The sequence below is a fragment of the Hyperoodon ampullatus genome, assembly GCF_949752795.1.
Source record: "Hyperoodon ampullatus genome assembly, chromosome: 1".
NCBI lineage: Eukaryota > Metazoa > Chordata > Mammalia > Artiodactyla > Ziphiidae > Hyperoodon > Hyperoodon ampullatus.
In genome coordinates, this window is record NC_136914.1 from 115,844,970 (window position 1) to 115,989,148 (window position 144,179).

Below are 144,179 nucleotides of genomic sequence, written 5' to 3' on the forward strand. Positions count from 1 at the left end.
TAGGAATATAGAGATAGAAATGAAGTATTTTGCAGCTCTCCTGAGCTCCCACAGTGCCTTGGTAATCTACTACTCCACCAGTACTCTCCAATAGAGAGAGTTATTTCTTTCTGAGATAAAGAAAACATTCTGTACCTGCACTGCCCAGTATGGAAGCCACTAGTCACATGTGGCTCTTGAGCACTTAAAATGTACCTAGCTGGGTTGAGGAATGGGATTTTTATTTCATTCATTGTAATTAATATGAATTTTAATTTGAATAGCCACACATGACTGGTGGCCATCATAGTACTAGACTGTGCACTAAGATCTGAACCACATTAGCTAATCCCAAAGTCTGCAATCAATGGGAGCATGTGGAGCTCTCAGCAGAGCTGAGAAAACCCAGGAATCAGTCATCAACTTCCTCCTATATTCAGTGAGACATATGGTACCTATCAATTAACAAAACTAGGACATTCCTGGACACATTTAGCTTAATCCAAGAAACTTCATTTATAGAAATTATGTTTTACATTTAGATAATTCCTGGAGCTAAGGGGTTTAGAATCTGAGCATCAACTCCACATGAATCATTTCTATTCCAGACTGCACATGTGTTGACAAGAACACTACTTTTTCTTCACCTTATTCTGAACATAATCTCCTCGCCATCAAACTCTTAGTGTTTTCCTACAAAGTATGTTCAACCTTGCTGAGGCTCATCTGTTTCCTCGAAGCTATCAATCTCATCCTGTCTTCAATTTTATTGACTAGAGTCAATGATTCATCTCTTGAACTTACCAATACACTTATTACCACCCCGAGGATTTTTGGTCTTCTCTTGTATAATTTGAAAAAAAGAAAAGAAAAAACATGGCTCAGTCTGCTTTGGTGCTCCCACACCTAACAAATTGAGTACAGCTGAAGAAAATTGCTTTCATTCATTTGTTCATCCACTCATAGAGATTTTTTTTTAATACTGATTATCTACTGGATCTAGGCACTGCACTGGTGTTAAGGAAATGGTACTGAACAAAACAAAGACCCTTCTTTAATGGAGCCTATATTCTAGTAGAAAATGGATGGCAATTCACAAAGAAACGCCTAAATAAATAAATTTGTCAGTCCAAAATAACTGATAAAAAGAAAAAGAAAATAGAATAAAAGGCAAAGAATGTCAGTGGTGTGTGTACCATTTGATATATTGTGATAAAGGAAAGCCAAGTAGTATTTGAGTGGACAGTTGAATGCAGTGATGGAATGAGCCATAAGGATACCTGAAGTAGGGCATTCCTGGCAAGTGCACAGGTTCTGTGTCAGGAGTATACTTGGTGTGTTTGAAGAAGAGAAAAGAGCAGAGTGAATGAGGTGAATTTAGAATAGTAAAAGCTAAAGTCAGAGGGGAGACATTTGTAGGCCAGGGTAGGGATGTTTTATTTTATGCTGAGAGAGATGGGAGTTATTGGAGGCCTTGAGTGGACGAGTGATGTGATATGACTTCTCTCTGTGGGAAGAATATGGAAGGAGAGCAAGAGTGAAAGTCTGTTACAGTAACATACAGGGGACTCATTATAAACTTGAACTCATCTGGTGGCTGTGGAAATTTTAAAACTTAGACAAACTGTAAACATATTTTACATTGACAAACAATAAAATTTGCTGATGGATTCTGAAATGTGACAAGAGTCCAGGATAACTCCAAGGTTTTGAATGTAACAATTATAAAATCTTGAAGATCATTTTGTATATTAGAATGTATTCACAGTCTCCACTCTTAACCAGGCAGAAATTCTTCATAGCTCAAGTCCATTATCTTTCCTATTTTCTAACCATGACTATTTCAAAATCCTCTGGCTCTGCCAAAACTTCCTTATATTGAGAAGACAAGCTGTGCTACTTCAGAGTATTTCTAAGCTACAGTATCCTCATCTGAGAAATGAATTTAATAACAACAGCAGTAATAGTGACCACACTGAATGTTATGCTCAGAATGTAATCTACATGGTCAGAAGTCTGTCTGTTTCTATTTGTTTAGAAATGTAACTTAATTGCTTAGAAGAGTATGTGACACATATTAGGTACTCTATGATTTTTTTAACATCTTTATTGGAGTATAATTGCTTTACAATGGTGTGTTAGTTTCTGCTTTATAACAAAGTGAATCAGTTATACATATGTTCCCATATCTCTTCCCTCTTGCGTCTCCCTCCCTCCCACCCTCCCTATCCTACCCCTCTAGGTGGTCACAAACCACCTAGCAGATCTCCCTGTGCTATGCGGCTACTTCCCACTAGTTGTCTATTTTACGTTTGGTAGTGTATATATGTCCATGCCACTCTCTCGCTTTGTCACAGCTTACCCTTCCCCCTCCCAATATCGTCAAGTCCATGCACTGGTAGGTCTGTGTCTTTCTTCCCATCTTACCCCTAGGTTCTTCATGATCTTTTTTTTTTTTCTTAGATTCCATATATATGTGTTAGCATACGGTATTTGTTTTTCTCTTTCTGACTTACTTCACTCTGCATGACAGACTCTAGGTCCATCCACCTCACTACAAATAACTCAATTCCGTTTCTTTTTATGGCTGAGTAATATTCCATTGTATATATGTGCCACATCTTCTTTATCCATTCATCTGTTGATGGACACTTAGGTTGCTTCCATGTCCTGTCTATTGTAAATAGAGCTGCAATGAACATTGTGGTACATGACTCTTTTTGAATTATGGCTTTCTCAGGGTATATGCACAGTAGTGGGATTGCTGGGTCATATGGTATTTCTATTTTTAGTTTTTTAAGGAACTTCCATACTGTTCACCATAGTGGCTGTACCAATTCACATTCCCACCAGCAGTGCAAGAGGGTTTCCTTTTCTCCACACCCTCTCCAACATTTATTGTTTCTAGATTTTTTGATAATGGCCATTGTGACTGGTGTGAGATGATATCTTATTGTAGTTTTGATTTGCATTTCTCTAATGATTAATGATGTTGAGCATTCTTTCATGTGTTTGTTGGCAATCTGTATATCTTCTTTGGAGAAATGTCTATTTAGGTCTTCTGCCTATTTTTGGATTGGGTTGTTTGTTTTTTTGTTATTGAGCTGCATGAGCTGCTTGTAAATTTTGGAGATTAATCCTTTGTCAGTTGCTTCATGTGCAAATACTTTCTCCCATTCTGAGGGTTGTCTTTTGGTCTTGTTTATGGTTTCCTTTGCTGTGCAAAAGCTTTTACATTTCATTAGGTCCCATTTCTTTATTTTTGTTTTTATTTCCATTTCTCTAGGAGGTGTGTCAAAAAGGATCTTGCTGTGATTTATGTCATAGAGTGTTCTGCCTATGTTTTCCTCTAAGAGTTTGATGCTGTCTGGCCTTACATTTAGGTCTTTAATCCATTTTGAGTTTATTTTTGTGTATGGTGTTAGGGAGTGTTCTAATTTCATACTTTTACATGTAGCTGTCCAGTTTTCCCAGCACCACTTATTGAAGGGCTGTCTTTTCTCCACTGTATATTTTTGCCTCCTTTATCAAAGATAAGGTGACCATATGTGCGTGGGTTTCTCTCTGGGCTTTCTATCCTGTTCCATTGATCTATCTTTCTGTTTTTGTGCCAGTACCATACTCTCTTGATTACTGTAGCTTTGTAGTATAGTCTGAAGTCAGGGAACCTGATTCCTCCAGCTCCATTTTTCGTTCTCAAGATTGCTTTGTCTGTTCCGGGTCTTTTGTGCGCTAACCTCAATAGTATTAATTTGCCTTGAAAAAAGTCATATTTTTATGAATTACTATCACTTGCTCCTTTTTAATTATTGTAGTTTACACTGTGAATTTTGTCCAATGGGAGGGCAACCAAGGATCTTGCCAATTATTGGAGATCATGGAAAGTTAAATTCATTTTTATTTCTACTTTTACATGCTCTCCTAAACTATGAATTAATAAGTTTTCATGTGTCAAAATAATCTTATAGAATGACATGATTGCACCAAGATTAGGAAATGCTAACACTCAAGTCCAGCTCTTTTCATAATTTCCTAGACTTGTAGCCAACCGTTGATCCTTTTAAACATCACAAGATCTCAAATTTAGACTGAGAAAGATGCTTATTTTTTACCAATGGAATTTTATGAAAATAATTTAGTGTTTGAATAAGAATCTTTGCTCCTAGTGTGAAAGGCACCATCTCAATTCAGTTTACCAGTAAGGGTTAGAGTAAGATTGAATTTCTTCCAAGTTCAGAGAGCAAATTCACATATACACTTTAAGCCATTTTAAGGGATTTTATGAAAGAAGATTAAAATTAAAGGAGGAAACTCCTAATTACATCCAATACTTGATATAATTCTTATATCACACAGACTTAAATTGTGACAAAAATAGGTGAAGATGATGTTTCAGATATGCTAGTCTATATCTCTAAAGACAGGTTCTTAATTGCACAGAGTGGAAGGCTGTCGCCCCTGTGAACATGCACACACACACACACACATATATACACACACATCCTACATGGAATATTTGAAGACATCCTGGCATTCCATTCACTGTTCCACATGAGTCTCACAGTTCCTTTTTGTTCTTAGCTGATTTACTCTCCATTTAAATGATCACTAGATGTTTGAAATGAAAATAATTTACCAATTCCTCAACTGAACATCACAGAGAAAGTTCTGACAGTTTCTAGAATTAAGAGAAGCTGAGGAAGATGTAAAACAGCTGACTTGAAATCAAAGGAACGTGCAGCTACCAAGTGATTTATATTGATTGAGTCTTCTGCTGATTCTTATTCCAAGCATAGTTAAACATTTTCAATTACTTTTTAGGAGTATATATCACATTTTGCTTTTCAAAATGCTTGATTGTATTACCTTCTCCAGAAGTTTTAAATAGATTTTAAAATTAATTGGATCTTTGTAAAATCTACTAAATCCTAGAGATATCTGAGTTATATATAATTAAAAAAAAACAGGCACTTGTTTTAAATTAAAATGTTATCTTTCCTATATGTTGTACTTTTAATTATAACTAAAAAGTATTAAAACGTTTGATTTGTCAGACTTTGAAAGAACATGGAAAGTTTTTTAAATATCCTATTGACAATTTTTAGTAAATATTTAAACAAACTTATCAATGATATTTCCACATAGTACATTTTATGTGACAACCAATGAAATTAAAGTCAATTAAAAAGGTCCAGTGTTGTTGTAAATGGTGGAATTACCCTTAAACTCATATTAAATTCCAGTGTAGTGAAACATAGTTGAAATTCACTTGAATCTTATTGATTTATAAGTTTTCTCTGTAAAGACGTTTCCCATCTTTCAGACACTTAGCTTTCTAGTTACCTATTGATTTATTAATTCTTACTTCTCCTTCCCTATCTCCTCTGCTTCCAAAGAGACTTTGCTGAGGCTATTATGAAAAATTTGTCAGGTAAGTATGGAATGTAATGAACATTGTTGATTGTTTCCTTTGCTGTGCAGAGGCTTTTTAGTTTGATAGTCTCAATTGTTTATTTTTGCTTTTGTTGCTTGTAATTTTGGTGTCAAATCCAAAAAAATTCTTTGCAAAGCCAATGTCATGGACCTTTTCGCCTATGTTTTTTTCCTAGGGTTTTATGGTTTCATATCTCATGTTAAATTATTTAATCCATTTTGAGTTGATTTTTCTGTATATATAAGATAAAGGTCCAATTTCATTCCTTTGCATGTGGATATCCAGTTTTCCCAGTACCATTTATTGAAGGGACTATGTTTTCTTCTCAAAAGAGTCTTTTCTTATACCACAAGACATCTCTTTACTTTGTTTTATTATGCCTAAATTCTAATATCTAGGAGATCATAAAAACATATAATATTTTTAAGTTAATTATTGAAATAATAAAAGGTTCCAGTCATGTGTATAGTACTGAATTAATTACAGCATATTCTTTTTTCTCCTGATTGAGATAAACTGCACTGAACAGCTGATATTGGAACTTAAAGCATATTGGAATATTGAACAATTCAAATCTGGATTCTTAGTAGGACATGAGGATAATTAGGATTTTGGTAATTGAGAAGAAAAATTATGGAAATTATACATCCACAAATATATACACATATACACATCCCCTTGTGTGTGTGTGTGTGTGTATATATAATTTTTTTTTCTCAATACAAAATTTTACCTGGAGTTAACTGTTCAAAAATGTGCCTAGAGGGGGCTTCCCTGGTGGCGCAGTGGTTGAGGGTCCGCCTGCCGATGCAGGGGACACGGGTTCGTGCCCTGGTCCGGAGGATCCCACGTGCCGCGGAGCGGCTGGGCCGGTGAGCTATGGCCTCTGGGCCTGCGCGTCCGGAGCCTGTGCTCCGCAAGGGGAGGGGCCGCAGCAGTGAGAGGCCCACGTACCGCAAGAAAAAAAAAGAAAAAGTGCCTAGAGTTAACTGTGCCCAGAAGAAAGCACAATTTCTTTCTTCTTTATTCTTGCCTTTCTTTAAATTTTCAGGGCCTCAATTCCTAGGTGGATATTATTATGCAAATTATATTTATACTTGGGGGTCATGTAATATGCAAAATGCTAATGGAAGAAATTAAGTTCCTCCCAAAAGAATTTTACAAAATCACACTCTAATCAATAAGAATTTTTTTCTATAAATAGTTGCCATATGGGATTTTAGATACGTATTTTTTAATCTTTACCAAGTTGATAGAAATTATCTGTGTTTATGTTCAATTTGCTGCTGGAGAGGTTCATCCTTTTCTTATTGATTTGAAAGGGCATTTATATAATGTTTATTAATAATCAATTTTTGTTATACTTATTTTAGGATGTGCTTAACAAACTGAAATTTTCAATGTTTATAAAATCTGTCTTTAATCTTGTTATCTTTATATTTGAGCCATACTTCGAAAATCATCATCTACTGAAACCTTATCAGCATGATCATCTATATCTTCTTGTATTAATTATTATTGATCCAGTTCTGGATACACACACAGTTTGTGAAGTACTTTCCGGAGATAATTTTTGTAATAATTCAAAAGGATTTTAAAAAAAAGACATTTGAAATAAATTTTAGTGCATTTAAATTTATATTGTCTCTAAAATTTTTAAATGCTGAGATTTGAAAACAATCTCTAATGCAAAATAATTCCAAAATGTACTCTATATCTAAACAAAGAGCAAAGGAACAATATATTTTTGTTTCATGCTCTTTGAAATGTAGATATATCTTATATATAAATTTCATGAAATAACAAGTAACGGTACTTTAAGTCTGCTATATGTCAAAATATACAATACAAAAGGAAAAAAGATACAAACAACCATGCAAACCAAAAATACCTAAATATCTAGTTTATACTATGTCAAACATTTACATATATTTTTGTCAATATACCCATATTTTCTGCATGGTACATTTTCATAAAAGCAAACAATAAAGCCTCTGGTATAATCTATTTCCCCTCTGCTTTATTTCATTTCATTCATTAATCACACATTTATTAATATATCAATCATTAGATTATTTGCAAACCGCTGGGGTAACTTTGAGCCTATAAAGACCATGCAAGCCTAGATATCAAGCAGTTCACAACTTATCATTATGCTTTGAGTTAAACTCTTTGTCAGGCATTTAATCTCTGTGATTCCTTTTTCCATTCCAAGAAAGTACCAAGTTGCTTTATGCTCCCTCCTTCCACTCAGAGGAAGTTTGCTATGCAAAGCTAAAATCAGACTCTGATTGCAGACAACAAATCTTCATATCTTGATTTTTCAAATTAATCTTGAGCTATTTGACTAGATTATAGTGTAGGGAGGGAAGGGAGGCTTATTTCTTTGAAGTCAGCAATGAAGAAATTTTCCATTGTCTAGAAGGGGAATAGAGGATGCACAGAGGGAGTTTGGATTCTGAGTCTGACTGCTTCCAGCCCTGGCAAAGAATTCTGTGCCTCACGTAGAATAGAGGCAACAGAATCACCAACTGTAAAGTGACTTCCAGCTTTGGACAAAGGGTATTTCAGGAAACCAGTATACTCAGATGATCAGATACCATGTTGCTATACAAGATCTCTAAGAGCATTGTATGACTTTTCCAGGTGGGGGGTACAGAGTCTAAATAATGACTGTGATTGAATTTCCTGCTGACTCACTAGGATAGGGTCATGGAATCAGATTCAACTTGATTTAGAAGAAATGATAGCATGTGCTATTTTTATGGAACCAAGTTAGTGAAGGAATAATCACAATCACCACAGGTAGATTCTGAATATCAATGACAGATGAGTTTGACTGCAGTCCAGGGCATGGTTCTAAATAGACTTTGTGAGTGGCAAGGGCATTCACAAAAAAAGAAGATCATGCCAGACTATCCTCATGTCCTAATGAAATCTGGAATATGCATATTACTTTATAAATTCTCTCATGAGAGCCTTGAAAATCAGATAGAGAAACATGCTAAAGGGACTTCCCTCGTGGTGCAGTGGTTAAGAATCCACCTGCCAATGCAGGGGACACAGGTTCAAGCCCTCGTCTGGGAAGGTCCCTCATTCCACGGAACAACTAAGCCTGTGTGCCACAACTAATGAGCCTGTGCTCTAGAGCCCGCATGCCACAACTACTGAAACCTACGTGCCTAGAGCCCATGCTCCGTAACAAGAGAAGCCACTGCAATGAGAAGCCCGCACACTGCAATGAACAGTAGCCCCCACTAGCTGCAACTGGAGAAAGCCCGCGTGCAGCAACAAGGACCCAACACAATCAAAAAATAAATAAATAAAATAAAAATTAAAAAAAGAAAATCATGCTAGAATCTAGCAGCTGGATGATAAACCAATAGCTGGTTGAATCACCAGACCAAAAGATGATTGTAAGGGTTCATCTGTCATAGCATCTGTAGTGACATTCTTCATGGTTTTAATAGCATTGCTGAACATGCTGATGGTACTTTATTCATTCACTCAGTCATTCATTCAATAATATTCTTTAGTTCTTTCAACATGTCAAACACTCTTTGTAGGTCAGATCAAATCCTGGTTCTTATTATCATCAAGCCTTCAAAATACTTGAGGAAATAGATAACTAGATCAATAACACTGAACAGTGAGATCCGTAATATATGCTAAAGTGAGGTATATCAGCTGGAATCATAGCAGGAAACAAATAGCATACTCAAAATATTTAATTAAAATGATTTAGTAAAGGTGCCATGTAAAGTGGTGTGAGCAGATTTAAGGGAACCATTAAGGGATGGTGACATTCCCAGGAATTAGCAGCGGACAATTGTTAGGGACACTCAGTCTGAAATATCAAGGAGAGCCCACTGTGAGCTTGAGCTATCAAAGAAGAACCACTCAACAAAAACTACAGCCAGAAAGGGATGCAGGCATAACCCAGAAAATGGTGTAAGCCTAACTGTAATCTAAAGAGCAGTATAGTTAATCAAGGTAAATCAAATCCACCTCATAGAGCAAACATCAGGGCAACAAATGGCAAAAATGGTTCGGGAGACAAAGAAAGAACAACCAACACAGCTTGCCAGTTGTGTCAACGCTTGCCCTATTTGATTTCATCTATTCTTGCTCTTAATTGATTTCAGCTAAAAGAAGTTGTGTACCGAATATAGAAGAAATAAAGTTTCTTCATATACCTGGAAAGTGATGTCAATTTAGTCTTGCTCACACTTGAAATCTGAATTTAATATTAACCACCATCAAACTTGTTCTTATGAAACAAAGCCAGTCAGAGAGAGATGAAGAATGGATCTGAAGGGTGAAAGAAGAATAGCCAGCACAAATGGCATGGTCAGAATACCATGGAGGATGCTATCAAATTAGATGGCCAGGGGGCTGGAGGGGTAATAGGGAGCGAGTCAAGAAAGAGTTCACAGAACAGGAAATCCTTAATCAAAACCAGGAAAATGAGTTGTAGCCCACAAAGCAAATGAAGGAAGTTCACGCAGAATCAAAAAGGTCTGAAATGGCATGGTGTTTAGGACTGTCATAGCATAGGAGGGATTGGGAATATGTTATAAAAGAGTAAAAGTTAGCTCAGACTGAGGAAGTAAAGATCTGCTCAGTCATTCACTAGACGGGAATACCTAACAAAGATAAAACCAGTAGCAAAGTTGATAGGAAACATATTGCTCCCAAATACATGCCACATTTATAAAGTGCCATGATAATCCCTTTTTTGATTAATCATTGCTTTCTTACTGTATAACTTTGTTCTCTAAAGTCATGGGCCACTAGAAACTTTGGCATGACTAGAAGATCTAAGTCTGTTTGACACAGACAAGTGGTTCTATCTCCAGCCCAGATGCATAGCTTCAGATAATGGGGTTTCTGCACACACAATTCCATACCAATCTTAATTTTGTAGTTTCCAAGGAAACAGGAACCTGACTTCACTTTGCAGTCCAGATCTGGTGTTGATATCTTTACAATGCCTAACTTTATTCTGAGTCTTTCAAAATCAATGTTTTATTAAAAAAAAAAGAAAGAAAACTGATTTAGTTAAATGTTACCACTTCCCCAAATCCTACAAAACTTCTCTCTGTTCCTTTGCTTGGTTCCTCTGGTGTTCTTACAGTGGATCAATTAACCATATTTTGCTGGGCTGCAGGTTTCCGCCTAGTGGTCATGGGCTGATAGGACCAGGGAAGTTGATTAAGAAGATCAAAAACAAACCAAATTTTATGCTTCAATTAAATACATTTCTAACTACTATGTGTAGAGCCTGTTTGAGCTTGAAGTCTCTTCAAAATTCCTCTCCTTTATCCTCAAACTGTGAATTGCTCTTTCCACTGTTTCCTCAATGGAATCTGCTTGAAAATCTACTAGAGTATTTATCACATGGTTTCTCCTTTCCTCATATTTGTACACCACATGAAATTGTATTCCCTCATTTTAATATACATCCTTGTCAGTCTGGAAGTTTTTCTTATATAGCTTACCTATCTCAGCGATAAGAATAAAGTGCTATTCATCAATATGCACAGAATGAGTGCATTCTGGCAAGAAAAATGTGGTCAAATCAATAAGATACATTTAATCATTTCAGTAGATCCATAACACCAGCAATACAAATATACAATAGACACCAGTGCTTAACAGCAAAATGATTCAGTTTTCTTTGCCTGAAAAACCAAAAATGAGTAAATTAATGTGATATAGCTACCAGGAAAATAAAAGAACTATTAGAACAATTTCAAAAAAAGTAAATAAATTTTTAAATACCTGTCTTAGACTGCCTTAACTGAAGTATAAATTCCAGATTAAATGATGCAATAAACACAGCTTTCTTCTTCTGATCAAGTATTTTCAGTAAGTCATGCTTTAAGAGGAATATGAAAAACTGAAGTTCATACCAAGTGACTAAGTACATGCAGAATCTTAAGGTTATAATACGAAGAGATGAAAAAGATACCACTGTGTGCTTGGAGAAGCAAAAATCAACAGGGACACATTTATAAGGGAACATTTAAAAAGCCATTACACCGGGGCTTCCCTGGTGGCACAGTGGTTAAGAATCCACCTGTCAATGCAGGGGACATGGGTTCGAGTCCTGGTCCAGGAAGATCCCACACAGCCCTGGTCTGGGAAGATCCCACATGCCGTGGAGCAACTAAGCCCATGCACCACAACTACTGAACCTGCACTCTAGAGCCCGTGAGCCACAACTACTGAGCCCGCGTGCCACAACTACTGAAGCCTGCACACCTAGATCCAGCCAGTGCTCTGCAATGAGAAGCCACTGCAGCAAGAAGCCCATGCACTGCAATGAAGAGTAGCCCCCACTCGCTGCATTTAGAGAAAGCCTGCATGCAGCAACGAAGACCCAACACAGCCAAAAATAATAAATAAATAAAATAAATAAATTTTTTAAAAAGACATTATATCAAATAAAGACTACATTTGTGTTGTTTTGGGGTTTAAAACGATCTGGTGTGTAGAAGCTAAAGGGAGGAAGACTGGAACTCAACACAGGGAATAACTTGGTAATGATTAGAGTCACTTGCAAATGGAAGAGATGACCTTAATGGTTGTGAAGATTTCATGAGTAGGCATATTAAAAACACTCAGAGAAGAAGGTCAAACACTGGAATGAAAAATGAGCCCGATGACCACCTCGATTCTTTGTAGCATTTGAGGGTATTGGGGGAGGTTGTTGGTTTTATAATTGTTATCGTTAATTCTCCAGGTGTCTTTATTTGGATCAGGGGACAACCCCAGGGGATGTGAAATATTCCACATCTTTGCTTTTTACAAAAATGTTGACATATGGGTACTCATACAATTACTGGAGTAAGTTTTAGAATATTTCTGCAGTAAAGATTGATCTATACAATCAACTCACTTCTCAAAGAAGCATGCCCAATCCTCCAATGTCCTACAATCAGATTAGTATTGCTCTGAGAGCCAAAGAATAAGTGGGACCCTGAATTAAATTAGATGAATGCCACTGATTAGTAAAACATACCAGATAGGAATTTGATTAAACTGAACCTATTTTCATAAATCTTTCAAGTTCATAAAACTTTTAACACCTAGATTCTATCTGTAAGTACAGTCACCCAAATTCACTATTCAGAAAACCATGTTGGATGTTTGTTAAAATTCACCTCTGAGTTTCAGCCCCAGGAGTTCTAATATTGTAGGATGGGATAACTGAGATAGGGTCCAGGAATCTGTACAATCAACAAGCATCTCAGGTTAATCTGGTCCATGCTGTTCTTTAAGAAACAATGATCCAGAAATGCAGCAACAAGGAGAAGGAAACAAAGCCAGAAAACCCAAGGTAGGTATAAACTACAAGTTGAAATATGTGCTAATGGCAAATTTCTGAGTTTTTCCAACGTATTAATGAAAGAACATTATACTGCTACTAACATAAGACAACACTCATTGTTTATTCCATATATAGAGTTGAAAGCATATAGTGACAAAAAGAGCTATTTATAAGTAGAATATCATTACTTAAAAACTGCACATTCTTATTCATGTGTCTTTCTTTTAAAAGTATTAGTTGTTAAAACCAGCTCCCTACAGAATCTATTTCAGATATCTTTTAGTGTTAAGTAAAAAATAGTTTAATTCCCAGCTTATATTCCAAAAAGAGTTGTTATTTCAATTCAAATCTGAAAAAATATATAACTTCCGGAAAATATCATCTCTCTGATATCTTACTTTATTTCACTTGAAAATGTTTGTGTTCATTTAGATAATTCCTGGTGTTGCTTAAAAGAAAATTGGATTTGTGCATTAAAAGAAAACTGTGATGGGGTGTATTACAAAAGGGATTAACTGAAGGAAATAACAGCAGTGTATTGGGAGCTGGCATTATCAACTGGAATTGAAAACCAATCTTTTGAACATTGCTAAAAAAGCCACTTCATCTTGATAATACTTCAAACCTACTTGTTAAAAGTGAGAAAGAAACAAAGTAATGAGGACATACTGAAAGAAGGTCACAGGCATTTCAGCACCTATTCATTTGCTTTACAAATTCAGAATGAAATAGGCCATTTTTAATTAAAGGATTACTTGATTCTGGAATCAGCACTTCTCTCATTGTTCAAGAGGATGTCTTGGACATCTGCGTTCGTGTGCATGCACACAAGTATAACACATCTATTGCCTTTCTCTCCATGAAACAATTAATTTAAATTTATTAATTGAATCAGTTAAATTATATATTTACATTTATATTTATTAGCTGTCAGCTTCAACCAAGTGAAAAGGTGAAATTAAATCAAGGAAGATTTTTTGAGATCCTCCTTCCATTAATATCAGATTGTCTTCTGAAAAATTATATTTCCGGATCACTCTGTTTTTTCCTTGATGCATGTGCCTGATGCACTTATATATAATTCTCCTTCTTCCAAATAAAAGGAGGACTTCTTGCTTGAGGGTGGAAGACCGGTATACATACCCAAATATCCATCATGTAGGGCATCTACTATATTGTCTTCAGACCCCTTTTGTCCTTTTCTGTAGACCGTGTCATCACTTTCTGGGATCCTGTCTCCTACCCACTTCCCAGTGTTTCAGTAGAAGTAGTCATACCATGTATGATGAACCTACTAACTGGGCACAAGTGATGGATCCAGGGATGGGCACCTAAATCAAATACTCCCCAAAGTTGAGATTAAACTATGATACGCCAGTCTTGGTCTGTCTGCTCTCTTCAACAAAGTTGTCAACATCAGAGTTGTGTGATAAAGCCACCTTCTACCATATGGACTAAGAAACATAGAAATCAAGTTTGCTCCTCATAGCCTTAAACTTATTATTTAAACACTTTTTATTTTGTTATTTTTTTAGTTGTCTTCTAGACAAGTAATGTCCATTCAGAAATGTACAATGTATAAATACCAGTATAAACGTCAGTTGGAATTAATCTTCTTCAGTGAGCAGTTCTGCATTGCCCTACTGGATTTTGTAGAATAAACGAAAGAGGTTATATTCTAATATTGACCACTTGGCATGGCTCTGGGTCCCAAAGGACACTGACTGTAAAATCTGGTGCCCTCACACCTATACATGCTAGCTCAACATCAGCCCCCATGAGCTGCATATTTTACCGCCTTTACTGAAAAGGGAACAAAAGAGTGAGCAGCATTAATCGGGCTCAGAGGCTCTGCTTAGAGGATTTGCAAATTATTCAGTGTGAGGTGGTGGGTTTTGTTTCTTTATTTTTAGTTTCATTCCTTTTAAAAGGTTGGTTCAATGTGGCATTTAGTGTGTAAAGCAGTGATTAAGATACTGAAGGAATTTTTAAAAATGAGAGAGATATGCTCTTATCCTCAAGGAGTTTACACCTTAATGAGGGAAATAAATAACTAATTCAATCATAAATCAGAACAGAATAAATGCTAAGGCTATACAAGTGAACCTCACACATTTGATAATGGCGATTTGGTTATATTAAATAATTTAAATTAATTATGCCATTTTCTATCGCACTGATGAAATTAACCAACCATGCTTGATTTGTTGAACTATGCAAGAGGTAAAATGTAGAACACATATATGATAAGGCAAACTGTAGCTTTCTGATTTCTGCCTTTGGGAATCATGCATGCTTTATGAAGATAAACCTTCTAGACCATCAGAGAACACTGTTGAAAGATTTCAATAAGATAAGAGTATATTAGACTACTCAAAATTTAGTCTGTTTTGTTAGGAAACTCTAAACAGACATTTACTGCAAAGAATCAGCCACCTAGGAAGCCTGCTGCAATGAAATTTATGTCTGTGCACAGGAAGCCTAATTAGAGTTAATGAGGCTTGATTTCCATTCTTCGAGAATCTACAATTTTGAACTTCCTAGTTCTGCAAGCTTGGCACATTTTGTCCCTGCTTTGTTTTGTTTTTTAACACATAATACATTTTAGAATTTGAGAGTAATAGACAAGGTCATTTTTTATAGTTAATGTCATTATGTCAAAGTTATGCAGAAAACTGAATTTGTCTACAAATTAATGTTTGTTCTTATAACCAATGTATTGTTTTTAATCAGTGGAAGATGTGCCATTCAGTTTTTTTCCACAAATTAATAGCAGTTGCTATTCACTTATAAGGATATAAGACTGAATTTATCCTATTTCCTATTAGGGAATCTGGAGAATGAGAAATTCTAGGAAAATGTTCAAGAATAATGAAACCTCTACAATACCCTGAAATGTAAGTTTCTGAACAAACAGAGGTAGTGCTTTTCATTCCTCTTTCGAAGGCCAATCCTAGTTTTATTTTTCTGGCCCTGTATGTTAGTTAGAAAGTTTTGGCTAGAAATGACTGAAATTTTCAAATAGTATGTCTTCTGTGAGATACAAACATAATTATCACTCTTATAAAAGTCTGGTTGGACAAAACAAGGCTGGTTTGGATGTTGGTGATTTCAAAGGCACAGGGTCTTTTTATTTTTGTCTTTAGTTTTCATAAGTCTAATTATGATGTATCTTGGTAAGATTTCTTTGAGTTAATCTTAATTGGGTGGAGATCACTTAGTTTTTTGTATGTGTAGGTATGTTTCTTTCATAAAGTTGAAAAACTTTCAGCCATTATTTCTTCAAATACTTTTTCAGCTCCATTTTCTTTCTTCCCTCCTTCTGGAATGCTAATTTTAACAATATTGGATATTTTGTTAGTGTCCAAAAGGTGCCTGAAGCTCTATTTAATTTTTTGTCTCTTTTTGAAGTTTTGATACTTTTTTTTTTTTTTTACTTGTATGGAATAATCTGAGGGATTTGAAGAGCCTGACATTTTAATTCCTATTAGTCTCTGAAAAATACTGTCAGTAAATTAGGCTTTGAATTTTTCTTCCCATTGATTGTTAATGGTTATATGAAACAACATTATAACTAAATGGCCACATATGTTAAAATTCTAAATCACATTCAAGAGGTAATTCCTTAACTAAAGAAGTAACTCCAATGTTATTATGTTTGGTTTTTTCTAATGTTATTATGTTTGGTCAGAGCATGAAATACAGTTTCTAATATATAAAACACCAAGTATCTTGCTTAACTTATGTTTTTGAAAAATAAATCAGATTTCACACATTTTAGTTTGCAAGAAATGCTCATTCTCATGACAATAGTGCCACTTCCTCTGAGGTTTATTTCATGACTGGGATGTCTTCCATAAAATCATTTGTAATCAGTCTTGTTTATTGAGGATGATTAAATCAACTACCAAGAGATTGGAAACTTTATGCCTTACAGTAAGAAAAATATAAGTTATATCTCACTAATTCAACAACTACTAACAACTATTAATTTTTCCTGAATCACTTAATATATATGTATGTATTTTTGTTCCACTTAACTTTTTAACAAGCTTATTTTATTTTGAAATAATTTTAGCTTTATAGAAAAGTGCCAAAGATAGTTCAGATAGTTCTCACCCAGTTCTGATCATCCATCTAGTTTCCCTTAATTGTTTATACTTCACATATCCTTGTTATGCTTGTCAAACTAAGAACTTAATATTGGTATATTAGCTAAACTACAGACTTTATTTGGATTTTGTCAGCTTTTCTACTAACGCCTTTTTTTCTATTCTAGGCCCAGTAAGGATACCATATTCCATTTAATTGCTATGCTTTCTGTGGTCTATGACAGTTTCTTAGTCTTTTCTTATTTTTCATGACTTTGAAAGTACTGGTCAGGTGTTTTGCAGAAATTCATTTAATATGAATTTTTCTAATACTGTCTCATGATTAGACTGAGAGTTTTGAAAAACATTAACAGAGAGGCTGTTATGTTATCATCATAATCATATCCAAGGTATGTAATGTCAACAGGACATCACTTTTGATGTTGACTTTGATACTTCGTTAAAGCAGTGCTTGTCAAGTTTCTCCACTTTAAAGTTACTATTTTTTTCCCTTTCTATATTTTATTGTTTAGAAGTAAGCAGCTGAATTCAGCATGTACTTGAAGGGTGTGAGGGAGTAGATTAAGGTCTACCTCTCAGAAGGAGGTATCTGCATATATTATCTGGAATTCTACTTTAAGGAAAATTTGTTCCTTCTCTCTCATGTATTTATTTATTTAGTCATATATATCAGTATGGACTCATGTGTATTTTACATTTTGAGTTATAGCATTTTGTTACTCAAATTGTTCTAGCTTTGATTATTGGAACCTCTTTTAGTTTGGCTTCTGTGGCCTTTCCAAGATTTCTTTTATTGGACAATGGTATTTAGAAACCAAGACCTGGATGCTAGTTGTGCTTATTATTGAGGTATAACTGCTTCTAGACACTCTCAGTGGAAGATTTCTGACACTATTTCTTTAAATATTTCTTCTGCCCTAGTCTCTTTTTTTCTTATTCGGTGATTCCAATTATGTCCCTGTTAGAATGTTTAATATCACCCACAGGTCTTACAGACTCTGGTCTGTTTCCTTACCCCCCACCCCACCTTTTATCTCTTTGTAATTTCTATTGACCTATCTTCAAGTTCATTCATTCTTTTTTTTTAACAGATCTTTATTGGAGTATAATTGCTTCACAATACTGTGTTAGTTTCTGTTGTATACCAAAGTTAATCAGCCATATGCATACATATGTCCCCATATCCCCTCTCTCTTGAACCTCCCTCCCACCCTCCCTATCCCACCCCTCTAGGTCATTGCAAAGCACTGAGCTGAACTCCCTATGCTACGCTGCTGCTTCCCACTAGCTAACTATTTAACATTCAGGAGTGTACATATGTCAGTGGTACTCTCACTTCGCCCCAGCTTCCCCCTCCGACCCTGTGTCCTCAAGTCCATTCTCTATGTCTGTATCTTTATTCCTGCCCTGCAACTAGGTTCATCGGTACCATTCTTTTTTTTTTTCTTAGATTCCATATGGTATTTGTTTTTCTCTTTCTGACTTGCTTCACTCTGTATGACACACTCTGGGTCCATCCACCTCACTACAATGAACTCAATTTTGTTTCTTTTTATGGCTGAGTAATATTCCATTGTATATATGTACCCCATCTTCTTTATCCATTCACCTGTCAATGGACATTTAGGTTGGTTCCATGTCCTGGCTATTGTAAATAGTGCTGCAATGAACATTGTTGTACATGTCTCTTTTTGAATTATGGTTTTCTCAGGGTATATGCCCAGTAGTGGGATTGCTTGGTCATATAGTAGTCCTATTTTTAGTTTTTTGAGGAACCTCCATACTGTTTTCCATAGTGGTTGTATCAATTTACATTCCCACCAACAGTGCAGGAGGGTTCCCTTTTCACCACACCTTTTCCAGCATTTATTGTTGCTAGATTTTTTTATAATGGCCGTTCAGACCAGTGTGAGGTAATATCTCACTGTAGTTTTGATTTGCATTTCTCTAATAATTAGTGATGTTGAGCATCTTTTCATGTGCCTCTTGGCCATCTGTATGTCTTCCTTGGTGAAATGTCTATTTAGGTCTTCCGCCCATTTTTTTTTTTTTTTTTTTTTGCGTTACGCGGGCCTCTCACTGTTGTGGCCTCTCCCGTTGCAGAGCACAGGCTCCGACGCTCAGGCTCAGAGGCCATGGCTCACGGGCCCAGCCGCTCTGCAGCATGTGGGATCTTCCCGGACTGGGGCACGAACCCATGTCTCCTGCATCAGCAGGCAGACTCTCAACCACTGAGCCACCGGGGAAGCCCCCTTCCGCCCATTTTTTAATTGTATTGTTTGTTTTTTTGATATTGAGCTCTATGAGCTGTTTGTATATTTTGGAGATTAATCCTTTGTCCATTGTTTCATTTGAAAATATTTTCTCCCATTCTGAGGGTTGTCTTTTTCTCTTGTTTATGGTTTATTTTGCTGTGCAAACACTTTTAAGTTTAATTAAGTCTCATTTGTTTATTTTTGGTTTTATTTCCATTACTCTAGGAGGTGGGTCAAAAAAGATCCTGCTGTGGTTTACATCAAAGTGTGTTTTTCCTATGTTTTCTTCTAAGAGTTTTATAGTGTCTGGCTTTACATTTAGGTCTTTAATCCATTTGGAGTTTATTTTTGTGTATGGTGTTAGGTAGTGTTTTAATTTCATTCTTTTACAAGTAGCTGTCCAGTTTTCCCAGCACCACTTATTGAAGAGGCTGTCTTTTCTCCATTGTATGTTCTTGCCTCCTTTGTTGTAAATTAGGTGACCATATGTGCATGGGTTTATCTCTGGGCATTCTATCCTGTACCATTTATCTATATTTCTGTTTTTGTGCCAGTACCATACTGTCTTGAATACTGTAGCTTTGTGGTATAGTTTGAAGTCGGGGAGCCTGATTCTGCCAGCTCTGTTTTTCTTTCTCAAGATTGCTTGGCTATTCGGGGTCTTTTGTGTTTCCATAAGAATTGCAAAATTTTTTGTTCTAATTCTATTAAGAATGCCATTGGTAGTTTGATAGGGATTGCAATGAACCTGGAAATTGCTTTGGGTAATATAGTCATTTTCACAGTATTGCTTCTTCCAATCCAAGAACATGGTGTATTTCTCTACCTGTTTATGTCATTTTTGATTTCTGTCATCAGTGTTTTATAGTTCTCTGAGTAAAAGCCTTTTGCCTCCTTAGGCAAATTTATGCCGAGGTATTTTATTCTTTTTGTTGTGATGGTAAATGGGATTGTTTCCTTAATTTCTCTTTCTGATTTTTCATTGTTGATGTATAGGAATGCCAGAGATTTCAGTGCATTATTTTGTATCCTGTAATCTTAACAAATTCATTGATTAGTTTTAGTGGTTTTCTGGTGGCATCTTTAGGATTTCCTATGTATAGTATCATGTCATCTGTAAACAGTGACAGTTTTACTTCTTCTTTTCCAAATTGTATTCATTTTATTTCTTTTTCTTCTCTGATTGCCATGGTTAGGACTTCCAAAACTATGTTGAATAAGAGTGGCAAGAGTGGACATCCTTATCTTGTTCCTGATCTTAGTGGAAATGCTTTCAATTTTTCAGCATTGAGAATGATGTTTGCTGTGGGTTTGTCATATATGGCCTTTATTATGTTGAGGTAGGTTCCCTCTATGCCCATTTTCTGGAGAGGTTTTTTATCATAAATGGGTATTGAATTTTGTCAAAAGCTTTTTCTGTATCTATTGAGATGATCATATGGTTTTTATTCCTTAATTTGTTAATGTTTTGTATCACATTGATTGATTTGCGTATATTGAAGAATCCTTGCATCCCTGGGATAAATCCCACTTGATCATGGTGTATGATCCTTTTAATGTGTTGTTGGATTCTGTTTGCTAGTATTTTGTTCAGGATTTTTGCATCTATGTTCATCATAATATTGGTCTATAATTTTCTTTTTTTGTGATATCTTTTTCTGGTTTTGGTATCAGGGTGATGGTGGCTTCATAGAATGAATTTGGGTGTGTTTCTCCCTCTGCAATTTTTTGGAAGAGTTTAAGAAGGATGGATGTTAGCTCTTCTCTAAATATTTGATAGAATTCACCTGTGAAGCCGTCTGTTCCTGGACTTTTGTTTGTTGGAAGATTTTAAATTATGGTTTCAATTTCATTACTTGTGATAGGTTTGTTTATATTTTCTAATTCTTTCTGGTCCAGTCTTGGAAAATTGTCCCATTCCAAGAATTTGTCCATTTCTTCATGGTTGTCCATTTTATTGGCATATAGTTGTTTGTAGTAGTCTTTTATAATCCTTTGCGTTTCTGCTGTGTCAGTTGTGATTTCTCCTTTTTCATTTCTAATTTTATTGATTTGCATCCTCTCCCTTTTTTTCTTGATGAGTCTGGCTAAGAGTTTATCAATTTTATTTATGAGATTCTGGATCATCTTTACTGTCATTACTCTGAATTCTTTTTCAGGTAGATTGTCTATTTCCTCTTCATTTATTTGGTCTTGTAGTTTTTACCTTGCTCCTTCATCTGTGACTATTTTTTTGCCATCTCATTTATTTATTTATTTATTTAATAAGTGGGATTGTGTTCCTGTCTTACTGTTTGTTTGACCTGAGGCTTCCAACACTGGTGTTTGTAGGCTGTTGGATAGAGCTGAGTCTTGGTGCTGAGATGAGGACCTCCATGAGATCTCACTCTGATGAATATTCCCTGGGGTCTGAGGTTCTCTGTTAGTCCAGTGGTTCAGACTCGGATCTCCCACCTCAGGAGCTTTGGCCTGATCCCCGGCTCATGAACCAAGATCCTGCAAGCCACATGGGGTGGCCAAAAAAAAAAAAAAGAGAACAATAACAAAGTAAAAAATAAAATTAGACTAGGAAACTAGCAGATATGTTAGAAAGAATATAAAAATAAAAATATAGAGGAAAGGACAACCAGAAGGTACAACGGTGCCACAATAGTCCATTCATTCTTTCCTTGGCAGTATCTACTGATGAGCTTGTCAAGGGCATTCTTCATTCTTTGTTACTGTGTTTTAATTTCAATATTTCTGTTTGACTCTTTCTTACAATTTCTAACTTTCTACTAAATTTACTTATCTAATTTTGCATGCAATCTACCTTTTCCTTTAAATTCTTTAGCATATTAATCATAATTATAAATTACTTATTTAAAAGTGTCAAGTCATTATCTGTGTTATATCTGAGTATAGTTCCAGTGATTGTTTCTTTCTTTTAGCTACACTGTATCTTGTTTTTTTGCCATGCTATGCTTAAATTTTTCTTGTCAAAATTTGTATATAATGTTTATGACAGTGGATACTGAGGTAAGTGTATTTTAGTTTTGGAGATGAGTACCCTTCCTTCTAGTAGGGCTTTAGTATGCAGTTTGTGTTAATCTAGCCAGGGTTTTGGATGAGTTTGACTTCTGTTGTTGCTATGGTTACCAGATTTAGAGTTCATTGCTAAGAGCACCAGAGACTTCAAACCCCTATAGTGATACTTCATGTTTGTCTCCTTACTTGATTTGGGTCTTTCCTTTGTGCCACTCCTCAGAGTCTTTCTTTGCCTCTGTTCAACTGTTTTCCTTTGTCATTTGGGGGGAGGCTTGTTAGCATGATGTTGAAGCTGAGGAGAGGATAAGCATTGCCTGATGTTCTGATTAGCTTCAGTCACAGACAAGTAATGTGGACTTGTATCTCAGCGGTGTTGCCTTCACAAGTGTTCCTGTCACTCCTTCAGGGCTGGAGCTTCTATATTTTCCCCTTGCTCCCCTCCCCTTGATGCAGTGGGTATCCACCAGTATCCTTAGACTACAGTTTTGATGCCATTCTTCCTGCATATTAAGCTGCTTTTTGTTTGTGTGTGTATTTGTTTTTACTTAGGAAAAGTGGAGATTATGGCCTCTGTTCCCCACCCCCACATGCAATGGAATTGTATCCTGAAGGTTAAGTCTACTTTCTGTAGTAGAGATGAGGGGAGGGGGAGGGAGGGGACAGTTTGATTATATTGTGACAGTGTCTGCTGTTTCCCTCCACCATGGGAGAAGCTTTCTCTAGATTCTCTCCAAACATCCACACAAAAGTCTAGTGGGTTTCCTGGAAGAAAGCACTGCACAAGGGTGAGAAACCATCTATGTCTGCATTTCCCAGGGGGTTCACACTCTCATGAAAACCCACAGTCTACCTTTCCAGTTTAATCTTTCAACTGACTTATATAGCATTCGACGCATCTTTCCTGTCTGTTTCTCCTTTCTGATGCCTGACTTTCTTGGGATGTCTGATTAATGGTCTGCCCTGTAACACCAGATCTTCTATGGGTTTACTAAAAGGCCTTCATTTGAAGTTTGTGCACATTTTCTTTCATTGTGTTATTGGACCAAAGCTCTTTCCAACTCTCTACATCTTAGTGCTGATACCAAGTGTCCTCAAAACTTCCCAGCCTAGTAAAACTAGTAAAAATATCCATATACATATATATCATTAAAATATAAATATTAGGGACTTCCCTGGTGGTCCAGTGGTTGGGACTTCACCTTCCAATTCCAGGGGTGCAGTTTCGACCCCTGGTCAGGGAGCTAGGATCCCACATGCTTTGTGGCCAAAAAAACAAAACATAAAACAGAAACAATATTGTAACAAAAAAAATTCAATAAAGACTTTAAAAATGGTCCACATCAAAAAAAATTCTAAAAAAATAAAATAAAATAAAAATATTAATAATAGAGTTTCACATAAATGTTCTGAAAGTTCTGAGAGAATCAAGATTATTTCTGATTGGACCAAATTAGGACATAGCTTCATATGAAATTTAAGTACTCGATAAAAGCTGAAGATAAATGTTTTGCATAAACAAATATTTATCATAATTTTACTTAATTATTTTCTCTCAGCATGTTGTAGCTGTTTATGATCTTCTTTCTAGTTACACTTACCTCATTGTCTATTTTTCTATTGTCCTATAATCATTATTTAATAAACAAATATAAACAATGATGGGAGGAATAAAATAGAGGGTGTGTTTTGTAGTTGTAATGCAATCAATAAAATGCTCACTTTTTTATTGAAGTAGTTGATTACAATGTTGTGTCAATTTCTGCTGTACAGCAAAGGGATTCAGTTATACATATATGCACAATCTTTTTCATATTCTTTTTCATTATGGTTTATCACAGGATACTGAATATAGTTTCCTGTGCTAAATAGTAGGACCTTGTTGTTTATCCATCCTATATATATAATACTTTGCATCTACTAAGCCCAAACTCCCAATCCATCCCTCCCACCCCAACCCCACCACTTGGCAACCACAAGTCTGTTCTCTATGTCTGTGAGCTTGTTTCTGTTTCGTAAATAAGTTCATTTGTGTAATATTTTGCATTCCACATATAAATGATATCATATGGTATTTTTCTTTCTCTGTCTGACTTACTTCACTTAGTATGATAATCTCTAGTTGCATCCCTGTTGCTGAAAATGGCATTATTTCATTCTTTTTTATGTCTGAGTAATATTCCATCGTATATATGTACCACATCTTCTTTACCCATTCATCTGTCAATGGACATTTAGGATGTTTCTGTGTCTTGGCTATTGTGAACAGTGCCGCTATGAACATAGGGGTGCACGTATCTTTTTGAATTATAGTTTTGTCTGTGTATATGCTCTGGGGTGGTATTGCTGGATCACATGGTAACTCTATATTTAGTTTTCTGATGAACCTCCATACTGTTTTCCATAGTGGTGACACCAACTTACATTCCCGCCAACAGTGTAGGAGGATTCTCTTTTCTCCACACCCTTTCCAGCATTTGTTATTTGTTGACTTTTTAATAATGGCCATTCTGACCAGTGTGAAGTGGTACCTTATTGTAGTTTTGATTTGCATTTCTCTAATAATTCGTGATGCAGAGCATCTTTTCATGTGCCTATTGGCCATATGTATGAAAATACTCACTCTTAAATTTTATTTAATTTACATCTGAATCAAGAGTTGATGGACATTTCAATGAAAGATAATGGTCAAATCGAATTTTCAGTTTAATCAAAGTTCACTCCAACATATACACACACACACACACACACACACACACACTCACAGTCATGCTATGACTTGCAAAATGAAAATAAATGCCTAAAAGTTGTCCTTTTATTTGAAAAAAAGTTTTATTTTTTAAGTTTACAATTTATTGCAGTAATAGCCTTGGAATGGCCAACCCGACACACATTCTATTGGACTAACTATTCCTTTTCATTGCTGAACATGCCCAATTTGGTTTCTTCTTTTTTTTTTTTAATCTTTATTGGAGTATAATTGCTTTACACTGGTGTGTTAGTTTCTGCTCTATAACAAAATGAATCAGTTATACATATACTTATGTTCCCATATCTCTTCCATCTTGTGTCTCCCTCCCTCCCAATTTGGTTTCAAGATAAATTTTTTCCAGAGAAAATAATGTCTGCACAATTTTATTAAATATTTTTATTATAAAATACATACTTTTGAAAATTCTTCAGGAAATGAGGAAATGTCAAGCAGATAATAAAAATTACCTACAATCCTACAACTCAGTGGCATACATGTGGAGAACTATCTGATTTCCTGCTCTTCTAAATTTACACTGACACCCTTGCTTCCTGTTTTTAAGGACTAGCCCTCTCCTTCCAAATTTCTTCTTTGAATCAGTAATTCTGAAAAAACAGAACATAACTGACTGAAATGGGTAAAATCACAAAGAAAAAGTTCTTTGCGATACTTCTCTGACCTGCCAACCAAATTTACTGTTGATAATATGTACTTTTATTTCTTTCTCCTATAAATCCCCTTTAATGCCTCATATTTGATTGTCCGCCCTATTACACCTACCTGAATAAAATATCTATTCTCTTGCAGTTTTAATCTTGGAAAATTTTTGAAAGTTCAGCACAACAATAATACATAATAATATGTTGTTTTCTAGTCTTCATTATATGTGCATATATACTGATAGGTATATAGATATACTCTATATATTTATTTGTGTATATATTTATATATGTAAATGTTATATAAATATAATATACTTTAAACAATAGTGCAATATAAATAGAGTTTTGTAATCTATTCTTTTGTATTAACCCTACAGACTGGACATCTGTGTGTGTGCGTGTGCATGTGTGTGTATTCATATATGTCCATATCACAAATTTTAAAGAAAACTATTTGCATATCATTTGTGTGTACCATAACTTTTAAAGTTAAAATTTATTTTTATATTCATCAACATTTGGATTGTTTTCTTCATGACAGAAGATGGAAAGGTGGAAGAAGCTAATTATAAACCACTTACTAATGAGCATGCTGAAATTTGCTTGATTATTTTCTTAGAATGTATTTTAAGAAATCACATTATTAAGGTAATACATATACTCTCTTTTGGAGTATTTGTTATGTATTGCCAATATGTCCTCAAAATTTATTATACTTATTAAGAATCAAATTAAAAGATGAGGGGGAAAAGAGGAGCTAGTAGAACATTTCCTAATATTAGCTAATTTCTAGTAATTTACTAAATGGGTGATTGGAAGCATAGATACTAGGAGTGAATATGGGAGAAAAGAAGGAAGGCAAGTTTCTGTGAGCCATTTTTTAAGTAGAATACAAAATGAAAGAAAGATTATAACAGTGTTTGCTGAACCATTTTGTCTGCTGTTATTCCACCACAATTTTGGATTCTTTCTTGAAAAGCATTTTTTACTTTGGCGGTTTTATTTTTGTGAGCAGCAATTTACTAAACTGCGAATCAGGGAACACTCACTGTGAAGCCAAGAAGCATAAGTGGCAAAGGGAAGCAGTGAGCGAAAAGACAGAATTATAAGATATTTCAATCCACAGGAGGAAAATGTTTCCAGTAAAAATCAACAAGAAACTATTGCATTGCAGCAAAAAGCAATATTGATTCCAGAAAAATGCTAAAGGCACAAATGTTATGATTACTAAAACAGAATTTGAAAGGTGGGGAATAATGTTACAAACACAGGTGAGTTGTTATACAAAAATATAGGAAACATTTGTGAGGATATGAATATATTATTTTGAGACAGAATTATTTATAGATATAACATATTTCTCTATAAATCCCAAAGCCCATGCTGGGTATCTTTTGAAAAAGCAAATGCTAGGCTTCCTGTACCCATAGGACTAGTCAATTCACTTCCTTGGATCACTATTATTAACCATTTTGTTTTCTTTATCTAAATAGTTAGGATGAAGTTTTCATGAATGTGGACATAACATGATTAAATAATAAATTTCTGTTAAGTGCTGTTCAGTAATGTTCACAGGAATAGCATAGAATTCAGTAGGAGAGCTGAATTTGAGTTACAAACCAAGAACTGCTTCCTCCTTCCCAAGGTTAGAGTGAAGAATAATTTTATTTCACTTGGAGCACAGAGTGTGCTAGAAAAACAGAATTCTGCATGGCTGTCCTGCACAAATACAAAGATGCTCATCCTGTAGGCACAAATAACTGCAAATAACATCAAGGAAAAGCAACCTTTTTCTAAGCAGATTCGATGGTGTTACAATAAAAGTGTGATAGTTGGAAAATTGTAGAAGGAACATTGTGATGCATTAGCACTTACTCACTAAATGATTCTGAACAGGACTCTGTGGTACAGGCAAGGTCCTTAATAGCAGGATGATAAAACAAGAGAAAAGATGTGGTATAATCCTGAACATAAATATTTTCCTTACACCATTTTGGAAAGCTAATGAGGAGTATTTATATGGTTTCATATTAATTTTACTAATTTACTAGATTATTATTTAATTATATAATAACCATATAGATCATATACAGTTACATTAATTAGTGTGTAAGTTTTTCTACTACTTCTGTTTTATTTTTAAATTCCTACCACAAATATCTCATAATATTGTAAGTAGAAGTAGCACTGTGTTCACACATAGGTTTGTCAGACTTGATAGCTGCAACTTCAGACTTTCAGTTGAAACTGCTTGGGTGGCATTTTGGGAGGCTCTGAGGAATTCTGGTTCTTTATGTCTCAGCACAGAAAGAATTCAGCAAGAGGCAACGTGATAGATAGGAAGTAATTTATTAGAATAGGACGCTTGTGAGGCTTATAAGCAGGTGGGCAAGAGGCTGCTGCCCTGAGAACTTAGTGGGCTACAGTTTTATAATCAAAGGAAAAGTGGGGAGGGGGAGAAGACCACCTTCTTCCTCATTCTTGAGTACATGTTACCCTTCCATCATTAGTTCCTCCTCCACGTCGGGTGGGGGAGTTTTCTTGTCCCTACATGGTCTGGCTGGAACTGTCATGGCACAATGGAAATGAGCAAAAAGCTGGTAACATATACTAAAAATGGTAAATCATCTAGTATAATGTCACCTTTTCTTTATATTTTTGTTTTTAGTGTGCACAGAGGAGCATGTGCTAGGAATCATTAATTTACTGAGCTCACTGGGCAGGATATGGGTCTCATGCCACCATTGTTTTGTTGTTTTGGGGCATGTCTCATGCTTCTGTTGCTTGTTTTTGTTTCTAAGCAAGGCTGCTTGGTTTTGTGGTTAAGCAAATCTGCTTTCTTGAGTGAGCATTAACTTACAGGGCTTTCCCATACTTTCTTCTTTACTTACAATCCCCTAGTGGGATTAATTATTTAATTACCTGCTTTGTCCCTTTACTCTGTCCTTATCACAGTTACTCTGGAGGATCAAAACTTTGTAGTCACCTTGACTCCTCTCCCTCACACACCACATCCAATCTCAGGAAAACTCTTCCTCCACAATATATACTGATTATTAGGAAGAGGAGGAAGGAAATTTTCCTCTACACATCTAGGTTCTTCTGGCTGGTCTAAGAATTAAATTGACATAAGACAGATTAACAGGAGAAAAATCAAACAAAAGTTTAATAACATGTGTACATGGGAGAGACCCAGGAGAAATGAGTAACTCACCAAAAAGGCTGAAACTCTCACCTTAAATATTATCTTCAGCAAAAGTCAAAGGACGAGGTTGGGAATAGTAGTTTCGGGCTTCACAGAGGTGGAAGGTAATTTACATGGGATGGAAGGGAAGTGTTTGGTAAACAAATGTTTGCTGTGTTATGCAGAGCCTGGAACACAGAGTGGATTGTCACCTCTAGGCCCTGCAGAGTTTCTCTCACCACACCTAGCCTAAATGCTATGCAGATATCTCTGGTGATAGCTCTATTCTGGGAACATGCCCTCTATCCAAATTCTTTTAGGTATTTAGAGGAAAGGTCAAAGTTTCTTCCTGAGTCTTTTGAGCCTTGATTGTTTTGAGCTCAAATAATCCGCATGCCAAAGAGACATTCTCCCCTACATGACCCTTGCTCATCAGTGCCCAGGCTTCCACCCTCTTGCAAACCACCAACAGATCTCCTTTGGATCATTACATCACCCCAGCTGGTCTCTTTGCTTCCTTTCTGGTCCTCTACAATCTTTCTCAAAATCACAACCAGAATGGGAAAAAAATTCCAGAAGGCAACATTCCTCTGCTTGAAATCTTCTAAGACTCCTCATTCTCTTCAGAGTAAAAAACAAAGTCCCCACGATGCCCTGTTCTTCCCCGTGTGATCTGGCTCCTCCATCACCTCTTAGATCTCATGGCCAACAACTCCTCCCATTGTTTACTCAGTTCTACCCCTACCAACCTCCTGTGCATCATATGTGCCAAATAGTCATCCCTGGGGTTTGCACTGTGTAGTTCCCCTCTCAGGGAAATATTCCCCAAAGATTGCTTCTGAACTACTCCCTCAAATCTTCAATGAAATGGTACCTCCTCAGTGACACCTATGCAAAATTGCAAACAGCATCACCTTCCCAATCTGAAGCTCCTTTTTCCCTTGTCTAGTTTTCCACATTGCACCATCTGATATGCTGTGATATTTATTGAGATGATTTTTAATTGTCTCTTCCTGCATTGGAGTTTAAGTTGGTGAGGGCACTGATATTTGTCTGCATTATTTCCTGATGTATACCTGTTGAGCTTAAAACATTGCCTGGAACATAGCAGAGACTCAATAAATATTTCTTGTATTAATGTAGTTTTAAAGATCACTTATAAATCAAAGAGAAAATTACAAATAACCTGAAAAATGGGCAAAATTAGTTAGCTCGTATGTTACAAAATGACAGTTTATCACATGAATCTATAGGCGATTTCATTAGGAATTAAGGAAGCACAATGTAAAAATCACAATGAAATAACACTTCATACCCACCAGATTGGCAGAACAAAAAAAGTGACAATATCAAGTATCAGTCTGTGAGTAAAGTAGTCATACATATTTTATAAACTGTCATTTGTATTGATTATATTTCACAAATTATTATTTTGGGTCTGAAAAAATGGGCTTCAATTGTTCATGAAATTTGATGAAATACTTTAATGTTTTTCTGGAATTTTGCTACTTACGGAGTTACCATCAAATTAACTTTAATTGTATCAAGACTCCATGTGAGAATTACTATGGACAAAGGGAAATGAGTAAAATTAATTTGGTTTAGTAAAATAAATGCTAACAAATTCTCGATGGTTAAAATACTAAATATGAACAGGTTAATTATACAAACTCACAACAGAAATAAATCTGTCAAAACTTTTAACCAATGAGGATAGCTAATTCATTCACTAATGGGCTTTTATAAAGTGAAAACATTATAAAAGAGATGGATCAGTTCATTGTTTTTTGCCTCTTTGATGGGTAAAGATGTAACGTAAGGGCTAACTTCCATTATTTGGTGTAATCTGCATAAATATGTTATTATTTTTATGAATAGTCATGTTTTGCATTTTTAATCCTGTATATATTTATTTCTGATTTCTGTTTTTGTTTTGGCACCAATTGGGGTCACTTGCATGCTTAATATAAAAACAATTAAGGTTAAATTTCTGAGGTTAATTAGCCTAGAAGAGCTGAGGAAGAAATCCTAAATCAAGTAAATGTCGCTTATTCACCACTCCTCCCCAAGTTAGTTTTGAAATATTATCTTCACATGTACATTTGAATAATATTTGAATTAGCTTCACATGTACATTTGAAAATAGTTTTCAGACTAGTTTGGCTAGGACCCCATTCCACATCCGCTGCCTCAGCCCCATGACTGAGCTTCTTCCCCAAGGCCTGGGATTTGATTCTAGTTTATCTCCTTCAATTACAGCTGTATTGCACACATTTGTGGTTCTGTTCTCCCTTCTACTTTTCTCTCCCAACTCTAAATTTACCCCGTCTGCACCACAAAGGAAACCATCAATGAAAGACAACCTACTGAATGGGAGAAGATACTTACAAATCATGTATTTCATAAGGGGTTAATATAAAAAACGACTAAAGAATTCATACAACTCAGCAACAGAAAAACATACAACCTGAGTAAAAAATGGGCAGAGGAGCCATTTTACCTGAGTAAAAAATGGGCAGAGGAGCTGAATAGACATACAGATGGCCAAAAGGCATGTGAAAAGATGCTCAACATTACTAATCATCAGAGAAATGCAAGTCAAAACCACAATGGCGTATCGTCTCATGCCTGTTAGAATGGCTGTTATCAAAAAGACAACAAATAACAAGTGTTGGTGAGGATGTGGAGAAAAGGGAAACCTCATGCACTGTCAGGGGGAATGTACATTGATGCAGTCACTATGGAAAAAAATATGGAGATGCCTCAAAAAATTAAGAATAAAACTACCATATGATTCAGCTATTCCACTTCTGGGTATTTATTTGAAGAGGGCTCTTCAATTTTAATAAACAATTAGGAAAATGTTTATTTCATTATTTTTATTTCCTACCCAATTTAATGACCCCAAAGCTATAAAACATCAGTGGAGATACACATCATTCCTAACTGAAATTTACATGAAATGAAAAATTCTGTTTCACCTCACATGCATTTTTTAGTGTGACAACTCAACTTCCCTGATGAGAAGTGGCTACCGAGAGGAAGACAGTCCCTTAGTGATTCTGCTAGATAGTACTTCCTTTCCCAGTCAGATACAAAAGCCCAACCTCAAAACAAATCAGTTTCTTAATAGAAAAATTGTTTAGTTGAAAATCCCTTTCAAATGATAATCCTTGAAGAATTTCAGAAAAAGTATGTTTTTTCTGACTTAATGTAGAATATAAATATATTTTTAAATCAATTAATACAATTTTTCTCTATGTTAAATGAGGTCAACTGATTCATAAAATATTTTTTTTTGCAAGTGTCAGCTGAGATCTTGAAGTAAGTATACCAAACAAATATTATACCAGGGTGGAAAAATATTGGGTAGTATTAAAAAGAACAGATTGCAAATACTTGTTTCTGCCAACAGACTTGCTTTGTTACTTGGAGAACTCATATACATTCCCCATCTTTTGGTTATCCCAAGAATAAGAAAAAGCATATCCAAATTTTGTACCTTATGCTAAAGCTAGGTTCTGTTTTTTTTTAAATAAGAGTAATTGGCACAACTATGGAGACAGCTAAAATATCAGTAGTTTCCAGGAGTTAGAAGAAATAGAAGGATGAGTAGGCAGAGCACAGAGGATTTTTAGGGCAATGGAAATACTATGAATGGTACTATATTGGTGAATACATGCCATTATATGTTTGTTTGAACCCAGAGAATATACAAAACCAAGGGGGCACCCTAATGTAAACTATGATTTTGGGTGATAACCATGTGTCAATATAGGTTCATCAGTTGTAACAAATGTACCACTCTGGAGGGGATGTTGCATGTGCAGAGGCAAAGGGTGTATGGAAAAGCTTCTTACCTTCCTCTCAAGTTTGCTGTGAATCCAAAGCTGTTCTAAAAAAAAAATTGTCTGAAAAAAGGTTTAAAAAAAGACTTTAAAAATTTAAGATTAATTGAATAATTATTTTTCTGTATATTTATATTATGCTGTTGCTATTTTTGAAATGATGCTTTCCCTATTTAAGACAAAAATATAATTTGGAAATTTCTTTTATAATATAATCCATTTCAAGAAAGTCTCTATATATAAAAATGAAATTTCTATAAGCACAAAATGTAATCACAGGATTCATTATTATCAGAATAAAAGTTAGTCATATATCTATTTAGGTAGCAGTCTTACATTTAATTAAGCAGTTTGAATTGTTCTTATTTTTGTCAGATTATTATATTAGATTAGTTATTAATATTATCTGTATACTCTCAGTTACTCTTATTATAATGTAATGGGTAGATAATTTACAGGGAGAAAATAATTTGAGATTATAGACTGTCAAATATGAACTCTATTAGTATGAAAAATATCATAAAACATATTAGTAAGTATGTCTTTATGGCAAATCCATAATAATGATGGCAAATAATGGCAAAAACATAAGTATTAATTCCCAACTGCTGTCTCATAAACATGACTAACTTGGTTTTGTCTAACATTATCAGTCATTATCAGAGTGGTTGAAAATCAATGGCAAAAGCACGAAATGGTGGGCACCTGACTCTTCTGCATCTTTTTAGAGGAAAATTGTCTGAAATTATTCTATTAAAGTACACAGCTGCTTTCTGTTTTAGTATGTAATAATGTGACCCATCTGCAAAAATTGGCATTTGTCCTGATCTGTTTTGAGGACAGTGAAGCTTCTTGAAACTCAAAAATATCAGTTCTTTACCCAGGGAAATCAGCATGCTCAAGACAGTTTTCATTCTGAACTACAGCAGTGAGATTCAATAATAGGTGGTCCTTGCTTCATTTTTTTCTTTTTTTTTTGCAAACTATCAAGTGTCATTGACTTACTATGAAAACTTGACTGAGATCTTGTGACAATACCAAACCATAAACAAACAAACAAACAAAATCAACCTTGTAAATGTCAGGGTTGGAAATGATTTTGTAAGATCTTGTAAAGTATCAATCATTCACTTAAGAATTTTGTAGGTATAGTCTCTCATACCTGGAAGACCACTTAGATATTAGACCAGTAAGGGAACAAGCCCCCAGGGGACAGTATTTGCCCAAGGCTGCTTACTTGGTGTCAGAGCAGGGTCGCCATCCAGTCTAGTGCTTGTTTCAAAAGACCTCATCATCCATCATTTCTTGGAAATCCAGCAATGCATGTGAATATCTCACTATCTGTTAAAACACTTAACCAATAGTCCAAGTTGACTGAAGAATTAAATTTTTATTTGGATCACAAGGAAATATTATGCTTCTTGGTTGTGTTTTGACAAGATTTAATGGATGTTTAATTTACTTGAGACCATTTGTCCAGTATACACTTATGAAGGGAATAGTAAAAATATAATCATACAAAACATGATTGTACCATGTGGATATTTTCTGTTTCTTTGTATGCTTTTTTACTTTTCAAATTAAATAACGTATATAATGCTTAGAGCTTAGAAAATGGTCTGGCACATGAAAAACACTCAGTATTTTAGCTGCTTCTGTTTCTTCTTTTTCTTCTTCTTTTCAAGCCATGCTTATCTGCTAAACCATTATTATAATGATTGTGCTTACCATTATTGATGGCTATTTATTAAAATTTTTTTTAAATTAAAGTCCAGTTGATTTACAATGTCATGTTAGTTTCAGGTGTACAGCACAGTGATTCAGTTTACATGTATATATATTCTTTTTCAGAATCTTTTCCCACACAACATCGAGTATAGTTCCCTGTGCTATACAGTAGGTCATTGTTGGCCTATGTTTTTTATATATATATATATATATATATACACACAAACACATATATATATATATATATATATATATATATATATATATATATATGACTGTGTATATACCAATCCCAACCTCCCAATTTATCCCTCCACGCCTTTTCCCCTTGGTAACCATAAGATTGTTTGTTATGTTTGTGAGTCTCTTTCTGTATTGTAAATAAGTTCATTTGTATCTCTTTTTTTTTTTTTTTTAGATTTCACATATAAGTGCTGTCATATGATATTTGTCTTTCTCTGTGTGGCTTACTTCACTTAGCATGATAATCTCTAGGTCCATCCATGCTGCTGCAAATGGTACTAGTTCATTCTTTTTTATGGCTAGTAATATTCCATTGTGTGTGTGTGTGTGTGTGTGTGTGTGTGAGAATAAATAAATAAATATATGTGTATATATGTGTATATATATATATATATATATATATATATATATATATATACGACATCTTCCTAATCCATTCCTCTGTCTATGAACATTTAAGTTGCTTCTGTATCTCGGCTATTGTGCTTAGTGCTGCTATAAACATTGGGGTGCATGTACGTTTTTGAATTAGTTTTTTCCAGTTATATGCTCAGGAGTGGGATTGCAGAATCATATGGTAACTCTATTTTTAGTTTTTTTGGGTTTTTTTGTTTGTTTGTTTGTTTTTTTGCTGTAGGCGGGCCTCTCACTGCTACGGCCTCTCCCGCTGCGGAGCACAGGCTCCGGACGCGCAGGCCCAGTGGCCATGGCTCACGGGCCCAGCCGCTCCGTGGCACGCGGGATCCTCCCAGACCGGGGCACGAACCCGTATCCCCTGCATCGGCAGGCGGACTCCCAACCACTGCGCCACCAGGGAAGCCCCTATTTTTAGTTTTTTAAGGAACCTCCATACTGTTCTCCATAGTGGCTGCACCAATTTACATTCCCGGCAACAGTGTAAGAGGGTTCCCTTTTCTCCACACCCGCTCCACCATTTGTAGACTTGCTCTCTTCCCAGGAGTCCACACATCCCACCACAGTTGCTCAACATCCTCACATGTTTCAGAAACATTTAAAAATAAAAATGTTGACTATTTCCCTACCAAAGACAAATTTGCATACTACAAATTCAAAATTATTGATCTAAAATATAACGACCTGGTCAAAAATCATTAGAATTTTTTCCACAATTTTAAGCACATGTTTTCTGTGACTCTGTACATTTGTATGTCTTATCTATTTATGAAAGCCTCACTTTTGCTTCTCAATGATAGTCTGTTATTTTGAAAGCAATACAAGACCAATTATATTAAATCATTCCCTAATTCAATAGTTTTTTATTATTTCAGGCTGGCTTAAAGTCACTTTGCTCAAGAGAGCAGCAAAAAATTAGTACATCATTATTAAAATTACACATTTACCTCATAATAAAAGGGTAAATTATAAAAGAATAAATTTGAGTAGTACCACATTACTTATGTATTTTGAATATGGAATGAATCTGTTATTGAGGTTCTAGAATGCAAGACAGTTTTTCAATAAGTTGTTCTCACTCAGATTTTATCTTAATTTGAATTTAGAATAGGTCCATTTAAAGAATATAATTACTATTATTAACATAAAAACTTGCCATTATCAGCTAATTGAAAATTTTAAATAAATTGGATCAGTCTTCAGGAGCTGTTGTTACAAAAATAGACATACCCATACAAACAATTAATATGCATGAAATAATACATTTTTAGAAAAGAGTAATGTGACACTGTGATTTATAATAAGAAATATACATTCAGTCTTCATCCTCTTCTGGCATAGAACTCTAAAAACCCTTGAAATTTCCTAAGTGATAAGAGCCATAAAGTTCTCTTTTGTTATTCACAACAAGCCCCTTTCAACTACACCTGAATTTATGTTAATGAGGTGACTTTTGGAAATTCCCTAAGGATGGGGGCTAGGTGCCAGGGGAACCAACTGTATTAGAGGGTTGGAACTTCCAGCCCCACCTCCTGACCTCTAGGGAGAAGAGAGGCACTAGAGATTGAGTCACTCACCAGTGACCAAAGATTAAATCCATCATGCCTATGTAATGAAGCCTCCATAAAACCCCACAAGGATGGTGTTCAGAGAACCTTTGAGTTTGTGGACACTTGGAGGTGCTGGGAGAGTGGAGAACTCAGAAAGTGTATAGAAGCTCTCTGCCCCTTCCCACATATCTTGCCCCATACATCTCTTCCATCAGCAGTTTTGTGAGCTACTCTAACAAAAGATCCATGATTGGAGGCGGGTGTGGGAGCCTCCAATTTATAGTTGGTGGATCAGAAATATAGGTAGCAAACTGGACTTGGCTACTGGCCACTGGCTAAAATAATGAACACGCAGTTCATTATTTTGTGGTTTTATTTTATTTTACTTTGTACTTGTGTTTGCTTAAACGAAGTGACTGTTTGGTTTCTAAACACATTGAATGTGCTTTATTGCCCATGGGATATGTGGTGTATATCCTTCAGAAAAATTTTTAAAAGGGGGTGGTAGGGGGAGAGGGATTGGATGAGTGTTGAGGGGGTAATAGTCTGTAGGACTAAGCCTTTTACCTATGGGATCTGATATTATCTCCAGGTAGATCGAGTCAGAACTGAATTGAATTGTAGGACACCCAGCTGGTATTGCAGAATTGCTTGGTACAGGAAAAATTCCCACAAATTTGGTGATCAGAAGTGAATTAGAGTATTGGGAGTAGAGGAAACACACAGAAGGAGAGTTTTTCCTTTACAGATGTTAAACAATTATATATTTTTTAACATCTTTATTGGAGTATGTTTACAATGTTGTGTTAGTTTCTGCTGTATAACAAAGTGAATCAGCTATACATATACATATATCCCCGTATCCCCTCCCTCTTGCATCTCCCTCCCACCCTCCCTACCCTACCCCTCTAGGTGGTCACAAAACAATTATATTTTTGAAGAGTCTATTTGAGCAAACATCAATTTGACTCGAGCAGAGCCAATTCAAAAGTGGGTGGGATGCTCCATGGGCAGGAGGTAAGGAAAGACTTTTTTTAATAAAGCAGACTGGAAAGCAAAGCAAGGAAATTATTTGATTGGCTCTAGCTTAAACAACTGCCTTATTTGGGAAAGTGTAGTTGGCTGTTTATGATTAGTTCTTAAGTTTTGATTTCTTAACCTTGAGGCATGTAGAAAAATTGACTCTGGCTTACGTTTCATTTAGCTTAAGTAGCCTCCTTGTTTAATTATTTTAACACAGATAAATAAATGTATATAATATTGCTGAAAATTTGTTCATGTTCCAGAAACATCTAAAAACAAAGTGATGTTTTGTCTTATTTTTTCAGCATCATATACCATTTTATAAAGACAATATATGAAGGTATACAAATAGAGGTATATGGATTCATGCCATGATTTGTGGATTAATGTTTAATGACATGTTTCTATGAAATTACAAAAAAATATTCCACATGCCTTTGGCATTCTAGCTTCTTCTGGAATCTGTCCAAATTTTGTATATGTTGAATACACACACAAATACATAAACTATATGCTTGGATTTGGATGTTAGGAATTAATTTTTATATAGTTAAATATGGCAGATTTGTCAAAGACAAAACAACCTGGGCCATTTGGATGGTTTTTCCCAAGCAATAGGTCTTAGGAAATTTAATTTGTCCCTTCTAATGTAAAAGCATATCATCTACTCTTGTTAACACACTGTAGATGATCTCTTTTTGGGAAGATGCCCAATCATGCTGCAGTAGAATTACCTTAAACTGTGACCTAGCAAGGTAAATAAAAGGGGGTTTCTGAGCACACTGCCAGACTGGCATCAGATATTCAAGAGTCAGTGCTTGCTGATGTCAGGGTACCCAACAGACCATGTACATGGCTGATTCTCTTGAGATCATCCATGAAGGTCCCTTAGAGCAAACGACCTCCTGACTTTCCCAGGGGACCCAACAGACCATGTACATGGATGATGTGTAGGAAGCTGTGGCCAGGTCATTGACAAATAAGACTTTGCCCACATTTGATCACTATGGATCTGATCTGAGCCCTGCCTGGTGAGAGATCTTACATTGTCCTGATCTGTAAATTTGAATCGGGAGAAAGGGATCACTGTCAAGTACCCTACAGTTATTGTGCAGGCAAGCTATACACAGGCAACAATAACAACTACAACAACAACACAACTACAACTTTTCCAATCAAAATTGTTCTTTTGTTCCTATAGAAATTTAAAAATCGCTTTTGCAGTGGGCACTTATCAGCCAAATCAAGAAAGATGTTTAGCTACTACCATACATATCAGTGTATGGTGTGAAGGTGGGCTAGCACTTATGTCCCCTATTTGCTTAATTATGGTGGCTCATATTTCTCCTTATACATTTCTCTGTATACTATTTCTGACACCACAAGCATCTAGCAGCAGAAGCTTCCTTTGCTGAGCAAAATTGGACCAGGGGAAGGTAGGAATAGAAGTGGAGTGTCACCTGAGAGTTGAGCGCATGGTCACACTACATTACACGGTACATTTACCTCACCCACTAGAGAAATACTTAACAAAATTTAAAATTCCATGCCCTAGTGAACAATTCATGTAAACTTATGTCTTTTAAGGGGATTCTCTGTTGACTCTCCAAAATGAAAGTACCCTCTCATTCATCTATCTTCTTTATTGTTCACATCCTATTCATCACCAAATTCTGTTATTCTGCCTTTTAAATATTTATTACTCAATCTCCTACTGGCCATTTGCGCTGCCACTGCCTTAGCTGAGACAGTTGTTTCTAATGTGGATTACTACAGTGTTCCAGGCATTGTACAAAACCCTGGAGATTCATACAAATGGTTAAAGCTATTGTTCTCTGCCCTCAAGAAGATCACCATAGAATTCATATTATAGGGTCTCCACCTTGCCTAAGAGCCTTTACTCTTAAAATTAGTCTCTCATGTGAAGAGGGGTAAGTGTATAGCCATATTTGTACTATGTGTAACCCTCCTGCTCTGGGCAAGGAAGAGGGCCCAGGGCTGAATCCTTACCTCACTGGGAACAAAATCCTCAGTCCCAGGAACCCAGATTTAGGACAGAGTGATTTCATTTAATGTCTTTTGGAACATGGACCAAGGCAACTATTTTATACCATGTATGAACATAGAATATCTGATACATCATTTTGCAGAAAATATCATAGTACAACATAGGCAAGGAAAGAGAAGCAAGCCTATGGGCCTAGAGGTAGATTTGTCTTGGTTCATGGACTCCCAGCCCTGGTCCCAGTGCCTCAAGAGGCCCAGAGGCACTCGCAGTTTCTATTTTCAATTTTGAAAAACAGAAGGCCATTCCACTAAATTTTCCTTTTGTTTATACAAGTTTGAGACTATTTTTCTTTTTTGTTACTTAGAACTTACTGGACCTTATAACCAAGGAAATAACAATCTTTTGGAGAAGGAAAGATCAAAGTTGAAGGGAAGACAAATATGTAAAATAATAAACTGTAGTTTATAGGGTACTTGCTATAGGATAAATATAAATAAGGTGTAAAAAAGACTATTTTACACATAATAATAAATATGAAAATATAATTCCAAAGCAAAAAATAACATCTCTTCAGTTAATAAATAACAATTATTATATGTTTAGGGATTTTAACTAAAGGGAGAATTTCATTTAAATGTAGTTCATTGTGAGGGCCTAGAAATCTTATCCAAGGGGTTATTTGTGCAGACAAGACTACACACATATGATATTTTGTGGTTGAATTGCCTGAATGGATTCTCATACTATGCACTGAGTTTTTAAGCCCAGTTGAAATGTAGAGAAGGTAGATTTACCTATTAACTTGTCACAGGATTTGAAAATATTTTCTTCCTTCCCCCCATCTTTTGACCAGTTGATTTCATCATATAGAAGGTGGTTAGAAGCTCTTTCTTCCCTTGGCACCCTGTGCAAGTCTGTATTTTGGACCTTATCACTCTCTTCTTTATCTATTATTTAATCTTTCCTGTGTATTTTATACCAAAATGTAATCAATTTAAAATTTGGAATGTTTCACATATTTTCATCTCCCTAGGATCTGTTTCCTACTTTGGCATATAATAGGTGCTCAATAGATGTTTGTTGAATGAATACATGCAAAATGGAATAAATATGTCAGGGGTCAGCAAAACATGGAGTGCAGGTCAAATTCAGCTTACCATCTGTTTGTGTAATAAAGTTTTATTGTTACACAGTTATGGTCATTGATGTGTGTATTGTCTATGGTTCCTTTAGTGCTATGACAGCAGAGTTGAGTAATCGAAACAGAGACCATGTGTCTTGCAAAGCCTGAAATTTTTACTATCTGGCCTTTTACAGAAAAATTGTGCCAACCTCTGCTGTAAGTTATCCTCTTCATATAAATATTCCAACTTTGTTTGGTAGTTGAAAGATTTCCTAGGTTCACATGCAGTCTATCAACTAAGATGATGGCCTTGTCACATGAATTGGTTCATGGATGACATTAGCTAAAAATCCTTTTGTATTAGAAGGAAACATTAAGTGACAATGGCAGAATTAGATTGGAAATGATAAAAATAATAAAGAATAAAATGCAGTTGGAATATTACTATTTCTTAATGACTGTTCTTTATTTAATGTTTAATGACTATGATAATAATTAACATATTTACACTACTGGTTGACTTCTTATCTCACATATACTTTGCCTAAAAATTATTTGACACTTTCTGAAGTAATTTATCAGTCTTTCAATGAATGCCAATTTTCAGCTTCAAAAATAATATTCAAATTTCAAAATAGTGGCTATATCAACTTAGTTTAGTGTAAATCAATATCCTTCATCTCTATATCTTTACTAGTTTTTACCAGGAACATTTAAAATGCCTAGGAAACTTTTTCCCATATTTGGCTACTCAAAAAGTATTCATCCATTATGGTAAGAATACAGGACTACTATTTTTAACTAGCACTCAGTATGTTTCCTTGAGCAGTTCTGTCTCTTGTGGTCTTAGTAGTAAAGGCAAGAACATCTGCAAAGAAGTTCAAAGGGAAAAAATTAAACTCTTATTCTCTATGGAAGTCTGGACATCATAGAAAATAAAAGCAATACAAGTGGGGCTTCCCTGGTGGCGCAGTGGTTGGGAGTCCGCCTGCCAATGCAGGGGACATGGGTTCGTGCCCCGGTCCGGGAGGATCCCACGTGCCGCGGAGCGGCTGGGCCCGTGGGCCATGGCCGCTGAGCCTGCGCGTCCGGAGCCTGTGCTCCGCAGCGGGAGAGGCCGCAGCGGTGAGAGGCCCGCGTAACACAAAAAAAAAAAAAAAAAAAAAAAAAGCAATACAAGTGTAAAGTATTTTGCATTATTAAGTAAAAGAATTCCGGAACTAAAATATTTCTGGTTCATTTTTGAATGTTTGTAAATATATTTTTCAATTATTATCACTTTAATCTTCTTGGATGATCTATGGCATAGGCTTTCAAAGAGTGACCTCTGGAACCCAAGGGTTCCTCAGGGTGTGATGTCATGTTACAAATGTGAAGGCCGTCTGGCACGGTTTCCACCAGTTTCTCCAGCTTAAACCAGAGTGCTCTGCATTCAGGTCCCAGATATTGAGAGTTTGTATGGGATTTTCTTTGGAAAAATGTTTTACATGCTAAAAAATATTGTCATTTAAAGTTATGGGATTTGTGAACTGTGTATACCTCAGGGCTGTATAAGATTTATGATATTGATAAACCAGTTAGCCAGACAGTTACAAACTCAGACAAATGTCAACCTGATCCCTTCTAGAACCACATATATTAAGTTATGTTTGATATAATATTTTCAATTTGTTGTCTCCATGTAAGTACCCCAATTATGCTTTTTAATTAAAAGTAGATTTTCTAGGTATAGTCTGTAAACTAAGTTTATGTTGTCCCTCACCCCATCCAAATAGTAATAAATTAAACATACGCATGCACACAACACACACAACACTCCTAAACAAGCTGGGGAATAAGAACATAAGCATGAGGAATGAGAAATTTTGAGATATGCCTGGAAAATTGAAATCAGAAGAGATTAAGGAATGGGGCCCTAACCTATTTTCCCATAGGAAAATATTGGTGGAAAACAGGGAATAGCAGCAAGAGTGCTTTATGTATGTGCTTCATGTACCCAGAAGTACCAGAGAGGAAGGCAAGAGGGAAGAATGGAAGCAAAGGGCAGATGATTAGCTGAGAGGCAAGAGATGATGCAAAAAGTCATCACACTATCTACAAAGCTCACACCATACTCCTGGATCCAACGTGTACTAGCAGGGCATTCTACCTCCAGGCAGGTACAGGGAGTGAGGATGTGAGCTTTAGTCAGAGAAACAGGGCAGTTCTCCTTATACTTGGTAACACCCAGGTGAAAGAGATAGAGGTCTAGCAACCAAGGTACCCAGCCAGCTGTTAAGCAAAAACTTTCAGATAAATGCTCATTCTCATTAAAACAGGATGGAATAGAAGCATCAGAGATGTGTATGGCACCTTCCCTAAATGGTTGTACAGTTCTCCAAATTACTTTGTAAGAAGAATAAGAACATAAGAAAAGACACCCCAGTAAACGAGTAGATGACACTACATCCTAGGAAAATATTAACAGGGTAAGCAGGACAGGACTTTAAAATAAGTTTTAGACTCATCAAACAGTATCAGTATGATTTCATGAAAATTAAAGTTATGGTCATTGGATTAAAAAGATCTCAGTACATGGACTGATTTTCCAAATGTACAAAAAGGAATACAAGTTAGCATTAGGAAGACTGGGTGGAGGAATTCTTCGTGAATAGAAAACAATAAAATATAAATAAGAATAGCAAAAATAAACTTTAAAATTTGGAGGTTAGACCCCAAAACGTAGCCAGATTTCTTTTAGGAATTCTAGAAGAGTGAATAGAGGAAGGACATACATTCATGAAAACTCAATAAATTAGATTGATTATCTACCAGGTAATTAGCAAATTTTTTAATAAAAATGATCTGTCTCTCTAGATGCATTATAATAATATTTAGAGACATTAAGGATAAAAAGTCATTCTGAGAGCTTCTAAGAACAAAAGAACAGATTCAATAAAACAGTGATTTTAAAAATGAGTACCTAGTTGAGAATTGTCAATATATCATAAATGACTATAAGGAGAAATCCAGTAGATGATACTGCTAAGAACTTTTTTCCTGAAGCAATCATGTAAAACAGTTACATTTTGATTACTGCTATGGGCTGAATTGTGACCCTCCAAATTCATAAGTTAAAGTCCTAACCCCAGTAAGTCACACTGTGACTTGTATTTGGAGATAGGGTTTTTAAAGAGATAATTAAGGTTAAATGAGGTCATTAGGGTGGGTCCTAACCCAGTATGACTGATGTCCTTATAAGACAGGAGCACACATAGAAGGAAGACCTTTGTGTGGGGAAATAGTGAGAAGGTGGCCAATGCAAGGAAGGAGAGAAGCCTCAGAAAACAACAAACCTGCCCACATCTTGATCTTAATTTTCTAGCCTTCAGAATATGAGCAAATATATTTTTGTTGTTTAAGCCACCAAGTCTGTGGTCTTTTGTTATGGCAGCCCTAGCAAACTAACATAGTACCTAATTTAAAAATTAAATTAAAATAATTTTCAAATAAAAATCCATATTTGCTAAAAAAGACAACTTTAATAATAATAATAAAATCTAAATGAATATGCAGTTAAATTAATTATATAAAAATTAAAAATTCTGTGTCATGAAAGAAAAATATGAATGAGTGCTGGAACAAACCACTGAACTTTATACTACATTTAAGCAAAAAAGTACCAGTATTCTATGCATGACTAAGAATTTTCATTTTTCCCCTCTAAAATGCCAAATCAGCATTTAGAACTTTTCCTCTTGGGCGGTGGGGCCTAGGTAGGGTGACGTTCAAGCATGGGGTGGAGCCTCTACTTAGGACCAGCACAGAAGGGGAGTGGCAGCACGTGTGGAAAGGAGGGCCTCTGGAGTGTGGAGTTCAGGAGTTTGGAGGATCATATGTTCCAGCAGAATATGCTTCCTTTAGAATTGCTGAACAGATTTTTACAAGAATAAGTACTGATGATGACATTGAAACAAATTCATCAACATTTATGAAGGAAATGAAAGAGCCATCATCTATTAGATGAGAAAATGAGTCACCATAATAATGATGAATGAAAATACTGCTCGTTATAAAGTCAAGGAAGCTACCCTGTGAAACTGGGCTATCATGCAGCAGTGTTGTTGAGTTTTCCCTTCTAAACTCAGCCTGAACCAAGATGGCGGAGTAGAAGGACGTTCTCTCACTCCCTCTTGTGAGAACACCAGAATCACAACTAACTGTTGAAGAATCATTGACAGGAAGACACTGGAACTCACCAAAAAAGATACCCCACATCCAAAGATGAAGGAGAAGCCACAAGTGAGATGGTAGGAGGGGCACAATCACAATAAAATCAAATCCCATAACTGCTGGGTGGGAGACTCACAAACTGGAGAACACTTATACCACAGAAGTCCACCCACTGGAGTGAAGGTTCTGAGTCCCACGTCAGGCTTCTGAACCTGGGGGTCTGGCAACGGGAGGAGGAATTCCTAGAGAATCAGACTTTGAAGGCTAGTGGGATTTGATTGCAGGACTGTGACAGGACTGGGGGAAACAGAGACTCCACTCTTGGAGGGCACACACAAAGTAGTGTGCACATCAGGACCCAGGGGAAGGAGCAGTGACCCCAGGGGAGACTGAACCAGACCTACCTGCTAGTGTTAGAGGGTCTCCTGCAGAGGCGGTGGGTTTCTGTGGCTCACCATGAGGACAAGGACACTGGCAGCAGAAGTTCTGGGAAGTACTCCTTGACATGAGCCCTCCCAGAGTCCACCATTAACCCTACCAAACAGCCTGCAGGCTCCAGTGTTGGGTCACCTCAGGCCAAACAAGCAACAGGGAGGGAACCCAGCCCCACCCATCAGCAGTCAAATGGATTACAGTTTTGCTGTACTCTGCCCACCAGAGCAACAGCTAACTCTACCCACCACCAGTCCCTCCCATCAGGAAACTTGCACAAGCTTCTTAGATAGCCTCACCCACCAGAGTGCAGACAGCAGAAGCAAGAAGAACGACAACCCTACAGCCTGTGGAAGAAAAACCACACTCACAGAAAGACAGACAAGATGAAAAGGCAGAGGGCTATTTACCAGATGAAGGAACAAGATAAAACCCCCCAAAAAACTAAATGAAGTGGAGATAGGCAACCTTCTATAAAAAGAATTCAGAATAATGAAAATGAAGATGATCCAGGACCTCGGAAAAAGAATGGAGGCAAAGATTGAGAAGATGCAAGAAATGTTTAACAAAGACCTAGAAGAATTAAAGAGCAAACAAACAGAGATGAACAATACAATAACTGAATTGAAAAATACACTAGAAGAAATCAATAGCAGAATAACTGAGGCAGAAGAACGGATAAGTGACCTGGAAGACAAAATGGTGGAATTCACTGCTGCTGAAGAGAATAAAGAAAAAAAGAATGAAAAGAAATGAAGACAGCCTAAGAGACCTCTGGGACAACATTAAACGCAACAACATTCGCATTATAGGGGTCCCAGAAGGAGAAGAGAGAGAGAAAGGACCCAAGAAAATATTTGAAGAGATTATAGTTGAAAACTTCCCTAACATGGGAAAGGAAATAGCCACCCAAATCCAGGAAGCACAGAGAGTTCCATACAGGATAAACCCAAGGAAAAACACACTGAGACACATAATAATCAAATTGGCAAAAATTAAAGACAAATTATTGAAAGCAAGGGAAAAATGACAAATAACATACAAGGGAACTCCCATGAGGTTAACAGCTGATTTCTCAGCAGAAGTCCTACAAGCCAGAAGGGAGTGGCATCATATACTTAAAGTGATGAGAGGGAAGAACCTACAACCAAGATTACTCTACTCAGCAAGGATCTCATTCAGATTTGATGGAGAAATCAAAAGCTTTACAGACAAGCAAAAGCTAAGAGAATTCAGCACCACCAAACCATCTCTACAACAAATGCTAAAGGAACTTCTCTAAGTGGGAAACACAAGAGAAGATAAGGACCTACGAAAACAAACCCAAAACAATTAAGAAAACGGTCATAGGAACATACATATCGATAATTACCTTAAACGTGAATGGAATAAATGCTCCAACCAAAAGACACAGGCTTGCTGAATGAATACAAAAACAAAACCCATATATATGCTATCTACAAGAGATGCACTTCAGACCTAGGGACACATACAGACTGAAAGTGAGGGGATGGAAAAAGATAACTCCATGCAAATGGAAATCAAAAGAAAGCTGGAGTAGCAATACTCATATCTGACCAAATAGACTTTAAAATAAAGAATGTTACAAGACACAAGGAAGGACACTATATAATGATCAAGGGATCAATCCAAGAGAAGATATAACTATTATAAATATATATACACCCAACATAGGAGCACCTCAATACATAAGGCAACTGTTAACAGCTATAAAAGAGGAAATCGACAGTAACACAATAATAGTGGGGGACTTTAACACCTCACTTACACCAATGGACAGATCATCCAAAATGAAAATAAATAAGGAAACAGAAGCTTTAAATGATACAATAGACCAGATAGATTTAATTGATATTTATAGTATATTCCATCCAAAAACAGCAGATTACACTTTATTCTCAAGTGCACACGGAACATTCTCTGGATAGATCACATCTTGGGTCACAAATCAAGCCTCAGTAAATTTAAGAAAATTGAAATCATATCAAGCATCTTTTCTGACCACAACGCTATGAGATTAGAAATGAATTACAGGGAAAAAAACGTAAAAAAACACAAAGACATGGAGGCTAAACAGTACGTTACTAAATAACCAAGAGGTCACTGAAGAAATCAAACAGGAAATCAAAAAATACCTAGAGACAAATGACAATGAAAGCATGATGATCCAAAACCTATGGGATGCAGCAAAAGCAGTTCTAAGAGGGAATTTTATAGCTATACAAGCCTACCTCAAGAAACAAGAAAAATCTCAAATAAACAATTTAACCTTACACCTAAAGGAACTAGAGAAAGAACAAACAAAACCCAAAGTTAGCAGAAGGAAAGAAATCATAAAAATCAGAGTAGAAATAAATGAAATAGAAACAAATAGCAAAGATCAATAAAACTAAAAGCTGGTTCTTTGAGAAGATAAAATTGATAAACCATTAGCCAGACTCATCAAGAGGGAGAGGACTCAAAACAATAAAATTAGAAATGAAAAAGGAGAAATTACAACAGACACCGCAGAAATACAAAGCATCTTAAGAGACAACTACAAGCAACTCTATGCCAATAAAATGGACAACCTGGAAGAAATTGACAAATTCTTAGAGGTTTAACCTTCCATGACTGAACCAGGAAGAAATAGAAAATATGAACAGACCAATCACAAGTAATGAAATTGAAACTGTGATTAAAAATCTTCCAACAAACAAAAGTCCAGGACCAGATGGCTTCACAGGTGAATTCTATCAAACATTTAGAGAAGAGCTAACACCCATCCTTCTCAAACTCTTCCAAAAAAATTGCAGAGGAAGGAACACTCCCAAACTCATTCTGTGAGGCCACCATCACCCTGATACCAAAACCAGACAGAGATGTCACAAAAAAGGAAAACTACAGACCAATATCACTGATGAACATAGATGCAAGTATCCCCAACCAAATACTAGCAAACAGAATCCAACAGCACATTAAAAGCATCATACACCATGATCAAGTGGGATTTATCCCAGGGATGCAAGGATTTTCAGTATACACGAATCAATCAATGTGATATGCCATATTAACAAATTGAAGAAGAAAAATCATATGGTCATCTCAATAGATGCAGAAAAAGCTTTTGACAAAATTTGACACCCATTTATGATAAAAACTCTCTAGAAAGTGGGCATAGAGGGAACCTACCTCAACATAATAAAAGCCATATATGACAAACCCACAACAAACATCATTCTCAATGGTGAAAAACTGAAAGCATTTCCTCTAAGATCAGGAACAAGACAAGGCTGTACACTCTCACCACTATTATTCAACACAGTTTTGGAAGTCCTAGCCGCGGCAATCAGAGAAGAAAAAGAAATAAAAGGAATCCAAATTGCAAAAAAAGAAGTAAAACTGTCACTGTTTGCAGATGACATGATACTATACATAGAGAATCCTAAAGATGCTACCAGAAAACTACTAGAGCTAATCAATGAATTTGGTAAAATTGCAGGATACAAAATTAATGCACAGAAATCTCTTGCATTTGTATATACTAATGGTGAAAAATCCAAAAGAGAAATTAAGGAAACACTCCCATTTACCATTGCAACAAAAAGAATAAAATACCTAGGAATAAACCTACCTAGGAAGACAAAAGACCTGTATGCAGAAAACTATAAGACACTAATGAATGAAATTAAAGATGATACTGACAGATGGAGAGATATACCATGTTCTTGGATTGGAAGAATCAATACTGTGAAAATGACTATACTACCCAAAGCAATCTACAGATTCAATGCAATCCCTATCAAATTACCAATGGTGTTTTTAACAGAACCAGAACAAAAAAATCTTAAAATTTGTATGGAGACACAAAAGACCCTAAATAACCAAAGCAGTCTTGAGGGGAAAAAAAGCGGAGCTGGAGGAATCAGACTCCCTGACTTCAGACTATACTGCAAAGCTACAGTAATCAACACAATACGTTACTGACACAAAAACAGAAATATAGATCAATGGAACAAGATAGAAAGCCCAGAGATAAACCCATGCACCTATGGTCAGCTAATCTGTGACAAAGGAGGCAGGGATATACAATAAAGAAATGACAGTCTCTTCAATAAGTGGTGCTGGGAAAACTGGACAGCTACATGTAAAAGAATGAAATTAGAACAGTCCCTAACACCATAAACAAAAATAAACTCAAAATGGATTTGAGACCTAAATGTAAGATCAGACACTATAAAACTCTTAGAGGAAAACATAGGAGGAACAGTCTTTGACATAAATCACAGCAAGATATTTTTTGATCCACCTACTAGAATAAGGGAAATAAAAACAAAAATAAACAAATGGCACCTAATGAAACTTAAAAGCTTTTGTACAGCAAAGGAAACCATAAACAAGACAAAAAGACAACCCTCAGAATAGGAGAAAATATTTGCAAATGAATCAGTGGACAAAGGATTAACCTCCAAAATATATAAACAGCTCATGCAGCTCAATATTAAAAAAGAAACAACCCGATCCAAAAATGTGCAGAAGACCTAAATAGACATTTCTCCAAAGAAGACTTACAGATGGCCAAGAAACATGAAAAGCTGCTCAACATCACTAATTATTAGAGAAATGCAAATCAAAACTACAGTGAGGTATCACCTCACACCAGTTAGAATGGGCATCATCAGAAAATCTACAAACAACAAATGCTGGAGAGGGTGTGGAGAAAAGGGAACCCTCTTGCACTGTTGGTGGGAATGTAAATTGATGCAGCCATTATGGAGTTAAAAAACTAAAAATAGAATTACCATATGACCCAGCAATCCCACTACTGGGCATATACCCAGAGAAAACCATAATTCAAAAAGACACATGCACCCCAGTGTTCACTGCAGCACTATTTACAATAGCCAGGTCATGGAAGCAACTTAAATGCCCATCGACAGAGGAATGGATAAAGAAGATGTTGTACATATATACAATGGAATATTACTCAGCCATAAAAGGGAACAAAATTGGGTGATTTGTTGAGACGTGGATGGATCTAGAGACTGTCATACAGAGTGAAGTAAGTCAGAAAGAGAAAAACAAGTATCGTATATTAACGCATATATGTGAAACCTAGAAAAATGGTACAGAAGAACGGGTTTGCAGGGCAGAAATCGAGACACAGATGTAGAGAACAAAGGTATGGACATTAAGGGGGGAAAGCGGCTGGGGAGTGGGGGTGGTGGTGTGATGAATTGGGAGATTGGGATTGACATGTATACACTGATGTGTATAAAACTGATGACTAATAAGAACATGCTGTATAAAAGAAATAAATAAAATAAAATTCAAAAAAAGAGAACTTTTCCTCTTTATCATGTATGCCAATGGTAATTAGTGAAACATAATAAATATAACATATTTATTGTATAACATAATAAATATAAATTTATAACAAATATATATTATATTATTATATAATATAAGTATAATAATGTCTATTTCAAATGATATTTTATAGTGAAAAACAGTTTAGTTGTATATAATAATTACTGAAAGTAATCTCACATGCAGGTTATTTTCTGTATAATATATCCCTATTATTTATATTTTATATTTATTTATTTATACTTTATTTACTTAAGGATGAATTTAACACCAACCAGAATCATTAAATTCAAAATTATTTTTATTTAGTTAATCAATTAATTTGTTTATTAATTTTTGGCTGCACTGAGTCTTCGTTGCTGGGCAGGGGCTGTCTCTAGTTGCGGCGAGTGGGGCTACTCTGAGTGGGGGCTACTCTTCATTGTGGTGTGCAGGCCTCTCACTGTGGTGGCTTCTCCTGTTACGGAGCACTGGCTCTAGGTGCGCGGGCTCTAGAGCGCAGGCTGAGTAGTTGTGGCACACAGGCCCCATTGCTCCATGGCATGTGGGATCTTCCCGGACCAGGGATCAAACCTTTGTCCCCTGCATTGGCGGGTGGATTCTTAACCACTGTGCCACCAGGGAAGTCCCCAATTCAAAATTCTTTACAGACATATTTTACTTTGGAATATTTTCAGATCTCAAGTTGGCATAAGCAGAAGCATATACTTAGAAATTCCAGATTCCAAATTCTCAACCATATGTAAGGTTCAAACAAAAGAAAACGCCAACCAAGGGAGCAAAACGAAAACACTTAAACCCAGAGATGGTCAAATTATTTATCTCAAATTATTTATATAAAGAGACTCCAACTCATCCCAAAAAAGAGTTTAGTTTTATAAATTTAGGTCTAAACAGATACATCTTAAACTTTCTTCCAAATATCTCATTGCTTCCACTATTATGATTGAGTTATCTTTTGTATTATATGTTTAAATTAAATACAGCATTTGATTCAGTATATTTAACAAGAAACAAATTGTTCTTAAGTATTGTTAACAAATGCTTCTTATGTATATAAAATTGATTTTTTCTTAATACTGTTTTCTTTAAATTTCTCTCTCCATGTCACGGAAAGACAACCCTTGTCATCATTTTCTAGGGCATATGATAAGGCTGTAATGTTGTGTTTGTGTTTATGCCTGTGTATAGGAAAAAAAATATCATTAGCTACATACCTTTGTATACACAGCAGTTTATAATAGTGAACATGTTAAATTATAAGATACTTATTATGTAAATTATTTTTCCCTCTTTCCTTTTTGTTTCATATACTAATATAGCAAGGATCCAGATAGCAACAGGAAAATGCCTTATATATAATATTATATGTATTAAATAGGTATTTATATATATATCATATTGCACATATTTTTATATATGAAATATGTGCAATATGATAAAAATATATGGTAAAAATGATGTGCAGATTGTATATCATATAATATCAGTGGGAATGAAAATATTTGATACTTGGAGACAGTATTATTATTAAGACTAAATGGACCTTTAGCTGGTCAACTAGACTGAGAAGGAGTTGGAGAATTTATGATCAAAAATTTTAAATGACTCCTATGCCTTCAGCTTTTGCAATTGTTTACTTATGCCATTACAAGATCATGAATAGAGTAGGAGATGTAGGTTTGAGAGAAGATGGCCATTCTGCTGCTATACTCAAAATTGGGTAATTGCTTGACTCCCTGGGAACAAGCCATAATTTAAAAAAAAATTCTCCCTGAGGTTCTTTAGAATCTGCTCCTTGCTACGCATGCATGCACGCATGCACACACGCTTACTCACTCACACCTCAGTTCAGAAAATAAAAAGAAACATTCCATAGTGGGGGGAAAAAGAAACCAAGAATTAAAAGCATAGTAACAACTGAGTGTGCCCTCAGGAAGATTAAATTTATTTCTTTACCCAAAAGGATAAGTATTTTCTATCTTGGGTGAGGTTGAGACTACCAGAAGGAAGATAATTGAAATAATTATTTGATAGGTTTCTTCCCTCCCCTTTATCTCCCAGCATCCAAAATCTTTAAATTCTGCATTAAGTCTATTTGTATTTATGGTTTTCCATAAAAATGTAATATTTTAAGTCAATTATATGACAATAAATAAATATATATGCAGTATAAATTTTATCTGCCAGATCCTAAGATTTAAAGTGACTTCTAAAATATATATGTCATGTCCTACAGTTGTTTACAAAAATGCCCGTTCTCCTCTCACAAGGAGAACAGACAAACCTTCCCAGTAAAAGCTTTAATAGAGTAAATGGGTTTACTTTCCCCAAAGTCATTTAAAGTTTGGAAAAAGAATGCTTCCTAATTAGCGTTTCAATGGTTCTGTTTGAGCAGTTCATAGCAACTTTCATATTGAAAGCTTTAGGAATTCCTAATTTATATACAGACAGCTGAGACAAGTTTGTCATACCAGAGCAATCTCGGTGGAGTCTGTGAGTCACAGGGCTGTCACTTCTGCTTTACTAAATTTCAAAGTGCTATACCAGGTTACAAGAAAACTGTCATATGCAAGAGATATGCTCTTTGAGCCAGGGGAAAGAATAAAATAATCCCTCTACTCTCAGTCCAAAACACTTCTTTTTCTCTAGCTCATCTTTAAATAACCAACACTTAGCACCTGAAACCGATAAGAGATCAATAAATGAAAATTGAATTGCACGTGATTGGACTGAGTTGACTTATCTGGAAGACATGAAAAACCTGTAGTTCCACTGGCACACAGAGACTGTAGAACTTTCTGCTGCACACAGTTTAAGTTGCTAAGGGGAAGTTACATTTAGCGACCTTTTATAAGGCAGTATGGCCCTGGAGTAAGAGTGACCTGGTTTTGAATCCCATCTCCACCACTCTTGAGACCTTTGGTAAATAATTTAAACTCTCTGAGCCTCACTTTTCTCACTGATGTGGGATGAGGAAAAGAAGTTGATTTTCCAGTGGTATCATTCGGGGATGAGATCTTATTCCTAGACTCTTTGCTTATTGAAGTCATTCTTCTTGCCAGATCTTTGGAGAAATGAGGGGACTTGATTGACACTTAGCCTCAAAATTGTTAAAACATAATAACTATGGTAGAGGCTGCAAAATCTGTCACTTTGAAAATGCAAAAGTTGCCTTTGAATTATCGCTTTAGGACAGAGTATCACTATCACTGTGTTTTTTTTTTTGAGCAATTATTCCCAAGTTCAGAAACCAAGACCTGGAAAACTACAGGAAGAATATGCAAATATTCATCTTGACCTAATAATGGGCAAAAATTTATAAAAATGAAATTTAAAAATGAATATATATTTCTAAATAAGCTTGAAAATTGGAAAATCTACCAATATTAGTTTATTGTTTCCTACAGGATTACCTTATAGGGTTACATTATGAGAGCTTGTAAGAGATGAAGTTTTACCCTAGAATAGAAAATGAGGATTGTGAAGGGATTCATGAGAGTGGGGGAGGCAGGATTATACTTATAGCAGAATGAGGGTCTTCCTGAATTACACACACACACACACACACACACACACACATACGTGGTTAAGCTGCTCCTACATGGAGGAAGGATTATTAAAAGACTTCAAAGAAGTAAATTATGGCTGAGCACTGTGGGCTTTAAGATCAAATATTTACCTAGTTCTAAATTTATCTGGGTTCTAATGCAGTTCACAGGCCATCAGATACTAAAGAGGAGAGAGCATCAAAATAATGTGTATTAGGTATTTCCTTGTCTCGCTAAAGCTTCTTGTACGAATTTCATACCACAAATAAGCATCAAGTTATGCTTGCCGACATTCATAGATTCTTTCCTGTAATTCCAAGGTAACTTTCTGCCGATACAGGGTGTCTGTTTCTTCAAATTCAGAATGAGGATGCCCAATCAGAGAAGGAGTATTTCTTAGCTTTCCATTCTGAAGTCTCTTAGAATTCTACTCAAGGGAAGTGCCCTCGTGACCTAGTGGTTAGGATTCCAGGCTTGCACTGCCATGGCCTGGGATTGATCCCTGGGCAGGGAACTGAGATCCTGCAAGCCATGTGGTGCAGCCAAAGAAAAAAACAGTTTGATTCATTAAAGTTGCAATTAAAAAAAAGACAATTTAAAAAAAGGATTCTACCGAAAGTAAAACAGACATCGTTTAACAAAACTATTAACTGCTCATCCTCCCCAAAATTAAAACTTTAAATATTTTGTAAAAAACTAATGAAAAAAAATTTTTAAATAGGTAAGGTTTTCCTCATGCCTGCACTATAACTCATGTAGTACTCACAAAAACTCTTCTGGAATGTAGTGTGTTAGTATCTCAAAATTTTAGAATTCTTTTATCCAGGTTCTCATACCTCATATATTGTGTAGGTAGATTTTGAACCAAAGTTTGTTGGAATCATTTCAATCTTGTATGTTATATGTATTCATTCATCAATTATTTTTGAGTATTTATGTTCTATTACATTTGGTAAAAATTGGGAAAGTGTATGGACACATTGAATGACTTCACTTTTAGCAGAACAACTACAGGATAGCTTAAGATAGTTGAGAGTAATTGATCCATATAATATTTGTCTTTCTCTGTCTGACTTACTTCACTTAGTATGTCAACCTCTAGATCCATCCATGTTGCTGCAGATAACATTATTTCATTCTTTTTTATGGCTGAGTATTCCATTATATATATATACACACACCACATCTTCTTTATCCATTCATCTATCAATGGACATTTAGGTTGCTTCTGTGTCTTGGCTGTTGTAAACAGTGCTGCAATGACAGTTGAGATGCATGTATCCTTTTGAACCATGTTTTTCTCTAGATATATGCCCAGGAGTGGGATTGCTGGATAATATGGTAGCTCTACTTTTAGTTTTTTAAGAACTTCCATACTGTTCTCCATAGTGGCTATACCAATTTACATACCCACCAACAGTGTAGGAGGGTTCTGATTCAAGATAGTTCTCAAACTTTGGGAGAGAATTAGTAGTCCTATTTTGTGTAAATACATCTTTGAAATCTGAAAATGAAATTTAATGTTGCATTTATGTGAAAGTTTTAAAATAATTCCATTAGAAATATATGAAGGAAATAATATGCACACACATTTTTGTTACTAATGAAAATAAAATATCTAATTAGAAAACTTGAAAAAAAAGAAACAAATTATGAATACCTCATAGTTTGAAGATGGGAATGTAAAATAATATCCCTTTGGAAAAAAATTAATTAATTTAAACGTATACATACACTTACTCTATGTCCTAGTAATTCTACTTATAGTTATTTACTCCATATGTATGCATCAAGATGTAAATCCAGTTGTTCACAGCAGTTTTATTCACAGTAACAAAAAATTAGAAACAATTCTGACTTCCATTGGGAGACAAATGGATAAAGTAAATTATGGTGTTGCAGTACGATTCAGCAATGAAAATGAATTAACTACTTATACCAACAACAACATGAATCTTTAAAAAATGATGCTGAGTGAAAGATTTCAGACATAAAATGCAACCTACCATAGATACTTTGTATGAAATTCTAGAGGAGGCAAAATTTATAATGGCAGAAAGCAAATTTTTGGTTGCCTACACCTGGGAAGTTAGGGGAATTGACTTCAAGGTGGCCAGAAAAAACTTTTTGAAGTGATGGAAATATTCTGTATCTTTTTTTTTATGGTGGTTACATGAATGTATATATTTGTGTATACACTGAAAATGGGTACATTTTATTGTATGTAAATTACTACCTAAAAATACATACAATTATCTGATTTTCAAAGAGATGCCTGGCATTTTTGTTTGAAATTTTTGTAGCATTTTTCAGTCATCATCTCTAATAAAGAAATAAAAGAATCAGAAAACCAAGCATATGAATTCAACTTGAAGGAGAACCCATTTGTAATTGGAAAAAAACAACATTCTTAGTTGTCACTAATTTAGGATAACTTTAAACGTGTATGAAAATATCATCTATAGGTTAACATGATTTGGTTTATAACATGTGTTTGAACTTGACATCAGAAATCAAGATGTCATTTTAACCTTAATTTTGTTTGTTTACTATCCTTCATTTTGGTACCATGAGTAAATATAGCCAGCGATACAAAATATAATGGCAATAACAATCAATCACTTCAAAACTTGAACTCTTCCCCTACAGAGAGAAGAAATTAAAACTTCTTATTACGAAATTCTTATATAGGTGAACCTGGATTTCTCTTTTTATTGTTCATTTTTTTCAAGTGATATATATAATTTAAAATATTTAAAATTCACATACCTCTTAATAATCCCTAAGACTAGCCATTGCTTTTGATCTTCCCGAAGCTGTGTGAGTAGAGCTACATACCAACAGGGAATCTGTGAGGTTATGTATGATTGATAACTAGTACAAAGGACCCTAATCTGTTCAATAAGGTCAAATCTAATATAATTTTTTAAAATACTGGAGGTATCTCAACTCAGTGAATGTTCCATAGGGTCATATTGTTATTGCCACCTTTTGAACTTTGAACAATATACACATAACATTTTGAAGCATGTAAACTGAGTTTTGAAAATTTTACTTCCAGCTTGGGTCATTGAAATAATTTAGAGACCAATCATTCACATAACTAGGAGTTATGTCATAACTAGATTTGGTTGCTTAAAGAAAAATTGGTCATAGCAATCACTCAATAACTATTTTGGAGTGAACAGATAAATTCAAAATGATGGCCTAACTTCACAGAATAAACTTGTAGCCCTCTCTTTATTATTATCATATAAGTAAACTAAATATTTACAGGAAAACACTTGAAATAATACATACATACATATATATCCACCATGTTTGTTCATTTGTTCATTCATTCTTCGAATATTTTTCATCTCCTAATGTGCCAAACACAGATCTGGCTGCTGGGACTAGAGTAGTGACCAAAATAGACGATGTTGTCTGAATCATGAAATCATGGCTCTGCTGGCATACCTGACACCATGTATGTAGTTGTACTTTTACTACCAGAAAAAATGATAAAAGATAAAACCCTGCCTAATATGACTAGATTGTAGAACAAAATAGTATTTTTTTTAAAAATCAGACACAAAGCAACTTACAGGCTAGACTCCTTACTACTGTTAGTTATAAAGCTTACCTGCTGCTTTATTTCTGAGTACTGATAAACAGTTGAAAGAATAAGTGATGGATTATATTTTATGTAATCTGCATATAAATTTTTCATTTGATGTAAAAAAGTGTTTTCCATCTTAATTAAACTCAAATGTAATTGTACTAAGGAATGGGGAATAAGGATGTAAGTATGTGTGTATGGATCAATTATTTAATTAATACTGTCTTGTTGGCAAGATAAAAAGAAAAAGTTTTAATCATGGTGAACTAACAGGGTATCGAGTTTTGATAACACTTGTACTACCAAAGGAAATTCATTTTGATTTATTTTTAATTAATATGCTATTGTTGGCAAGTGTTACCCCAAAAGAATAAAGTACATCATTTCTCTTTCAAAGTTAATTAAATAATTCTAGTGTTTTAAAAATCCCAGTTTTCTATTTGATTTTAAGAGCCAGATATAGTCCTAATTATTTCTTACCTATAGAGTTATAAGATGCTGTTTTCTTAAACTATTATTCTATTAAAATGTTAAACTATTAAAACCATCATGATGATGTTTTCTTTCAAAAGACAAATTATCTCCTTGTGGTTAGCAGGAAATGATTCTGATTTTGAGCATGTAAGAACTACTTGGTAGACATACTTCAAAGTTTTTGCTTTTTCAGAGAAGTTGTCTGATTTCATTAACAAAATCCAACATAAGCTGAAAACATCAATGATTTTTATCTTTCACTATTAATAATTCTATTTGCTTAGTAAAATATGATGTAAAATTAATAGCTCATAACTTTTCTTAAACGTTTTGTGTGTAATTTATCAGCACTTCATTTCCAGTCCCTGGTGACTTGGTTTTCATCAAGATGATAGGGTTTCATAAGTTTTAATGGACTGTAGCACTTATCTTTACCATCCTGAAACTAATTGCAACCCCAATTTTGCATAAAATCATGAAAAAACAGGAGTTTCTCAAATGTGTTCAGCATTTTAATTACTCCTACATAAAATAAACTGCTCATTTTATATAGGGCAAATGCACATTAAAAAGTACTGAGTTGAAGAGCCACTCATGTATGAATACAAAAGAAGTCCTCTTAAAAAAACAGTTTTCATGAGGTGAAAATGCTGTTCGGAAGACTGGATCAGAAAATTTTAACTCTTATGAACACTTTTTGTAATTTAACATACATTTTGTTTTTTAGCTTTCAGATAAGTATACATACAGTCAAGCAGCCATTCCCATATACATGCATAAAACCCAATTACATTACCTTATAATTGAGCATAGCTATAGAGTAGGGAAACATTTTGTGGCACTTGATAAGCTCTAGAATACTTTTGAACATAAAGGTCATTCCTTAAAAGAGGAAAAATTGAGGAAAAGTTCGTGTAAATATTTATGATTTTTATTCTTCATGCAGCAGGTTTGACACACTATAGTGATTTTGGTAATTCTTGCACTGTCACTTTGAATTTCAAGTCTTCTATATTTTGATGTCATTGAGGGTCCGGAGTAGTGGAAAATAAGGATCTAGATGGGAAAATCATAACATAGGTAAATTACCCAGATGTGAAACAGCATTATTTGCATACAATCTAAAATAGAGGGTTCTTTTTCAAATTATAAAGGATATGTTGCTCCTAAGTGTGTATCTTAGGTAAATTCTCCAAGAAGACGCTGAGATGAAGAACTGATTACAATGGTTTATTTGGTAAGTGATCCCAGGAAGGGAATGGCAGTACCAGCTACTCAGCTACTACTCTGAGCAACTGGAGCTCAATAGCACTGAGAATTCTGGGAAAGAGAAACCTCATGCCTTGGAGTGATCCTTATAAGTGATGAAGAAACTGGAGTTTTAATCTACCAGCTCACCATCTTTTTTCAGTTGAGACCCATTTCCAGAATTAAATCTCTGGCATTTACAGTTCACCCTGTGCTCAAGCGCAGTTTGTTCCTGAAAGCCAGAAAAAAACATCTTCAGTCAGAGTTGCATGAAGCTGTTTTCAGTCAAGCCTTCAGCTTTGAAGATGTGTGCTGAGGGGCCAGAGGCCAAGCACCTATAGCATTTGCTACAGCCCACACTTTGTACTGCTCACACTTTGTACGATATTGAAGGAAAAGAACAAAATTGGAGGACTGACACTCACTGACTTCAAGGCTTACTATAAAGCTACAGTAATCAAGATAGCGTGGTATTGGCAAAAGAATAGACAAATAGGTCAAAAGAATATAATAGAGAACCCAGAAATAGACCCCCATAAATATAGTCAATGATCTTTGACAAAGGAGCAAAGGCAGTACAATGGTGAAAAGATAGTCTTTTCAACAAATGGTGTAAAATAATCATGCAAAGTAATGAATCTGGACACTTTATCTTTCACAAAAACTAACTCAAAATGGATCACAGACCTAAATGTAAAAATGCAAAATTATAAAACTTCTAAGTTATAACACAGGAGAAAACCTAGATGACTTTGGGTGTGGTAATGAATTTTAGATATAACAACAAAGGCACAATTCATGAAGGAAAAAATTGATAAGCTGGACTTCATTAAATTTAAAATGTCTGCTTTGTGAAAGACAGCATCAAGAGAATGAGAAGATAAGCCACAGAATGGGAGAAAATATTTGTGGCAGATACATCTGGTAAAGAACCATTTGGACTGTCATTCAAAATATACAAAGAAGTCTGAAAACTCACAATAAGGAAACAACTCAATTAAAAAATAAGCCAAAGATCCTAACAGACACATCACCAAAGTAGATATATGATGGCAAATAAGGATATGAAAAGATGCTTCATATCAGGGAAATGCAAATTAAAAAAACAATAGGATACCACTAGATACCTATTAGAATGGCCAAAATCTGCCACACTGACAACAACAAATGCTGACAAGGATGCAGAGCAACAGGAACTCTCACGCATTGCTGGTGGGGATGCAAAATGGTACAGCCACATTGGAAGACAGTTTGGAAGTTTCTTACCATATGACATAGCAATCACACTCCTTGGTATTTACCCAAAGGAGTTGAAAACTTATGCCCTCATAAAGTCTACAAATGGATGTTTATAGCAGCTTTATTCATAATTTATAAAACTTGGAATCAATCAGATGTCCTTCAAAAAGGTGAATGGATAAATAAACTGTGGAACACTCAGACAATATCTTTCAGCACTAAAAAAGAGATGAGCTATCAGGCCATGAGAAGACATGGAGGAATCTCCAGTGCATATTAAAAAGTGAAAGAAACCAATTTGAAAAGGCTACATACTGTATGATTCCAACTATATGACATTCTGGAAATGGCAAAACTATGAAGATAATAATAAGATCAGTGCTTGCAGGGGGCAGAAGGAGATTAATAGACAGAACACAGAGGATTTTTAGGTCTGGCAATACTCTCTCTGTTATTATAATGATGGATATATGTCATTATACTTTTGTCCAAGTCCATAGAAGGTAAAGCCTCAAGAGGAACATTAAGGGAGACTATAGACTTTGAATGATTATGATGTGTCCGTGTAGGTTCACTCTTGTTAAAAGAATGGCCATAATTTGTTCAAGGAGAGAGTCTTTGTCAGTATGTTTCAATAAAGTTATACAAGTTCACTATATATTTTTTATATTTTTATTATAGTTAGTCTCTCTTCAGGATTAAATACCTTTTAAAGTATTTTTAATGGTTTCTAAGACTTCTCTCAAAATCTATAGATTGTCTTTGGTGTTCTGTTATTTCACCCAAGATGTTTCTACATGCAGATTTCTTTATACTTGTCTTGTTTTGGATTTTGTTTGTTTCTTTCCTTTTTTTGTTTTTCTCCCCCTTTTTAAATCAATTGGAAAATTCTTAGTCATTTTCTGTAAAATATTTCCTTTTCCCTATTATCTCTTTCTCATCTGATTATATATACATCCATTTAGTAAGCTTATAACTTCAATTATGTCATTAAAACAAACTGTATCTCAAAATTCCAATAAGTGAAGTGCTTTGGTATCTTCTGTTGTTTCTGCTGATTCTTGCTTAGAGTGTCTTTGGTGTTTTGAATCTCTGATTTTCATAAATTTCATAAGCTAGAAGGCTATTACATTTTTTTCAGAATGGTAAATTTTCCTTCAGAGATGTTGATGGATGCCTGTAATTAAAAGTGTAAAGATTTCTACAAATATAAAATCTATGAATACATGATATATACATGTGAATATGTGTATGTCTGTGTGTGCGTGTGTATAACAGAGCAGAGTGTAATCTGTGCATTACAGAGCTGCTTCCAAAAATAAAAGTACAACTTTGTCATTTAACTTCATTTGCATTATAAAAGTCAAGAACTCAAGAGAAAGCTCTCTTCCTTGGGAGTTGTATGACTTGCAAACTCCTCTACTCTGCTATTTCATTAGATTTTTAAAGTACTTATCACCATATTGTTGATGATAAAAGTAAGGCTTATGGAGGTATAGTGTTTATCCATGCATAGTAATATGAAGAGTCAGTCCTATAGCTTCTTAGTAAACCAGCTCGTCTATAAAAGAGAACTGTGTTGGTTGTATTAATGTAGCAATGATTGCCTAATTATTTCAGAGAGGCCTTCTCACCCTCTGTGATATTTGTAATTCTTTACAATTTTCAAAGATATAAGAAATTTTATTATTCCAAACCAGTCTTCTGTATGTTGCTTAAACTGTGGTTGCTAAGAAGCCGTGTGTGCTTGTAACGGGGATCAGTTCCACAAAGCTTCTCCCTCAACTGCACTGCTTTGCTCTAATCTTTTTTCAGTGCATCATCTCAAGTTGCTCTGTTTCCTTGGAATTGCACCTAAGTCATTTTCCCCACATAGTTTCTCACTGTAATTGTTTTCTAGCATTGGAATTGTCAGGAGTCATTGCAAGTGTCAGAGGAAGCACACGGAATGATAAATGTGTGAATTCTCCACTCTGTCACCCTGTCACCTGCAGCAAGATTATTACAAGTGAGATCTGCAGGCAGGTCAAATCCATTCACACAAGCAGAAACACACAGGTTAGTCAAACAGAGGCTAAAAAGCAAGTAATTCTGGTCATGAATAAGTGAGAGATGTTGTTTTTATAAAAATGTTAGTAATACCCTTGAGATGTAATTTTTATTGTGGGCAGGATTTTAATAAGTCAGAGACTCAATTTTTTAAACTCATATTTGTTCACAATAAAATATATCATACTGTCCTTGAATTTATAGCTTATTCACCATTTCTTAGAACATTTTCTAAAAAGGGCTTACAATTATGAATCCTTCCTTTGTCTCTTTGAGTTGTATCTCCTGCAACTCAAGAGTGTCTTACTCTAGGATGTGAAAGCCATTTTTTTGGAATCTAATAATTAGGAAGGATGGTACCTCTATTTCTCAGTCTCTGTGGGAGAGTAGAATCCTAACTTCGGGATTTTCCAGCTGGTAAACCCAGCTGGCCTAATAGGCATTTACACTGACCAACCTCCTTGAACAATTAATTATAAAATATCTTTAAAAAAAAAAAGATTTATTATTTATTTATTTATTTATTTATTTTATTTTTGGCTGCACTGGGTCTTAGTTGAGGCACACAGGATCTTTGTTGAGGCATGCGGGATATTTTGTTGCAGCGCACGGGCTTCTCTCTAGTTGTGGCATGCAGGTTTTCTCTTCTCTAGTTGTGGCGCATGGGCTCCAAGGACTGTGGGCTCTGTTGTTGTGGTGCCAAGGTTCCAGAGCACGTGGGCTCTGTGGTTTGCCGCACACAGGGTCTCTAGTTGAGGTGCGTGGGCTTAGTTGCCCAGCGGCATGTGGGATCTTAGTTCCCTGATCAGGGATCGATCCCGCGTCCCCTGCATTGTAAGGCGGATTCTTTACTGCTGACCCCCAGGGAAGTCCCTAGGATATCTTTAAGACCAAGGATGAATTATCTGTATTCTTCCAAACAGGATTTACATTTGTTTCTGACAGATATCTAAGGCCATGGAAGATCTAGGTGATATGAAGTCACATAAGTGCTCACTGGTTGGATTTTATTTCTGTGGCCTGTCTGATGCCAAAGTAACTTTCTCTTTAGTTGCCTGGAGGAGGTGAGTGGGGAAGATTTACTTAGGCTCTCTTTTTACACTAAAGGTGTAGCTCTCAGATTAATAGGTGGGGAGACAAGGGTCTCCTAACACACTCTCCATCATGGACAAGCACTGGGATTTGTCTCTAGCGGCACTTGCCTCCAGTGAGACAAGAAGCTCCCACTGTCAGATTGGCAAATTCAGTTCAATGACTTTAGCCTTCTGGGATCTAGCCTTTACCTACAGTGAGGAATGATGATTTCTTATCTGAACAAGTTTGTTTGTTGATGCTTTTAACAACATTTAGAAATACTTCTTTACCAGTTTTAGTCATTTTCAGTGAGAGAACTGGTGAATAACTTGATTTACCGTATTACTATTGGAAGTGAATTTCCTGGAAACCTATTAAATATTAAAGAAATCGTACAGCCAAAAAAACTCTGCAAGCCTATAATTTTTCTCCCCCTTAAGCCAGCCTCTGAGGCCCTTCAGCAAGATTAACTGGGGCTCTTAGGCCCTTAAAACTCCCAAAGAGGAGGTTTGTATTCAGAACCAAAAAATATTTTAAAGTTACAATCAATGTAATTGTGTAAAAATTTCAAAGGACAGGAAAGGTTTTGCCCCAGTGTTCACATATAACAAGAGATCTATTCTGAAGGCCCCAGGATTCATACTCTCTCTGCAAAACCCATGACTGAATTTTTAAAATTTACCTTAACTGTCATTTTATTTTATTTATTTTTGATGTCTTTTCATTTATTTGATCCTGAAATTAGGCCAGCTGACATTTGCAAAGCTCTGTAGATTTTTTTTTTAACATCTTTATTGGAGTATAATTGCTTTACAATGGTGTGTTAGTTTCTGCTTTATAACAAAGTGAATCAGTTATACATATACATATGTCCCCATATCTCTTCCCTCTTGTGTCTCCCTTCCTCCCACCCTCCCTATCCCACCCCACTAGGTGGTCACAAAGCACTGAGCTGATCTCCCTGTGCTATGCGGCTGCTTCCCACTAGCTAGCTATATTACGTTTGGTAGCGTATATATGTCCATGCCACTCTCTCACTTTGTCCCAGCTTACCCTTCCCCGTCCCTGTGTCCTCAAGGCCATTCTCTAGTAGGTCTGTGTCTTTATTCCCATCTTGCCCCTAGGTTCTTCATGACATTTTTTTTTTTTTAAGATTCCATATATATGGATATTATAGAGAACTTCCGGGTAAGATGGCGGAAGAGTAAGACGCGGAGATCACCTTCCTCCTCACGGATACACCAGAAATACAGCTACACGTGGAACAACTCCTACAGAACACCTACTGAACGCTGGCAGAAGACCCCAGACCTCCCAAAAGGCAAGAAACTCCCCACATACCTGGGTAGGGCAAAGCGGAGAGATTCCCGCACAGAGGATCGGTGCCGAGCGGCACTCACCAGCCCGAGAGGCTTGTCTGCTCGCCCGCCGGGGCGGGCGGCGCTGGAAGCTGAGGCTCGGGCTTCGGTCAGAGCGCAGGGAGAGGACTGGGGCTGGCGGCGAGAACTCAGCCTGAAGGGGGCTAATGTGCCACAGCTAGCCGGGAGGGAGTCCGGGAAAACTCTGGAGCTGCCGAAGAGGCAAGAGGCTTGTTCTTCCCTCTTGGTTTCCTGCTGCGCGAGGAGAGGGGATTAAGAGCGCTGCTTAAAGGGGCTCCACAGACGGGCGCGAGTCGCGACTGAAAGCGCGGAGCCCAGTGACGGGCGTGGGACGCTGGGGCTGCTGCTGCCGCCGCCAAGAAGCCCGTGTGCGAGCGCAGGTCACTGTCCACACCGCCCTTCCGGGAGCCTGAGCAGCCCGCCACTGCCGGGGTCCCGGGATCCAGGGGCGGCTTCCCTGGGAGAACGCACGGCGCGCCTCGGGCTGGTGCAACGTCACGCCGACCTCTGCCGCTGCAGGCTCGCCCCGCACTCCGTGCCCCTCCCTCCCGCCCGGCCTGAGTGAGCCAGAGTTCCCGAAGAGGCTGCTCCTTTAACCCTTTCCTGTCTGAGTGAAGAACAGACGCCCTCCGGCGACCTACACGCAGAGGCGGGGCCAAATCCAAAGCTGAGACCCGGGAGCTGTGAGAACAAAGAAGAGAAAGGGAAACCTCTCCCAGCAGCCTCAGAAGCAGCGGATTAAAGCTCCACAATCAACTTGATGTACCCTGCATCTGTGGAATACATGAATAGACAACAAATCATCCCAAATTGAGGAGCCAGGAGTCAGTACTGTGCCTCTGAGGTGGGAGAGCCAACTTCAGGACACTGGTCCACAAGAGACCTCCCAGCTCCACATAATATCAAACGGCGAAAATCTTCCAGAGATCTCCATCTCAACACCAGCACCCAGCTTCACTCAACGACCAGCAAGCTACAGTGCTGGACACCCTATGCCAAACAACTAGCAAGACAGGAACACAACGCCACCCATTAGCAGAGAGGTGGCCTAAAATCATAAAAAGTCTGCAGACACCCCAAAACACACCACCAGACGTGGACCTGCCCACCAGAAAGACAAGATCCAGCCTCATCCACCAGAACACAGGCACTAGTCCCCTCGACCAGGAAACCTACACAACCCACTAAACCAACCTTAGCCACTGGGGACAGACACCAAAAACAACAGGAACTACGAACCTGCAGCCGGCAAAAAGGAGACCCCAAACACAGTAACATAAGCAAAATGAGAAGACAGAAAAACACACAGCAGGAGAAGGAGCAAGATAAAAACCCACCAGACCTAACAAATGAAGAGGTAATAGGCAGTCTATCTGAAAAAGAATTCAGAATAATGATAGTAAAGATGATCCAAAATCTTGGAAATAGAATAGACAAAATGCAAGAAACAGTTAACAAGGACCTAGTAGAACTAAAGATGAATCAAGCATCGATTAAAAACACAATAAATGAAATGAAAAATACTCTAGATGGGATCAATAGCAGAATAACTGAGGCAGAAGAACGGATAAGTGAGGTGGAAGATAAAATAGTGGAAATAACTAATGCAGAGCAAAATAAAGAGAAAAGAATGAAAAGAACAGAGGACAATATCAGAGACCTCTGGGACAACATTAAACGCACCAACATTCGAATTATAGGGGTTCCAGAAGAAGAAGAGAAAAAGAAAGGGACTGAGAAAATATTTGAAGAGATTATAGTTGAAAACTTCCCTAATATGGGAAAGGAAATAGTTAATCAAGTCCAGGAGGCACAGAGAGTCCCATACAGAATAAATCCAAGAAGAAATACGCCAAGACACATATTAATCAAACTGTCAAAAATTAAACACAAAGAAATCATATTAAAAGCAGCAAGGCAAAAACAACAAATAACACACAAGGGAATCCCCATCAGGATAACAGCTGATCTCTCAGCAGAAACTCTACAAGCCAGAAGGGAGTGGCAGGACATAATTAAAGTGATGAAGGAGAGAAACCTGCAACCAAGATTACTCTACCCAGCAAGGATCTCATTCAGATTTGATGGAGAAATTAAAACGTTTACAGACAAGCAAAAGCTGAGAGAGTTCAGCACCACCAAACCAGCTTTACAACAAATGCTAAAGGAACTTCTCTAGGCAAGAAACACAACAGAAGGAAAAGACCTACAATAACGAACCCAAAACAATTAAGAAAATGGGAATAGGAACATACATATCGATAATTACCTTAAATGTAAATGGACTAAACGCTCCCACCAAAAGACACAGATTGGCTGAATGGATACAAAAACAAGACCCATATATATGCTGTCTACAAGAGACCCACTTCAGACCTAGAGACACATACAGACTGAAAGTAAGGGGATGGAAAAAGATATTCCATGCAAATGGAAACCAAAAGAAAGCTGGAGTAGCAATTCTCATATCAGACAAAATAGACTTTAAAATAAAGACTACTAGAAGAGACAAAGAAGGACACTACATAATGATCAAGGGATCGATCCAAGAAGAAGATATAACAATTGTAAATATTTATGCACCCAACATAGGAGCACCTCAATACATAAGGCAAACACTAACAGCCATAAAAGGAGAAATCGACAGTAACACAATCATAGTAGGGGACTTTAACACCCCACTTTCACCAATGGACAGATCATCCAAAATGAAAATAAATAAGGAAACACAAGCTTTAAATGATACATTAAACAAGATGGACTTAATTGATATTTATAGGACATTCCATCCAAAAACCACAGAATACACATTTTTCTCAAGTGCTCATGGAACATTCTCCAGGATAGATCATATCTTGGGTCACAAATCAAGCCTTGGTAAATTTAAGAAAATTGAAATTGTATCAAGTATCTTTTCCGACCACAATGCTATGAGACTAGATATCAATTACAGGAAAAGAGCTATAAAAAATACAAACACATGGAGGCTAAACAATACATTACTTAATAACGAAGTGATCACTGAAGAAATCAAAGAGGAAATAAAAAAATACCTAGAAACAAATGACAATGGAGACACGACGACCCAAAACCTATGGGATGCAGCAAAAGCAGTTCTAAGAGGGAAGTTTATAGCAATACAATCCCACCTTAAGAAACAGGAAATATCTCGACTAAACAACCTAACCTTGCACCTAAAGCAATTAGAGAAAGAAGAACAAAAACATCCCAAAGTTAGCAGAAGGAAAGAAATCATAAAAATCAGATCAGAAATAAATGAAAAAGAAATGAAGGAAACAATAGCAAAGATCAATAAAACTAAAAGCTGGTTCTTTGAGAAGATAAACAAAATTGATAAACCATTAGCCAGACTCATCAAGAAAAAAAGGGAGAAGACTCAAATCAATAGAATTAGAAATGAAAAAGGAGAAGTAACAACTGACACTGCAGAAATACAAAAGATCGTGAGAGATTACTATAAGCAACTCTATGCCAATAAAATGGACAACCTGGAAGAAATGGACAAATTCTTAGAAATGCACAACCTGCCAAGACTGAATCAGGAAGAAATAGAACATATGAACAGACCAATCACAAGCACTGAAATTGAAACTGTGATAAAAAATCTTCCAACAAACAAAAGCCCAGGACCAGATGGCTTCACAGGCGAATTCTATCAAGCATTTAGAGAAGAGCTAACGCCTATCCTTCTCAAACTCTTCCAAAATATAGCAGAGGGAGGAACACTCCCAAACTCATTCTACGAGGCCACCATCACCTTGATACCAAAACCAGACAAGGATGTCACAAAGAAAGAAAACTACAGGCCAATATCACTGATGAACATAGATGCAAAAATCCTCAACAAAATACTAGCAAACAGAATCCAACAGCACATTAAAAGGATCATACACCATGATCAAGTGGGGTTTATCCCAGGAATGCAAGGATTCTTCAATATACGCAAATCAATCAACGTGATACACCATATTAACAAATTGAAGGAGAAAAACCATATGATCATCTCAATAGATGCAGAGAAAGCTTTCGACAAAATTCAACACCCATTCATGATAAAAACCCTGCAGAAAGTAGGCATAGAGGGAACTTTCCTCAACATAATAAAGGCCATATATGACAAACCCACAGCCAGCATCGTCCTCAATGGTGAAAAACTGAAACCATTTCCACTAAGATCAGGAACAAGACAAGGTTGCCCACTCTCACCACTCTTATTCAACATAGTTTTGGAAGTTTTAGCCACAGCAATCAGAGAAGAAAAGCAAATAAAAGGAATCCAAATTGGAAAAGAAGAAGTAAAGCTGTCACTGTTTGCAGATGACATGATACTATACATAGAGAATCCTAAAGATGCTACCAGAAAACTACTAGAGCTAATCAATGAATTTGGTAAAGTTGCAGGATACAAAATTAATGCACAGAAATCTCTGGCATTCCTATATACTAATGATGAAAAATCTGAAAGTGAAATCAAGGAAACACTCCCATTTACCATTGCAACAAAAAGAATAAAATATCTAGGAATAAACCTACCTAAGGAGACAAAAGACCTGTATGCAGAAAATTATAAGACACTGATGAAAGAAATTAAAGATGATACAAATAGATGGAGAGATGTACCATGTTCTTGGATTGGAAGAATCAACATTGTGAAAATGACTCTACTACCCAAAGCAATCTACAGATTCAATGCAATCCCTATCAAAATACCACTGGCATTTTTCACAGAACTAGAACAAAAAATTTCACAATTTGTATGGAAACACAAAAGACCCCGAATAGCCAAAGCAATCTTGAGAACGAAAAATGGAGCTGGAGGAATCAGGCTCCCTGACTTCAGACTATACTACAAAGCTGCAGTAATCAAGACAGTATGGTACTGGCACAGAAACAGAAAGATAGATCAATGGAACAGGATAGAAAGCCCAGAGATAAACCCACGGACATATGGTCACCTTATCTTTGATAAAGGAGGCAGGAATGTACAGTGGAGAAAGGACAGTCTCTTCAATAAGTGGTGTTGGGAAAACTGGACAGGGACATGTAAAAGTATGAGATTCGATCACTCCCTAACACCATACACAAAAATAAGCTCAAAATGGATTAAAGACCTAAATGTAAGGCCAGACACTATCAAACTCTTAGAGGACAACATAGGCAGAACACTCTATGACATAAATCACAGCAAGATCCTTTTTGACCCACCTCCTAGAGAAATGGAAATAAAGACAAAAATAAACACATGGGACCTAATGAAACTTAAAAGCTTTTGCACAGCAAAGGAAACCATAAACAAGACCAAAAGACAACCCTCAGAATGGGAGAAAATATTTGCAAATGAAGCAACTGACAAAGGATTAATCTCCAAAATTTATAAGCAGCTCATGCAGCTCAATAACAAAAAAACAAACAACCCAATCCAAAAATGGGCAGAAGACCTAAATAGACATTTCTCCACAGAAGATATACAGACTGCCAACAAACACATGAAAGGATGCTCAACATCTTTACTAATTAGAGAAATGCAAATCAAAACTACAATGAGATATCATCTCACACCAGTCAGAATGGCCATCATCAAAAAATCTAGAAACAATAAATGCTGGAGAGGGTGTGGAAAAAAGGGAACACTCTTGCACTGCTGGTGGGAATGTGAATTGGTACAGCCACTATGGAGAACGGTATGGAGGTTCCTTAAAAAACTACAAATAGAACTACCATATGACCCTGCAATCCCACTACTGGGCATATACCCTGAGAAAACCATAATTCAAAAAGAGACATGTACCAAAATGTTCATAGCAGCCCTATTTACAATAGCCCGGAGATGGAAACAACCTAAGTGTCCATCATTGGATGAATGGGTAAAGAAGATGTGGCACATACATACAATGGAATATTACTCAGCCATAAAAAGAAATGAAATTGAACTATTTGTAATGAGGTGGATGGACCTAGAGTCTGTCATACAGAGTGAAGTAAGTCAGAAAGAGAAAGACAAATACTGTATGCTGACACATATATATGGAATTTAAGAAAAAAAAATGTCATGAAGAACATAGGGGGCACCGTGTGAATCTCACAAGGCCTTGATGATAACATATAAAAAGACTCATCGCCTGCAACTGGAAGGCAGATTGTCCTGAAAACAAGTTCCATGACTGATTATGAGAGCAACAGAAGAGAAGGTTTAATTCACATCCCAGAGAAAAATGGGCTGATCCATGGTCTAGCTTTTAAAAAGTAATAGAGAAGATGTTAATAGTGGAGATGAGACTTCAGAATATGTCAGGTCTGTAGCTGTTCCATGATCCAGAACAAAGCATAGAAGCTAACATATACTCAATAAGTGATGCTTGAAAAAATTTCAGTTTTGGACCTTGCACACCTCAGACCTTCTAAATGCATTTGCTTGCTAACTCAGAAGACACATGGTCTGACTGCAGCAAAGGACATTCCTATATTTGTTTCTGAAGAAATGAGAAAATTTTACGCTGCATCAAGTTGAGAGCAAGTCCGCTGCATTAGTTCCCTCCGAAGTGTTGAGGAACAAACTTTAAAACAGAAGAAAATGTTTGCACCTGTGTTTTGGGTACCAGCTATCTGGGTTCTTTCTCATACATTAGATAAATGACTCTGATCACTGTAACAAAGGGAATTTAAAAAAATTGTTTTCCCCACAATCTCCTCCTCTTAGGAGGGAAACTTATTATGTCATTGAATTATTTAGCTCACTTTTCTTTGATACTAGCCACCGCATACCTTTTATTCTAAGCTATTGAGATCCTTAAGAATTGCTGTTTTGTTGACCCTGAATGACCCTCAGGCACTGGTGGACTGTCCACTGGGACTTGAGGAGAGCACATGGCACCACGACATGTGTTGTTAAACATACCTCGTCTTCAGTATTCTGACCCAAAGTGTCAACTGTGGTACTTTCTTTACCTAGCATATTAATTCATAATTATTTCTTTTTGTTGAATGTTGCTACCCTTTTCCATTGACTTAAACTGACACGTTATTTTTACTCCACATGCCCAGGAGTCATATATTCCAAAGCCCCTGGACCACTTGAGTACATAAGTGCCACTGTTTAATGAAATATGTATATTCAGGTCTGTAAACCTAACCGTGTGACTTGGAATGCTTCCTGCAGACGATTCTGACTGTTGAGTGTTTACATGGACCATGGTGATATCCAAGAGAAAAATGCTTTTATATTTATAGATTATTTCATTGAACTATATAAAATGGGTATCAATAAATATATTTACTCCAAAAAAAAAAAAAAAAAAAAAAAAAAAGATTCCATATATATGTGTTAGCATACGGTATTTGTTTTTCTCTTTCTGACTTACTTCACTCTGTATGACAGACTCTAGGTCCATCCACCTCACTACAAATAACTCAATTTCATTTCTTTTTATGGCTGAGTAATATTCCATTGTATATATGTGCCACATCTTCTTTATCCATTCATCTGTCGATGGACACTTAGGTTTCTTCCATCTCCTGGCTGTTGTAAATAGAGCTGCAATGAACGTTTTGGTACACGACTCTTTTTGAATTATGGTTTTCTCAGGGTATATGCCCAGTAGAGGGATTGCTGGGTCATATGGTAGTTCTATTTTTAGTTTTCTAAGGAACCTCCATACTGTTCTCCATAGTGGCTGTATCAAAACAGTGCAAGAGGCTTCCCTTTTCTTCACACCCTCTCCAGCATTTATTGTTTCTAGATTTTTTGATGATGGCCATTCTGACCGGTGTGAGATGATATCTCATTGTAGTTTTGATTTGCATTTCTCTAATAATTAATGATGTTGAACATTCTTTCATGTGTTTGTTGGCAATCTGTATATCTTCTTTGGAGAAATGTCTATTTAGGTCTTCTGCCCATTTTTGGATTGGCTTGTTTGTTTTTCTGATATTGAGCTGCATGAGCTACTTGTAAATTTTGGAGATTAATCCTTTGTCAGTTGCTTCATTTGCAAATATTTTCTCCCATTCTGAGGGTTGTCTTTTGGTCTTGTTTATGGTTTCCTTTGCTGTGCAAAAGCTTTGAAGTTTCATTAGGTCCCATTTGTTTATTTTTGTTTTTATTTCCATTTCTCTAGGAGGTGGGTCAAAAACACTCTATGACATAAATTAACTGTCATTTTAAATCAGACTATTTTCCATCAGAAATAGAAGCCCTATGGCATTTAGGGCATAGTACTCCTATAATTGTGACTGGTAAATATTCATGTACATGTTGGCCATAATACATATACAATACCCAAAGAACAGCATCCTGAATTTATTGAGTAAACTAAAGGGAAAATAGAATTTCCCAGGGTATTTTTCATACCACCTGGGAATTGAGTGGGGGGCATGTCAAGCACAAGGACTCAGGATAAAATAAATATGTATCTCTCAGTTGTTCAGGGTCTGAACGATTTTCGCACAAACTTTAAAGTGCATGCCTCTTCAATGAAAAACATACTGCATAGAAATGTAATAATTAGGTATATAATATATTGAACTAGATTAGGGGGAAAAAAACTGCCTTGCGAAATAGCGTCTGATTAGCTATTCAAAAGCCATCCAAAGTTTATTTCCTATCATGTCACAGACTGCCTGACTTCTTAAAAGTTGAACTCACAAGGAATGACTGTCTTAGAGTAATTATGTTGGCTTAGTGTTTAATTGTAAAGTCATGAACACACTCAAAAAAAGTTTCTAAAATGCAAATCAAAACTACAATGAGGTACCACCTCATACCTGTCAGAATGGACATCATTAAAAAGTCTACAAAGAACAAATGCTGGAGAGGGTGTGGAGAAAAGGGAACCCTCCTACACTGTTGGTGGGAATGTAAGTTGGTGCAGCCACTATGGAAAACAGTATGAAAGTTCCTCAAAAAGGTAAAAATAGAATTGTCATATGATTCTGCATCCCACTCCTGGGCATATATCCAGACAAAACTATAATTCAAAAAGATACATGCACCCCTATGTTCATAACAGTACTATTCACAATAGCCAAGACATGTAAACAACCTAAATGCCCATTGACCGATGAATGGATTAAATATGTGGTACATGTATAAAATGGAGTATTACTCAGCCATATAAAAGAACAAAATAATGCCATTGGCAGCAACATGGATGGACCTAGAGATTATCATACTAAGTGAAGTAAGTCAGAAAGAGAAAGATAAATACCATATATCACTTATATGTGGAATCTAAAATATGACACAAATGAATTTATCTACGAAAATGAAATAGACTCACAGACATAGAGAACAAACTTGTGGTTGCCAAGAGGGAGGGAGGGTGGGGTAGGAATGGATTGGGTGTTTGGGCTTAGCAGATGCAAAGTATTATATATACTTGGATAAAAAATAAGATCCTACTGTATAGCACAGGGAACTATATTCAATATCCTGTGATAAACCATAATGGAAAAGAATATTAAAAAGTATATATGTATACATACATATATATATATAACTGAATCACTTTGCTGTACAGCAGAAATTAACACATTGTAAATCAACTATACGTCAATAAAATAAATTTTTAACAATGTTTCTGAAAATACATTGCAAACACTGGTGCTTTGGAAAATAATAAAACATTTGGGACTATTTTAATTAGAAAAAAATCTAATTTTGAAAAAAAATCGTCAAAAGGTACATACTTCCAAGTATAAGATAAATAAGTCCTGGGGATGTAATGTACAGCATGGTGACTATAGTTAACTACAGTTATAGATGCTAAGGGAGTAGATCTTAAAAGTTCTTACCACAAGAAAAAAATTTTAACTATGTGAGGTAATGGATGTTAAGTAAACTTGGTCTCATGATCATTTTGCCTTATATATATATGTATTAAATCATTAGGTTGTACACCTAAAACTAATATAGTGTTATATGTTAATTATATCTCTATTTTAAAAAGAATTTTAAAAAAGGTAATTTAATGTTTTTTGTTGTTGCTTCTGTTGTTAAGCAATGATCTGTCAATAGTAAATGTCTTTAGAGTGTTTAGCTACTTCAGGATTTCAAACTCTATTTTCCTCCCATGTAGCCGTCTGTTCATACCAGAACACACCCAAAACTGATTTAGCGACCCCTCTAGCACTGACAGTTAACAAATTAGAATCACTGACTTACTCATTAGTTCCATCTCTGCCGTCATTTATGCTACATTAAAAGTCCAGGGAAGAGTGGCACGGTACCTAACAAATAACAAAAAATGTTATGTTTAAGCCATCTGTTCAGATATAGACATTTTTCAATCAAAACTATACAAGGTATTTATACTTAACAATAATTAATATTTATTTTGTGGGTGAATACAACTGACGAAGATATTACTGAGGCATTGCCAAATTTAAAACAAAGTTTTAAAATAGCACATATTACTTATTTGATATTAATATTCAGTATTAATAAATATTAATTGCTGTTAATATTCATTTTGTCATAGTATAAACCTAGTGCATTTTACACTATTTCTATACTAAATTCATAGTAACTGAGTGTGTTTTCAATGCTTAATATTCTGGGGGACGATCATAGGATTATTAAAAAGTATTGTTTCATATTCTAACAAATTAAAAAGTCAAGTAAAAATTGGATTTTTTTGGTTGCTGTCTATTCATATTTCACACAGGAGTTTGAAGGAACTAACGTACTAATGTGCGTTGAGAACTTCCAATACAGGGATATACAAGTCCAGTACAAACACTACATTTTGAGAAGCAAAATAGTTTGCATCATCATTAAGTAATTACTTTGAATACAAGAAGCCCTCTTCTTTGACTTCTGGAATAATTTATCCTGATCTAAGTGATCATATTTTATCTTTTATCTATTCTGTTATTAAACCAATAAATTGTATTGAGAAAATATATGTTCTACATTACAGTTGTGTATTCTTATTGCTTAGCAATAAGAAATTAAATATATATCATAAATATTAAATATTATTTTTAATAGCAACATGCTATTCCACCCTTGGGTAAATTTGTAAATATTCCTTAAATTTGACCATTTGGATTACCCTCAGTTATGAGTTATACATTTTCTTTCGACATTTTTTTGAACATGAATCTTTTTCAACATCTCTGATTATTGTCTCAGAATAGATCCCTATGAACAGCATTGAGTCAAAGAATTCTTAAGTCTCTTCATATATAGGTAAAATGTAACCCCCCCATCATCTTTCTATGAGAATGTCATTCTCATTACACTTTTCACAAATTTTTTCAAAATTTTAAAAATCATGTAGATTAAAAAAAATTCTCATATATTTTCAATGATTGGTATCCAAATAAGCTTTTATAATAAAATGTCTATAATTATCTCCCTGGAGATAAACATTTTATTTTATTTTTATTTTTAATTTTTTTTTATTTTTCATTGTGTGGCATGTGGGATCTTAGTTCCCTGACAGTGAATCCAATGCAGCGTGCCCCCTGCAGTGGAAGCACGTAGTGTTAACCACTGGACCACCAGGGAAGTCCCGGAAATAAACATTTTAGATGTTACCAAGTTTTTTTTTTTTCTGTAAAGGTTCACCTCTATAGATCTTTGTGAGCTTCTGAAATCCTGACTGCCAATCTTTTCTGTTCACCATCCCTTATCCTGACACATCCCACGCTGTCAATAAGCCTTTCTTCACTGAGACATCCAGGGTAGTAACCCTAGTAGCATGTCCTCGTCTGTCACACCCCTCTACCCTCACTTTCCTACTTGCCCAACATGGATTCATGGACAAACATTCCAAGTCTTCATTTCCATTGTACTTGCACAACAACCCAACCCTGAAGAATGCCTCCATGTAAACAGAGCAGCTGAAGAGAAAAAAGAAAACAACAACAGCAGCAACAAAAAAAAACATTGAGTGACAAGCCTCACTCACAATTCGTGACCAAGGTTCTCAACTGCATACCCAACAGTGTATGCATACTCACAGTGTGGCATATTGACTGAGGTAACAGATTTTGCATTTACTTAAGAGTTACCTGAACAACTTTTATACCGTATTTTCATCTCAAAATAGGTATGATGAGAATAGAATTTTCCACAAAGACTCGTTGTGAAGGTTAAATAAGCTAAGCAACGGAAAGCATTTATAAGTGATCTTCCCAGGTCCATCTACAACAGTCACCATAGACAAGTTATTATAAACAGAAATAGAATCTCTAGATGGAGAAAAGGGAGATTCTAACTAACACAAGTACAAAGAACACCAAAGGAAAACCAGTTCCAAGAACAGGAGGCAAAAAACTCCCCATATACATACTCCATCAACAAAACAATTAAAAGTTACTTAGAGATTTTCGAGTGAGAAGCTGAACTATCAAACCAAAACATTCTCTCAGAATACATCATTATATTTAAAAGAGATAGCTTATATTTTAAGAAACATTCTGAATAGATTCAGATATTTAAAATATCCATGTCAGAATGGTTTTAGAACAGAAGAAAAAGAGACTAGAACAAAAGAAAACAATAAAAATAATAATAATAACTTTTTAAATGATGAAAGACTGTCACTAACTTCTGATTGAATGGGTGGTAGAAAAGATTAGTGAGAACAGTATCCTGAAATTTCAATCCATTTCTTCTTTATCAGACAACATTCTGGACTTCTCACAGTGCCTCTACTTTCATTCGAAATACCTACAGGGTTTCAAGTGAAATATTTACAGAATACCTTCTTTTGTTTTGGTCACCATTCTATCATGCTGTACATTGCATCCCTAGAACTTAGGTATCTTAGAATACCTTTAATGTATGGGTTTCATTTTAGATGCCAGCAATCAGAAGTTGAATTATGACAAATTACGTAACCTTGGGAATTTGTTAATTGCCATGTCTATAATATCCTGCTAGTGAGTCTGTAAACCTTAAATGTAGACTCCTCTCATGAATTGCTGTCAGTTCTACTTTCTAGATATTACAGCAGTGCATTACTATTTATGTCCACCTGCATTATATCTCACCTGGATTGCTAAGACATCCCTGTCTACTCTCCCCAGGTATACTTTCTACTTCCTGTCTTGTCATTCTCTTGGTGCAAGCAGGATGATCTTTCTAAAATGCAAATTGGATCATGTCCATTCTGTTTAAAACTTCATTCAATAACTGCTCCGTTTCTCTTAGGAATAGCCCCAATTTATTGAATATGGCTTGTAAGAACTTGGATAATCTGGGCCCTGCTTATGCCTCTAGTTTTAACACCGACATCTAATCCCCTCCCTCAATGATCCAGTCACAACCAATATCTTTACAGTTTCTAAATGCACTGTTCTTTCTTATCTTATGTAAATCAATGCATTTATACTGGCCTGTAATTTTCTTTTTGTGTGTGATATCTTTATCTGGTTTTGGTATCAGAGTGATGTTGGCCATGTAGAATGAATTTGGAAGGGTTCCTTCCTCTGCAATTTTTTTTTTTTGGAATAGTTTGAGAAAAATAGGTGTTAACTCTTCTCTAATGTTTGGTAGTATGCACCTGTGAAGCTATCTGGTGTTTGAATTTTTTTTGTTGGGAATATCTTTGTATTACTAATTCAATTTCATTACAGGTAATTGGTCTATTTATATTTTCTATTTCTTCCTAGTTCAGTCTTGAGAGAGTGTACATTTCTAGTAATTTGTTCATTTCTTCTAGGTTGTCCATTTTAATGGTGTATAGTTGTTCATAGTAATCGCTCATGATACTCTGTATTTCCATGATGTCAGTTATAACTTCTCTTTTTTCATTTCTGATTTTATTGTTTTGGGCCCTCTGTCTTTTTTGCTTGATAGTCTGGCTAAAGATTTAGCAATTTTGTTTATCTTTCAAAGAACCTACTCTTACCTTCATTGATCTTTTCTATTGCTTTTTTAAAATTTAGTGTATTTTTTTATTGAAGTATAGCTGATTTATAATGTTCTGCTCAATTGCTTTTGTAGTCTTTATTTCATTGATTTCTCCTCTGACTCTTTATGACTTCTTTCCTTCAACTAACTTTGGGTTTTGTTTGTTCTTCTTTTTCTAATTCCTTTAGGTATAAGATTAGGCTATTTATTTGAGATTTTTCCTGTTTCTTGAGGTACAAAGGTATAAACTTCCCTCTTAGAACTGCTTTTGCTGTGTCCCATAGATTTTGAATCATTGTGTTTTTGTTTTCATTTGTCTCTATGTATTGTTTGCTTTCCTCTTTGACTTCTTCAGTGACCCACTGATTGTTTAGTAGCATATTCTTTATCCTTCACATGTTTGTGAGGGGTTTTTTTTGCAGTGTTTTTCTTGTAGTTGATCTGGTCTCATACATTATAGTCAGAAAAGACGCTTGATATTATTTCAGTCTTCTTAAATTCACTGACACTTACAATATTTTATGGCCTAGCATGTGATATATCCTGGAGAATGGTCCATGTTCATTTAAAAAGAATGTATATTTATTTTTAAAATTTGACATGTAAAGAGATTTCAAGAACATTTGTTTAAAAATTGAGAATTCATTATCTCTCATTGAGAAACTATTCTTAGATTATGTAGTATTGGGTTAAAGAGTAAAAGCAGCTATTTATTTTATGCATTTTAGTTACTCAACTTTTTAAGTTTTTCTTTTTAAAACAACATTAAAGAGTAATTTCCTCACGTTATTTATTAATTATACCCAATTGCATGGAGTAAACGGGAAAGAAGAGTTTTAGTAACAAACTATATACTCAAAGAATCACATTAATAATTAAGACAAAAGAGATAATAGGGAAAGCCATATTGCATTTGCTTTACTAACTGTTATTCAATTTTATGTTAAGTGAAAAACAGTATACTGAATTCTGGTAGTAATTCATCCCTCAAAACTCATTTTACATAAACTCTTTTCAAGCATGCTTCAAAAGAGAAAAGAAATGAAATTCTGGAGCTTCTACTTCTATATATGTTTTTGGCACTGTTTTAATTTTTGTGTTTTTTTACTAAAAAGTTACATTAAAATGATTTTAATGCATTACAAGGTTTTTATAGCAATGGGGGAAAAAAGAAAAAGAAAGCAAATACCAATGATTACATTTCAAGGAATAAGAGAGTCTGAGAGACCAGAACAATAAATAAGTTTTTAAAAGTGAAACATTTTCTTTAAACTGCTATTGCAATAGATTAAAACTTTCCATATGTTGAGAACTAGAATAAAAGAGTTTGTAATGTAACCTTTTTTTTTAAGAAAAAGGAAATCAACAAGGAATCATGTTAATTAAAAAGTAAATAACAAAAGTTAAGTTAGAGCAAAACCATGTCACTTAGGAATTTATTAGCTCTTAATTTCATATTTAGAAGTTGTCATACTTGCAAATAATTTAGAGTTTTGCATTGGGCATAACTTATCTCACTATTAATTTAGTAGGTGATTTTTCTTTTAACTGAGGATGGTTTTTCTCTGACTGGAAAAGGATTTGATTTACTTTTCTAGTTCATGTGATTTAATCATCACTGAATTTAAGCTTCCATAGGGAGAGTTGCTCGGCTTATTTTCTGTGAAATAAGTGGAGGGAATAAATAAGATTGTAGTGACTTCTGAGTATTTCAATTCATAATGTGTCATCCCCCTTTTCACAGCATTAGCTTGTTCCCCCAGGATATAATTTTGCATTGAGAACAGCATTCAGGGTGTACATTTCTTTTTTTTTTAATCAGTCTTTTTGTTTGTTTATTTTCTTTCCCTTTTTTTTAAACATCTTTATTGGAGTATAATTGCTTTACAATGGTGTATTAGTTTCTGCTGTATAACAGGTTTACATTTCAATTTAGTGGAGAAGAGTAGAGTGAACTTCTGATTTTCAGAAATCATATTCTATCCCCTTCCACTGAACCAAACACTCTAAGAGTCAATATTACTACCATTCTTTTGACTGAAGCTATTTTCATTCCAGCTCAAGATAAGACAATAACTATTGTCTACCTACAAATTTGGTATCATTCTTGTATTCGTCGTCACAAATGGATTCATTGAGAACAAAGGCATCCCACATAACATAGTTTGACATAGAAGGAGACGTAATTTGGACCTTTGTCCCAGAATATCTCCAAAGGACTTTCTCTATATTAGTCACTTGTGTGCAGTTACATTTCTGTCACTAGTCTTCTGTTTTCTGCATGTAGCCTAATACCAAAAGCAAATATGTTATTTAACTTTCCGCAAACTTTGCTCTGATCATAGTTGTTTGGATTTAAAAAACAATTTTTTTCTTTCATTCTGTAGCATACATTGGTTTAATACACCAAACAGACCTGAATCACCACTGCTATTTTCAACTTATCCAGTGCTCCTTTGTCCTAGTTAAGAGTCACTCCTTTCTTAAATTATTTTCTTTTTCTTGACTACTGTCCCAATATCATTTCAGAAGAATTAAGGCTTACAAGATAATGAAGGAAAATGGTGACAATCCTAAAGTGAGAATGCTGGATGTCTATCTGGATTTATCTTAAGTCACTCTCTAAATGTCTCAATCCAATGCCCAGTCACTTTGATTTAAATCTTGACTCAGGAACATTACAAGTTACTATGATCATTGACCTTCTGGATTACTCACAAATAATAAAAACAACAAATTGTCAACTTACATAAGTTCATATAGCACATGTATACCAGGGTAAAAAATACACCACCTGGGCTGGATGAAACATGATTATGACATCACCTACATGTATTTATTGGTTCCTTTTCTTGTAACCATATCCCTTTTCTCACCATCTCTTGATACCAAGTGCTTTTGTTTGCCCAGAGCCTTCCAGGTTTTGGCCAGTTTACCTGAGGGGCACATCTAAATCCAGAATTTTGATGACAAACTACAATGGGCCACTGAAAGTTTTTTCTCCACTGTTCTTTGTGGTTCTGGGATTTATAACGAATTGACTTATTTTATAACATGTATTATCATATCTTTTGGAGATAATGATTTGCATATTCCCCACAAGAAAACATATGTTCCTTTATTTATTACATTTATAAATTTGTTTGTTTATTTTGAGCCTCCTGTTCCTTAAAAAGCCACGGAAAACAGCAAAACTAATGAAAAATAGAGGCTAATTCCATCTTCAATGAAACAAAGCTGAAGACACAACTTGAAACCATCAACTATGAAGCATTTCCCCCAAAAGCTGTCATCTCTGAACCAAAATGAAGCAAGAGGCTGAGACTCACCATAGACCTCAGACTCTAGGCAAAAGCAGATTTACCTAAGAAGAAAGAGATAGTTCTTAAAACCCTGTCAACATCCCTTTGATTATTAAAAGAGGAACACCCACAGGCTCTGGAAGATGTGAGGTACAGTCTATTCAACACTAAAGTCTAAGGGCATTTAATAATCGTATTGCAACATTAAAAAAAAATATCTTCTACAATCTAAAGAGACAGATTAAAGGATGGATAATAAAGCAAAAATTGCCATACTTAGGGGATTCTGGGAACTACCCTGGAAGTTCAAATGTGAAAGAAAGTATGACTGGCGGTCAAAGAACATCAATTAAGAGAGAGATTTCAGCAGGGGTGGGGATGAGTAATTGGATTCAGGGCTGGAGTCTGCCTCAGGTTACTCCCTGCCTACTCTGCAGTCCAGAATTTAGAAAGACCTATACTGTTCCAAGATTATGTTACTAAGAAAGGAACCAGTGGAGAAACTATACATAATTCAATCAAAGTGGAGGGAATGGTCTCAACAAATAGTTCTCCATAATTTCAAAACTTGTGCAAACAACAAACTGAATCTTTTTAAAAACAGAAAGAAAAAACGTTGAAGGAAGAAATATAAGGCTTTAGAGAAGAAATTATAAAGCAATCCAAGGAGATTTTTTTAAACCTTGGGAAAGCTCAGGATAACACTGAAAGGCAAAATAAAAACATTGCAGAGATCAAACATATTTAAAGCAACAAAATAGAAAGAACACTGTTAATCTGGCAATGGTAGACAGGCTTCAGGAAGCTACACAGACACAATGGAAAAAAAAGATTAAAAAGTAATTAGAAGAAAATATACAAGACAAAGGAGGTCAAATGCATACATAGTATATTTACGGAGAAGAGAGTAGAACAAATAGATTAGAAAAATATTAAAATGTAAGTGATCAATATTATGGTTTAAAGAAAAATCTTTATAAATTAGTTTGGCAAAAATTTTAATGTCTGCTAACCTCAAGTGTTTCAAGATTGTCAAGAAGAAGCTTCACAGAGTTTTGTGTTTGGGAAGTAAAACAGTAAAACTAAGTTGCAGGGAATTTGACAATATGTAGTACAAGTTAAAATGTGTAGTTCATGTGATTCAGCAGTACTATATTAACTTATCATAAAGAAAGTCTCACAGAGAAGCTTAAGTTATACATTGAACTATGTTTATTGTAACATTGTTTATAATAGAGAAACAGAATAAACAGCCCAGATAACCCTTACAGGTATGGAACCAGTGCTATATGGTTCAACATATATGATATATATATGGTATCAGTCATAGATTGAGCTCAAAACACAAGTTAATGATTAAAAACAAATCATTAGAGGGATAGGTATAGTGTGATCACATGCATGTAAATTTTAAAAAGACACACAGGGCTTCCCTGGTGGCACAGTGGTTGAGAGTCTGCCTGCCGATGCAGGGGACACGGGTTCGTGCCCCGGTCTGGGGAGATCCCACATGCCGTGGAGCGGCTAGGCCCGTGAGCCATGGCCGCTGAGCCTGTGCATCCAGAGCCTGTGCTCCGCATCGGGAGAGGCCACAACAGTGAGAGGCCCACGTACCGCAAAAAAATAAATAAATAAATTAATTAATTAAATAAAAAGACACACAAACATAATCAGAAACCAATACTATGTATATAATTCTATAAACTTAAAGAATACACAAAATAGTATAAAAGTGAAGTATATGTAATAAATGCATCATACAGACTGATTATAAAGGAAGAGGGATATGGTTATATTTATGTTCAAAAGGAGACATCAAAAATCTCTCTAATATTTTAATTATTTAAAGGAATATTGTATTCATACAGCACATGAGATATATTTTAAAAGTTATTTAGCTTTAAATTAAAAGACAAATTACTGAATATAATATAAAAGAATATAATTTGGAAAATATCATACAGATAAGAACAAACTCAAAGAAGAAAACACTTCTAAACAGTGAAATGCCATCCAAAAAGCAAAAACACCAAGTAAAAAAGCTCAGAAGTGGAGAATGCTAATTTGCGGTAAACATAGAATCAATTTAAATATAGGAAGAGTAAGCTGGGATGAAGTGAGAGAGTGGCATAGACTTATAAATACTACCAAATGTAAAATAGATAGCTAATGGGAAGCAGCCGCATAGCACAGGGAGATCAGCTCCATGCTTTGTGACCAGCTACAGGGGTGGGACAGGGAGAGTGGGAGGGAGACGCAAGAGGGAAGAGATATGGGGATATATGTATATGTATAGCTGAAACTAACACACCATTGTAAAGCAATTATACTCCAATAAAGATGTTTTAAAAATTTAATATAAACTTTAAAAGTGATAAAATTATATTACAAAATAAAGAATACATATTATAAACGCTAAAAATTTTAAACTAACTACATATGTAATAGCATAGAGATATGGGTGAATGAGAAAACAGGAATTAATAGATGTTGTTTAAAGTTGCAGTTAAAAACACCTAAGGAGTTCATATTCTTAGTGATTTCATAATTTCCTCATTAATAGTTCCAAAAATATAGTTGTTGGAAAATAATCTCTTTTGACAATTTTTTTCTGAAATTTAAAAACTCCCAGATTTTTGCTATAGGTCATTTTTTTTTGTTAAAATTGAGTAAAAGGTATCCATACATTACTAAAATTGTGTTGTAGTAGTATGGTCCTACTATCTATCATAATAGATGGATAGATGATAGATAGATAGAGCTCTCTCTATATATATGTGTATATATATATTTAGAAACATATTAATAATTATGTCAAATAAAAGCTTAAAATGTTTCTGCAAGGAGAATATTTTTACATTTTATTTTATTTTTTAAATTAATTTTTATTGGAGTATAGTTGCTTTATTGATACTATGTATCAAATAGACGACTAATGAGAACATACTATATAGCACAGGGAACTCTACTCAATGCACTGTGTTGACCTAAATGGGAGGGAAATCCAAAAAGGGGGGGATGTATGTATGTGTCTGGCTGATTCATTTTGCTGTACAGTAGAAACTAATGCAAGGAGAATTTTGAGGATTGGGTAGGAGGGGTTTGCTTTCTTCTTTGCACCTTCTTATATAGCTTAATTTTAAAAATATATAGTGAATACTTGTTATTTTTATAACAATGATAATGATAGTTTTACCTTTAAAAGGTAAATTGGAATATATATATATATATATAATAAACATTCATATGTAAAATGTGTAGTGCCTAATTTGTTGGCAGTATGGATGGAGACAAAGTACTAGGTACTGGAGATATTTTATGAAGAGAAATTAAGTAGTTCACAAGGATTTGGGTATTTGGGAGGATGAGAAGAATAAAACTGAGGAGCCGAAAGGACTGAGACAGACGCGTAGGACGACTGACCAGTGATATTCTTTGGAGGAGGACAATTATTCGTGGGGTTGTTAAAGTTTTGGTGTTCAGGAAGCATCTGGATATGATATTTTAATGGAGGCCAGGAAAAAATCTAGGAGTTTGGGAGTCAGTAGGGAATTATTTCCTGAATCCTTTAGCTATAATACACTTAGTGGTGGCAGTATAATTTATTTCATTTCAAAGGTGCATATAAGTTACTTTGTAGGTTTTAGACTACTTTGTGTTTTTTTAATACTTTTTTTTTTTTTTTTTTTTTTTGCTTTATCACAAATTTAATCAGTTATATGTATACATATGTTCCCATATCCCCTCCCTTTTGCGTCTCCCTCCCACCCTCCCTATCCCACCCCTCCAGGCGGTCACAAAGCACCGAGCTGATCTCCCTGTGCTATGCGGCTGCTTCCCACTAGCTATCTACCTTACGTTTGGTAGTGTATATATGTCCATGCCGCTCTTTCACTTTGTCACAGCTTACCCTTCCCCCTCCCCATATCCTCAAGTCCATTCTCTAGTAGGTCTGTGTCTTTATTCCTGTCTTTTTATTATGAACTACTTTTTTTTGCGGTACGTGGGCCTCTCACTGTTGTGGCCTCTCCCGTTGCGGAGCACAGGCTCCAGACGCTCAGGCTCAGCGGCCATGGCTTACGGGCCCAGCCGCTCGGCAGCACGCGGGATCCTCCCGGACCGGGGCACGAACCCGTGTCCCCTGCATCAGCAGGCGGACTCTCAACCACTGCGCCACCAGGGAAGCCCTGAACTACTTTTAATAATCACAAAATCCATAGAATAAGATGATGTTCATCAGTGACCCAAATCCAGAATTATAATATGATAGTAACATTTTGTTTCATTTGCTTCAGATGTCATTGAAGAGGTAAAACATTTCAAACAGTCAAAGCCAATTTTGCTCATACCCACCCAGCCCTTCATTCTCTCAAAGGTAATCAATATCCCGACATTAGTATAGATCCTTTCTTTTTTTTTTTGGTACGTGGGCCTCTCACTGTTGTGGCCTCTCCCGTTGCGGAGCACAGACTCCGGACGCGCAGGCTCCGCGGCCATGGCTCACGGGCCCAGCTGTTCCGCGGCATGTGGGATCTTCCCGGACCGGGGCACGAACCCTCGTCCCCTGCATCGGCAGGCGGACTCTCGACCACTGCGCCACCAGGGAAGCCCTAGATCCTTTCTAACCATGCTTTTGTACAAGACTGCGTATGTGTGCCTCCATGAAATCTTAGAACAGGTGTGCCTACTTTTACCCTTAATATTAATGTCATTCTACAGTTTGAATCACTCAGCAATTTTTTTTATCACTTCAGTTATTCCAGAGATTTATTCCTGTTTATACACGTACATCTAGTTCATTCATATTAATTATCACATAGTCTCTTGTATCATTATGTCACATTTTATCTATCTCCTATTAATGTATTTTCAGACTTTTTTCAAATTGCTATTATAAATAGTTTTATTTTGAACATTCTTAATCATATCTCCTTGGTTTTGCATAGAATTGGAGTTCCTGAATCAAAGGAAGGTATTATAAAATTGAGTCCAAGAAGTTTTACCAATTTATCTTTCTACCAGCAAGTTACAGTAGCTCTTCAACATCCTGGCCAAAGCTTGTTATTGTCAGACTTTTAAATACTGGCTAATCTGATAAGATATAAATTATTTTTATTATTCTTTCATCTTTTAATTATTTCTTTCATTTAATCTATTTCTGTACCAAATAATATTGATATAATGCCTGATGTAACTTTTGCACACTTGGAATTCATCTTGCATGGTTATACATATATTTTATATACATTGTGTTTTCAGCAAGATAATATGTCATTAGGACTTCTGCATTTATGTTCAAAGTGAAATTTGTCTAGTGATTTCTTATACTGTCATTTTCCAGGTTTGTTATATCTATTAAACTGTATACTTAAAAAATGAGTTAGGCAGAACTCCCTATTTTCCTGTTTCTTAAAAAATTGTATCAGGGGACTTCCCTGGTGGTCCAGTGGTTAAGACTCAGCACTTCCAATGTAGGGGGCTCAGGTTCAATCCCTGGTCGGAGAGCTAAGATCCCACATGCTACGCGGCGCAGCAAAAAAAAGAAAAAAAAAAGTCAAATTAGGACTAACTGTTCCTTAAAGGCCTGGTAAAATTCAGCTATCTCTATAGCTATCCTTATAGGCTTGGTACTTTTGGTGAAGTGTGAATTTTTAGACTACTCATTTACTTAAACAGATAGTGATACATACATACAATTATCCTTCTCCTTCTGACTTAGGATGCACAATTCATCCTAGTTTTCCCCTTAACTTTCCCAGTTTTAGCACTGAAGTTTCCATATCCTTGGAAATCCATCAGTCTCATTCAAACCAGATAGTTGCTGGGGTGGAGTGGTATGAGTGGAGTCAATATTGGCCATTTATGTTGTTTAGAAATGTAAACAATTTAAGTAAATTGTAAAATTTACTGGAATGAATATTTCCAATCTTGTCTTACATCAGCATCTTCTGTACTGTAGTTAGATCCCCATTTGTTCATAGAACATGTTAATTGCATCTGCTCACTTATGCTTAAATTCAGACATGCTTGGAGTTTCACTGTTTTGTTATTCTTTATAAGGAATCAGCCTTGGGTTTATTGATTATTTCTATTTTCTTATTCTTGACTTCATTTATCTCTGCCCTACTATTTCCATTTCATTTCATCAACTTCTTATGGATTCTTGTTCTGGACATTATTCATATGGATAGCTCTATTCACTTATCACCTAACTGGGAGCCAGAACATAAAAGTAGAGAACACATGTTAATTGTAATTAAAAGGACAATAAAAATTAGAAAAGTCTTGCAAAATCAGACGGAAAGGCACTAAATGATTGAAAAAGAAAGAATGATAAATTTAAAAATAATTTACCTAATTTAACTACTCTTAACCTTTCTCTTATGAAACTAAGTTTATATTTTTGCTCAGGATACTCAGGTATGTATCCCCAAATACTTTGCCAATTAACTGTCCTCAGTATTAAAACTGTTGGAACACTAGTCTTTGGTCAACAAAAGCTATTCAAAGACATTTAATGAACACAGTCCTTAGTCGTTGGACCTCAAGTCTTACTCTGAACTATCTCCATTCTTTACTTTTATGATAAATTATCTTTTTCTTAGTGTGTAGATCTCTCTTCAGTTGGAGCATAAGGAGTAGATTGATGAATGACACGTCTTTAGAGGTAGAAATACATGACAACTTGTTGACATAAATATTTATCATCTCACACTGAGGAAGAGTAAAATTAAAGGCAGCTAACGTAATAGAAATGTCAAAAGAAGGTTTGGACATTCATTCATTTTTGGTCACTCTTCAGATGTTCTGGCTTTCCACTGATTGCTTATATATTTGTTACTGTATCTCAGAGCGAGGTTTAGACACGTGTTGCTGTGATTTTTTTGGAAAGCTTTCCTCACCCTCACACCCCAGCAAATAAAGAAATGTGAGGGTTTGTGTGTGTGTGTGTGTGTGTGTGTGTTTTGTTTTTGTTTGTTCAGTTGTTGTTTTTGGTTTTGTTTTTTTGCTGATTTTAAGCAAGGGCAAACAGATAAGGAAGGAAAAAGATTTTATTAATGCATTTGTTAGAATATTTGCTATATTTGCTATCTATTATACATTGTACCTTATTCTGATAATAACACACATGTTTTTCTTTGACTAAACCTTCCTTCCCATGCTTTGTCCCATGGCATATGAGTTTAATATTTCTACCCATAGATTCAGAGCTGGATATTCATTAAAATTTCCAATCCCTTGGTCAAACTAATTGGTGCAGAGATGTACATTATCCAAAGTGATTCATTTATCTATCAGGAAAATATCTTTCTGCTGAACTAGAACCCCCATGGAGTCTGACAATACAATTTTTCAATTTTCAGATTTCCATAAAATTGTTACACCAGACTGTCTTGTATCAATGCAAAATTAACTTTATGGTTGGACAAAATTAATATCTTTGTGTTCAACATAGAGTTGTTAAAATTCAAGTTTTGTAGTTTATTAAATATAACAAATTTGCTTATAATTGAAGAATAGTAAATAGTACGCTTATTTCCAGAGACAGGGAGGCGGAAAAAGGAAAGACACACTGCAATTAATGATTTACTTTACTTTTTAAAAAATTATTGATTTAACTCTTAAAAATTAAGTTTTTAAATAAAATTTTCTAACTTTTGTAAAACAAGTTTTTGTCTTTTTATATTTCAACATATTTTATTTTTTTTTTTCTTGGCTGAGGAAAAGTTATGTCACCAATGCATAAGCAACTATTTAAAATGCAAAGATAATTTCCAGGGAGACAGTTTCAGACTTTCAAGGAAGTCAGTCTTTCATATTTTCTTTATCTCTGGGTAAACAAATGTATTAAAAAAAAGTGACAAAATGTTCTTTTTCTCTTTTCCAAATCCTATTTGCTTACATGCACACGTACAGTACACATGTGCATGCACATAATTGCCCACAATATTTGCAGAAATAATTCTGCAAGTTATTTCTTGGTGACAAGTTAATGGAATTAGAATATACTGGCTGTGGCTGAATATTAGAAATGATCCCAGGTGAATAATGACATAAAACTTCAAAACTAGGTTTTATTTTTAACCTAATGTAATTTGTTTTTCAAAAAAATGAAATATTTTTGCCAATATTAGGCTATTTCATCAAAGTTTTTTAGTTTACTTAACAGTAACCATATTTATTTAGTTTTAAAATTTTTATTGAAATATAGTTGATTTACCATGTTGTGTTAGTTTCAGGTGTACAGCAATGTGATTCAGTTTACATATATATATATATATATATATATATACTTTTGAGATTCTTTGATTCTTTTCCATTATAGGCTATTATAAGATATGGAGTATAGAGTATAGTTCCCTGTGCTATACAGTAGGTCCTTGTTGGTTATCTATTTTATCCCTCCCCCCGCTTCCCCTTCGGTAACCATAAGGTTGTTTTCTATGTCTGTGGGTCTGTTTCTGTTTTGTAAATAAGTTCATTTGTATCATTTTTTAGATCCCACATATAAGTGATACGACATATGTCTTTCTCTGTCTGATTTACTTCACTTAGGATGATAATCTCTAGGTCCATCCATGTTGCTGCAAATGGCATTATTTCATTCTTTTTTATGGCTGAGTAGTATTCCATTGTATATATGTACCACATCTTCTTTATCCATGCCTCTGCTGATGGACATTTAGGTTGCTTCCATGTCTTGGCTATTGTAAATAGTGCTGCTATGAACATTGGGGTACATGTATCTTTCTGAATTATAGTTTTCTTCAATTATATGCCCAGGAGTCAGATTGCCAGGTCATATGGTAACTCTATTTTTCCATTTCTAAGGAAACAGTCACAGAGCCCCTGAGACTAACTTCTTATCATCTTAGCATCTGATTAATCATCAGCAGGGCTTTCTTGACAGCTAAGAAAAAGCAAGGATATGTAGGGTTTTTCTTATCCTACTCCAGGCTTCATCTCAAGAGGATGTTAATCTGATTCTAAGTGATGGGCAGTGAGCTAAAGGCCATGAGTATGACTGTTGACTAACATCTTTTCTGCTTCATCTCTTCAAGCAGCTCCAACTCTAGTTACTCTCTCTATCGCTCTTTCTTATCATTCTGCCTTTGTCTCTGCTTCTGTCTCTCTCTGTGGCACTCTCTTTCTCTCTTCCTTTCCCGTCCTCTTTCTTCCTTCCTCTGTTTCTTATCTTTACCTATGTACCACAAGAGTCTTCACTGTATCTCTTCCAACCATGGTTATAGATCTGGGTCTTTGGAGGTTAGGCATACCAGAAAACAAATTGGAAAGGGAATTTCTCTTTGCTGTTGCTGCTTGCTCACTAATCTCTTTTGAAACATCAAAGAAATGATAGTCATGGTTCACATCAAGTTTGCTTTTAAAATAAATGTATTTATTTATTTACTTATTTATCTTGGTCACATTGGGTCTTTGTTGCTGTGCACGGGCTTTCTCTAGTTGCGGCGAGTGGGAGCTACTCTTTGTTGCGGTGCACTGGCTTCTCATCGCAGTGGTTTCTCTTGTTGCAGAGCATGGGCTCTAGGTGTGCGGGCTTCAGTAGTTGTGGCACGTGGGCTCAGTAGTTATGGCTCATGGGCTCTAGAGCACAGGCTCAGTAGTTGTGGTTCACAGGCTTAGTTGCTATGCGGCATGTGGGATCTTCCCGCACCAAGGATCAAACCCATGTCCCCTGCATTGGCAGGCAGATTCTTAACCACTGTGCCACCATTGAAGTCCCTACATCAAGTTTTTATATTCTTAGATTTTCTGCGCATTGAACTCCACACAACTCCACAAAGATTACTAACTGAGGGTACCTGAAGTATGACAGAATAACACTTGAGGAATGGATAGGAGACTTAGAAGGAGAAAGTTTATTTGCTTCCCAATCTTGGGTAAAATTAGCCCCAGATAAAATTCTAATCACAGAACCATTATCCCCAAAATACCAGCCTACACCTAGAAATGCATATCTGCTGTGACCTAAAAGGAATAAATACTCCAGAAATATTTCTAATACAATATTAGAAAGGCGCTTAATACTGCTGTCAGCTAGAGAATCTCAAAAAAGATACCTAATGAAGCCCTCAGTCAATGCAGGAACCATAGGTTTCATAAGTGATATTTCAGCAAACACAGGGTATGTATCAACTTGTGATGTGTATTTCAAGGTTCAGGGCTAGTATTGAAAGACATTTAAAATTATATTCTTCATATTCTCTCCTGATTCTATTTTTATCAGTATCAATATTTGAGAGTATTTCCACAGATTAAATTAATTCCCCAAAGTAATTACAGGGGGAATAAATCATGCACGGTCTACCTCACAGAAATTCAAACTTTGGAAGGTATTTGCAAAGTAGGGAAGTTATGCAATGTTTGATGTGAAAATGGTTTAAACAACTCAGCATGAAATTGACTTATGTGGTCCCTTGGTCTTGGTAACTGTGCATTTGTTCACAGAATTATCTTCCTAAAGCGCCGAATCATCCACTCCCTATACACCCTGTCCTGAGATAAAGAGAAATGAACACTAAACACAGTTTAGAAATGAACACAGCCAGCCACACAGTTTAACAATATTTTATCCAAGCGATTTTGTTTATCCAGTTATAATTGACCATTTCACACTTCAATATGTTTCATCCAGAGCTGAAAGTATTCAACAATAAAATACAGTAACAGCCCTGTAGAAAATGGTTTTAGAACTAAATCTAGTGACAGGGTGGACATTGCATGGGCATTAATGCAGTTTCTCACTTGCACGCTGGTACAGTCAGTAACATTCTATTGCAGACACTTAGATCATGAAGGATTACACATCTTCCCCACTCCTACAGTGCCAGACTGAAGAAATTGGTTTCCCGGTGTCTCTTCTGCATTACTCTTCTACTCTATACACCACAGCAAATGTCTGGTCAGGGTGAATAGGAAAACTTAAAGAGGAATCTACCTCCTTAGGAAAGAGATCTGAACTTGTAGCCTTCCATAGCACCTAAGTCCAAAACTAAGGGAGAGTATCTCAGCCTTCAGATCATGGTCATAAATCAGGAGCTTTCCAGGGCTTGAAATCAAATCTGGAGAAGGTTGTGATGGTTTGCTCTGGGGGGAAACAAGTTGGATATCTGGACAAGAGAAGAGGAAGAGCTTCTGGAAAATGTGAGGGCAAGCAAGGAGGAGGGAATTATAATCTATTCCTGATTAACACCACCCTCCACCAAAAAAAAAAAAAAAAAAAAAAGAACTGCGCTCTGCACCTGAAGGAACTGTTAATGAACTCTTTTAGTTAAAAAATTATATTTTTTATTATGAAATAATTAAGATACAAAAATGTATGAAGAGTTGTTTCAAACAAGGAAACCTGAGGGAAAGGAAGGTTTGTCTTCATTAACCCGTGGATAGAGAAGAGAGGCTCTAAAAGAAACTGCTTTGAAACAATTAAGCAGGGGAGGATTTTTATAGGCTTTGGGGAGATGGGCACACTCTGAGGACAAGTAACAGAGGTTCTGGGGATGGAAACATGTTTCAAGAACTCAGGACTGTTCAGCAAAACAGGATGTTGGTTGGTGTGAAGGTGAACAAAGTGATGCTTCCACTGTTCCCTTGAGAAAGACACAGTCATGTATATGAACCTTTCATCCTTGTGTTGGGTCTCTACCTGAAAAAGAGACCCAACGCAAGGGTCTCTTTTGGGATCCAGTACCCTTTTTGATATAATCATATGTAAAAAAGCATACCCACCACATCAGCTAGAGCTAAATATTTCCTCCCGAATGTCTATCTCCCTTCCTTTCTCTGTCTCTGTCTCTCTGTCTCTGTCTCTGCCTCTCTCTCTCTCTCTCACACACACATACACACACACACGCACGCACGCACGCACGCACGCTATCAACCTGGAAATCTCTTAAGAGACTCTTGCTTGTTCATTCCTCCTCTCATACAGGAAGGAGAGGAGTTTGGATCTAGAATGCAGACCTTTATAAAAAATTAGTCCTAACTCCTCCCTTTCCCCTAGTTTACAAATGAGAGTTAGAAGAAGCCTCTTTAACTTGCTTTGGGAAAACAACTTATGATTTCAAATTTACGTTCAAGATGAGATCAGAACCCAATTAGAGTCAACAGATATTGTTTTCTATTTGTAATTTTTCACCTCCAATTCAGAAATTTAATGGAAGTTCAAACAAAATTTTAATCGTTCTGGGAGTAGGGGAAAAATGACCAATTTAGAATAGAAATTCATTTTAAATTTCTTGAGAAACAAAAAGTTATAAATATCTCAGGAATTTTTTTAAAAAGTAATCACAGGGCTTCCCTGGTGGTGCAGTGGTTGAGAGTCCGCCTGCCGATGCAGGGGACACGGGTTCGTGCCCCGGTCCAGGAAGATCCCACATGCCACGGAGCGGCTGGGCCCGTGAGCCATGGCCACTGAGCCTGCGCGTCCGGAGTCTGTGCTCTGAAACGGGAGAGGCCACAATAGTGAGAGGCCCGCGTACCACAAAAAAAAAAAAAAAAAAAAAAAAAAGTAATCACAATTTTTAATACTAGATATTAACTATTTTATTAAGCAACAACTACCCATACTGCAGAGCTGCAGCACAGATAGTGAAATGGAATAAGAAAAAAATCCCAGGAACAAACACAAGTATATAATAAGAGAAGATTTTATAATAGTGAGGGTCAACCTCTTATAAATAGTGCTGTAATAGCAACTTGATTAATGATTATATTATAATGATTTGGGGACAATATTCTCTAGCTAACATCAGTAAAATTATTTCCAAAGAATTAGTAGCATTATGGAAACTGAATCAATGATATAACTCAAAGAAAGTTATAATGCTTATAAGCTATTTGAGTTGGAATGATTTTAAAGAATAAATTCAATGGAAGTATAAAATGATATGTTTAAATATATAAAAATTGAAAACGTGGTATACAAATAAAACCATGGATCAGTTAAACAGCAAATGAAGAAGCAGACAAATATTTGCAAAATTTTTCAAAGCAATATATTTTATGTAGTGTATATCATATAAAATTAATAATACTCATAAACTATGAAATATATACTGTAAATCTACCAATATATACATGATATACTGTATATTTAATATTACATTAAAATATAATCATATATAACACAAAATATAATATATCCATAACTATTACATAAATATATTACTTTATGTTATGTAAATTAATTAAATTATATGAATTTATGTGTAAACATGCAGTTTTATTATAAAATGCACTAATTTTAAGGGATACAATATTATATATTTTATTTTATTTACAATTTTACAATTTAAATTTTTTTCTTAAATATTAGGTGTTTCTTCAAATTAGTACAAAAATGGTGAAGCATCTTTAGGGAACATTTAGGAAAGTCCATGAGTGAAATAATCATCCACACTCTATAAACAGAAGATTAAAAATATATATTTTAAATATATATATATATATATGTATATTTAAAATATTTTACCATACTGCTAATCAAGTAAATGGAAAATAGTATATTAATACTGTTCAGATATTTTCCAAAAATATACAATTTTAAAATGGCCGTAGTGAAATGGCACCCCCATATTCTTGTGGTGGTGTAAATTTATATGAAAATTCTATAATATTTAATTAAAACCCATTCACTGTATATATTTCATAGAGGAATTTGTTAAATAAAAAAAATCAGATGTCCCTAAAGACATATGATTGAAAATCTTCATTAAAGTGTTATATCAAAATGTTCCATAAACAAGTTATATTGGAAACTAACTAAATTTTGACAGAGAAAATGGTGGTAGATGAAAGACTATCTGTACATTGTAACACCATGAAATGGAAATTTTATGTGTTAGAAAATGCTTATGATATAATAGTAAGTAAAAAGCAAATTTACACACACAAGTTTTAGAAGGCATATATTACCAGTTACCCCCAGATATAGAACTGTGAATTCTTTATCAGTTTTTATTTTTCAGTATTTTCTGTGATTTCCAAAATTGTTATGTCTGTATAGTTATTTTACAGCAAGAAGAAATTGGAAACTTCAAACTTGTAAGGAGTAAGAGATATTTTAGCATTGGAAAGAAAAAGGTTAGCAGAAGGCCTACAGTCTATTTCATCCTTTTTTAAAAATAAGTTTATTTTATTTTATTCATTTATTTATTGGCTACTTTGGGTCTTTGTTGCTGTGAGGCGAGCGGTAGCTACTCTTCGTTGCGCAGGCTTGTCATTGCGGTGGCTTCTCTTGTTGTGGAGCATGCGTCCTAGGTGCATGGGCTTCAGTAGATGTGGCTCGCGGGCTCTAGAGCGCATACTCAGTAGTTGTGGCGCACAGGCTTAGTGGCTCTGCGGTATGTGGGATCTTCCCGGACCAGGGCTTGAGCCCATGTCCCCTGCATTGGCAGGTGGATTCTTAACCACTGCGCCACCAGGGAAGCCCTATTTCATCTATATAAGGGATGCCTGGGAAAGAAAGAAAGAGATGAGGTGGTCAATCACTTGCAAAGATGTGCATGACAGCCCACTAATGGTATGTGGTGGTCAGACAGTCCTTATCTATGGAATGCTTTTAGCAGAATGTACCTAGTCAATCTAGGTTGATGGAATATTAGAAGGAGATGATCCAACCAAAGGGGTTCACTTTGTGCAAGCGATGCTCTGATAAATCTATTAGGCTCTCACATGTTAATTTTTAAATAAAGCAAGTGGTAATGGGAGAAGGAAGAAGACCAGCACTGTTAGACTCAGATTTCATGTTTCTGTTTCTTACAGTTGCATGTATCCTTTGTACTAGTACTAAAATTTTAAGTGGTTAGATGTACGATTCCTATAAGTTTGATTTGATTTGGCAAGTTGTGTTGTCTAATAATAAAGTTTTTAAAGCAGGCAAACATAAGGCATGAATTAGAGTTACTTTGTACACTGATGATTTGGAAACACTAGATAATGCTTTCCACCCTCACTGAGTGGAGGATATTATGTGTTAAAATTGTAAACAGACTAGATGCTCCTACCCAGTAAAACTTCACCATGTTGACCCCAAAAGGCCCCACTGTCAAGATTTGTGTGGGAGATGCAAAGGCAAATGTCTGTCCTGTGATAGCACTTTCAGCTTCAAACATATTATTTAAATGAATGTGGGGGGAAAATCACCATCCTTCTGAAGGTGTGCTGGTGGAACAGACAAGAGAACCTTTTTCCACACCCCTTCTCCTTTCTGCCTCCTCCTCCTAAAAATACTTCATGAATGGCTGTATTTGATAAAGGCTTTTTAAAAAGTATTGCAAAACAATTGAAAACAGTCTACATTGATAGTATCAATACATATTTGTGTTGATTTGCTACAGCTCTTATGGTTCCCACATTACTTACTTTAATTTTGTATTGTTTCTCACAGAATCTCTTTCTATATTTTTTATTCCCTTTTTTCCATGCTTAATTCTATTTTATATAAAATTAGAGAGAAGTGAATCATCCAATCCTGAAAACATGGCAGGGAGAGAGATTTGGTTTGATCCATGGGAGAGGGATGTGTGAAGGAGGCACCTTTTGTTCTCCATCTGGGGTCCATTTATATCTCAGTAAAGATCAATGAAGAAGAGATGTACATGTATAATGTGCAACATGCTATGTGACCCTTGAAGTGGTTTCATAGCATTTAAGACATTTTAGAGAATTATTTATCCCTTAGTCAATGTAAGATATTTATTCAGAGCAATTTAGCCCAGCTAGAAGTTCTTCTAAATCCTGGAAAAAGAAGCAATCGTAACCTCATAGCCAAAGAATAAATAATGATTTTTTCCCCTCTAATAAGTTGAGTAATATATTTTAGCAAGGCAGCAACCGGGAATTTACAGTAAGAATTTGTTAAAGAAATAAGTACTAAATAAAAGTCCCTGGGAAGCCATCCCTATTACTTAGTATAATGCATGTATATAAATTTTTAATTATTCTTATCAGATAATTATATGTACAATTAGATAATTGTCTTTTACACACACACACACACACACACACACACACAGACGCACATACACTCACTTAACAGAGAAAGTGATTTTTTTTTTCCTGGCCCACAAAAAATGTTTGTTTGATGTAACAAAACAATACAGTTAGCATTAGATACAACCAACCACAAGGAGTATAATGAATGAAAAATTTGTATAATGCACGTAGAAAAACAGGATGTTTACTGTGACAACTATTATTTCTAAAACAATGCTTCTAAAATTACTGAATTATTGAAATCTATATAAAAACAGAAGGATCTTAATAGCAACAAAGTGCATAAAACCAAACATCAAATTTCGAGCAAATTAACATACTAAGCAATTTTGCTAACTAAGCATGATTTTTTTCTCTTGTTCACAATATGCTTAAAATAACTTCATACCAACAGGGTGGGCAGAACATTTAGGTTTCATATCAACTACACATATGAGCATAAAGTTCCATAAGTACAGATAGGGTATTGTTTTCTTTTGAGCCGACAAAGCAACTACTAGTTTCAGATAGTTGTCTGAAATGCTTTACCAGTTGGACATTTTAACCAAGATGCCCACAAACCATGCATCTCTGTACATAGTATTTACCTAATTGCCACCTCTCCCATCTTTGCCTTCCTTCTAGGAGATATTTCACTTTTAATAAGCACTTTTTGAGCACATACCATGAGTAGGTACCTATCACATCATAGCAGGTACTGAGATAGGCATCTGGAATGAGTATGTTTATTCAGAAATTGTATTTATTCATGTTGTACTTATAACTAACATTGAATTTTAAACTATTCTAAGGAAACCAGAGTTTTCTTCACCTCTAGCTTGAGATCGTTAAATGCTTCACATATGTAACTAAATGAAAACATTGTAGGGCTCCACTTTTTGTTCATGGTTTAAAATAGGTTCTCAAAAATTGTAGGATCAACACTTACTACTAAGTATATACTTCATTGTGTTGAAATGCCAAGAGATGATGCATCTAGTCGTGAATTAAATACCTCAAGTAAGTTTTACTTCTGGAATTATTTTCTGAAAAACATAGAAAATAGAATTTAAGGAAGTTTTTTCACATGAAAAGAAATTGTTCAGTTACTATTAAATGATAAAAATCAATACTTGTTTCAATTTGAGATTGAAAGAGCCTTGGTAGGGATACTGATATTATAGTTCTTGTCATTTTCCCCTATAAATTATTGAACAAATAAATAGGGAAGACATTTCACAATTGCTTTAGTAGAGAATGATTGGAAAAAATTTATTTGAACAAATATATTTTGAACATTTACTTTCCTTTGAGAACAATGTTACCAGAATATTTTTTATGTATTCTAATGGAAGCAAATTTAAATTTCATAGTTCAGTATTTTGAGCATTTAGCATATTAAATTCACATCTGATTTCTCTATTGATTTTTTTGCCTGTCTATCTGGCAGATTCTGGTTTTTGCCTCCATCTCTGTGAACCTGAAATTAATCTGATTCCTTTGTCTGGGCACTCAGCGCTATGGTTGTGTGGTTTAATCTCTGTCCCCAGGAGCACAACCCAATTCATCTCCACTAAAATCTTGACTCCTTTGTGACTTGGCTTTGCATCTGTGTTTCCATCTGCCAGGCATTTCACTGGGTTCTCTTTATTCTTTTCTGGGAGGCTGTTTGAAAATAATAAGAAAAAAATCATAGTGGACCCAGAGATGCTCAGCTGCTACAATCATAATGAGGCATCTCGAGATTGCAGTGATTCCCACCCATTAGATAAATAAAAAATGGAACTCAAGAAACATTATAAGTTAATCAATGAATTGATCTGTATTGAATTTTTTTTTTTTTTTTTTTGGTAGTATGCGGGCCTCTCACTGTTGTGGCCTCTCCCGTTGCGGAGCACAGGCTCCGGACGCGCAGGCTCAGCGGCCATGGCTCACGGGCCCAGTCGCTCCGCGGCATGTGGGATCTTCCCAGACCGGGGCACGAACCCGTGTCCCCTGCATCGGCAGGTGGACTCTCAACCACTGCGCCACCAGGGAAGCCCCTGTATTGAATATTTTTGAAGGGTGTTTTTTTTTCTCCGCTAAATAGACAAAGCTTAACTTTTAAGCTTGACACGTTCTTTTAATTCTCACGTGTCTGAAATCATCTAATTAAGGATCTAATAAAACTTTCTTAATTCTCTCAAAACTTTGATATTAAGGTACTGCAGGCCTCTAGGCTTCTCACAATCAATGCAAGGACTTTTTATATCACTCAAGAGAGCAATATGGTGATATATTCCTGATACTTAGCGTTCTTATACCATTGTTAATTTCTTTATAATAATAATAAGAGGACTAATAAGAATCTAATAGAAATTAGAATATTGCTGTTGCTGTTTATACTTTGAGGCCAACAGGGAGATACCGAATTCAGTGTTATGTTCACAGCAATGCCCAAATGTTACATTTGATTTAATATTCAGTTTATGTGATGCCAAAATAATCTATTAATTATGCAAAAATAAATCAATTTGTTGTTTATGCCATAAATTTGAAAAACTAGGCAGGTCATCCCGTATTTTTTCTCTGGGTAAAAACTTGAGAGGAGATTTCAATTTAATCATTGCAAAAGTGAACAGCTATATTTTTGTCTACATAGTTACAGCTATTGTATATCAGCGATTTTTATTTGCTAGTTTTATTGTGGATAACATTTCTGCATTAATTCCTACACGCGTCAGAAAATATACAAAGGAAATTCAAGGGAAATTAACAAAGATAAAGGGACATAGTCTCTCATAAGTGAAGCAGGAATAGGAAGCATTCATATCTGCCAGGCTCTTTGGAAGAGTGTAAGTACCATTTCACTATCTTATAGCAGCTTTTAACTAGCCCTCTCTACCTCTCTCTATGTCTCTGTATCTCCAGTTTTTAAAATGCTATTGATTTCTTGGATTAGAAAACATTTCGGCTATGGCTTTTCATCTAAAGATTTGATTTCTATGCATATATTAGCAAACTGGCAGATGTAGAATTATTACCTGGATTATAAGCAGAGCTAGAACCCTCGTATCACCCCTAGCTGGTGCTCATTTCTATAGCTTGTCTGGGAGGAGGAGACTTTTTCATTGTCTGTGGGGTCATCCGACAGCATGTATGTACATGCTAGAAAGGAACACAATTGACAGTATAAAAAAATCTCCCCAAATAAATTTTTCTCTGCAAAATCCATATTAGTGGACTTTGAGCTCTGAACTCTTGTATTCATACAAAAGAACTCTAGTATTTCACACAGTGCTAATCCTTTGCACCTTCGAACTTAGAAATCTGCTTTGAAAGATCAGTTCAGTAGTTTTGCTTCTAACTTTTTCGTTAAAAATTAGTGGAATGCTTTCAGCTAGCCTTTGTTTATCCTCTGATGTGTGATGTGTTTTCTGGGTTCTTCCTTGCAAAATCTGATCCTCTTCTTTCAGTCAGCTACAAAGTGTTAGAATGTTAAATGGCTGTGTTTGCCAATATCACACTGTACTCTAGAAATACAGACTGCTAAGAGTTACAGAAGATGGCATGTTATCAAGTTTCTAGCAACTTCAAAAACATAAAAATGTTGGCACATTAAAGATTCTGATTCACTTTTAAAGTAACACAGAGCACGTTTTCAAACTTAATAATAAATTGGCAATTTGAAATAAGTAAACTATGGAATGCCGATCTGCTTTGAGCCTGCAGTAATGATTACAGGAAAATGCCCTATTCTGAGGAATGAGTAGAAACCAGCAAATAAAAAAGCCTGACATGCACTCTCCCTCAAGTTTGCTTGCTAGCACAACTCCTCTGCATTAAAACCCTAAACTCATTAGACAATTAAATACAAAGCAGTTTATTCCACAGTTAATCGTGCTGCTTTAGGCATATTAAATTAACTGTTCAGAAAGGCATGATTTTCTCTAAGTCAATAGCCTCAGAAAATAGTACCTGGGAATTGGGAGTATCATATGGATTGAAAATCGATCAGAAAGGAAATGGAGATGGACTTTAGAAAATAAAAGTCCCTCCATTTTCTAGTTAGAAGATATAAAACCCCCAACATTAGCTTGATATCTTGTTGGGCTTAGGTTATTATTAATTCATTGGCATATCATGCAATCAGAGAGTACATTGAATGACCATTATGCCATGCGCACTATACAATAATGACCATTGTACAATGTGCAAAGCTTTGCAATGCATTTGGAAATACAGAATACAGAAACAAGTAAAAAATAATAAAACATTTCCAAAGTTGCAGCCCATACAGATAGTACCTAGGAAAAGAGATGTGAGAATGGGGAGAGGATAAATAGAGAAATCTGATCTGAAGTATATTTTGAAGTGAGGAAATGAAAACAATTGGTATAGAAAAGAGAAATAAATTCAACATAATTCACACTTATCTAGTACACAGTTTTTGCCAGGCATCGAGCTAGTTACTAGGGATGCCAATCTAAGCTGTACTTCATACCTCTAATAACAGATGTAAAGGAAAGAGAGAAAACTTGTCATTAGGATACTGCAAGCATTTTTGCTTGGATGATGAATCAACATTGGGTGGTACGCAGAAATAAGACAGGTAAGATAGGAAGCTTCAACTAGAACATATACTTGACATTTTAAACAACCATGTGATTATAGATGAAGAGACAAAATTGACTGGCCTGGAAATACATTTGAACGTTGTGTCATTAGAATGCCACTCAGGGACTTCCCTGGTGGCCCAGTGGTTAAGAATCTGCCTGCCAGTGCAGGGGACACAGGTTTGAGCCCTGGTCTGGGAAGATCCCACATGCCCCGGAGCAACTAAGCCCCTGAGTCACAACTACTGAGCCTGAGCTCTAGAGCCCGTGAGCCACAACTAATGAGCCCGTGTGCCACAACTACTGAAGCCCGTGTGCCTAGAGCCCATGCTCTGCAACAGGAGAAGCCACCACAATGAGAAGCCAGCGCACTGCAATGAAGAGTAGCCCCCACCCAACACAACTAGAGAAAGCCCACCCACAGCAATGAAGACCCAACGCAACCAAAAATAAATAAATTAAATAAATAAATTTTTAAAAAAAGAATGACACTCAGTTGGCAGTGGCATGGTAGATTCTGTAGTCAAGGCCCCATCAATATTCAATGATCACTCAGTCTGTCACAATGACCATATGGCAATTCAAATCAAGCCTTAAGGAAGCCAGGGTAACACATGTTTCTAATGAGATGTTGTATTCCAGCATGGCCTGATGCACTTCACTTCATGAAATGGGCTGCCAGCTCTGATTCTATATAGCAGAAACCAATGTGAAGAGTCCAAAATTAAAAGCAAAACATTTCTTCTCCATATTACTACTACAAAGTGCTTGAATCACTGGCATGCAATCAAGTTATGCGAGTCAGTAGCGGGGAATCAGATAGTAAATGTACACTTCATAACCGAGTTAAAGAATGCTTTTCACAGATGGCTGAGACCTCAGGGGTATGAATTGTCATAAGGCTAAGCTAACTCCTTCCCCTTATGTAGGAGGAATTTGCTTCAATTCTGTACCTCAGTACTTCTCCAGCAATACTGGATAACAGAATCAAGACTAATGCCATTTTCAAATTAAATGCTACCACATCAAGCTCCCAGGACAAGTTCCCCTGCACTAAAGAAGCAGCTTTGAATGAGACAAAGCAAATCCATACCCTGAGGGAATCACACCAGTGGCCTGGCATCTCAGCTATGCTGATGTGTTTAGGGAGCAACATTTAGACTTCTTGAAATACGTTACACAGGTATATACTTCTAAACAATTTAAAATAAAGCAAACATCATCATGCCAAAACATCATTACCCTAAAAAATGGGTTAATTTATTTGATGAATAGAACCGAAAATGCATTTAACACTAAGTGGGCCAAGAATATTATAATGCATTTCTCAAAAGACGTTGTTTGTACCTGTCAATATTTTATTTAACTCATTAATGAATGAGCCAGCAGGTAGATTAAGGAGCTTTCCCCCCCACCTCTCCCACGCTGCACAGCTTGTGGGATCTTAGTTCCCTGACCAGGGATTGAACCCCGGCCTTCGGCAGTGAAAGTGCACAGCGTTCTAATCACTGGACTGCCAGGGAATTCTAAGGAGCTATTTTAAAAAGCACTTGAAGAATGGAGATTTACATAGTTTTGAAAAGGATGCCTAAATAAGTTCGCTAAATTAGTTAGAAGCCTGGCCCACTTCTTACAGGTCATGAAGTTACAGCATCTTATCAGTTTTTGCAGATTAAATTCTAACTTTGGAGGATGTATTGGCTGAGGATGGTTGGCCAAATTGACTGGGATGAAATTTCATTTTATCAGGAAAATCTATTTGATTGTATACATTTTCTTCTTTCCACCATACATGTTCCTGATAATGCAAACACGGCCTCAGGCTCAGAAAAGTTTACACACTAAACCCCAAAAATCAGAGCAACCTTAGAAGAAACCTTGTCATCCCCTTCATTCTTTTCATGTGAAAGTTTATGGCAAGAGAGGCTTAACATGTTACCTTGATGCACAGCCTTTCAGAAGCAGGAATGGAACTGAACTTGAGGGTTCCTGACTTGCCTTTAGGGCTCTACCCAACGCACCCTGCTGTTGATTTGTATAACAATTATAAAACTTTTGATGCATTTCATGTAGGGTTAAGGAGGAAAAACACCTTTACAATAGAGTTCTAGTATGCTATATGATTCTCATGGTGCTTTCTTTCTGTACCTCTTAGGTACATTATAACTAAATTTTTGAAGCTGAAATAAAAGGGATAAGCAGGTAAAGCGCTAATTGCTACCACACATAGCTAATATGTAAACCATAGACAGTTGGGCCCTACGAGGATTTACTACTCAGAATTCCTATTTTGGACCCTAATAACTCTTTATTCCAAGCAGAATATAGCTAAAAGCAAACAGTGGGAGTCATAAAACTCCTAGTACAATCAAAGACATGTAATTCTGGGGAGGAAAATTGAGAACCAGTGGCCACAGCAGTGAGTCATCTATTAGCATATCGACACTCTAAACCATTGCCTTTAGGAAGAAAAACAAACATCCTAATTTTCCAATCTTAAATTTCAAAGCTAAAATATTTCTGGCCCTGCATTTTAAAATCTATTTTCTCAGAAAAAAATTAAATGGATTGTTTCCTCAAGTTGTATCATGAGGTAAGGCATCAAAGCCTTATATTTAATCAATTCTAAACTAAACAAATGACTGTTTTCATATGGAGTAAAAGTTCATACACGTTGAACAAGTAGTAATGAGGGTTCCAGACAATAAATACAAAAGCATTTTCCAAACTTAAATACAAAAATTGACATTATAGGATCTCTAGACTGTCTTCATATTTTATTTTGTTTTGTTGGGGGATGGACTTTCATAGTTAAAGTAAACTTATCTCTATCTATTGAATGAGCCACGTGAATATAAATGGTCACTAAAACCTGTCTTCTTTCATAGTAATGTAATTGAAGGAAAAATGAACTATTCTAGAATTCTGAAATTGAGAAAAATCGAAGGAGGGAAGGAGAAACTATAAATGAAAGTCTAAATCTCACTTTCTTCCTCTGAATTGTTAGTAATTGTTTATGCATAAAAAATTCATTTCCCTTCTCCATTTCCTTCTTATCAGCTAATAAAAGATACGTGAAATGAATGAATATAATTTACCTTCCTATAGATGATACACTGTGGAAGTCCATCTAATTATGTGATTTTTTAGTTATTTGTACCATTTTAAATAACTAACTTGACTATTAAGTGCCCACAACACAAAGTACTGTATCCTATAACTCATAATACATGTTTAAAATTATGTATAGACATTATCATCATTATCTTCATAATTATCACTAAAGAACAAAATTCTTTTTGAAATAGTTCCCTGTAACTTCAGCAGTTCTCCACTTCTTAGAATTTCTGCTATCCACTGAGAGAGCGATATAGGCTATTGTTCATGGGTAAACCAGTCGGGTACTGCTTGAAGTCATCAAACATAGATATACTTTTATTTCTGCTGTTATGGTACCAGTGAGAAATATAACATTCACTAACTGTCAGTTATAACAACTGTTCACATCCTAGTGCTTTTATTTAAAACAACACTTTTTACACAGCCTTGAGCCCAGAGCATGGGCACCTTCATCTTAGAATAAGAAACATAAAGCTACACCAGGCAAATAGGACAGAAACTGGATTTCATGTTTTGTAGTGTTAATCAGAATAAAGCCTCCTTTCATTCCTATCACCGGTCTAACAAAATCCCAAAGATGCCAGCCCTCTTGGACTATTTTCCTTTTTTATTTTAGCTCTGAAATCCCTTGATAATGCTGTCATTCACTTATGTCATTCACTTCACAAATACTTATTGACACACACTATATGCTAACACTGTGAATGAGAAAATGATCCAGCTTTCACCAAGTTGACATTCTAATGGGAGAGATAGACAGTAAATAATGAAATATCACTTAAGACAGTGATTAGTGCTCAGAGGAAACAATAAAGCAGGTAAGTCAATAAGAAGTAACCTACCAGTATGGAGGAAAGGCTACTTTATATAGTGTCTTTATGGAAACCACTCCTCCCCACCTGGAGGGAACAATATTTAAACAGAGACCTAACTGAAGTAAAAGAATAAATTAAATCTTGGGGAAGAGAGTTCAGATAGTGAGAACACCCAATGTAAAAGCCCTGAATTAGAGAAAGCAAAAAGAAAACCAGTGGGGCTAGACAGAAGGGGTCTCAGTGGATGGAGGGGAGGAATGGTAAATGTAGCATAAGATGTCTGAGATTTAGGAAGGGATAATTTTAAGCAGGATTTATAAGCTATGCACAGAGTTTGAATTGTATTCCAAATGTGCTGGCAAAGCCACTGAGGGTTTTGAAAAAGCAGTGATGTCGTCTGATTTACATTTTAAAAGATCACTGTGCTGCTCTGTGTAATACTGAATGTAGAAGGGAAGAGCAGAAGGATGAATACAAATTAACATTTTGGTAGATGAGAATGATGGTAGATTAGTCTAGAATTTAGCGATGAAGGCAGTGAGATGCAGTTGATTGTTGGATACATTTCTGAGGTAAGCTCACAGGACTGACTGAGAAATTTAATATCAGGTGGTAAGCAGGAAAATTGAAGCCAAAATAACATGTATATTTTTGGCAAGAGTAACTGGGTTACAGTTGGTGCCATTTATTGAGATAGAGACTGAGATTTGAGAATCAGATTGAAGGGGGTAAACATAATTCTGATTTTGATGTATTAGGTGTGGGAAACTTACTAGACACAAAAGTGAAGTTTTTGAGTAGGTTATATTCTGGGCTATTCAGTAGAACTTTGTGTGATAACAGAAATGAATAATGGAGTAGCTATTACCACCTGTGGTTATCAAGTGATTGAAATGACTCATGTGTGGCTGAGGGAATTTAATTTTAATTATGTTTATTTTAATTAGTTTAAATCTAATTAGTTATATGTGCTACCGTACTGGACAGATCAAGTTTAGAAAGATGGAAGAGGAGGAAGAGCCAGCCAAGGAGAATACAGAGACTCAAGAAGGCAGCAGGAAAATCAGGAGAATGTGACACATGTAAAGGCATTTTCCCAAAGGGAAGTAGAGAGAAATGTGGAGGAAAGGAGGTCCAGTTGACCCTTAAACAACACAAGTTCGAACTGCGAGAGTCTGTGGGTATGAAGGAACTCCAGTTAAGGAAGGCCAACTATAAATTATAGGCAGATTAATCCCTGTGTTGTTCAAGGGTCAACTGTATAAGTGGGACCAAATGTAAATATATGTGTATGTGTGTATATATATACAGGTATGTAAACATTACAGTATTTGTTAGCTAATGGCGATGAGTCACTAGTGAAGAAATAAAACTTTGATTATGCCAAAGGTGGAAAACTGACCTAGTTCTCTTCTCTTCTTATTGATTCTGGTTTCCTCAGTAAAATAATCTCTTTAGTTTAGGATTGGAGGGTGGAGCTTTGACTCTCCAGTACACCTTTTGCAATCCTAGCTCCATCTCAGCTTCTACCTCCCAGAGAATCTAACACCACACAGTTAGGATCAGGAGTGGTCCAAGAAAACAAGTGGTAAAAAGGTGTTTGGGAACCAGATTGCATCCTACAGGGCTGGTAGAGAGGACCTCCACCTACTGATAGTGGGTAATGCCTTCCCTCCTCGACACTCCAACTCTTGGGAAACTTTTCCATACAATCAGTGCTTTTCATGATGTAATTTTTTTTTGTCTTCAGATTATGTGACCTCAGCATAGTGCTACAGAGATAATGTGATATTCTTTCTTGATATATTCTTGTCTTTTTGCCATAGTATCACTTCCCTTTCCTATTCTTCCTGATTCTTCTTTGTTCTGTCTTCCACCCAACTGCTAAATAATGTCACTGTTCAGGGATTGTTCCCAGGCCTCTTCTTACTACTCTTCTTACTAAGTCCCATAACTCCCATGATTCGGTCATGCCCCTTTTCATCCAACAGCAAGATTGCTGTTCTGAAAAAACTAGGTAAGACCAGGACATTTCACTAATTAAAACCCTCCAGTAGATTGAAATACATTTTGATCTCATACTCAACTATCTCACTAGTCCCTCACCCACTTTGGGTTTCTTTCTGTTGCTTGAATATGCCACACTTTGTTTAGTTCAGGATTTTTGTTCATGCTATTAACATTGCCTATAATGCCCTTTCCCGCAAAGTTCACATCAACTCATCTTTTAGTTATCAATGTACTAGTTCCTTTAAATATCACCAGTCCATGTAGAGAAGTTACTACCATTATCATTTATTTGAGCATCTTTTTATTTCCTCTGTACCTTTTATTATAATTTGTAATTATTTTATATTTTTAACTATGAATTATTCCCATCTCCCAACAAAAACAAAAAGTATAAACCCCATGAAGGCAAGAATTTGTTTCCTGTTAAATCCTTTGTCTACCGAAAATATAGCTTTAATAAACATTGGTGAAATGCATGCATGAATAAATCAATAATGATTTTACTGCTTAGAATTTAATGTTTAAAATGGGATATGGATACTTAACTAAAATTTTTGTTAACAATATTAAGTGTATGCAAGGCACCTATCGCAGTGTCTAGGGCATAGTATTGTGCCATGTAAGTCTCATAGGCTTTCTTCATTCTTTTTCATTCTTTTATCATTTTACCTCTCTGACTGGATAATTTCTAACATTCTATCCTCCAGGTCACCAATTCTTTCTTCTGAAAAGTTCACTATGCTTTTGGAAGTGTTGAATTCTTCAGTTCAGTTATCATATTTTTCACCTCTAGGATTTCTGTTTCTTTGTGGGCTGTTTTTTGTTTTTGTTTTATTGTTTCTATTACTTTGTCAATCTTCTCATTTTGCTCATTGCATTGTTTTCCTAATTTTATTTAGTTGTTTGTGTATTCTTTCTTACTCATTAAACTTCTTTAAGGTAATTATTTTGAATTCTTTGTCTAACACTTTATAGATCTCCATTTCTTTAAGACCATTTATGAGAGCTTTATTAGTCTTTTTTTTTATTAGTTTCTGCTTTATAACAAAGTGAATCAGTCATACATATACATCTGTTCCCACATCCCTTCCCTCATGCATCTCCCTCCCTCCCACCCTCCCCATCCCACCCCTCCAGGCGGTCACAAAGCACCGAGCTGATCTCCCTGTGCTCTGCGGCTGCTTCCCACTATCTATCTACCTTACGTTTGGTAGTGTATATATGTCCATGCCTCTCTTTCGCTTTGTCACAGCTTACCCTTCCCCCTCCCCATATCCTCAAGTCCATTCTCAAGTAGGTCTGTGTCTTTATTCCTGTTTTACCCCTAGGTTCTTCATGACATTTTTTTTTAATTCCATATATATGTGTTAGCATACGGTATTTGTCTTTCTCTTTCTGACTTACTTCACTCTGTATGACAGACTCTAGGTCTATCCACCTCATTACAAATAGCTCAGTTTCGTTTCTTTTTATGGCTGAGTAATATTCCCTCTGGTGGTGTCACATTTACCTGGCTTTTTGTGATCTTTAAGTCCTTACATTGGTATCTCTGTATTTAAGTAATTAGGTTCCTTTTCCAGTCTTTACAGGTTTTCTTTGGAAGACACAGATCTTCACTAGTCAGCTCAGTTTGGGGTTCTGGGCATGTCTGTGGGTAATGTCCTTGGGCAGTGGAGGCTGCTATAATTGTCTATTTTAGGATTCAAGCTCTATTATTTATTTTGGCCTATTTTGGGGTTCAAGCTCTGAGTTTGGGGATGGAGGGTTGTGCCACTGGCTGAGAACAGTTGGATGGAACTTCTGGCTTGGTTCCCTATCCAAGTAAGGCTGTAGAATGGGCTTCACTGTTGCCTGATTCCTCTGGTCAGGCTTACTAGATGTTTGGGACTGGGTATTACATTCCGTTGTAGATGGGACTATGAACTGGCTTTCCTGCCTTAACAGGGCAGCAAGACAAGGCCCAGGACCTATACAACTCATTGTTTGGGGACCCAAATCAGGCAAGAATGTGCATTGAATTCCCTGGTCAGATGAGCCACTGATTTTGCTTTGTAGACGGAGGAAACCATAGGCTGTGCTCTCTGTTCAAGTGCTATTGTATGCAGGGCAGTTGAATGGGCTTTGCTGTTTCCCATATGCTCCAACCAGCTGAAGGCTATATTGAGCAATGAGCAGGACTATGAATTAGGTTCTCTGCCCAGGAGAAGCAGCAGAAGCAGCTCTAAAACCCATAAAACTCTTTGTTGTCTTAACTCAGGCCGACCCATACCCCAAATTCCCTGGCTGAAGAGGGCACTGGCTTTATTCTGGAAATTATAGGCTCTGTCTGTCCTTCACTCAGCTCTAGCTCTGCTGGGCCACACACCATTCAGGTGTTTTTGCCAGCCCTTCTGGTCAGGTGGGGCTGGGGGTCACTGTGGATGGCGCTATGTCCCTGCTGCCTTACCTGGACAGGAAGGGGAGGGGCCACTCCAGGCTACTCTCAGTTTTCCCAAACTGGTTCTGTGGTTGGGAGGGGCTGGGAGCTACTCTCAACCTTGACTGTAAATTAATCCCCCTGCCTATGGGGAAACATAGGGAAACCTCCACACCCAGTACTGGCTTTGTTCTGCCAGCCTGCCTCTCAGAAGGAATACAGCTAGGCCACACAGCTTCCAAGAGTTGCTGTCAGCCCTTCTGGTCAGATGGGCCTGGAAGGTACTCTCTACAGTAGGTGGGGCTGTGACTCAGCACCTTGCTTAGGTGTGGACAAACCAGGCTCTAGGGTCAGCAAAATTCCTCATTTGAGCATCGGAATCAGACAGATCTGTACCCTGCTGAATTCACTGGTCAGAGTCCACCCCCGACTTGGTTCTGCAGGTGAACAGAGCTGCTGACTGGGACTACTACTTGGGCACTGCAGGTAGGAACTCCGTCAGCCAAGGTCCATATGCTGGTTGTTGCAAGCCCCTCCCGCTTTCTCCATCACAGTCAGCTTCGCAGTGATTGAACCCCACAGATTCCCCTGAAATCCCCAGAGTGAGAATCAGAATAGGGGCTCCCACAAAGCAACCCACAATCCTGTTGGTGAGTTGGTTGTCCCCGCTGGGTTCTCTTTTTCACTGGAGGAGCCAGAGGCTCAGGAGAGACCTGTCCACGTGGTGCTGCACTGGCCTGGGGGAGGAGGAATGAGGTTAATGTGTAGCTCCCCCTATTCCCCTTCTAATGCAGTCTGTCTTGGTCTCTGAGGTGCAAAGGGTGGTTCAGTTCATTCCTGTGTTCTATGATTCTCAGTGGTGTATTGCTCTTGAATGGTTGTTGGTTGTTCTTGTAAGGGGGAGTGAAGTCAGGAATGATCTATCTTTATGATGTCACCTCCCACGTCTGTCTTTATTAGATGAATTCAGGCCGGAGCCAAGGGAAGAATATTTATTGTCCACAAATGACCAGGAATCAAATTTTCTTAAAGGAAATCCAAAGTCAAACCAAGCCTAACTTTTCTCCTCTAAATTTTTGGAAATCCTGGTTTGCAAAACTGAGGACAGGGGGCTTCCCTGGTGGCGCAGTGGCTGGGAGTCCGCCCGCCGATGCAGGGGACGCGGGTTCGTGCCCCGGTCCGGGAGGATCCCACGTGCCGCGGAGCGGCTGGGCTCATGAGCCATGGCCGCTGAGCCTGCGCGTCCGGAGCCTGTGCTCCGCAACGGGAGAGGCCACAACAGTGAGAGGCCCGCGTACCGGAAAAAAACAAAAAACAAAAAACTGAAGACAGTAGTTCCTCAGGACCTCCCTCCCTCTTTCTGTTTTCCTTTTTGAACCCCACAAAATTCACACGGATTCAGCTCTTCTAATTCCTGAAGGTGGCACTGTACCGCAGCCCTGTCTTCTTAGTCAAATAACTGTTTGGCATCCGTAGGAGGTAATCTGGAGGGGATACCCTCAGAGAAGGTTCTTGAAGCAACTCTGAATTGAGACTAAGACATATGTGCATTGAAAGAAATCATCTAAAGAAATGGGCTGTAATTGGTGTTTTTTCCTTTCCTCCTTTATTTTCTTAGAGAAAGCATGCCTAAAACTCAGTAATGACTCTTCTAGATGTATAGTATATCTAACTAGGAACATATCTGTTTTTAGATATAGATATACCTTTCTGCTACCCAAATATGCTCTCAGTCATTGGTACTATCAGACATTTTCTAGTATTTTAATTAATTCACCTGGAGAAACAAATGATCTCTGATCAACCTACACAAAACTAATTCTAGATGTTCAACTAACCATAGAGTACTAGGCAATTTAATGCTTGTTTTCTACAATAAGAAAACTGATTTCTTGCTTGAATGTAATACTAGATGCTTCCCTTGACCGGTAAATATTTCAGTGGCAGCTTTTCAGCATGGAAATGCTTTTCACTTACCAGCATTTGATGAGGTTTTGTTCCCTGGGCAATCTTTTCTGTCACTGAGGAAGCACCCCATGCAGCCTGATTAGTGCTAAGCTGAACCAATTCCAAATTAATTTCTTTCCTTTTTACCACTTACAATACTTTCAAATTATCTCTTTCCTCCATACTCCCACTCGCACAGGATTCTGTAGAATAAAGAGTAAGCAGTATGGGCAAGTACAAAAATGGTTAACTGCTAAGAAGTGTTTTCTTGCATAAAACATCTTAGTAGCAATGCTTGCTGAGAAATGCTGTTAATAACAGTTCAGCAACCTCAGTATCTATTAACTTATTTTCCAGAAAATATCCATATTTCTTGGCCTAATGGAAAATTATCATTCTTAATTTTTAATGGTCCTGTTGAAGGTGGCATTAAAGACTGTTTCCTTGATAGAATATAAAAGGTGGTTCCTTCAAGTAACACATTTGTTTTATATTCAGCAGCTAATTCCATTCACATTATTAAAACTAACTCCAGTATACATGCTATTGAACCATAGTTGACTGATATGTAATAACTAACAAAAGTATCGATAACATATTCAAAGTATAAAATTATTTAGTACATTTATTACAGAGATTTTCATTTTATATTTTTTGGCAAGTCAAAAATTCAATAAAATTCAAATATATTTTGATCAATATTATTCCTTTTCTGGGCTATTTGAAGTATAATATTCAAACTCTTACTTTCCTAGTTTTGAATTTGACCTGAAGTCTCATTAACTTTTTATTTTTGGCCAAATGCATAAAAATGCTAGCATAATTGAATAAAGAAAGCTAGTAATTATTTTCCATGTGACAGAAAGAATCAGAGCCAGATAAAATGTAGAATAATTTAAAGCCTGTTGAGAGAAGGAATGCTTCTTTCAATGGGACAAGAAAACTAAGTAAAGAATTAAATATATTCACAAGGTGAATAGGAGATGAATTGATTATCATCATCCTTAAAGAAGTCTGAATTTTGTGTGGAGGATGCTGATTCATCTCTTGAGAGTACACTGGGGAGACCTTAGATTGTATGTGTTCTTAGAACCACAGAATTTTATTTTAGGAAGTATGGATTTAACTCTTACAAACTCCGAGTAATGTTCCAAACTTTTCATTATTTCTTTAACTTGGCTAATGCTTTATTATTGGAAGATGTGTCTTGTATTTTCTTTGATCTTTCTTATTCATCAGTTCTAGACTTTATCTAATTTTCTTGAGATAATATTTGCTTTCTTCACTTCCTTTTGTTGCCTGGAAGAGATCTTGGCTCAAAGATGGAAATCTGTACAGATAAAATCTAGTGCATTTTCCTTTAACACTCAAATGGCAGGGGAGAGCATTGGGCACCAGCACATTTTTTAAAGTAATCTGCATTATTCAGGTTTTTTTCTTAATCATGTCCTTTTTCCAATCTACTTTATGAAAAGAAATAGGGCTTTTCTTTGACTTTATAATATAATGTCTACATAGTTTCATGTAAATAGAATATCCTGAACTAAGCTTACTACGTCTGTGATTATTAAATATACATATGCTTAGTTTAAAATTAAAATATCAAATTATGAGCCTAATGAGTATTAGTATTTGCTTATACTGCAATAATAAAAGTTCTTCTAAAGTACTTGAAAATAATATGTTCTGTTATGGGATACACTCTCTTAATATGTGGTTTATATTTGTTGTTATATTTCCCTTCTTCAGATAGTATATAAATTGCTCTAATAGCCCTGTTTTAGAGATTATAAGTTCTTAATTAGTAAAGTCCAAATTTATGGGACTTACAATTTTGATATGTTTGCTTATCTCACATATTATTGAGACTAACATACATGAAGTGTTGATTTTCCTTCTCTTGGTTACTATTGTGGATAAATCAAAGCTGAAACTTTGGAAAGGAGCTAGTTTCTCTCTACACGTTAAGCTTCTTAAGCAAATACATATTTGGCTGCAGTGACTGCCGTCCACTTGAGGAAATGTGAAAACAGAACTTAGAACTGTATTTTTAACGCAATCTACTACAGATTTTTTAATGCTTAGTAATTATAAAGGAATAGTTGATATGCTAGGTAGTTGGTATTTGAACCCATTTTCTTTTTTGTCCAAGCATTTAAGTATAAATATCTCTTTAATGATTATGTTTCCACTTGTTAGTTTTTATGATTTTTGTACAATCTTTACCTAGTTTTATCTTGAGACAAAATCTTTATTATTTTTAATAGTACACAAAAGTTATGTCATATTTTTTTTAATTCTTATTTTTCAAATTGAATCTTCATATTAGGAATAAAGAAGAGACAAGTGACAAACTTTTAACAATGGAAGTAACTTCATCAAATATTTTCATTTTACACAGACATTAAGGTGCATGTCAGAGGGTCGTATGGTCCATTTTTGCTTGTCTGATTTCTCCCATCAAAATCAAGATTGAGGAAGTTGTGAGCTGATTAAACTTTTTTTCTCCTTTTCTTATTTATGTTTCCCAAAATTTGAACCAAAGTTCACCTCACATTACTTCCAATTAAATAAATATTTATTGAATTTCTACATAGCATATATAGAATTCCCCAGCTTTATATAATGATAATATTTTAAGACTTAAAGCATAAGTTTTAAAATTTTGTAGTCTCTTATTGTTTTCAAATAAATCTTTCAAGGTAAAAATACAAATAGATGCAAAGGGATAGAGATGACTGGTAAACTGACTTAAAGAGAGCAAACACCAAGCCCACTGTAGTAAATATTTTGGATTTTTTAAATATTTGCACAAGTAATGGTGTTTGAAAACTGCTTGCAAATCTGCTTTAGAATCAGGAGACTGTAGTAAGTAGCCTAAATTTAAATAAATCGTAACTATGCAGTGGAGCAAACATGTAATACAAAATGTACTTTTTTTTTTTTTTTACATCTTTATTGGAGTATAATTGCCTTACAATGGTGTGTTAGTTTCTGCTTTATAACAAAGTGAATCAGTTATACATATATATATGTTCCCATATCTCTTCCCTCTTGCATCTCCCTCCCTCCCACCCTCCCTATCCCACCCCTCTAGGTGGTCACAAACCACCGAGCTGATCTCCCTGTGCTATGCGGCTGCTTCCCACTAGCTATCTATTTTACGTTTGGTAGTGTATATATGTCCATGCCACTCTCTCGCTTTGTCACAGCTTACCCTTCCCCCTCCCCATATCCTCAAGTCCATTCTCTAGAAGGTCTGTGTCTTTATTCCCGTCTTACCCCTAGGTTCTTCATGACATTTTTTTTTCTTAAATTCCATATATATGTGTTAGCATATGGTATTTGTCTTTCTCTTTCTGACTTACTTCGCTCTGTATGACAGACTCTAGGTCCATCCACCTCATTACAAATAGCCCAATTTCATTTCTTTTTATGGTTGAGTAATATTCCATTGTATATATGTGCCACATCTTCTTTATCCATTCATCCGATGATGGACACTTAGGTTGTTTCCATCTCCGGGCTATTGTAAATAGAGCTGCAATGAACATTTTGGTACACGACTCTTTTTGAATTTTGGTTTTCTCAGGGTATATGCCCAGTAGTGGGATTGCTGGGTCATATGGTAGTTCTATTTGTAGTTTTTTAAGGAACCTCCATACTGTTCTCCATAGTGGCTGTACCAATTCACATTCCCACCAGCAGTGCAAGAGTGTTCCCTTTTCTCCACACCCTCTCTAGCATTTATTGTTTCTAGATTTTTTGATGATGGCCATTCTGACCGGTGTGAGATGATATCTCATTGTAGTTTTGATTTGCATTTCTATAATGATTAATGATGGCAAAATGTACTTTTTTCTAATGTTAAATTTAATTTTTGTTTCCCATTAGAGGGGACTGGGATGCATTATTCACTCTCCCACATATAATTGTTTCTATTTAATATCAGAAAGGAAAGGGAAGAAAATCTTGGAGGCCTATCTTATTCCCTAAGAGCAGCAATAGGGTAGCAGTGTCCTGACTATAACTGTTGTATAAATTTTTAGCTGCCTCTGTCAGGCTCATAGAAGTTTACTGATGAGGATTTTGCTACAATGCCTGTGAACATGGTACAGATCATTGCATCACTCAGTTCTGCTTTTTAAGATACATATCTCCATGTTTAAAAATTCATCATGTGGAAAATATTAGTTTTACAGAAGAGATGTAGTGGAAGAGATTTATTCATTTGATAAAAGGATTCTTCACTAACCTGAAGGCTTCACTTTTTATTAGTAGGTTTCCTTGGACATCACATAGTTTTCTGCAAATGATTTACTAATTAATTTATAGCAACCCATCTCTTAAGAATTTTAAAGTATACCAAGTACAAAGTATATACTATACTTGACCTTCAGTACATTGCTGTGTACTTAGATTTCCCACCACTTACCTTTTAGGAGACTTACGTCTTCACCGTGTATGGTTGAAGCAACCAGCATTAGCATGGTTACCAGCAATTTGGAAATGTATCATCTACGGAATTAAAAGTATTTTTTACTAAATTTGAAATTATTTGGCCAAATTACCAAATGAATATAAAACTCAGTAGAGCTTAACCTTGGTATCTTTGAAGAGTTTTAGGATAATTATTTAAATTTGAAAGAATTTTTATCCTTATACCTACTAAAAACAGCTCTAAACTGAATTGTAGCTTTGAAGTTAGAGTGCTCAAAATTCATCGTTAACTAGTTCTTGAAAAATAACTGCATAAAAGGTCATCCATGCATCCCAATATCTAAATATTCTTTCTCAAATGTTCAGCCTCTGAAAATCTTCTCCAATGAATAATTTTTCATTTTTTAAAAGCTTTTACAGAAACAGTGAGAGACATTGTGTGATGATTGTGATCTGGTTGAGCATTCCTGTTTGGCTTGTCATTAAATGACTAATATTTACACTGAGAATTCATGTTATCAGTGACCTGAAATAAAAAAACTTCTTGGTACTTTTTTTTTTTTTACTTGAACTTTTATAAGCAATTAAAATGGGGCTAGAAGTTGCATTACAGATAGAATTACAAGGAGGTTTTTAATCATGTATTTTAATGAATTATATACTTCTTAGCAGTAATGTATTCAATAACATGAATAAAGATGGCTATCAAAACCAACAAAGATAGATAGCAAGGAACAATTAGTCTCTTATAATCTTTCATTTGGTTGCAGAGTAATGAGTATTTCTTTTTTGCATATTTTAGTCTATTTTTGTTAACTTAAAAATGAATTAGATATCTACTGTTTGAATGCAAAATATTGTCACTTTATTCTATATTTAAGTATAAAAAGCATTTTTTAAAAAGCTAGGTAGCTAATGATACACTGTTTTTGATGCTAGCGTTATATAAAAGCTACAGTCCACTTTGACTCTCTAGCTGCAGTGTTGTCTTGAGGCTCTAAAAACTTCTTAAAGTACAACAATAAATTCTGTTTTGTTGACCCAATTTAAATATAAGTTGTTTATACAAAATTTTCTTCCTGTTAGTTTCATTTTATGTTACCAAGATCATTAACAATCAGGGTAAATGTAAATTTCTTATTCACACTATAAGAAAAAGAGGGTGAATTTCACATGTACATAGCTTGGTATTTGATTTACCACAAAACACATTAGGTCCATTCATTCAATAAACAGACATAGAGAACCTACTAAATGCCAGCCGCAGACTTAACCACTGAGAAAAACCGCCATCACTTTTTAACTGACAAACAGGTTTATTCATATGTGTGCTGATTTAGTTATGGTGTGTCACTCCACTAAAATATAAGTACATAATAAGTCCCTGACACATTTGCAGATTGAAGGAATGAAAGCTGTCAATCAGTCCATGGCTTTTAGTCCAAGACCTATGTTCACGTCTGTGTTAGAGACAGATTCAGCTAGAAACATACCATAAACCCAATCTCTTCTAATGGTTATGTTTCTTTCTAAAAGTTCCTTTATACTCTTTATTAATTACTACTATTTTCTGTTTGGAACACTGTTGTTTTCCAAGTCCAAACATTTTTAACAGTTTTAAAAGATTTTTAAAAAACAGTTTGGGGGACTTCCCTCGTGGCACAGTGGTTAAGAATCTGCCTGCCAATGCAGGGGACACGGGGTCGATCCCTGGTCAGGGAAGATCCCACATGCTGCAGAGCCCGTGCGCCACAACTACTGAGTCTGTGCTCTAGAGCCCGCGAGCCACAACTACTGAAGCCCACTTGCCTAGAGCCCGTGCTCTGCAACAAGAGAAGCCACCACAAACGAGAAGCCCGCTCGCTGCAACTAGAGAAAGCCCACACGCAACAACAAAGACCCAATGCAGGCAAAAATAAATAAAATTTAAAAATAATAATAATTAAAAAAAAATTTGGCTTGCAGGGGAAGGATGTTGAATCAAGCAATTCTTAAAAGCAGTACATTCGACAACTTTTAAACTGTCTGTATGATTACAGCTGTATGATGACACAAAGCCAAAATAGCAAGTCACTCCTACATACACACACACTCTGTCTTACACGCACTTTAATAGTATTATTGGCAATATCATGACTGAAAAGGTGATTGAAATGTAGAGATCAACTATGTTTACAATATAATTCTTTTGATCAAACTGTCAAGATACCACTATTGCCCACAGGACTTAAGGAAGAACCCCAATAAAAAATGTGAATTATTATATAATTTGCATCATAAATACACAGAAAGGTCAGATCACTATTCTAATCCAAGAGCACAAAAGACAGTGATTCTATTGTCAACACATGCCAGCTCCATTCTTTCATTGATTAACCCCCCTCCCCCGTATTCTACAAACCTAATTGGTTTGTAGATTTCAACCTCAGCCAATACTCATCTCAATAATTGCATCAATTTTAAAATGTCAAAAGTGGAAGAATTTATAACATTTCGTTCCTACATAACATTTATTATCCTACATAATATAGTAGGATTAGATTTTCTAACCTCAGTGCTTTAAGGAGACAAGGCAATCATGGAATAAAGCAAGACAGGAAGGGAGAAAATACTGAAGTAACATAATCTGTCTTTGCGTGCAAGTTCATAATGAATGAGAATAAGCACTCAAAATTACATTTCAGTTACCCAATTGGAATGAGATTAATGAAGTACATTCATTTAATTTGCCAATATGAATATGAGGATATTTACAAAGAACCAATAGAGAAAAGTTGAGCAACTCTATTTTGATGTTTATGATTAGAATTGTGGATTGCATATTGAATTTCAGCTGTCCAGTGGAATCACTTTAGTTTGAAATCATTTTAATAGGCTATTTCATTAAAAGTCTATGGAGAATTTAGCATTCTTGGCTTTCTTTTAATAACTAGTCTATAATTAAATATGGAACTTTAATGATGAAGAACAAAGATTCAAGTTGATAAATAGAACAAAATTATTTATGTGCTAATCGAGTGTGTCAGAGCAATGAATTGAAAGCAATCAGAATTGCTCTGATCTTATGGGAATAAGAACGCTGAGTTACGCGCATGCAGAGGTACACAGATCACATTGTAATTGCAATTCTTGATTAGATTGGGGCAACGTGTCCCAATGTGCTTTCTAATCCCTCTGTGATATATATCAAAGATCTATTTTTCTTGGGTTAGTTGTGAACAAATCCATGGTGTTACACTGAAAACCTTCAAAGGGCTTTCTTTAAAATGGAATTTAATCATTGAATGTGCAGATAAGAAATTTTAATTTTTTTAACAAAAAAGCCAACAAAGAAGAGAATATCTGGAGAATTTAAGGAAATATTTTGATACTTAAACTTAGGAAAAACAAATGTAAAATGAATTAATTATGTCCTATACATAATCAGCTCTCATAATCAGCTCTCATTAAATATGTACATATCAAAGGAAGAGCTGAAATGCATGAGAAAATACATGGAAATATAACGTAGATGATACCATGAGTATGTGGAATTTGACAAGTGAAATGAAAATAGGAAAAAAGTTAGAAAGTAGACAAAAATCACAGGGAACACAAGGTGAATTGTTTGACATATGTTTGGTGAAGGGAAGAAAATGAAAAATCAGTACTGGGTGCTCAAAGAAGCAAAGCAGAACAAAATGGAAATCAGCATATTAGTTGGAGATAAATGGGGAGTGGCCTTAATGATCAGAATAAACCCACCCTCAGTTATCTGTTGTGTTTGCTGTTCATATTTACTGAAGCAGAATGTCTGTATTTTTATATTCTTGTGGATTCTCTTTCCCAGAATTAACTTTATAGTTTTGTAAACATTCAAATAACTCTCATCTTAATTTCTTTTCATTTTCCAATCCTTCTGCAGTGCCATTAAATGATTTGCTATTTAAAATTTGCCATTCATTCTCTCTAGAATTATTCAATTATCTCAGTATTACTTGCTGACAGTTGAGAGTGTTCACTCTCTTAATTGGGTTCCTTTTATCATTCCCTTTTATGTTTATTAAATTATCTAAAATTTCCTGTGTTTTGAATTGATAGACAAGAAGATTACACATACTTGCTTTCTGTTTTAATTGCTCCAAATCAGTTTTGATGACAAGGTATTAGAAAAAAATTCTTTCAAAGTAAATTCCCAAAACCCACAGGCTCCAATTTACTTTTTGGCCTACATCTTTTCAATTTAAACAGATGATTTCTTCTTTTCCTCTTGATGTGAGGAACACATGCCAGCTCCATTCTCTCATTGATTAATCGCCCTCCCCCATATTCCATGTACTTGTGCCTATACATGAGTGTGCTCACGCGCACACACACACACACACACACACACACACACCATTTGGTAAGTAATTAAAACTTTGGGTTTCAATCTATCTATTTAAAATTAAACTGTGATGTGATATGTCAGTTATATCTCAATAAAGCTGAAAATTTTAATATTTTTTTTCCATTTTTGTAGTTACTGAAGAAAACAAATTGTGTGTGTATATATATCATTTATGACAATGATCCTGTTGAACAATATGAGTTGGTCAATCATATATTTACATTGATTAATGTAAACTACAAACAGGGATGTGATTTTACTGAGGCTGCATAACAATTATGCTATTGGGTAAAAGGGGGAGATGCTGCCCTGCACACAGCCTGTCACCTCAGGCACAAAATTCAACTCAGAGGCAAACAACAAACGTTCCCGAGAAATGTGATTTCTTTTTATCAGATAGTCCCTTAGTAGAATTCTGTTTTCTTTCCCAAATGATAAAATGGGTTACATTGGCTCCAACTCATGGATACACTTAGTAGTAAACTCCACAATCAAAACTTCACCTAAAAGTCAATCCATAGCTCTGCAGCAGTAACGCTGAGTCTTTCCATTCTCGAAGGGGAAAAAAATGGTCCATTTCTCATGAGAGAAGCTCAAGTTTAAAGATAAATTTATGACACATAATCTGTTAAATAAATAGGTACATTTATTAAATATATCAAATATTATCTCTTTGGCCTTCAAGAGATAATATTAGGAGAAAAATATAAGAAATCTCCAAAGTAAGAAAGCCAAAAATAACTGGCTTCACTCTTGTAGCCTCCCATGGCAGTCAGGCCACAGGCATTGCTTCAAGCAACATAATTGCTATAAAGCACAAGAACCTTTAATTGCTCCCCTCAGGTACTAGACATCTATAACCATCAAATTTCCCTTTTCTATGAAAATAAAATCCTGGGCATTTTCTACCTTCTACAGAAATGACCAATTTCAAGGTTTAAATGTATTTTCCATTGACCTTTCTGAAGCACCAATTGATGGGCCCCTGTCTCTGCTTTTCTTATGCTCAATTTGGTGTTCCAGGTTTTACCAAACAATGTGCTTGTCTGAGTTGTTCCATGAAGTGAACAAACTAGACTACATTCAAATAGTAGTTTGTGTGTTGCTTACATTAGCACAAAATGAAGCTTAGATCAACAAATTATAGTCCTACAAAATAGTTCAAGTAATCTTTGTTGTACATAATATAAAATGTGTAAGAATTTGTCACAGTTAATATAAATGGCTCAAAAGATAGGGTAACTACAAGGCATGAACACAGTCACTTATTTTCATTAACTGTCTCACAGAATAAAACAGCTCTCCATATGACCTACTTTCATTTCTTTTTGATATCATGCTCATAAGCAACTTTATTATTGTGAAGCTTTCCCAGGTATATTAAGAGAGGAAACATTGATTTATATATCCTCCTCTAGTGGGTTTTATTAGCAAGGGGCAGTTCTTAAGGGCTTGAGCTCTTTTGAGGACCCTGAAACAACTGCATTTCTGGACAAATGATTCTGAGAAACATACTAGGGTTTCTGGAGACAGCACCAAATGGCTTTGTCAGAGCAACAACAGGTCCCCCATAGTATTACTCTCTTTGCAAGTGCAATAGGAAGTATTAGGAATAGGAAATATTATTTCTTCCCTTACTTTACAACATACCTGGACTGTCAAATCTGATATAACAATATTATATTATTCCCTATTGCTTTAAACAAAGATGTAACAAGACAAAAAACTAAAGGAATTGTTGACTTTGAGGTCAAAATATGGATTGTGCATATAAACACTTCATTTGAAAAAGAAAAATACAAAAATCTCTCAAACCACTAAGATTATTTGGAAATTTTTTGCATTTTTCTTAAATCGATGTGAAATTCTCATACCACAATGTACACAGATTTTAAGAGTACAGCTCAATGAGTTTTATGTGCACTCTTGCAGAGACCTGCCAATAAAGTTATCCTTGTGACTAAGATGAGGAAGAGCCAACTTGCTAAAAGACTATTGGATGAAGGTGTTCTAAGAAGTTGAGTGATTGTAATTACAAGTACTCTGGAGCCCTGGTTTAAGGGATTACTCAGTGAACATTTGAGTGAGGGTCATGAACCTTCCTAGCATTTTCGATTCAAAATTTTACACATAAATGTCTTCTTTGAAAAGGGGCCCCTTAGGGAGTATTTATATCTTTTTCCCAGGTAAATAAAGCTCTAAATTGAAAGGCTAAGAGATTATCTCTGCAGAACATCAGTTCCTACTTCTTACTTCTTTATTCAGGCATACAGTCTGTGGTGTTCTGATTCCCACTCTGATGTCTACAGGTGCATGTGGTGTCCAGAAAATAATAACTAAAGAAACCTTGTGAGAGACATCTGATTGACTCTCATCACCTTGTAATCCGACTCTTCAGGGATGTCTGCTCCACAGAACAATCGGTAGGTTGCCGATAACATTCCACTGAGGAGGCAATCTAAGATGATTTCTGGTGCATGCATGCAGCAACCTGGATAAAGATAGCACTGATAATAACACCTACAGAACCACAGATGATTCGGAGAACCAACTACAATGTGTCAACTGGCCCCTACACAGTTAGTTTCATTTCTGTTTCTGTTTCAGTTGCTAAAACCTAATGCTTTCCATTTCCAGCCCAACTGTGCCCCTTTAATTCCTTAGCACTCTTTTTTTAAATTAAAATTTTCAACTTTCTTGAGGTATAATTACATGAAGAGCCGTAGCTATTTAAAATGTGCCACTTAATGTGATTTACCAGATGTGTACACCCGCGCTCCCTGCCTCCCGCAGCTATCCCCTCCCCAATCATCGATGAAGAATAATTTCATTGTTACCACTTCCAAATGTCCAAGCTTGTCCTGCTTGCTGCACAACAGGCCAGTAAGTCAGGGCAAGGAATAGCGACTGGTTAGTTGTTGCACACTTCCTGGGGTCAGGATCCTTTGTTCTTGCAGCTGACCATGTAGGTCAGGTCATGATGTTTCTGTAAACCTCCAACAAGACAAATGTTATTCTCTGTTCTGAAACTTTTTAATCTCTATATGAATGGAAAAGTGTTACACCTGTAAAGGTCAGAGCCTTGAGAATGGGTTCTCATGTATATTTCAAGCTATAGGCAACATTTTTAACTTGTAGAAAAAGCAATACGATACAAAGGTTAAAGTAAAAGAAACATATCTAATATGGAGTCAGACTTGTTCTTCCCTGTTACATCATCACTCACGAAAATTTCCTAGAACTCCATGAGAGTCTACATTTCTGTGAGTAGCAGTCTTTATTGTTTTGTCAAGTTTCAATATCAGGATATGTTGGCTTCTTAAAATTAGTTCGGCAGTGTTCCTTTCTCCTTTATTTTTTGAAAGAGTCTGTACATGATTGGTGTTGTTTTTCTTGACTGACAGAATGTACTAGTGATATCACTGGAGCATAACATTTTCTTTATGGAGAGGTTTGAGGTAACAAATTCACTTTCTTTAATAGATATAGGGCTCTTCGAATTTGTTTCATCTCATGTTAATTTTGGTAAGCTGGGTTTTTCAGGCAATTTGGTTGTTTCACCAAAGTTTGAAAAGTGTTGGCATAACATTTTTCATAATATTCTTTATTACCCTATTCATGAGGATCTTTGGTGATAACTCTCTTACTCCTAATATGGTGACTTGTGCTCTTTTTCCTTTCATGATCAGTACATCTAGGGATTTATACATTTTGTTGCTCTTTTTAAAGAATCAGCTTTTTGCTTAAATTTTCTTTATTATTCTCCTTTTCTTATTTTGTGGATTTCTGCTCTTATCTTTATATTATCTTTCTTCCAATTACTTTGTTATATCACTAATTGGGTTTTTTAAAGGTGCTTTTTACTTTTTTAAAAATTTTTATTATTTTTATTTTTTGGCCACACTGCACAGCATGTGGGATCTTAGTTCCCTGACCAGGAATCGAACATGCCTCCCCTGTAAGGGAAGTGTGGAGTCCTAACCCCTGGACCACCAAGGAAGTCCCTTCAAATACTTTGGATTTATTTTGTTCTTTTTTCTCTAGCTGCTTAAAATATAACCTTATGTCATTGATTTTGGGTTTCTCTTCTTTTTAAATATAAATTTGTGTTATAAATTTCTCTGAAGTGCTGCTTTTGCTGCATCCTCAAAATTTTGATATGTTTTATTTTCACTGTTATTTAGTTCAAATTATTTTATAATTTTCCTTGTTGTATTTTGTCTTTAATTCATGGATTATTTACAAATTTGTTCAGAAATATTTGTTATTTTGATGTATATTTTATTGTTATTGATATTTTATTTGATTCAGTGGTGGTTAGAAAATATTCTCCATACAGACTTCAATTTCAATCAGTAAGACTTTTTTATGGCCTAGCACATTGTCCATCTGCCTTATTTCTGGGCATCTTCTTCTTCTCCATCCTGATCCCAGGTAGTGGTAACGTGGCAACCCCTAAGCAAGAATCCCTCTGTAGTGCACTTAGGGAGACTGCAACCTAGTACAGATGTTGCCAGTCCCACCAAAGATTTCTCTTCCACAATGGTGGCCTAGAAGCAGAGAACCTCAAGACATTGGGGAAATTCAAGGCATGGTGGGACTAGGCATCCTCAGGCCACATCAGGGTCCTCTCCAGTGTCCAGTGCTACAGCTCATGACCTCAATGAAAACCAAATATTGAGGAATAGAGTGGAGTGACTGAGATTGAATTTCCTGACAGTACAGGCTCATCAATGAAAGATGAAGGCTGAAAATCTGAGATAAGATGAACTTTTAAAAGGAAGAAATTCCTATTTCTTGCACATACCCCAGCATATAGATTGAGATTCCTACCTACTCTGTCATTTGAAAAATTCAAAGAAATAATGTATGTATATTTTAAGGTCTCTAGTGAGTGTCCAGTAAATATGATCCTTCTATGCTTCTGAAATAGATTGAATTTACTTATAGATGAAAGAATCCACTGCCAATATTTCTGATTTAAGGTGTATGGAAATGTTATAGAAATGTCCTCATGCCTCAAAGTAATTTGCTTGCATTTTGGGATATTCTGTGTAATAGCTCTTTAAATAATAGGTGTTCCTTAAAGATTATTATTGCAAATCTAACAAAAAGTCTTTCACATTTTAATGACATGTAATTTAGTCATACCATTTTCTGTCAATAATGTGTTGAATTATCCTTCTTTTGATGAAGTGATAAGGTGGAATATGGAGTAATTTTGAAGCAAAGAAACTTGAGTATGGATACTTCAATAAGATTTTGGATAGTCGGAAAAAGGCAAAGGGAACAGGAGAATAGCAAGGGTCCATTGATGAATGGAAGGGGGAAAAAGAGAAAGAAGAAGGGAAATATGGCATAAATTGGGGCAGCACAAAATTACTGTTCTCCTAATTTTGCTGAAGGCTAATACTACTGACTGCCAAATCTAAGTCGTAACAAAACTGAAATTCTCCTCCAGACCCTACACTGCCTCTTGTCTACACCAAAATGATCAGTATAGGAACATGGACATGAAATGTAAAATGAAATGATCCTGAATTTTTTTTTAGAAGACATGAGAAGGACACAGGGATAAATAAGAGGACAGTAGTTGTGATAAAGCCCAGAGTCACCTCTGCTGCATTTTACAGCACCCTCTAGTGCCTCGGAAGTACTGGATGATTTTATCCTCACTTGTGCTTTGTCAACTGTAAATGCATAGTTGAGATGTGCTTGCTCTTCGTCATGTTTCTGAGTAATAATTCAAAACTCTATTCTTGGTCAAAATACTTGAAGCCTGTTGTGAGAAGTTCATGTGCTATGGAAAATCGTTGCTTCTCCATAGATAGTTGGAAACGACAGTTGTTTCCCCACTGTTCCTTTCTTCTTTAGAAAGTGTAGGTTGAAATTTGACCCAAAAAAAGGAAAGAAAAGAAATAAAAGAAAAAATTATTAAAAAGATTAATATATATTTCTTCATGCACTGCCGGATTCAGAGATCATTCTTCCAACTATTTACTCCTCCTTAAGTGTATAGCAAAAACCTTGAGTTTAAAAATTAATGAGAATAAACAACAAAAGTAGATTTAACAAAAGTTCCTCAGTCTATGCTTGTTTGCCAAAAAAAACTACTAAACTGCTCAACAAAATTACACCTCTTGTTGTAAAGAAGAGGTTTAAGGAAACATGTGCTCTGGAGATTTTACTTTGCCTATGTGTTCTTTAAGCTTTGCTTTTGAAAAGTTTCCTGGAAGAAAAAGCAATAGATATGCATTCAACCTGGTATTATTAAGGTACCATAACACCACATCAAATTATCCCTGATATCTAGGAAAAGTTAGAGACTAAAAACAAAAAGAGACCAATGAATGACATGTACCTGGTGATGAGGGTTGGAAAAAGTTCAAATTAGAAGTTAAATTGTAAAAGTCCAATGAGATGTGTTGGAGTTTAAAAATCCACTGGTTTAGTGCAGTGTGCATTTCAGCCCTTTGAACTCATTTCAGTACTAATGGTGAAAAGAGAGATTTAAAATGCCACATTAACAAAGCTCCATATTTTAAAGATGATATATCTTCCTAATTAAAGTGTCATGTGTGTGTGTGTGTGTGTGTGTGCACGCAGATATCCATTCACTTATGCTTCCTGGTGAATCACAGCAACTCCTTAAAAGCCTCAGTGTTTTCTAATTAATAAAACAAAGAGCAATTAAACAGAGAAACACAAATCAGTAAGAACGGTTTCTTCCTGGCATGCATCACTACATGACAGTAAATTTTGTACCCATTTGTTTGGTCAGTTGTAGTTTGTCAGCCTCACTAGAATTAAGTGTCATGAGGGGAGCTTTTGCTCTGCTGTGAGCTGTAAGTCTAGTACCTGAAACATTGTCAGTCATACAGTAGATGTTCAGAAACTTACAAATAAATGAAAGTATATTTTTAATAAAAGAAAGGAAAGAAATCTAAGTAGTTATTATAGTTCTTGTTTCTGTCACTGGTAAAGAGAAGATAATTGGTATTCATAACTTCACCCCTCCACTACCAAATCCATGTTCCCTTGACTTTAGCCTGCATCTCAATTGGTTAAAGATCTTTACTGTGTGGAGTAACCCAGTTTTTTTATTCTTGAAGAGTCTGCGTCTATAGTGGTCCTGCTCCGGGGTTGCTGGGTTTCTATTAAATTTTGCCACAAGGGCTTCCCTGGTGGCACAGTGGTTAAGAATCCTCCTGCCAATGCACGGGACACGGGTTCAATCCCTGGTGTGGAAAGATCCCACACACCGCAGAGCAACTAAGCCCGTGCGCCACAACTACTGAGCCTGCGCTCTAGAGCCCACGAGCCAGAACTACTGAAGCCTGCATGCCACAACTACTGAAGCCCGCGTGCCTAGAGCCGGTGCTCCACAACAAGAGAAGTCACCGCAGTGAGAAGCCCGCGCACCTCAACGAAGAGGAGCCCCCGCTTACCGCAACTAGAGAAAGCCCACATGCAGCAACGAAGACCCAATGCAGCCAAAAATAAATAAATAAATTTATTTAAAAAAAAATTTTACCACTGGATGTAGAAATATCAGGAGGAATTCTAGATGATAACCTCATTCTTTTTTTTTTTTTAAATGTGGACCATTTTTTTAAAGTCTTTATTGAATTTGTTACAATATTGCTTTCTGTTTTTCTGTTTTGGTTTTTTGGCCACAAGGCATGTGGGATTTTAGTTCCCCAACCAGGGATCGAACCCACGGCCCCCACATTGGAAGGCAAAGTTTTAACCACTGGACTGCCAGGGAAATCCCCCTCATTCTTTTCACAGTGCCCATTGTATAGTGGCAATTTCCCCTTGATAATCAGAGCTAATAGTCCCTGTCAATACACTAATCACTTTCTGTACCTGTTGGTTCAGTGACATAAGAAGTCAAAATGGCCAGGTAGCACTCTCAATCACCAGTCCACTGCAAGTATTGTATATCCCCCAGTGGAAGCATTTTTTTTTCTTGGAACTGAGCCCAAATTTATAGGATAAAAAGCAAAAAAAAATGTTATGAGGTGGTCAAGATATAATAGAGAGACATGTCACTTCTACATCTAACCTTTGGTTTCTGGATGCATGAGCTCAGCATATGCTTTTAGCAAGAACCCATGAGTTCAGTGTGTGCTCTTTTTTTTTTTTTTTCATTTATTTTTGGCTGTGTCGGGTCCTAGCTGCAGCACACGGGATCCTCGTTGAGGCATGCAGGATCTTTTGTTGCAGCACGCGGGCTCTTCGTTGTAGTGCACGGGCTTCTCTCTAGTTGCGGCGTGCAGGTGTTCTATTCTCTAGTTGTGGTGCACACGCTCCAGGGCACACGAGCTCAGTAGTTGTGGCATGCAGGCCTAGTTGCCCCGTGGCATGTGGCATCTTAGTTCCCTGGCCAGGGATTGGACCCGTGTCCCCTGCATTGTAAGGCGGATTCTTTACCACTGGACCACCAGGGGAGTCCCTCAGTGTGTGATCTTCACATTGCAACTTACTGTTACTCAAAAGAAATAGTAAGTTGCTTGTTAAAAGCATATATTGTATCGTGTAGGATAGCAACACAACCTTGAAAAAACTAAATATTCAATTAGCTCAGCTGTTTCTGGTTAATAGGGACAGGATAAGATCAGTGAATCCCATGATTTTTAGCCAGTTGTCTCATTTATTTCTTCATAAAATAAGTTCCTTAGGCAGAACTGTTGTGTGAGACACTGTGATGGTGAATAAGTCATTCAGTTATTCTGTGGATGATGATACTGGCAGATTTACTGTCAGCAAGGTAAGCAATTCCATGTCTAGAATAAGCAAACCTTGAAGTGGTGAAACACATTCTCCCCTTTGTAAAGGAAAACTGTTTTCCCCTTGATCCCTCAAGTGGTGGAATGGTCACCACTGAGTGTGGTGCTGAAGGTCTCGGCATTTGTCTATTCTTTGAAGACTGGGAATCAGTAATGATGGTAACAAGTTCACCTTTGGTGAGGGAAAGTCCATGCAGTTAAGTTTATAGTAGATAATTTCTCTGTCTCTCACCAAAGGCACGTTGTTCTTGAGCCTATAAATAAGCACAGGGGAAGGAGCCTTAACAGGCATCACACAATATGGCCTTTGGTCAACCTTGACAATTGAGAGCCACCTCTACATTTGAAACATTTGGGGGAACATTAATATAAGGTGCAAATCTCCTCATACTCTGTGGCTATTCGAAGTCCATCTTTTTTTTTCAAATTTTTATTGGAGTATAGTTGCTTTACAATGTTGTGTTAGTTTCTGCTGTACAGCAAAGTGAATCAGTTATACATATACATATATCCCCTCTTTTTTAGATTTCCTTCCCATTTAGGTCACCACAGAGCACTGAGTAAATTTCCCTGTACTATACAGTAGGTTCTCATTAGTCATCTGTTTTATACATAGTAGTGTACATACGGCACTCCCTATCTCCCCATTCATCCCATTCCCCCTTCCCCCCTTGATATCCAGATGTTCTCTACATCTGTGTCTCGAAGTCCATCTTCATGCCATTTCATCAGAACTTCTTGTCACCAATATTCCAGTTTTGTTCTTGCTTCAACCTGTATGTCTTTTTGCCACTTTGTGTGTCTCTGTTGATTCTCATATTTTTTAAATTCCCTAAGCATCTCTGTGTTTTAACTGGTGAGTTTAACTTGCTAACAATTATTATATTTATTGTTACACGAAGATTTAGTTATGCCATTCACATTTTCATTTAATAATATTGACTTTATTATATATTTCTTCATTTCTGTTTTCTGTCAGATAAATCAACTTATATGCTGCTGGTTTAAAAGTTGCATATTATATTTTAGTTCTTATACTAGTAGCTTATAATTTAAAACCCATAAGTGTGTTTATTGATTTCTTAGAGTTATCCATATCTTTATCTTCCTCCTAATAAGGCAAGTCCTTAGCGAGGCCTCATTTATTTTGGTCTATATATTCCTTCCATGCAAGTTTTTAGAAGAGCACCTTGATCTGGTCTTCTAACACAGTAATTATATATCTATTTACCTCATTTAATGCATTCTTTATTTCAGTCACTAAGTTTCTCAGATCTGATGTTTTCACATAGTTCTTTTTTTATGATTTTTTTGTTTCATAATACTAAGTTTTTTCTTCTCTTCTTTGTGTATATTTGGCTTACTTATTTTAAAAGTTTGGTCTGTCAGTTCTAAAACTCTTTGAGTGAGTTCATGACATACATTAGCAATGTTCACACTTGGCTCCCATCTTTTTCCAGATGTCCAGAAATTCACATTTCTCCCACACCCTTAAAGGTAGACACAGCCATATGTTTTGTGCTGGGCAATGAAATGAGTGGAAGGTACATGTGTCTGTTTCAGGATGACTGCCAGTACTTCATTTTCCAGTCCTCCTTTTCTCTTCTTTGGTGACCAAGACGTCCTGTGTTTCAAATGGTGCAGATGGAAGATGTGTTCATCAACCTAGGTCTATGAGTGAGGGGAGCAGAGACCCCTCCCCCAAAACACAGGCTTGTCATGTAACATGAGTGGCCAACAGTATTTATTGTTTCTGCATGACTGAGATTTTTGCAGTTTTTGTTATCACAGAAAAACCTTTCCCATTCTGACTGATACAGGCATTGTCTCTCTTTAGTATTGTAATTATATTGGCCTTTGAGCTTATGATCTTCAGGGGCATGAGAGTACAGATATTCTATTTGGTATTATGTACTGAAGAGAAGCCCATTTATTGTTTTAATTTATTTTTATTGAAGTATAGTTGATTTACAATATTAGTTTCAGGTGTACAACATAGTGATTCAATATTTTTATAGATTATACTCCATTTAAAGTTATTACAAAATAATGGCTCTAGTTCCCTGTGCTGTACAATATATACTTGCTCCCCATTTATTTTGTACATAGTTATTTGTATCTCTTAATCTCATACCCCTATCTTGCCCAAAAACCAATTTAAACAGAGGAAAGGGAATGAACCCCATTGAAGAGAGCCTGACCCATCAGCACTCCCATTGTCAACTTTAATTGCTATCACTCCTTCAGATAATTACTGTGGTGAGATTATGCCCTTGAGGGGATAAACCCTCAAGATAAAGGAACAATGGCTGGTATATCTCTCCATCTGTTTGTATCATCATTAATTTCTTTCATCAGTGTCTTATAGTTTTCTGCATACAGGTCTTTTGTCTGGAGAGATATACCATGTCCTTGAATTGGAAGAATCAACATTTTGAAAATGACTACACTACCCAAAGCAGTCTACAGATTGAGTGCAATCCCTATCAAACTACCAATGGCATTTTTCACAGAACTAAAACAAAAAATTTCACAATTTGTATGGAAACACAAAAGATCCTGAATAGCCAAAGCAATCTTAAGAAAGAAAAACGGAGCTGGAGGAATCATGCTCTTGGACTTCAGACTGTACTACAAAGCTACAGTCATCAAGATAGTATGGTACTGGCACAAAAACAGAAATATAGATCAATGGAACAAGATAGAAAGCCCAGAGACAAACCAACGCACATGTGGTCACCTTATTTTTGATAAAGGAGGCCAGAATATACAGTGGAGAAAAGACAGCCTTTTCTTTTAATAAGCGGTGCTGGGAAGACTGGACAGCTACATGTAAAAGAATGAAATTAGAACACTCCCTAACACCACACACAAAAATAAACTCAAAATGGATTAAAGACGTAAATGTAAGGCCAGACACTATAAAACTCTTAGAGGAAAACATTGGCAGAACACTCTATGACATAAATCACACCAAGATCCTTTTTGACCCACCTCCTAGAGAAATGGAAATAAAAACAAAAATAAACAAATGGGACTTAATGAAACTTCAAAGCTTTTGCACAGCAAAGGAAACCATAAACAAGACCAAAAGACAACCCTCAGAAAGGGAGAAAATATTTGCAAATGAAGCAACTGACAGAGGCTTAATCTCCAAAATATACAAGCAGCTCATGCTGCTCAATATCAGAAAAACAAACAACCCAATCCAAAATTGGGCAGAAGACCTAAATAGACATTTCTTCAAAGAAGATATACAGATGCCATCAAACCCATGAAAGGATGCTCAACATCACTAATTATTAGAGAAATGCAAATCAAAACTACAATGAGATATCATCTCACACCAGTCAGAATGGCCATCATCAAAAAATCTAGAAACAATAAATGCTGGAGAGGGTGTGAAGAAAAGGGAAGCCTCTTGCACTGTTTTGATACAGCCACTATGGAGAACAGTATGGAGGTTCCTTAGAAAACTAAAAATAGAACTACCATATGACCCAGCAATCCCACTATTGGGCATATACCCTGAGAAAACCATAATTCAAAAAGGGTTGTGTACCAAAACATTCATTGCAGCTCTACTTACAATAGCCAGGACATGGAAGCAACCTAAGTGTCCATCGACAGATGAATGGATAAAGAAGATGTGGCACATATGTACAATGGAATATTACTCAGCCATAAAAAGAAACGAAATTGAGTTATTTGTAGTGAGGTGGTTGGACCTAGAGTCTGTCATACAGAGTGAAATAAGTCAGAAAGAGAAAAACAAATACCATATGCTAACACATATATATGGAATCTAAAAAAAACAAAAACAAAAACAAAATGGTCATGAAGAACCTAGGAGCAAGACGGGAATAAAGACACAGACCTACTAGAGAATGGACTTGAGGACACAGGGACATGGGGAGGGGGAGGGGTAAGCTGGGACGAAGTGAGAGAGTGGCATGGACTTATATATACTACCAAATGTAAAATAGATAGCTAGTGGGAAACAGCCGCATAGCACAGGGAGATCAGCTGGGTGCTTTGTGACCACCTAGAGGGGTGGGATAGGGAGGGTGGGAGGGAGACACAAGAGGGAAGAGATATGGGGATATATGTATATGTATAGCTGATTCACTTTGTTATAAAGCAGAAACCTACATGCCATTGTAAAGCAATTATACTCCAATAAAGATGTTAAAAAAAAAAAAAGAAACAATGGCTGGAAGCAGTCTCAAAGTTATAGACTTGTTTGGAGAATAATGTAGGGAGTGAATGCCCAAGGGCAGCCGGTCAGTTTCCATCAGTTCTCATCAAATCTTCACATGAGCAGAGCATTTGTGAGGCACTGATATAATCAGGGCTCCAGTTCTAGTGATCTGGGTCATTCCTATCAATTTATTCAGTGAATGGTGAGGCAATGACAGAAAGTTCTATTGAGGAAAGGACATGCCGGTGAGCTATTTAAATTTTGACCCCAAATGAACAGTTTTTAGAACATTTTGAGGAAATGAGCTGCATGTCTTTTATGTGGCACTTTACACAAGGATAATAATGTCTTTAAAGTTGTTATATAAATTTTGTCTTCTTATAGTTTACCATGAGACATGAAAAGGTCACAGCCACTGTCACATCAAAAGGTCACAGCTACTGAAAGTGATGTCATAGAACTGATAACAATCATGTTTTATAGAAGTTGATCTATTACAGTCTACTATATTGTTGCTGTTGTTTTATATAGAACCCCATATAGTCACTATATGGGGTTTATATAGAACCCCATATAGACGATGGTTCAGTGGATATTTCTGAGTACAAGCATAAATTTTGAAATGAATAATTTGTATCTGCTCCATTGTTGTAGTCAATACACACCAGAAATTTAGTGCCTTAAAAGCCTGATAAACGATGAAATGATTCCCAAAACCAAAAAGAGTTGGAATAAAACACTGCACCCATCCCTAAGTGTATTTTATATTGTAATATAGGCAACACTTGTAGAGTGTGAATACACTAGTTTGTTTTTCTTAGAATATTTGTCAAGATTTCCCTTAGCACCTACATTAGTTGGGACTTAATTTAGTGTTATGTTAGTAGATTGGTTGCATCAGTGGCCCTAATTCTTTACCCTTCTTATATCCCTTCCCTCTGTCATATATCATTGTAGTGCCTTCCCAAACTGACTCTGCACCACGATGGGACTTGCTTTAGTCAGCAGAGTATTAACGAGCATGATTTAAGCAGAAGCTTGCAGATAGTTTGCATTGTGGGTCCTTCTTGCCCTTACACATTTGCCACCTATCATGGCAGTAGGTAACTGACACAGTTAGTAAAGGATATTTAGCCCAGTATTTGAGAATACCAAGGAAGATCATTCCTGATGAAGAAATGGTAACTATTCAGTGGAGAAAATGAACCTTCATATAATGATCAAAATTAACAGCAGTAATAAGGAACAAATGAACACATGTGCCTCTGGATAGGATACCCTGAGAATATTTAATGTGTGGTGATGTTTCCATAGAGAGATAACACAGTTTAGGACATATTTTGTGAATGTGTTTGCTGAGATGTAAGAAATGTTGACATACAAGTCAAAGAAGATGGTGGGAATATATTGTTAGGAATTTGTTTTCCCTGAGCTATCATAGTGCTTTGTGCCTCCTTTTATAGCACACATTGGTCCTTGTCTCTTGTTCCTCCATTACAGTGGGTTCTCCGTTAAGGGAGAACCACTTGGAGTCTATTTATTCTCACCACCTCTTCAAATGCCTTCAATAGAACCTGCAGCCTAATCCACTTAGTAAGCATCTATTAAGATAATAACTTGGTAAATGTTTATTAAGGAAGATAATAAATGAATTAATAGGGCTTCCCTGGTGGCGCAGTGGTTGGGAGTCCGCCTGCCGATGCAGGGAACGCGGGTTCGTGCCCCAGTCCGGGAAGATCCTGCATGCCGCGGAGCGGCTGGCTCCGTGAGCCATGGCCCTTGAGCCTGTGCGTCCGGAGCCTGTGCTCTGCAACGGGAGAGGCCACAACAGTGAGAGGCCCACATACCGCAAAAAAAAAAAAAAATGAATTAACAAAATGAAACTTAAGGAAACTATCATCCAATAAAAGCACTTATTATGTGCCATACAGTCTTGTAAACAAAGCATTTACATGAATTCTATCTTTTAATCCACTCAACAGCTACACTAGGAGTATATATTATCATCATTTTCATTTCACAGATGAGGAAATTAAGGTCAAGAGCAGTTACAGAAGCTGCTAAGGTCACACAGTTGATAAGTGGTGATCTGTGTTCACAAGTGCTCTGCTACAAACTGATTTATGGTTCATCAGTTTGAAGTAATATTATAGTAAATGAAGGGAAGTGGTACGCACAGAGCAAATATGAATGGAGATTGATAAGGAGGGTCTGTCAGTGTATCTCCAGAATACGGAGAGAAGTTTTGATGAACAGGTTTTGATGTAGGACCTTAGTGTAACTGTCCCAACCTGGCTGTTAGGAACATTCAATGTCACCTAGCAGTGAATGGTTATTTGACATCCTGCAAAGGTGTATTTACCAACAGCATAGTTCAGAGACAAACGGTTAACCAGTTGCATTGCATGAAAGTTTTATTTCTCCTGGCAACTTATACTGTTATCTTACGAGTTTTGTTAACATACACGAGTCCTTTAAGCCACTTAATTCTCTATCAGTTTAATAGAATTCATAACACCAAAATCCTGAAAAATAGTTCCAACCATGGTAAGGATGCCTGGTATGAACTTACAAACAGAAGTCTGCTAACATTACCCTGTATCTCACGTTATCTGTCACAGGTTATGTCAGGGCTACTTAGCATTTTGGATGAGCAACAACAATTGTGAACCAATGCTCTTTCAAGGATTCAGAATAAATTTTTAAATTTCTTTTTTACTTTCTTTACTGAACCTGGAAAGCATGAGTTGTTTAAAGAGTAGTATTAACAATGATTAAACAGAACAGACTAGAACACTGCAATAGCAGTCTGCACACCTCACTAGACATGCTTGTGCATCAGGGAATCAGTAGTCATGTTTACTTTTGTTAAATGTGTGTGTATGTGTGTGTGTGTGTGTGTGCAGTTTTAACCTGAAACCTGAATACTGTAGTAGAGCAAACATTGCACTTTTAAAAAGGAAAATATTTATAGAAGAAGAAAATGGACTAATTAACATTCTCTAGCTTATAATGAATTAAGAATTAAAGAGAAAAATGCAATCCTCTGAGAAAAAAATCCTTATTATAGTTAAGTTGTTTTCTCAGTAAATGCGTAAATACAAAGAAAATGTTTTATTAGGTCAAGACATTTGACCGGAACACTTGGAGAGATGCACAAATCACTTTGGGCTCTTTGGCAACCCAAAATGGAAGCAACCAAAGCCCTTGAATTTAATGTATCTCTCTGAGAAAATTGGTTGGTCATATTTTAAACACAGAAGCTCATTCCTATGTTATGCTATTTTGTAAATTTCTCTGGGGTAGAACCTGTGTCTTATTCTTCTCCCCCTTCCCCACTGTAGCTTGTAAAGTGCTCTACACAAAGTAGCTATTCAATCCACATCTCTTGACTTCTCATTTGTCATGACTACAGGAAGATTACTGTGGTCTATATTACATAAGAGACCTGGAGTCAATGATACTATGAACCTTCATATTCCCATCGTTTCGTAGCTAGCTTGAATCACATCATGAATTAATAAAAGGCTTCTGAGTCTCTTATAGGAATAGATGTTAAACGCTTTCTAATTAGAATAATATTTATAGAGTTCCCTTGTGAGTATGGTGTTGCCATAGATGTAAAACAGAATTCATTGAAGAGATTCATAGTTCTTTGAGAACAATATTTTAACACAACATGCCTTAATTTACCAAAAAAACCCAATATATTTCCATAAATTATGCTTGAAAGATGCCTATTACAGTTACAAGTTCACTTTCAAAAATTCCTGAAAGAATGGCAGCTTCTCCTTTAAGCCTGCTCTCTATGACCCCTGCTTCTTGTATTCTGCTTAAATTAATATTCTGGAGGTGGGATAGTGGACTCAGGGGAAGTACGAAAAGTCTCTGTCAATCAAAGAGCAACCTTAGACACCAGAATGAGTTACCACCTATGCAGTCCCTGCGTGGCCACAGCATATATGTGGAGCAGGGTTCCCCACCTCCTTCCCTCAAGGAACCCTACTGCCTACTGGTTCTAGATTCTTAAATGTGCCTTGTGAGACAGTTGTGTTGTTATTAACACTAGCGTGTGAAACTTCAGTACATTTGGTATTGAATAAAGTTAATAAATGTCAATCAAATTGGTATCAAATAAATACTATTTAATAGTCAACATTGTATGCCTCAAGGAAGCCAGCATCCTTCCTAAGTCGTTCTCTACTCCTCTCAGCACCCTACCTACATCCTCTAATCTTACCCATGGCCTCTATCGCAGGTTACATAACAGCATGTGGCTATTGTGTTTGCGCTTAACGTGTTTCTTCTCTAGGCTACATTTTTTTAAATTAATTAATCAGATATGGTTCTTTCTTTTTAAAACTTAGGCTCCAAACCCTCTCCAATCTCCCATCCAATTTCTGCTTTGAGAGCTTTGTAAATGACTCATTTCTGCACCTCACTTCATCCTCCTTTTTCTGTCTGGAATGCCTTCCTCTCTTTCCTTTCTTATCATCTCTGTTGGACTCCTGCCCATTTAGTAAGACACTGCAACTCCCTTAGCAAGGACATTGTTCTCTCTCTCTCTCTCTCTCTCTCTCTCTGTGTCCCTCTCTCTCTCTCTCTCTCTCTCTCTCTGTCTCTCTCTCTCTCCCCCTTATCAAGCTGCACCCTCTACAGAATATGCTCTTTCCTTCCTTAGATGTCCTCAAAGCACTACAAACATCCTGAATCGAATTTTCCATAATCAGTCTTGTACTAGAGCCCTGTTTGTGCTTGTCTAAGTTTTTTTTAACCTTCATATAGAAAGAGATTGAGTTCTGATTATCTATAAACTCCCTAGAGAAATTTGGTGTCCTACACTCATTTTCAAAATAGAACTTGTTGAATTGAATTGCTCTGTCCAACCTAGGATTTGGATGCATTTTATCTAGCCTGTGAAGCTCCACAAGGGCATAGACCTTAAGGTACTATCTTTTGCAGAATTACGGTTTAGAGTGAAGAGGAGAGGCTCTGGGCTGAGATATTCTACTGCATTTTTTGATAGCACTGTGATTTTGTCAAGTTCTTTAGCCACTATAAAACCCCCTTCACATTATATTCAACGTCGAGCTGTCTTGAGGATTAAATGAAATAATGCAAGTAAAGTAGCACTACTACCACCGATGAAGTTATTGTTACTAGCTAGTTGGTAGTCATTATCACTGAACTGATTAGCACTTTAAATATTTCTTAACAGTTCTACAAGGTAAATTATGTGTTTCTACTTTATATATTCTAATCAATGTATATGGCATTAATTTGGCTAATAGTATATTGAGGAAAGCTTATTGCTAAATGTTGTAGGGCTAGGTTATGTAAGTGAAAATGTGAAAGTGACATCTGAAAGGTGGTTAGACAAACTAAAATCAAAAAGGGGCCTCAGGGCTTCCCTGGTGGCGCAGTGGTTGAGAGTCCGCCTGCCGATGCAGGGGAAACGGGTTCGTGCCCCGGTCTGGGAAGATCCCACATGCCGCGGAGCGGCTGGGCCCGTGAGCCATGGCCGCTGGGCCTGTGCGTCCGGAGCCTGTGCTCCGCAACGGGAGAGGCCACAACAGTGAGAGGCCCACATACCACAAAAAAAAAAAAAAAAAAAAAAAAAAAAAGGGGGCCTCAGGCTACATTGTGTGTTTTGCTCAAACTTTGATAAGGATTTTAAAATATTGTTATGTAATTCACAGATATTTCCTCATGCAATCTTCTAGCAGTCTGCTAAGGACTTTGGGTTACCAGAGTGAATACAATACAGTGTCTGACCTTCAGAAGCACACAGTTCCTGTGTAATTTGCTGCCTGCTACTGTTCAAATTCTTTAGTCCACTTCTAGAGATAGCCATTAAAAGGTGGTGTGCATAATATAAAGGTGGCTAGATTGCAGAACTAGAATTAGCAAATTGAAATAAAAGTTTTTGCTAAGTTTATGGATCTCATACATTTTAGTGAGTCGGGGCAAAAGAGGGAAGAAGTAAATTGTTTCTGAGACGAGAACATTTGTGATGGTATGTGAATGGAAGCCACAGATGAAATTACCCAGAAACACACAATGCAACTTGCTTCTATTCACAGCTAGAAACAATTGTGTTCACAGCTCTGTCTCTCTGAACATTTGCTAAATTATATAAATGAGACAGCTGCAGTGCACTGGCCTACAAGACAATGGATACAGAGAAGGCAGGCAGGGATAGAGACAATCAAGGCAATTAAAGGAAGGTCAAAGATTTGTATCCAAAAAACGGAGCAACAAGCTTTTGCCTAAAAATAGTGGGAACCTCCTATTAGTAGCTATGTCTACCGTATAATTTCTAGAAAATATCCTATAATCAAAGTCAAGGAGCATTCAGAACTGGGAAAGACTTGAGTAATGGGAGACGAGAAACATGCAAGAAATATGAAAAGAATGGAAATATAAATAGTGAAAGAACCAGGGACGCATTGCATTGTTGTTTCAGAGTCAATAGATTTTTGTTTCTTTAACACCTGCTCTCAAATCTCACTGGATTCACCCCAATCCTTTCTTCATCCTGACCCTAATAGTTCTTCTTGTCTTCATTCCTTTTCACGTTGCCTGCTTTCCTGCATTTCTATGAAAATTTAATAGGTCATCATTTATCTCTAGGAAAAGCATTCAAATGATAGTTTTCAATGGTTTAAAAACAAAGGATCTTGCAAATATAAAGACAACTTATAACTAGTTATTTTGAACATGATGATGAATAAAAATAATGTTAGACATATACCTTCAATTTGTCTAACAGAGATAGCAAAATTCTTAAGAATAAATCCCACGCATTTCATATTGTTCCATCTCCAGTGTTAATTCATGGTAACACTCAATAATCTTTAGTGAATCAATTTTCAATGCTGAGAAAGAATAGAAAGAAAAAACAGTATTTGTAGAACTCTTTTTTTTTTTTTTTTTTTTGGCGGTACGTGGGCCTCTCACTGTTGTGGCCTCTCCTGTTGTGGAGCACAGGCTCCAGACGCACAGGCTCAGTGGCCATGGCTCACGGGCCCAGCCGCTCCACGGTATGTGGACTCTTCCCAGACCGGGGCACGAACCCATGTCCCCTGCGTCGGCAGGCGGTCTCTCAACCACTGCGCCACCAGGGAAGCCCAGAACTCTTTATAAATCACCATTCAGTAGACAAAAAGTTTGGGGGAATTTTCTACAAATTTCATAAAGTAAAAAGTTATCATTATTTATATTTTCATTGAATTATGCAGTAACATGGATTTAGAGTGATAGGATTTAGGACTGTCTGACTAATCTTACACAAGTCACTTAACTCTTTATAGTAGGTTATTCATACATGAATTAGAGATAAATTTTTATAATGTAAGTTATAGCTTTGTTATGAGGTTAAAATAAGCTCATATTGTAAAAAATGTTTACAGATTGGAGAGTACACCAAAGAGTCATTCTTTCGGCAAATAATTTTGAGAACTGTTCTGTTTTGGGGACCATCAATTTATAGAATGCATTTTAAAGCAATGAGACTGGATGAGACCACCAGAAGAGTAAAGAGTCAGTAAAGGAAAGCAATCAGAAATCCAAGGACTGAGCATGGTGACGTTTGAATATTTAGAATAGATGATGAGAAATCTGCGAAGGCAGACCAATAGAAGAAAACTCAGGAGAGTATGATGTTCTAGAAGCCAAGTGAAGATAGTCCTTTGAGGCAGGATAAACGTTATCAAACCCAAGTTCATGAGCCCGATGCACAGTGAGGCCAAACAACTAATGGAGTTTGGAACAGAAAGGGTTTATTGCAAGGAGAATGGGCCTCTCACGCTCAAAAGACTGGAACTCCCTGATGGTTTTCAGGGAAGCGTTTTAAAAGGCCACATTTGGGGGTGAGGGCTGTAGGATGCATGACTTTCTTCTGATTGGTTGGTGGTGAGGTAACAGGGTGATGTTTCTGCAATCTCAGTCATCAGACTTCTGGTTCCAATCAGTCTGGGGTCTACATGCTTGTGGACAGCATGTAGTCACCATCCTCCACCTGCTTGGGGGCTGTCTTAGTTCCTGTAGAAGAACTCAAAGATTTGTATCAGATTGTTATGTTATATCCCTTGAGGAGGAAGTAGGACTCTGCTTTACAGCTGAACTGTTGTTTCTTGACTGCCTTTCCTTTGTTTCTGCATTCCCTCACCTGCCCAATCAGTAACTATTTGAATCTGCCCTTTGGGACTCAGGGAAACTCTAGGAGGCTGAAACCTTTTTCCTACAAACCAGAATCCAGGGACATGGAAAGGCTTTTGTACCCAGGAGGGCCCCGCAGGGTCTTGCTGGGTTTTGTAAGGTGTACTGTTTAGACACATCATATGCTGATAAATCAAGTAAGAAGATGGAGGAAAACTGACTATTGGATTACAGCATGGGAGTTATGGTGACCATGAAAAGAGCAGTCTAGTGGAGAGAAAGGAGGAAAATCAATTGGAATTTAATCCAGAAAGGAGAAGAGTTGGAGAAACAAAACACTCTAACCCCATAACCCTTTCATGGAGTTTTATTTCAGGGATGGGAGTGGGTGGGAGATGCAGTGGGACAAAGGCTGAAGGAACTGTGGCATCTTTGTTTTTAGATGAAAGATATTGCAGTGTGTGTTTATGTTGATAGCAGTGACCCAGCAGGGAAAGAAAATTTGATAATGCATAGAGAGAAAAGCATGAATAGCTGAAGTGATGACCTTAAGCGGGAGATGCATTACAATTTAAAAGTGCAAAGATTGGCTCTGGATAGGAACAAAGATCTTTATCACAGTTACAAGAGAATTGGCATAAGATACAGACGGTAGGTATGGTCGGACAACAGAGCATAAGGAAGAGTGTCCTTCTGATTGAGTGTTTTCACTGTGAAATAAGAATCCCAGTCATCAACTTCCATAGCTCCTGCTATGCTTCAGGCTCTATTCTAAGGGCTATATCTTTATTCACTTTTAAAAATTCTATTAAAAACCTTTTGAGGTGAAT